Below are 104,395 nucleotides of genomic sequence, written 5' to 3' on the forward strand. Positions count from 1 at the left end.
AGGGGCTTCTTTACTCAGAGAATGGCAGCTGTGTGGAACGAGCTTCCAGAAGAAGTGGTAGAGACAGGTTCGATATTGTCATTTAAAGTAAAATTGGATAGGTATATGGACAGGAAAGGAATGGAGGGTTATGGGCTGAGTGCAGGTCGGTGGGACTCGGTGAGAGTAAGCATTCGGCATGGAATAGAAGGGCCGAGATGGACTGTTTCTGTGCTATAATTGTTATATGGTTATATCTTTTAACCAGCCCAGCTGCAGCAGAATGTGCAGAGACGGAGAAGAGAGATGGAGGGGGAAGGGGAAGAGAAGGGAAGGCGGGGGAATGCAGTGGAATAACACACTACCTGCTGAAGGTATGGAGATTGCAGCCAGGGTTAAGGCATGTCCAGGCAAGACTAGTTGACAAATGATCTGCAGTCAGCCCAGCCAACAATAATCTGGAGCCACTTGGATGCAAATACAGGATTCACGGGTGACATTTGCTATTGGTCAGTTTCTTCACTAATTCTTAAGTATTATTAGCCTTTAACACAGAGATTCTATTGGCTATTAATACCAGCATTGCCGTGTGATTGGTGATTACATAAAGAAGAAATTTGAACATTCCCAAGGTTACCAATTAGTCGACAGTGGTATCCAACTCATCAGTTCTGTATGAAAATGGCATTTCTCTGTCCAGAATTCAGAACAGTGACCTCCTTAGCCTCTCCTCGTGCACAAGTGCGGCTGAGGACCGAGTCCAGTGACAGCAGAGTAGCTCTGGTGAGGAAGGGAATATTTCAGATCCAGACACAGGGTTTCAACCCAGAACACTGACAAGTCCTTTCCCTTCGTAGACGCCGAGTCTGAAGAGCAGGTTGTTCATCGGCTGGTCAAACCCGCCTGTTAAAATAACAGTCCCAGAGCCCACGGGTGAGTTAATGGCTGAAGGACGGTGGGTGCTATGATGGAAAATCCAGACTAGCAAGGGCACTACAATGCAAGGGGAGTTAGAGCTGGTACTCTCCCACATAAAACAGTAGCAAGAAGGTAGTGTCATTCCCTTAATGCACAATTTTTTAATATATAAACTTGGTGAGGCTGATGCACAGGCAGCCATCTTGACAGAGCGGAGTCACGAAGTGAGAACCCCTCGCCTCTCCAGCCATCCTCCGCTGTCACTGCATCTTCTACCGGCTCCACCTTGACAGAGCGGAGTCACGGAGTGAGAACCCCTCGCCTCTCCAGCCATCCTCCGCTGTCACTGCATCTTCTACCGGCTCCACCTTGACAGAGCGGAGTCACGGAGTGAGAACCCCTCGCCTCTCCAGCCATCCTCCGCTGTCACTGCATCTTCTACCGGCTCCACCTTGACAGAGCGGAGTCACGGAGTGAGAACCCCTCGCCTCTCCAGCCATCCTCCGCTGTCACTGCATCTTCTACCGGCTCCACCTTGACAGAGCGGAGTCACGGAGTGAGAACCCCTCGCCTCTCCAGCCATCCTCCGCTGTCACTGCATCTTCTACCGGCTCCATCTTGACAGAGCGGAGTCACGGAGTGAGAACCCCTCGCCTCTCCAGCCATCCTCCGCTGTCACTGCATCTTCTACCGGCTCCACCTTGACAGAGCGGAGTCACGGAGTGAGAACCCCTCGCCTCTCCAGCCATCCTCCGCTGTCACTGCATCTTCTACCGGCTCCATCTGGGTTGGATCCCCCTTTGTGTGGAACCACCCCCCAGCAAGGGTGACCCCACCCAGACTCTCAGGATCCCACAAGGTGCTCGATCCTCAGAGAAGACAAAAAAAACAAGCCACACAGAACTCCAACCCTGCCACTTTAATCCTTTAAATTTAATATCCTATATTACAAAATAATTTAAGCAAGCATTTGATGTTGCCCGTGGGGTTTAAACCACAGACGAACCTGGGCCTTCCAAGAGCCACCGGACAAAAAAACAATCACAAAATGCACATGGCAGACTGGTAGTCACACTGCACAGGTTGAGGCAGGCCCAGGCGGGGGAGGGACGAGGGAGGGCGTGGGCTTGGGGGGGGGAGGGAGGGAGGGCACAGGTGGGGGAGGGACGAGGGAGGACGTGGGCTGGGGAGAAGGGAGGGAGGGCACAGGTGGGGGAGGGACGAGGGAGGACGTGGGCTGGGGAGAAGGGAGGGAGGGCACAGGTGGGGGAGGGATGAGGGAGGGCGTGGGCTGGGGGGGGAGGGAGGGAGGGCACAGGTGGGGGAGGGACGAGGGAGGACGTGGGCTGGGGAGAAGGGAGGGAGGGCACAGGTGGGGGAGGGATGAGGGAGGGCGTGGGCTGGGGGGGGAGTGAGGGAGGGTGTGGGCTGGGGGGGGAGTGAGGGAGGACGTGGGCTGGGGAGAAGGGAGGGAGGGCACAGGTGGGGGAGGGACGAGGGAGGACGTGGGCTGGGGAGAAGGGAGGGAGGGCACAGGTGGGGGAGTGAGGGAGGGCGTGGGCTGGGGGGGGAGTGAGGGAGGGCCCAGGCGGGGGAGGGACGAGGGAGGGTGTGGGCTGGGGGGGGAGTGAGGGAGGGCCCAGGTGGGGGAGGGATGAGGGAGGGCGTGGGCTGGGGGGGGAGTGAGGGAGGGCCCAGGCGGGGGAGGGACGAGGGAGGGTGTGGGCTGGGGGGGTTGGGAGTGAGGGAGGGCCCAGGCGGGGGAGGGACGAGGGAGGGTGTGGGCTGGGGGGGGGGAGTGAGGGAGGGCCCAGGTGGGGGGGGGAGTGAGGGAGTGCCCAGGTGGGGGAGGGACGAGGGAGGGCGTGGGCTGGGGGGGAGTGAGGGAGGGCCCAGGCGGGGGAGGGACGAGGGAGGGTGTGGGCTGGGGAGGAGGGAGGGCATAGGTGGGGGAGGGACGAGGGAGGACGTGGGCTGGGGAGAAGGGAGGGAGGGCACAGGTGGGGGAGGGACGAGGGAGGGCGTGGGCTGGGGAGAAGGGAGGGAGGGCCCAGGCGGGGGAGGGACGAGGGAGGGCGTGGGCTGGGGGGGGGGAGTGAGGGAGGGCCCAGGCGGGGGAGGGACGAGGGAGGGTGTGGGCTGGGGAGGAGTGAGGGAGGGCGTGGGCTGGGGGGGGGAGTGAGGGAGGGCGTGGGCTGGGGGGGGGAGTGAGGGAGGGCCCAGGCGGGGGAGGGACGAGGGAGGGTGTGGGCTGGGGAGGAGTGAGGGAGGGCACAGGCGGGGGAGGGACAAGGGAGGGCGTGGGCTGGGGGGGGAGTGAGGGAGGGCCCAGGCGGGGGAGGGACGAGGGAGGGTGTGGGCTGGGGAGGAGTGAGGGAGGGCACAGGCGGGGGAGGGACGAGGGAGGGCGTGGGCTGGGGGGGGGAGTGAGGGAGGGTGTGGGCTGGGGGGGGGGAGTGAGGGAGGGCCCAGGTGGGGGAGGGACGAGGGAGGGCGTGGGCTGGGGAGAAGGGAGGGAGGGCGTGGGCTGGTGGGGAGTGAGGGAGGGCCCAGGCGGGGGAGGGACGAGGGAGGGTGTGGGCTGGGGGGGGGGAGTGAGGGAGGGCCCAGGCGGGGGAGGGACGAGGGAGGGCGTGGGCTGGGGGGGGAGTGAGGGAGGGCCCAGGCGGGGGAGGGACGAGGGAGGGTGTGGGCTGGGGAGGAGTGAGGGAGGGCACAGGCGGGGGAGGGACGAGGGAGGGCGTGGGCTGGGGGGGGGAGTGAGGGAGGGTGTGGGCTGGGGGGGGGGAGTGAGGGAGGGCCCAGGTGGGGGAGGGACGAGGGAGGGCGTGGGCTGGGGAGAAGGGAGGGAGGGCGTGGGCTGGTGGGGAGTGAGGGAGGGCCCAGGCGGGGGAGGGACGAGGGAGGGTGTGGGCTGGGGGGGGGAGTGAGGGAGGGCCCAGGCGGGGGAGGGACAAGGGAGGGCGTGGGCTGGGGGGGGAGTGAGGGAGGGAGGGCACAGGTGCGGGAGGAACAAGGGAGCAATTAAGAGAGCTCCGTTGGGAGGGCGAGGACGTAAATGCACAAGAAGGGAATTCCCTGCTCTTTCTGTTTACAGGACGCCTTCATGCAGATCAAACTTTACTTGCCATATTCACACCTCATTGAACCGAGCACTGCTCACGTCACTGTCCTGTCAGGAAAGGATTTAACATTGAGGGTTCATAAAATTAAGGAGCTTTGCAGGTGGGATTTAATTATTTCTCTGCCCCCCTCCCCCTCCCAACTCCACTTCGATAACTCGATGCAGTTGCTGCGCTTGGCAGTCTGCTCCCATCGATCCAGGCCTCGGAATAGGGTGGGCGCCACCGTCGTGACGGGGGGCTCGGAGGGGGCAGTCCTTCGGGGTGAGGGGCAGCGGAGGGCTCAGTCCGCGGTGAATATCCGGCAGGAGATGTCGTCCAGCAGCCAGTCTATTCCAGCCAGCAGGTTCTCCCCCGTCACCGCGCTGCAGTCGCGGATGCACCAGTGGTGGGTCTGAATGCTGTCTAGGTCCAGGGCCTGCACAGAGACACAGAACAGCAGCCTGCTGAGACTGGACAACATCAAGTGAAATATTCAAATAAACATTCACACAGGCACGAAACTACATTCAGTATTTCTCCTTATAATTGAAGATCCAGTGTTCACTCACAAACAGAGAAGCAGGTTGAAGATCAGTGGCATATGTCATGAAATTTGTTGCTATGCAGCACCACAGTGAAATATATAACTGTGAGCTATAATAGTTTAAATAAATAGTGCAAAAAGAGAAAAAGAAACTATTGAGGTGGTGTTCATGGGTTCAATGTCAGTTCAGAAATCTGATAGCAGAGGGGAAGAAGCTGTTCCTGAATCGTTGAGTGTGTGTGTTCAGGCTCCTGTACCTCCCCCCTGATGGCAGAGGGGAAGAAGCTGTTCCTGAATCGTTGAGTGTGTGTCTTCAGGCTCCTGTACCTCCTCCCTGATGGCAGAGGGGAAGAAGCTGTTCCTGAATCGTTGAGTGTGTGTCTTCAGGCTCCTGTACCTCCTCCCTGATGGCAGAGGGGGAGAAGCTGTTCCTGAATCGTTGAGTGTGTGTCTTCAGGCTCCTGTACCTCCTCCCTGATGGCAGAGGGGGAGAAGCTGTTCCTGAATCACTGAGTGTGTGTCTTCAGACTCCTGTACCTCCTCCCTGATGGCAGAGGGGAAGAAGCTGTTCCTGAATCGTTGAGTGTGCGTCTTCAGGCTCCTGTACATCCTCCCTGATGGCAGAGGGGAAGAAGCTGTTCCTGAATCACTGAGTGTGTGTCTTCAGGCTCCTGTACCTCCTCCCTGATGGCAGAGGGGAAGAAGCTGTTCCTGAATCGTTGAGTGTGTGTCTTCAGGCTCCTGTACATCCTCCCTGATGGCAGAGGGGAAGAAGCTGTTCCTGAATCACTGAGTGTGTGTCTTCAGGCTCCTGTACCTCCTCCCTGATGGCAGAGGGGAAGAAGCTGTTCCTGAATCGTTGAGTGTGTGTCTTCAGGCTCCTGTACCTCCTCCCTGATGGTAGCAATGAGAAGAGGGCATGTCCTGGGTGATGGGGGTCCTTAATGATGGATGCTGCCTTTTTGAGGCATCGCTGCTTGAAGATGCCCTGGATGTTGGGGTGTCTGGTGCCCACGATGGAGCTGGCTGAGTTTACAACTTTCTGCAGCTTATTTCAATCCTGTGCAGTGTCCGTCTCTATACGAGACGGTGTTGCAACCAGTTAGAATGCCCTCCACGGTACATCTGCAGAAATTTGTGAGTGTCTTTGGTGACAAATCAGATCTCCTCAATCTCCTAATGAAATATAGCCACTATCGTGCCTTCTTTCTAACTGCATCGACATGTTGGGTCCAGGGTAGATAACAAAGTCAATGCTAATTGGCCCAGCCATGTACAGTCCGGTACAAAAATCTTAGGCACATATATACAGCTGGGCTGCTTAAAATCTTTGCACAGTCCTGTAGTAATTTCATGTATCGCACTGTACGGCTGCTGCATAAAAAGAAATTTCATGACAGATGTGAGTAATGATAAACCTGATTCTGATCTGGGTCTCTATTGTGGACTGAGAGTGGGAAGGGGCAGGGAGAGGGGAATCATGGTTGGGAAAAGGGGAAGGGAGAGTGGAGGGAGCGGGAAGCACCAGAGAGACATTCTGTAATGATCAATAAAGCTATTGTTTGGAATCAAATGACCTTGCCCGGTGTCTCAGGGCTGGGTGTGTCTGTACCCACCCCCGACACTCCTTCTCTGCCCCCTGTCCCACCCCCTCCCACAGCGCTCCACCCTCACCATTCCCAACGTACTTTCCTCCCACCAGATTCACAAACTCACTTTCCACTCCACAGTGACATACAGTACAAACTCGCTCTCCGCTCCACAGTGACATACAGTACAAACTCGCTCTCCGCTCCACGTTGACAGACAGTACAAACTCGCTCTCCGCTCCACGGTGACAGACAGTACAAACTCACTCTCCGCTCCACGGTGACAGACAGTACAAACTCACTCTCCGCTCCACATTGACAGACAGTACAAACTCGCTCTCCGCTCCACATTGACAGACAGTACAAACTCGCTCTCCGCTCCACATTGACAGACAGTACAAACTCTCTGCTCCACGGTGACAGACAGTACAAACTCGCTCTCCGCTCCACATTGACAGACAGTACAAACTCGCTCTCCGCTCCACATTGACAGACAGTACAAACTCGCTCTCCGCTCCACATTGACAGACAGTACAAACTCTCTGCTCCACGGTGACAGACAGTACAAACTCGCTCTCCGCTCCACATTGACAGACAGTACAAACTCTCTGCTCCACGGTGACAGACAGTACAAACTCGCTCTCCGCTCCACGGTGACAGACAGTACAAACTCTCTGCTCCACGGTGACAGACAGTACAAACTCGCTCTCCGCTCCACGGTGACAGACAGTACAAACTCTCTGCTCCACGGTGACATACAGTACAAACTCACTCTCTGCTCCACGTTGACATACAGTACAAATTCGCTCTCCGCTCCACGGTGACAGACAGTACAAACTCATTCTCCGCTCCACGGTGACAGACAGTACAAACTCGCTCTCTGCTCCACGGTGACAGACAGTACAAACTCGCTTTCCGCTCCACGGTGACAGACAGTACAAACTCGCTCTCCGCTCCACGGTGACAGACAGTACAAACTCTCCGCTCCACGGTGACAGACAGTACAAACTCGCTCTCCGCTCCACAGTGACAGACAGTACAAACTCGCTCTCCGCTCCACGGTGACAGACAGTACAAACTCGCTCTCCGCTCCACGGTGACATACAGTACAAACTCGCTCTCCGCTCCACGGTGACAGACAGTACAAACTCGCTCTCCGCTCCACGGTGACAGACAGTACAAACTCTCCGCTCCACGGTGACAGACAGTACAAACTCGCTCTCCGCTCCACGGTGACAGACAGTACAAACTCTCCGCTCCACGGTGACAGACAGTACAAACTCTCCACTCCACGGTGACAGACAGTACAAACTCTCCACTCCACGGTGACAGACAGTACAAACTCACTTTCCGCTCCACGGTGACATACAGTACAAACTCTCCACTCCACGGTGACAGACAGTACAAACTCACTCTCCGCTCCACGGTGACATACAGTACAAACTCTCCGCTCCACGGTGACAGACAGGACAAACTCACTTTCCGCTCCACGGTGACATACAGTACAAACTCGCTCTCTGCTCCACGGTGACAGACAGTACAAACTCGCTCTCCGCTCCACGTTGACAGACAGTACAAACTCGCTCTCCGCTCCACGGTGACAGACAGTACAAACTCGCTCTCCGCTCCACATTGACAGACAGTACAAACTCGCTCTCCGCTCCACGTTGACAGACAGTACAAACTCGCTCTCTGCTCCACGGTGACAGACAGTACAAACTCGCTCTCCGCTCCACGTTGACAGACAGTACAAACTCGCTCTCCGCTCCACGGTGACAGACAGTACAAACTCGCTCTCCGCTCCACGGTGACAGACAGTACAAACTCTCCGCTCCACGGTGACAGACAGTACAAACTCGCTCTCAGCTCCACAGTGACAGACAGTACAAACTCGCTCTCCGCTCCACGTTGACATACAGTACAAACTCGCTCTCCGCTCCACGGTGACAGACAGTACAAACTCGCTCTCCGCTCCACGGTGACATACAGTACAAACTCTCCACTCCACGTTGACAGACAGTACAAACTCGCTCTCCGCTCCACGGTGACAGACAGTACAAACTCGCTCTCCGCTCCACAGTGACAGACAGTACAAACTCGCTCTCCGCTCCACGTTGACATACAGTACAAACTCGCTCTCCGCTCCACGGTGACAGACAGTACAAACTCGCTCTCCGCTCCACGGTGACATACAGTACAAACTCTCCACTCCACGTTGACAGACAGTACAAACTCGCTCTCCGCTCCACGGTGACAGACAGTACAAACTCGCTCTCCGCTCCACAGTGACAGACAGTACAAACTCGCTCTCCGCTCCACGTTGACATACAGTACAAACTCGCTCTCCGCTCCACGGTGACAGACAGTACAAACTCGCTCTCCGCTCCACGGTGACAGACAGTACAAACTCGCTCTCCGCTCCACGTTGACAGACAGTACAAACTCGCTCTCCGCTCCACGGTGACAGACAGTACAAACTCGCTCTCCGCTCCACGGTACCAGACAGTACAAACTCACTCTCCGCTCCACATTGACAGACAGTACAAACTCGCTCTCCGCTCCACGTTGACAGACAGTACAAACTCGCTCTCTGCTCCACGGTGACAGACAGTACAAACTCGCTCTCCGCTCCACGTTGACAGACAGTACAAACTCGCTCTCCGCTCCACGGTGACAGACAGTACAAACTCGCTCTCCGCTCCACGGTGACAGACAGTACAAACTCTCCGCTCCACGGTGACAGACAGTACAAACTCGCTCTCCGCTCCACAGTGACAGACAGTACAAACTCGCTCTCCGCTCCACGTTGACATACAGTACAAACTCGCTCTCCGCTCCACGGTGACAGACAGTACAAACTCGCTCTCCGCTCCACGGTGACATACAGTACAAACTCTCCACTCCACGGTGACAGACAGTACAAACTCGCTCTCCGCTCCACGGTGACAGACAGTACAAACTCTCCACTCCACGGTGACAGACAGTACAAACTCGCTCTCCGCTCCACGGTGACATACAGTACAAACTCTCCACTCCACGGTGACAGACAGTACAAACTCGCTCTCCGCTCCACGGTGACATACAGTACAAACTCGCTCTCCGCTCCACGGTGACAGACAGTACAAACTCGCTCTCCGCTCCACGGTGACATACAGTACAAACTCTCCACTCCACGGTGACAGACAGTACAAACTCGCTCTCCGCTCCACGGTGACAGACAGTACAAACTCGCTCTCCGCTCCACAGTGACAGACAGTACAAACTCGCTCTCCGCTCCACGGTGACAGACAGTACAAACTCGCTCTCCGCTCCACGGTGACAGACAGTACAAACTCGCTCTCCGCTCCACGGTGACAGACAGTACAAACTCGCTCTCCGTTCCACGGTGACAGACAGTACAAACTCGCTCTCCGCTCCACGGTGACAGACAGTACAAACTCGCTCTCCGCTCCACGGTGACAGACAGTACAAACTCGCTCTCCACTCCACGGTGACAGACAGTACAAACTCGCTCTCCGCTCCACGGTGACAGACAGTACAAACTCGCTCTCCGCTCCACGGTGACAGACAGTACAAACTCGCTCTCCGCTCCACGGTGACAGACAGTACAAACTCGCTCTCCGCTCCACGGTGACAGACAGTACTGTGTGAAAGGCTGAGGCCCCATAGGGGTACATTTGTGCCTGAAACCTGCACAGTATTCCAAGTGTGAAAAGGGAGGTTTTCCGAGGGAGAATGTCAGATCCAAGTGCCCAGGTTTTTGAGGGAAGGTTACCAACTGAAATGGTCCAAACTGGGGATGGACAGGAGGCTGCAACTGCAGGTGCAGGGAGATTTGGGCAACAGGAAGGGGCAAGAGAACCTGATGCCAGGCCTCCACAGATGCTGCTTGGCCTGGTGAGTTCTTCCAGCATCAGCAGTTCCTCATGTCTCTCTATTGCTAGACTGGTTTGTATGTAGAACACTTGTTAATCCGTCTGCTCCAATCAAATACACATCCCATCTGTCTGGTTTGTACATAGAGTCTCTGTCAGTCCCCCAATCAAACTCACATCCAACCTGTCTGGTTTGTATGTAGAGTCTCCGTCAGTCCCACGATCAAACTCACATCCCATCTGTCTGGTTTGTATGTAGAGTCTCTGTCAGTCCCCCGATCAAACTCACATCCCACCTGTCTGGTTTGTACGTAGAGTCTCTGTCAGTCCCCCGATCAAACTCACATCCCATCTGTCTGGTTTGTACGTAGAGTCTCTGTCAGTCACCCGATCAAACTCACATCCCATCTGTCTGGTTTGTATGTAGAGTCTCTGTCAGTCCCCCGATCAAACTCACATCCCATCTGTCTGGTTTGTACGTAGAGTCTCTGTCAGTCCCCCGATCAAACTCACATCCCATCTGTCTGGTTTGTATGTAGAGTCTCTGTCAGTCCCCCGATCAAACTCACATCCCATCTGTCTGGTTTGTACGTAAAGTCTCTGTCAGTCCCCCGATCAAACTCACATCCCATCTGTCTGGTTTGTACGTAGACTCTCTGTCAGTCCCCCGATCAAACTCACATCCCATCTGTCTGGTTTGTATGTAGAGTCTCTGTCAGTCCCCCGATCAAACTCACATCCCATCTGCCTGGTTTGTATGTAGAGTCTCTGTCAGTCCCCCGATCAAACTCACATCCCATCTGTCTGGTTTGTATGTAGAGTCTCTGTCAGTCCCCCAATCAAACTCACATCCCATCTGTCTGGTTTGTATGTAGAGTCTCTGTCAGTCCCCCGATCAAACTCACATCCCATCTGCCTGGTTTGTACGTAGAGTCTCTGTCAGTCCCCCGATCAAACTGACATCCCATCTGTCTGGTTTGTATGTAGAGTCTCTGTCAGTCCCCCGATCAAACTCACATCCCATCTGCCTGGTTTGTACGTAGAGTCTCTGTCAGTCCCCCGATCAAACTCATATCCCATCTGCCTGGTTTGTACGTAGAGTCTCTGTCAGTCCCCCGATCAAACTGACATCCCGTCTGACTGGTTTGTATGCAGAGTCTCTGTCAGTCCCCCGATCAAACTCACATCCCATCTGTCTGGTTTGTATGTAGAGTCTCTGTCAGTCCCCCGATCAAACTCACATCCCACCTGTCTGGTTTGTACGTAGAGTCTCTGTCAGTCCCCTGATCAAACTCACATCCCATCTGTCTGGTTTGTATGTAGAGTCTCTGTCAGTCCCCCGATCAAACTGACATCCCGTCTGTCTGGTTTGTATGTAGAGTCTCTGTCAGTCCGTCTGCTCCAATCAAACTCACATCCCATCTGTCTGGTTTGTATGTAGCGTCTCTGTCAGTCCGTCTGCTCCAATAAAACTCACATCCCATCTGTCTGGTTTGTATGTAGAGTCTCTGTCAGTCCCCCGATCAAACTCACATCCCATCTGTCTGGTTTGTATGTAGAGTCTCTGTCAGTCCCCCGATCAAACTCACATCCCATCTGTCTGGTTTGTATGTAGAGTCTCTGTCAGTCCCCCGATCAAACTCACATCCCACCTGTCTGGTTTGTACGTAGAGTCTCTGTCAGTCCCCCGATCAAACTCACATCCCATCTGTCTGGTTTGTATGTAGAGTCTCTGTCAGTCCCCCGATCAAACTCACAACCCATCTGTCTGGTTTGTATGTAGAGTCTCTGTCAGTCCCCCAATCAAACTCACATCCCACCTGTCTGGTTTGTATGTAGAGTCTCTGTCAGTCCGTATGCTCCAATCAAACTGACATCCCGTCTGTCTGGTTTGTATGTAGAGTCTCTGTCAGTCCCCCGATCAAACTCACATCCCATCTGTCTGGTTTGTATGTAGAGTCTCTGTCAGTCCGTCTGCTCCAATCAAACTCACATCCCATCTGTCTGGTTTGTAAGTAGAGTCTCTGTCAGTCCCCCGATCAAACTCACATCCCATCTGTCTGGTTTGTATGTAGAGTCTCTGTCAGTCCCCCGATCAAACTCACATCCCGTCTGTCTGGTTTGTATGTAGAGTCTCTGTCAGTCCCCCGATCAAACTCACATCCCATCTGTCTGGTTTGTATGTAGAGTCTCTGTCAGTCCGTCTGCTCCAATCAAACTCACATCCCATCTGTCTGGTTTGTATGTAGAGTCTCTGTCAGTCCCCCGATCAAACTCACATCCCATCTGTCTGGTTTGTATGTAGAGTCTCTGTCAGTCCGTCTGCTCCAATCAAACTGACATCCCATCTGTCTGGTTTGTATGTAGAGTCTCTGTCAGTCCGTCTGCTCCAATCAAACTCACATCCCGTCTGTCTGGTTTGTATGTAGAGTCTCTGTCAGTCCCCCGATCAAACTCACATCCCGTCTGTCTGGTTTGTATGTAGCGTCTCTGTCAGTCCGTCTGCTCCAATCAAACTCACATCCCATCTGTCTGGTTTGTATGTAGAGTCTCTGTCAGTCCGTCTGCTCCAATCAAACTGACATCCCGTCTGTCTGGTTTGTATGTAGAGTCTCTGTCAGTCCCCCGATCAAACTCACATCCCACCTGTCTGGTTTGTATGTAGAGTCTCTGTCAGTCCGTCTGCTCCAATCAAACTGACATCCCGTCTGTCTGGTTTGTATGTCGCGTCTCTGTCAGTCCCCCAATCAAACTCACATCCCGTCTGTCTGGTTTGTATGTAGCGTCTCTGTCAGTCCGTCTGCTCCAATCAAACTCACATCCCATCTGTCTGGTTTGTATGTAGAGTCTCTGTCAATCCGTCTGCTCCAATCAAACTCACATCCCATCTGTCTGGTTTGTATGTAGAGTCTCTGTCAGTCCCCCGATCAAACTCACATCCCATCTGTCTGGTTTGTATGTAGAGTCTCTGTCAGTCCGTCTGATCCAATCAAACTCACATCCCATCTGTCTGGTTTGTATGTAGAGTCTCTGTCCGTCCGTCTGCTCCAATCAAACTGACATCCCGTCTGTCTGGTTTGTATGTTGTGTCACTGTCAGTCCCCCAATCAAACTCACATCCCATCTGTCTGGTTTGTATGTAGAGTCTCTGTCAGTCCGTCTGCTCCAATCAAACTCACATCCCGTCTGTCTGGTTTGTATGTAGCGTCTCTGTCAGTCCGTCTGCTCCAATCAAACTCACATCCCATCTGTCTGGTTTGTACGTAGAGTCTCTGTCAATCCCCCGATCAAACTCACATCCAATCTGTCTGGTTTGTATGTAGAGTCTCTGTCAATCCCCCGATCAAACTCACATCCCATCTGTCTGGTTTGTATGTAGAGTCTCTGTCAATCCCCCGATCAAACTCACATCCCATCTGTCTGGTTTGTATGTAGAGTCTCTGTCAGTCCCCCTGCTCCAATCAAACTCACATCCCACCTGTCTGGTTTGTATGTAGAGTCTCTGTCAGTCCCCCGATCAAACTCACATCCCATCTGTCTGGTTTGTATGTAGAGTCTCTGTCAGTCCCCCTGCTCCAATCAAACTGACATCCCGTCTGTCTGGTTTGTATGTAGCGTCTCTGTCAGTCCCCCGATCAAACTCACATCCCATCTGTCTGGTTTGTATGTAGAGTCTCTGTCAGTCCCCCTGCTCCAATCAAACTCACATCCCGTCTGTCTGGTTTGTATGTAGAGTCTCTGTCAGTCCCCCTGCTCCAATCAAACTGACATCCCGTCTTTCTGGTTTGTATGTAGAGTCTCTGTCAGTCCGTCTGCTCCAATCAAACGGACATCCCGTCTGTCTGGTTTGTATGTAGAGTCTCTGTCAGTCCCCCGATCAAACTCACATCCCATCTGTCTGTTTTGTATGTAGAGTCTCTGTCAGTCCCCCGATCAAACTCACATCCCATCTGTCTGGTTTGTATGTAGAGTCTCTGTCAATCCCCCGATCAAACTCACATCCCGTCTGTCTGGTTTGTATGTAGAGTCTCTGTCAATCCCCCAATCAAACTCACATTCCGTCTGTCTGGTTTGTATGTAGACTCTCTGTCAGTCCGTCTGCTCCAATCAAACTCACATCCCACCTGTCTGGTTTGTATGTAAAGTCTCTGTCAGTCCCCCGATCAAACTCACATCCCATCTGTCTGGTTTGTATGTAGAGTCTCTGTCAGTCCCCCGATCAAACTCACATCCCATCTGTCTGGTTTGTATGTAGAGTCTCTGTCAGTCTCCCGATCAAACTCACATCCCATCTGTCTGTTTTGTATGTAGAGTCTCTGTCAGTCCGTCTGCTCCAATCAAACTCACATCCCATCTGTCTGGTTTGTATGTCGCGTCTCTGTCAGTCCGTCTGCTCCAATCAAACTCACATCCCATCTGTCTGGTTTGTATGTAGCGTCTCTGTCAGTCCGTCTGCTCCAATCAAACTCACATCCCATCTGTCTGGTTTGTATGTAGAGTCTCTGTCAGTCCGTCTGCTCCAATCAAACTCACATCCCATCTGTCTGGTTTGTATGTAGAGTCTCTGTCAGTCCCCCGATCAAACTCACATCCCGTCTGTCTGGTTTGTATGTAGAGTCTCTGTCAATCCCCCGATCAAACTCACATCCCGTCTGTCTGGTTTGTATGTAGAGTCTCTGTCAGTCCCCCGATCAAACTCACATCCCATCTGTCTGGTTTGTATGTAGAGTCTCTGTCAATCCCCCGATCAAACTCACATCCCGTCTGTCTGGTTTGTATGTAGAGTCTCTGTCAGTCCCCCGATCAAACTCACATCCCATCTGTCTGGTTTGTATGTAGAGTCTCTGTCTGCCCCCGATCAAACTCACATCCCATCTGTCTGGTTTGTATGTAGAGTCTCTGTCAGTCCGTCTGCTCCAATCAAACTCACATCCCACCTGTCTGGTTTGTATGTAGAGTCTCTGTCAGTCCCCCGATCAAACTCACATCCCATCTGTCTGGTTTGTATGTAGAGTCTCTGTCAGTCCCCCGATCAAACTCACATCCCGTCTGTCTGGTTTGTATGTAGAGTCTCTGTCAATCCCCCGATCAAACTCACATCCCGTCTGTCTGGTTTGTATGTAGAGTCTCTGTCAGTCCCCCGATCAAACTCACATCCCATCTGTCTGGTTTGTATGTAGAGTCTCTGTCAATCCCCCGATCAAACTCACATCCCGTCTGTCTGGTTTGTATGTAGAGTCTCTGTCAGTCCCCCGATCAAACTCACATCCCATCTGTCTGGTTTGTATGTAGAGTCTCTGTCAGTCCCCCGATCAAACTCACATCCCGTCTGTCTGGTTTGTATGTAGAGTCTCTGTCAGTCCCCCGATCAAACTCACATCCCATCTGTCTGGTTTGTATGTAGAGTCTCTGTCAGTTTCCCGATCAAACTCACATCCCATCTGTCTGGTTTGTATGTAGAGTCTCTGTCAGTCCCCCGATCAAACTCACATCCCATCTGTCTGGTTTGTATGTAGAGTCTCTGTCAGTCCGTCTGCTCCAATCAAACTCACATCCCACCTGTCTGGTTTGTATGTAGAGTCTCTGTCAGTCCCCCGATCAAACTCACATCCCATCTGTCTGGTTTGTATGTAGAGTCTCTGTCAGTCCCCCGATCAAACTCACATCCCATCTGTCTGGTTTGTATGTAGAGTCTCTGTCAATCCCCCGATCAAACTCACATCCCGTCTGTCTGGTTTGTATGTAGAGTCTCTGTCAGTCCCCCGATCAAACTCACATCCCATCTGTCTGGTTTGTATGTAGAGTCTCTGTCTGCCCCCGATCAAACTCACATCCCATCTGTCTGGTTTGTATGTAGAGTCTCTGTCAGTCCGTCTGCTCCAATCAAACTCACATCCCACCTGTCTGGTTTGTATGTAGAGTCTCTGTCAGTCCCCCGATCAAACTCACATCCCATCTGTCTGGTTTGTATGTAGAGTCTCTGTCAGTCCCCCGATCAAACTCACATCCCGTCTGTCTGGTTTGTATGTAGAGTCTCTGTCAGTCCCCCGATCAAACTCACATCCCATCTGTCTGGTTTGTATGTAGAGTCTCTGTCAGTCCGTCTGCTCCAATCAAACACACATCCCATCTGTCTGGTTTGTATGTAGCGTCTCTGTCAGTCCGTCTGCTCCAATCAAACTCACATCCCGTCTGTCTGGTTTGTCTGTAGAGTCTCCGTCAGTCCCCCGATCAAACTCACATCCCACCTGTCTGGTTTGTATGTAGAGTCTCTGTCAGTCCCCCGATCAAACTCACATCCCATCTGTCTGTTTTCTATGTAGAGTCTCTGTCAGTCCCCCGATCAAACTCACATCCCATCTGTCTGGTTTGTATGTAGAGTCTCTGTCAATCCCCCGATCAAACTCCCATCCCGTCTGTCTGGTTTGTATGTAGAGTCTCTGTCAATCCCCCAATCAAACTCACATTCCGTCTGTCTGGTTTGTATGTAGACTCTCTGTCAGTCCGTCTGCTCCAATCAAACTCACATCCCACCTGTCTGGTTTGTATGTAGAGTCTCTGTCAGTCCCCCGATCAAACTCACATCCCATCTGTCTGGTTTGTATGTAGAGTCTCTGTCAGTCCCCCGATCAAACTCACATCCCATCTGTCTGGTTTGTATGTAGAGTCTCTGTCAGTCTCCCGATCAAACTCACATCCCATCTGTCTGTTTTGTATGTAGAGTCTCTGTCAGTCCGTCTGCTCCAATCAAACTCACATCCCATCTGTCTGGTTTGTATGTCGCGTCTCTGTCAGTCCGTCTGCTCCAATCAAACTCACATCCCATCTGTCTGGTTTGTATGTAGCGTCTCTGTCAGTCCGTCTGCTCCAATCAAACTCACATCCCATCTGTCTGGTTTGTATGTAGAGTCTCTGTCAGTCCCCCGATCAAACTCACATCCCATCTGTCTGGTTTGTATGTAGAGTCTCTGTCAGTCCCCCGATCAAACTCACATCCCATCTGTCTGGTTTGTATGTAGAGTCTCTGTCAATCCCCCGATCAAACTCACATCCCGTCTGTCTGGTTTGTATGTAGAGTCTCTGTCAATCCCCCGATCAAACTCACATCCCGTCTGTCTGGTTTGTATGTAGAGTCTCTGTCAGTCCCCCGATCAAACTCACATCCCATCTGTCTGGTTTGTATGTAGAGTCTCTGTCAATCCCCCGATCAAACTCACATCCCGTCTGTCTGGTTTGTATGTAGAGTCTCTGTCAGTCCCCCGATCAAACTCACATCCCATCTGTCTGGTTTGTATGTAGAGTCTCTGTCTGCCCCCGATCAAACTCACATCCCATCTGTCTGGTTTGTATGTAGAGTCTCTGTCAATCCCCCGATCAAACTCACATCCCGTCTGTCTGGTTTGTATGTAGAGTCTCTGTCAGTCCCCCGATCAAACTCACATCCCACCTGTCTGGTTTGTATGTAGAGTCTCTGTCAGTCCGTCTGCTCCAATCAAACTCACATCCCATCTGTCTGGTTTGTATGTAGCGTCTCTGTCAGTCCGTCTGCTCCAATCAAACTCACATCCCATCTGTCTGGTTTGTATGTAGAGTCTCTGTCAGTCCCCCGATCAAACTCACATCCCATCTGTCTGGTTTGTATGTAGAGTCTCCGTCAGTCCCCCGATCAAACTCACATCCCATCTGTCTGGTTTGTATGTAGAGTCTCTGTCAATCCCACGATCAAACTCACATCCCGTCTGTCTGGTTTGTATGTAGAGTCTCTGTCAGTCCCCCGATCAAACTCACATCCCACCTGTCTGGTTTGTATGTAGAGTCTCTGTCAGTCCGTCTGCTCCAATCAAACTGACATCCCGTCTGTCTGGTTTGTATGTCGCGTCTCTGTCAGTCCCCCAATCAAACTCACATCCCGTCTGTCTGGTTTGTATGTAGCGTCTCTGTCAGTCCGTCTGCTCCAATCAAACTCACATCCCGTCTGTCTGGTTTGTATGTAGAGTCTCTGTCAGTCCGTCTGCTCCAATCAAACTCACATCCCATCTGTCTGGTTTGTATGTAGAGTCTCTGTCAGTCCCCCGATCAAACTCACATCCCATCTGTCTGGTTTGTATGTAGAGTCTCTGTCAGTCCCCCGATCAAACTCACATCCCATCTGTCTGGTTTGTATGTAGAGTCTCAGTCTGCCCCCGATCAAACTCACATCCCATCTGTCTGGTTTGTATGTAGAGTCTCTGTCAATCACCGATCAAACTCACATCCCGTCTGTCTGGTTTGTATGTAGAGTCTCTGTCAGTCCCCCGATCAAACTCACATCCCACCTGTCTGGTTTGTATGTAGAGTCTCTGTCAGTCCGTCTGCTCCAATCAAACTCACATCCCATCTGTCTGGTTTGTATGTAGCGTCTCTGTCAGTCCGTCTGCTCCAATCAAACTCACATCCCATCTGTCTGGTTTGTATGTAGAGTCTCTGTCAGTCCCCCGATCAAACTCACATCCCATCTGTCTGGTTTGTATGTAGAGTCTCTGTCAGTCCCCCGATCAAACTCACATCCCATCTGTCTGGTTTCTATGTAGAGTCTCTGTCAATCCCCCGATCAAACTCACATCCCGTCTGTCTGGTTTGTATGTAGAGTCTCTGTCAGTCCCCCGATCAAACTCACATCCCACGTGTCTGGTTTGTATGTAGAGTCTCTGTCAGTCCGTCTGCTCCAACCAAACTAACATCCCGTCTGTCTGGTTTGTATGTCGCGTCTCTGTCAGTCCCCCAATCAAACTCACATCCCGTCTGTCTGGTTTGTATGTAGCGTCTCTGTCAGTCCGTCTGCTCCAATCAAACTCACATCCCGTCTGTCTGGTTTGTATGTAGAGTCTCTGTCAGTCCGTCTGCTCCAATCAAACTCACATCCCATCTGTCTGGTTTGTATGTAGAGTCTCTGTCAGTCCCCCGATCAAACTCACATCCCATCTGTCTGGTTTGTATGTAGAGTCTCAGTCTGCCCCCGATCAAACTCACATCCCATCTGTCTGGTTTGTATGTAGAGTCTCTGTCAATCCCCAGATCAAACTCACATCCCGTCTGCCTGGTTTGTATGTAGAGTCTCTGTCAGTCCCCCGATCAAACTCACATCCCACCTGTCTGGTTTGTATGTAGAGTCTCTGTCAGTCCGTCTGCTCCAATCAAACTCACATCCCATCTGTCTGGTTTGTATGTAGCGTCTCTGTCAGTCCGTCTGCTCCAATCAAACTCACATCCCATCTGTCTGGTTTGTATGTAGAGTCTCTGTCAGTCCCCCGATCAAACTCACATCCCATCTGTCTGGTTTGTATGTAGAGTCTCTGTCAGTCCCCCGATCAAACTCACATCCCATCTGTCTGGTTTCTATGTAGAGTCTCTGTCAATCCCCCGATCAAACTCACATCCCGTCTGTCTGGTTTGTATGTAGAGTCTCTGTCAGTCCCCCGATCAAACTCACATCCCACGTGTCTGGTTTGTATGTAGAGTCTCTGTCAGTCCGTCTGCTCCAATCAAACTAACATCCCGTCTGTCTGGTTTGTATGTCGCGTCTCTGTCAGTCCCCCAATCAAACTCACATCCCGTCTGTCTGGTTTGTATGTAGCGTCTCTGTCAGTCCGTCTGCTCCAATCAAACTCACATCCCGTCTGTCTGGTTTGTATGTAGAGTCTCTGTCAGTCCGTCTGCTCCAATCAAACTCACATCCCATCTGTCTGGTTTGTATGTAGAGTCTCTGTCAGTCCGTCTGCTCCAATCAAACTCACATCCCGTCTGAATGGTTTGTATGTAGCGTCCCTGTCAGTCCCCCGATCAAACTCACATCCCGTCTGTCTGGTTTGTATGTAGCGTCTCTGTCAGTCCCCCTGCTCCAATCAAACTCACATCCCATCTGTCTGGTTTGTATGTAGAGTCTCTGTCAGTCCGTCCGCTCCAATCAAACTCACATCCCGTCTGTCTGGTTTGTATGTAGAGTCTCTGTCAATCCCCCAATCAAACTCACATCCCATCTGTCTGGTTTGTATGTAGAGTCTCTGTCAGTCCCCCGATCAAACTCACATCCCGTCTGTCTGGTTTGTATGTAGAGTCTCTGTCAGTCCCCCGATCAAACTCACATCCCATCTGTCTGGTTTGTATGTAGAGTCTCTGTCAGTCCCCCGATCAAACTCACATCCCATCTGTCTGGTTTGTATGTAGAGTCTCTGTCAGTCCGTCTGCTCCAATCAAACTCACATCCCACCTGTCTGGTTTGTATGTAGAGTCTCTGTCAGTCCCCCGATCAAACTCACATCCCATCTGTCTGGTTTGTATGTAGAGTCTCTGTCAGTCCGTCTGCTCCAATCAAACACACATCCCATCTGTCTGGTTTGTATGTAGCGTCTCTGTCAGTCCGTCTGCTCCAATCAAACTCACATCCCGTCTGTCTGGTTTGTATGTAGAGTCTCTGTCAGTCCCCCGATCAAACTCACATCCCATCTGTCTGTTTTGTATGTAGAGTCTCTGTCAGTCCCCCGATCAAACTCACATCCCATCTGTCTGTTTTGTATGTAGAGTCTCTGTCAGTCCCCCGATCAAACTCACATCCCATCTGTCTGGTTTGTATGTAGAGTCTCCGTCAGTCCCCCGATCAAACTCACATCCCACCTGTCTGGTTTGTATGTAGAGTCTCTGTCAGTCCCCCGATCAAACTCACATCCCATCTGTCTGTTTTGTATGTAGAGTCTCTGTCAGTCCCCCGATCAAACTCACATCCCATCTGTCTGGTTTGTATGTAGAGTCTCTGTCAATCCCCCGATCAAACTCACATCCCGTCTGTCTGGTTTGTATGTAGAGTCTCTGTCAATCCCCAAATAAAACTCACATCCCGTCTGTCTGGTTTGTATGTAGACTCTCTGTCAGTCCGTCTGCTCCAATCAAACTCACATCCCACCTGTCTGGTTTGTATGTAGAGTCTCTGTCAGTCCCCCGATCAAACTCACATCCCATCTGTCTGGTTTCTATGTAGAGTCTCTGTCAATCCCCCGATCAAACTCACATCCCGTCTGTCTGGTTTGTATGTAGAGTCTCTGTCAGTCCCCCGATCAAACTCACATCCCACGTGTCTGGTTTGTATGTAGAGTCTCTGTCAGTCCGTCTGCTCCAATCAAACTAACATCCCGTCTGTCTGGTTTGTATGTCGCGTCTCTGTCAGTCCCCCAATCAAACTCACATCCCGTCTGTCTGGTTTGTATGTAGCGTCTCTGTCAGTCCGTCTGCTCCAATCAAACTCACATCCCGTCTGTCTGGTTTGTATGTAGAGTCTCTGTCAGTCCGTCTGCTCCAATCAAACTCACATCCCATCTGTCTGGTTTGTATGTAGAGTCTCTGTCAGTCCCCCGATCAAACTCACATCCCATCTGTCTGGTTTGTATGTATAGTCTCAGTCTGCCCCCGATCAAACTCACATCCCATCTGTCTGGTTTGTATGTAGAGTCTCTGTCAATCCCCAGATCAAACTCACATCCCGTCTGCCTGGTTTGTATGTAGAGTCTCTGTCAGTCCCCCGATCAAACTCACATCCCACCTGTCTGGTTTGTATGTAGAGTCTCTGTCAGTCCGTCTGCTCCAATCAAACTCACATCCCATCTGTCTGGTTTGTATGTAGCGTCTCTGTCAGTCCGTCTGCTCCAATCAAACTCACATCCCATCTGTCTGGTTTGTATGTAGAGTCTCTGTCAGTCCCCCGATCAAACTCACATCCCATCTGTCTGGTTTGTATGTAGAGTCTCTGTCAGTCCCCCGATCAAACTCACATCCCATCTGTCTGGTTTCTATGTAGAGTCTCTGTCAATCCCCCGATCAAACTCACATCCCGTCTGTCTGGTTTGTATGTAGAGTCTCTGTCAGTCCCCCGATCAAACTCACATCCCACGTGTCTGGTTTGTATGTAGAGTCTCTGTCAGTCCGTCTGCTCCAATCAAACTAACATCCCGTCTGTCTGGTTTGTATGTCGCGTCTCTGTCAGTCCCCCAATCAAACTCACATCCCGTCTGTCTGGTTTGTATGTAGCGTCTCTGTCAGTCCGTCTGCTCCAATCAAACTCACATCCCGTCTGTCTGGTTTGTATGTAGAGTCTCTGTCAGTCCGTCTGCTCCAATCAAACTCACATCCCATCTGTCTGGTTTGTATGTAGAGTCTCTGTCAGTCCGTCTGCTCCAATCAAACTCACATCCCGTCTGAATGGTTTGTATGTAGCGTCCCTGTCAGTCCCCCGATCAAACTCACATCCCGTCTGTCTGGTTTGTATGTAGCGTCTCTGTCAGTCCCCCTGCTCCAATCAAACTCACATCCCATCTGTCTGGTTTGTATGTAGAGTCTCTGTCAGTCCGTCCGCTCCAATCAAACTCACATCCCGTCTGTCTGGTTTGTATGTAGAGTCTCTGTCAATCCCCCAATCAAACTCACATCCCATCTGTCTGGTTTGTATGTAGAGTCTCTGTCAGTCCCCCGATCAAACTCACATCCCGTCTGTCTGGTTTGTATGTAGAGTCTCTGTCAGTCCCCCGATCAAACTCACATCCCATCTGTCTGGTTTGTATGTAGAGTCTCTGTCAGTTTCCCGATCAAACTCACATCCCATCTGTCTGGTTTGTATGTAGAGTCTCTGTCAGTCCCCCGATCAAACTCACATCCCATCTGTCTGGTTTGTATGTAGAGTCTCTGTCAGTCCGTCTGCTCCAATCAAACTCACATCCCACCTGTCTGGTTTGTATGTAGAGTCTCTGTCAGTCCCCCGATCAAACTCACATCCCATCTGTCTGGTTTGTATGTAGAGTCTCTGTCAGTCCGTCTGCTCCAATCAAACACACATCCCATCTGTCTGGTTTGTATGTAGCGTCTCTGTCAGTCCGTCTGCTCCAATCAAACTCACATCCCGTCTGTCTGGTTTGTATGTAGAGTCTCTGTCAGTCCCCCGATCAAACTCACATCCCATCTGTCTGTTTTGTATGTAGAGTCTCTGTCAGTCCCCCGATCAAACTCACATCCCATCTGTCTGTTTTGTATGTAGAGTCTCTGTCAGTCCCCCGATCAAACTCACATCCCATCTGTCTGGTTTGTATGTAGAGTCTCCGTCAGTCCCCCGATCAAACTCACATCCCACCTGTCTGGTTTGTATGTAGAGTCTCTGTCAGTCCCCCGATCAAACTCACATCCCATCTGTCTGTTTTGTATGTAGAGTCTCTGTCAGTCCCCCGATCAAACTCACATCCCATCTGTCTGGTTTGTATGTAGAGTCTCTGTCAATCCCCCGATCAAACTCACATCCCGTCTGTCTGGTTTGTATGTAGAGTCTCTGTCAATCCCCCAATCAAACTCACATCCCGTCTGTCTGGTTTGTATGTAGACTCTCTGTCAGTCCGTCTGCTCCAATCAAACTCACATCCCACCTGTCTGGTTTGTATGTAGAGTCTCTGTCAGTCCCCCGATCAAACTCACATCCCATCTGTCTGGTTTGTATGTAGAGTCTCTGTCAGTCCCCCGATCAAACTCACATCCCATCTGTCTGGTTTGTATGTAGAGTCTCTGTCAGTCCGTCTGCTCCAATCAAACTGACATCCCGTCTGTCTGGTTTGTATGTCGCGTCTCTGTCAGTCCCCCAATCAAACTCACATCCCATCTGTCTGGTTTGTATGTAGAGTCTCTGTCAGTCCGTCTGCTCCAATCAAACTGACATCCCGTCTGTCTGGTTTGTATGTCGCGTCTCTGTCAGTCCCCCAATCAAACTCACATCCCATCTGTCTGGTTTGTACGTAGAGTCTCTGTCACTCTCCCGATCAAACTCACATCCCATCTGTCTGTTTTGTATGTAGAGTCTCTGTCAGTCCGTCTGCTCCAATCAAACTCACATCCCATCTGTCTGGTTTGTATGTCGCGTCTCTGTCAGTCCGTCTGCTCCAATCAAACTCACATCCCATCTGTCTGGTTTGTATGTAGCGTCTCTGTCAGTCCGTCTGCTCCAATCAAACTCACATCCCATCTGTCTGGTTTGTATGTAGAGTCTCTGTCAGTCCCCCGATCAAACTCACATCCCATCTGTCTGGTTTGTATGTAGAGTCTCTGTCAGTCCCCCGATCAAACTCACATCCCATCTGTCTGGTTTGTATGTAGAGTCTCTGTCAATCCCCCGATCAAACTCACATCCCGTCTGTCTGGTTTGTATGTAGAGTCTCTGTCAATCCCCCGATCAAACTCACATCCCGTCTGTCTGGTTTGTATGTAGAGTCTCTGTCAGTCCCCCGATCAAACTCACATCCCATCTGTCTGGTTTGTATGTAGAGTCTCTGTCAATCCCCCGATCAAACTCACATCCCGTCTGTCTGGTTTGTATGTAGAGTCTCTGTCAGTCCCCCGATCAAACTCACATCCCACCTGTCTGGTTTGTATGTAGAGTCTCTGTCAGTCCGTCTGCTCCAATCAAACTGACATCCCGTCTGTCTGGTTTGTATGTCGCGTCTCTGTCAGTCCCCCAATCAAACTCACATCCCGTCTGTCTGGTTTGTATGTAGCGTCTCTGTCAGTCCGTCTGCTCCAATCAAACTCACATCCCGTCTGTCTGGTTTGTATGTAGAGTCTCTGTCAGTCCGTCTGCTCCAATCAAACTCACATCCCATCTGTCTGGTTTGTATGTAGAGTCTCTGTCAGTCCCCCGATCAAACTCACATCCCATCTGTCTGGTTTGTATGTAGAGTCTCTGTCAGTCCCCCGATCAAACTCACATCCCATCTGTCTGGTTTGTATGTAGAGTCTCAGTCTGCCCCCGATCAAACTCACATCCCATCTGTCTGGTTTGTATGTAGAGTCTCTGTCAATCCCCCGATCAAACTCACATCCCGTCTGTCTGGTTTGTATGTAGAGTCTCTGTCAGTCCCCCGATCAAACTCACATCCCACCTGTCTGGTTTGTATGTAGAGTCTCTGTCAGTCCGTCTGCTCCAATCAAACTCACATCCCATCTGTCTGGTTTGTATGTAGCGTCTCTGTCAGTCCGTCTGCTCCAATCAAACTCACATCCCATCTGTCTGGTTTGTATGTAGAGTCTCTGTCAGTCCCCCGATCAAACTCACATCCCATCTGTCTGGTTTGTATGTAGAGTCTCTGTCAGTCCCCCGATCAAACTCACATCCCATCTGTCTGGTTTCTATGTAGAGTCTCTGTCAATCCCCCGATCAAACTCACATCCCGTCTGTCTGGTTTGTATGTAGAGTCTCTGTCAGTCCCCCGATCAAACTCACATCCCACGTGTCTGGTTTGTATGTAGAGTCTCTGTCAGTCCGTCTGCTCCAATCAAACTAACATCCCGTCTGTCTGGTTTGTATGTCGCGTCTCTGTCAGTCCCCCAATCAAACTCACATCCCGTCTGTCTGGTTTGTATGTAGCGTCTCTGTCAGTCCGTCTGCTCCAATCAAACTCACATCCCGTCTGTCTGGTTTGTATGTAGAGTCTCTGTCAGTCCGTCTGCTCCAATCAAACTCACATCCCATCTGTCTGGTTTGTATGTAGAGTCTCTGTCAGTCCCCCGATCAAACTCACATCCCATCTGTCTGGTTTGTATGTAGAGTCTCAGTCTGCCCCCGATCAAACTCACATCCCATCTGTCTGGTTTGTATGTAGAGTCTCTGTCAATCCCCCGATCAAACTCACATCCCGTCTGCCTGGTTTGTATGTAGAGTCTCTGTCAGTCCCCCGATCAAACTCACATCCCACCTGTCTGGTTTGTATGTAGAGTCTCTGTCAGTCCGTCTGCTCCAATCAAACTCACATCCCATCTGTCTGGTTTGTATGTAGCGTCTCTGTCAGTCCGTCTGCTCCAATCAAACTCACATCCCATCTGTCTGGTTTGTATGTAGAGTCTCTGTCAGTCCCCCGATCAAACTCACATCCCATCTGTCTGGTTTGTATGTAGAGTCTCTGTCAGTCCCCCGATCAAACTCACATCCCATCTGTCTGGTTTCTATGTAGAGTCTCTGTCAATCCCCTGATCAAACTCACATCCCGTCTGTCTGGTTTGTATGTAGAGTCTCTGTCAGTCCCCCGATCAAACTCACATCCCACGTGTCTGGTTTGTATGTAGAGTCTCTGTCAGTCCGTCTGCTCCAATCAAACTAACATCCCGTCTGTCTGGTTTGTATGTCGCGTCTCTGTCAGTCCCCCAATCAAACTCACATCCCGTCTGTCTGGTTTGTATGTAGCGTCTCTGTCAGTCCGTCTGCTCCAATCAAACTCACATCCCGTCTGTCTGGTTTGTATGTAGAGTCTCTGTCAGTCCGTCTGCTCCAATCAAACTCACATCCCATCTGTCTGGTTTGTATGTAGAGTCTCTGTCAGTCCGTCTGCTCCAATCAAACTCACATCCCGTCTGAATGGTTTGTATGTAGCGTCCCTGTCAGTCCCCCGATCAAACTCACATCCCGTCTGTCTGGTTTGTATGTAGCGTCTCTGTCAGTCCCCCTGCTCCAATCAAACTCACATCCCATCTGTCTGGTTTGTATGTAGAGTCTCTGTCAGTCCGTCCGCTCCAATCAAACTCACATCCCGTCTGTCTGGTTTGTATGTAGAGTCTCTGTCAATCCCCCAATCAAACTCACATCCCATCTGTCTGGTTTGTATGTAGAGTCTGTGTCAGTCCCCCGATCAAACTCACATCCCGTCTGTCTGGTTTGTATGTAGAGTCTCTGTCAGTCCCCCGATCAAACTCACATCCCATCTGTCTGGTTTGTATGTAGAGTCTCTGTCAGTTTCCCGATCAAACTCACATCCCATCTGTCTGGTTTGTATGTAGAGTCTCTGTCAGTCCCCCGATCAAACTCACATCCCATCTGTCTGGTTTGTATGTAGAGTCTCTGTCAGTCCGTCTGCTCCAATCAAACTCACATCCCACCTGTCTGGTTTGTATGTAGAGTCTCTGTCAGTCCCCCGATCAAACTCACATCCCATCTGTCTGGTTTGTATGTAGAGTCTCTGTCAGTCCGTCTGCTCCAATCAAACACACATCCCATCTGTCTGGTTTGTATGTAGCGTCTCTGTCAGTCCGTCTGCTCCAATCAAACTCACATCCCGTCTGTCTGGTTTGTATGTAGAGTCTCTGTCAGTCCCCCGATCAAACTCACATCCCATCTGTCTGTTTTGTATGTAGAGTCTCTGTCAGTCCCCCGATCAAACTCACATCCCATCTGTCTGTTTTGTATGTAGAGTCTCTGTCAGTCCCCCGATCAAACTCACATCCCATCTGTCTGGTTTGTATGTAGAGTCTCCGTCAGTCCCCCGATCAAACTCACATCCCACCTGTCTGGTTTGTATGTAGAGTCTCTGTCAGTCCCCCGATCAAACTCACATCCCATCTGTCTGTTTTGTATGTAGAGTCTCTGTCAGTCCCCCGATCAAACTCACATCCCATCTGTCTGGTTTGTATGTAGAGTCTCTGTCAATCCCCCGATCAAACTCACATCCCGTCTGTCTGGTTTGTATGTAGAGTCTCTGTCAATCCCCCAATCAAACTCACATCCCGTCTGTCTGGTTTGTATGTAGACTCTCTGTCAGTCCGTCTGCTCCAATCAAACTCACATCCCACCTGTCTGGTTTGTATGTAGAGTCTCTGTCAGTCCCCCGATCAAACTCACATCCCATCTGTCTGGTTTGTATGTAGAGTCTCTGTCAGTCCCCCGATCAAACTCACATCCCATCTGTCTGGTTTGTATGTAGAGTCTCTGTCAGTCCGTCTGCTCCAATCAAACTGACATCCCGTCTGTCTGGTTTGTATGTCGCGTCTCTGTCAGTCCCCCAATCAAACTCACATCCCATCTGTCTGGTTTGTATGTAGAGTCTCTGTCAGTCCGTCTGCTCCAATCAAACTGACATCCCGTCTGTCTGGTTTGTATGTCGCGTCTCTGTCAGTCCCCCAATCAAACTCACATCCCATCTGTCTGGTTTGTACGTAGAGTCTCTGTCACTCTCCCGATCAAACTCACATCCCATCTGTCTGTTTTGTATGTAGAGTCTCTGTCAGTCCGTCTGCTCCAATCAAACTCACATCCCATCTGTCTGGTTTGTATGTAGCGTCTCTGTCAGTCCGTCTGCTCCAATCAAACTCACATCCCATCTGTCTGGTTTGTATGTAGAGTCTCTGTCAGTCCCCCGATCAAACTCACATCCCATCTGTCTGGTTTGTATGTAGAGTCTCTGTCAGTCCCCCGATCAAACTCACATCCCATCTGTCTGGTTTGTATGTAGAGTCTCTGTCAATCCCCCGATCAAACTCAAATCCCGTCTGTCTGGTTTGTATGTAGAGTCTCTGTCAATCCCCCGATCAAACTCACATCCCGTCTGTCTGGTTTGTATGTAGAGTCTCTGTCAGTCCCCCGATCAAACTCACATCCCATCTGTCTGGTTTGTATGTAGAGTCTCTGTCAATCCCCCGATCAAACTCACATCCCGTCTGTCTGGTTTGTATGTAGAGTCTCTGTCAGTCCCCCGATCAAACTCACATCCCATCTGTCTGGTTTGTATGTAGAGTCTCTGTCTGCCCCCGATCAAACTCACATCCCATCTGTCTGGTTTGTATGTAGAGTCTCTGTCAATCCCCCGATCAAACTCACATCCCGTCTGTCTGGTTTGTATGTAGAGTCTCTGTCAGTCCCCCGATCAAACTCACATCCCACCTGTCTGGTTTGTATGTAGAGTCTCTGTCAGTCCGTCTGCTCCAATCAAACTCACATCCCATCTGTCTGGTTTGTATGTAGCGTCTCTGTCAGTCCGTCTGCTCCAATCAAACTCACATCCCATCTGTCTGGTTTGTATGTAGAGTCTCTGTCAGTCCCCCGATCAAACTCACATCCCATCTGTCTGGTTTGTATGTAGAGTCTCTGTCAGTCCCCCGATCAAACTCACATCCCATCTGTCTGGTTTGTATGTAGAGTCTCTGTCAATCCCCCGATCAAACTCACATCCCGTCTGTCTGGTTTGTATGTAGAGTCTGTCAGTCCCCCGATCAAACTCACATCCCACCTGTCTGGTTTGTATGTAGAGTCTCTGTCAGTCCGTCTGCTCCAATCAAACTGACATCCCGTCTGTCTGGTTTGTATGTCGCGTCTCTGTCAGTCCCCCAATCAAACTCACATCCCGTCTGTCTGGTTTGTATGTAGCGTCTCTGTCAGTCCGTCTGCTCCAATCAAACTCACATCCCGTCTGTCTGGTTTGTATGTAGAGTCTCTGTCAGTCCGTCTGCTCCAATCAAACTCACATCCCATCTGTCTGGTTTGTATGTAGAGTCTCTGTCAGTCCCCCGATCAAACTCACATCCCATCTGTCTGGTTTGTATGTAGAGTCTCTGTCAGTCCTCCGATCAAACTCACATCCCATCTGTCTGGTTTGTATGTAGAGTCTCAGTCTGCCCCCGATCAAACTCACATCCCATCTGTCTGGTTTGTATGTAGAGTCTCTGTCAATCCCCCGATCAAACTCACATCCCGTCTGTCTGGTTTGTATGTAGAGTCTCTGTCAGTCCCCCGATCAAACTCACATCCCACCTGTCTGGTTTGTATGTAGAGTCTCTGTCAGTCCCCCGATCAAACTCACATCCCATCTGTCTGGTTTGTATGTAGAGTCTCTGTCAATGCCCCGATCAAACTCACATCCCGTCTGTCTGGTTTGTATGTAGAGTCTCTGTCAATCCCCCGATCAAACTCACATCCCGTCTGTCTGGTTTGTATGTAGAGTCTCTGTCAGTCCCCCGATCAAACTCACATCCCATCTGTCTGGTTTGTATGTAGAGTCTCTGTCTGCCCCCGATCAAACTCACATCCCATCTGTCTGGTTTGTATGTAGAGTCTCTGTCAATCCCCCGATCAAACTCACATCCCGTCTGTCTGGTTTGTATGTAGAGTCTCTGTCAGTCCCCCGATCAAACTCACATCCCACCTGTCTGGTTTGTATGTAGAGTCTCTGTCAGTCCGTCTGCTCCAATCAAACTCACATCCCATATGTCTGGTTTCTATGTAGCGTCTCTGTCAGTCCGTCTGCTCCAATCAAACTCACATCCCATCTGTCTGGTTTGTATGTAGAGTCTCTGTCAGTCCCCCGATCAAACTCACATCCCATCTGTCTGGTTTGTATGTAGAGTCTCTGTCAGTCCCCCGATCAAACTCACATCCCATCTGTCTGGTTTGTATGTAGAGTCTCTGTCAATCCACCGATCAAACTCACATCCCGTCTGTCTGGTTTGTATGTAGAGTCTCTGTCAGTCCCCCGATCAAACTCACATCCCACCTGTCTGGTTTGTATGTAGAGTCTCTGTCAGTCCGTCTGCTCCAATCAAACTGACATCCCGTCTGTCTGGTTTGTATGTCGCGTCTCTGTCAGTCCCCCAATCAAACTCACATCCCGTCTGTCTGGTTTGTATGTAGCGTCTCTGTCAGTCCGTCTGCTCCAATCAAACTCACATCCCGTCTGTCTGGTTTGTATGTAGAGTCTCTGTCAGTCCGTCTGCTCCAATCAAACTCACATCCCATCTGTCTGGTTTGTATGTAGAGTCTCTGTCAGTCCCCCGATCAAACTCACATCCCATCTGTCTGGTTTGTATGTAGAGTCTCTGTCAGTCCCCCGATCAAACTCACATCCCATCTGTCTGGTTTGTATGTAGAGTCTCAGTCTGCCCCCGATCAAACTCACATCCCATCTGTCTGGTTTGTATGTAGAGTCTCTGTCAATCCCCCGATCAAACTCACATCCCGTCTGTCTGGTTTGTATGTAGAGTCTCTGTCAGTCCCCCGATCAAACTCACATCCCACCTGTCTGGTTTGTATGTAGAGTCTCTGTCAGTCCGTCTGCTCCAATCAAACTCACATCCCATCTGTCTGGTTTGTATGTAGCGTCTCTGTCAGTCCGTCTGCTCCAATCAAACTCACATCCCATCTGTCTGGTTTGTATGTAGAGTCTCTGTCAGTCCCCCGATCAAACTCACATCCCATCTGTCTGGTTTGTATGTAGAGTCTCTGTCAGTCCCCCGATCAAACTCACATCCCATCTGTCTGGTTTGTATGTAGAGTCTCTGTCAGTCCCCCGATCAAACTCACATCCCATCTGTCTGGTTTCTATGTAGAGTCTCTGTCAATCCCCCGATCAAACTCACATCCCGTCTGTCTGGTTTCTATGTAGAGTCTCTGTCAGTCCCCCGATCAAACTCACATCCCACGTGTCTGGTTTGTATGTAGAGTCTCTGTCAGTCCGTCTGCTCCAATCAAACTAACATCCCGTCTGTCTGGTTTGTATGTCGCGTCTCTGTCAGTCCCCCAATCAAACTCACATCCCGTCTGTCTGGTTTGTATGTAGCGTCTCTGTCAGTCCGTCTGCTCCAATCAAACTCACATCCCGTCTGTCTGGTTTGTATGTAGAGTCTCTGTCAGTCCGTCTGCTCCAATCAAACTCACATCCCGTCTGAATGGTTTGTATGTAGCGTCCCTGTCAATCCCCCGATCAAACTCACATCCCGTCTGTCTGGTTTGTATGTAGCGTCTCTGTCAGTCCCCCTGCTCCAATCAAACTCACATCCCATCTGTCTGGTTTGTATGTAGAGTCTCTGTCAGTCCGTCCGCTCCAATCAAACTCACATCCCGTCTGTCTGGTTTGTATGTAGAGTCTCTGTCAATCCCCCAATCAAACTCACATCCCATCTGTCTGGTTTGTATGTAGAGTCTCTGTCAGTCCCCCGATCAAACTCACATCCCGTCTGTCTGGTTTGTATGTAGAGCCTCTGTCAGTCCCCCGATCAAACTCACATCCCATCTGTCTGGTTTGTTTGTAGAGTCTCTGTCAGTCCCCCGATCAAACTCACATCCCATCTGTCTGGTTTGTTTGTAGAGTCTCTGTCAGTCCCCCGATCAAACTCACATCCCATCTGTCTGGTTTGTACGTAGAGTCTCTGTCAGTCCCCCGATCAAACTCACATCCCATCTGTCTGGTTTGTATGTAGAGTCTCTGTCAGTTTCCCGATCAAACTCACATCCCATCTGTCTGGTTTGTATGTAGAGTCTCTGTCAGTCCGTCTGCTCCAATCAAACTCACATCCCGTCTGTCTGGTTTGTATGTAGCGTCTCTGTCAGTCCGTCTGCTCCAATCAAACTCACATCCCGTCTGTCTGGTTTGTCTGTAGAGTCTCCGTCAGTCCCCCGATCAAACTCACATCCCACCTGTCTGGTTTGTATGTAGAGTCTCTGTCAGTCCCCCGATCAAACTCACATCCCATCTGTCTGGTTTGTATGTAGAGTCTCTGTCAATCCCCCGATCAAACTCACATCCCGTCTGTCTGGTTTGTATGTAGAGTCTCTGTCAGTCCCCCGATCAAACTCACATCCCATCTGTCTGGTTTGTATGTAGAGTCTCTGTCAATCCCCCGATCAAACTCACATCCCGTCTGTCTGGTTTGTATGTAGAGTCTCTGTCAATCCCCCAATCAAACTCACATCCCGTCTGTCTGGTTTGTATGTAGACTCTCTGTCAGTCCGTCTGCTCCAATCAAACTCACATCCCACCTGTCTGGTTTGTATGTAGAGTCTCTGTCAGTCCCCCGATCAAACTCACATCCCATCTGTCTGGTTTGTATGTAGAGTCTCTGTCAGTCCCCCGATCAAACTCACATCCCATCTGTCTGGTTTGTATGTAGAGTCTCTGTCAGTCTCCCGATCAAACTCACATCCCATCTGTCTGTTTTGTATGTAGAGTCTCTGTCAGTCCGTCTGCTCCAATCAAACTCACATCCCATCTGTCTGGTTTGTATGTCGCGTCTCTGTCAGTCCGTCTGCTCCAATCAAACTCACATCCCATCTGTCTGGTTTGTATGTAGCGTCTCTGTCAGTCCGTCTGCTCCAATCAAACTCACATCCCATCTGTCTGGTTTGTATGTAGAGTCTCTGTCAGTCCCACGATCAAACTGACATCCCATCTGTCTGGTTTGTATGTAGAGTCTCTGTCAGTCCCCCGATCAAACTCACATCCCATCTGACTGGTTTGTATGTAGAGTCTCTGTCAATCCCCCGATCAAACTCACATCCCGTCTGTCTGGTTTGTATGTAGAGTCTCTGTCAATCCCCCGATCAAACTCACATCCCGTCTGTCTGGTTTGTATGTAGAGTCTCTGTCAGTCCCCCGATCAAACTCACATCCCATCTGTCTGGTTTGTATGTAGAGTCTCTGTCAATCCCCCGATCAAACTCACATCCCGTCTGTCTGGTTTGTATGTAGAGTCTCTGTCAGTCCCCCGATCAAACTCACATCCCATCTGTCTGGTTTGTATGTAGAGTCTCTGTCTGCCCCCGATCAAACTCACATCCCATCTGTCTGGTTTGTATGTAGAGTCTCTGTCAATCCCCCGATCAAACTCACATCCCGTCTGTCTGGTTTGTATGTAGAGTCTCTGTCAGTCCCCCGATCAAACTCACATCCCACCTGTCTGGTTTGTATGTAGAGTCTCTGTCAGTCCGTCTGCTCCAATCAAACTCACATCCCATCTGTCTGGTTTGTATGTAGCGTCTCTGTCAGTCCGTCTGCTCCAATCAAACTCACATCCCATCTGTCTGGTTTGTATGTAGAGTCTCTGTCAGTCCCCCGATCAAACTCACATCCCATCTGTCTGGTTTGTATGTAGAGTCTCTGTCAGTCCCCCGATCAAACTCACATCCCATCTGTCTGGTTTGTATGTAGAGTCTCTGTCAATCCCCCGATCAAACTCACATCCCGTCTGTCTGGTTTGTATGTAGAGTCTCTGTCAGTCCCCCAATCAAACTCACATCCCACCTGTCTGGTTTGTATGTAGAGTCTCTGTCAGTCCGTCTGCTCCAATCAAACTGACATCCCGTCTGTCTGGTTTGTATGTCGCGTCTCTGTCAGTCCTCCAATCAAACTCACATCCCGTCTGTCTGGTTTGTATGTAGCGTCTCTGTCAGTCCGTCTGCTCCAATCAAACTCACATCCCGTCTGTCTGGTTTGTATGTAGAGTCTCTGTCAGTCCGTCTGCTCCAATCAAACTCACATCCCATCTGTCTGGTTTGTATGTAGAGTCTCTGTCAGTCCGTCAGCTCCAATCAAACTCACATCCCGTCTGAATGGTTTGTATGTAGCGTCCCTGTCAGTCCCCCGATCAAACTCACATCCCGTCTGTCTGGTTTGTATGTAGCGTCTCTGTCAGTCCCCCTGCTCCAATCAAACTCACATCCCATCTGTCTGGTTTGTATGTAGAGTCTCTGTCAGTCCGTCTGCTCCAATCAAACTCACATCCCGTCTGTCTGGTTTGTATGTAGAGTCTCTGTCAATCCCCCAATCAAACTCACATCCCATCTGTCTGGTTTGTATGTAGAGTCTCTGTCAGTCCCCCGATCAAACTCACATCCCGTCTGTCTGGTTTGTATGTAGAGTCTCTGTCAGTCCCCCGATCAAACTCACATCCCATCTGTCTGCTTTGTATGTAGAGTCTCTGTCAGTCCCCCGATCAAACTCACATCCCATCTGTCTGGTTTGTATGTAGAGTCTCTGTCAGTCTCCCGATCAAACTCACATCCCATCTGTCTGGTTTGTATGTAGAGTCTCTGTCAGTCCGTCTGCTCCAATCAAACTCACATCCCACCTGTCTGGTTTGTATGTAGAGTCTCTGTCAGTCCCCCGATCAAACTCACATCCCATCTGTCTGGTTTGTATGTAGAGTCTCTGTCAGTCCCCCGATCAAACTCACATCCCGTCTGTCTGGTTTGTATGTAGAGTCTCTGTCAGTCCCCCGATCAAACTCACATCCCATCTGTCTGGTTTGTATGTAGAGTCTCTGTCAGTCCGTCTGCTCCAATCAAACACACATCCCATCTGTCTGGTTTGTATGTAGCGTCTCTGTCAGTCCGTCTGCTCCAATCAAACTCACATCCCGTCTGTCTGGTTTGTATGTTGAGTCTCTGTCAGTCCCCCGATCAAACGCACATCCCATCTGTCTGGTTTGTATGTAGAGTCTCTGTCAGTCCCCCGATCAAACTCACATCCCATCTGTCTGGTTTGTATGTAGAGTCTCTGTCAGTCCCCCGATCAAACTCACATCCCATCTGTCTGGTTTGTATGTAGAGTCTCTGTCAATCCCCCGATCAAACTCACATCCCGTCTGTCTGGTTTGTATGTAGAGTCTCTGTCAATCCCCCAATCAAACTCACATCCCGTCTGTCTGGTTTGTATGTAGACTCTCTGTCAGTCCGTCTGCTCCAATCAAACTCACATCCCACCTGTCTGGTTTGTATGTAGAGTCTCTGTCAGTCCCCCGATCAAACTCACATCCCATCTGTCTGGTTTGTATGTAGAGTCTCTGTCAGTCCCCCGATCAAACTCACATCCCATCTGTCTGGTTTGTATGTAGAGTCTCTGTCAGTCTCCCGATCAAACTCACATCCCATCTGTCTGTTTTGTATGTAGAGTCTCTGTCAGTCCGTCTGCTCCAATCAAACTCACATCCCATCTGTCTGGTTTGTATGTAGCGTCTCTGTCAGTCCGTCTGCTCCAATCAAACTCACATCCCATCTGTCTGGTTTGTATGTAGCGTCTCTGTCAGTCCGTCTGCTCCAATCAAACTCACATCCCGTCTGTCTGGTTTGTATGTAGCGTCCCTGTCAGTCCCCCGATCAAACTCACATCCCATCTGTCTGGTTTGTATGTAGAGTCTCTGTCAGTCCCCCGATCAAACTCACATCCCATCTGTCTGGTTTGTATGTAGAGTCTCTGTCAATCCCCCGATCAAACTCACATCCCGTCTGTCTGGTTTGTATGTAGAGTCTGTCAGTCCCCCGATCAAACTCACATCCCACCTGTCTGGTTTGTATGTAGAGTCTCTGTCAGTCCGTCTGCTCCAATCAAACTGACATCCCGTCTGTCTGGTTTGTATGTCGCGTCTCTGTCAGTCCCCCAATCAAACTCACATCCCGTCTGTCTGGTTTGTATGTAGCGTCTCTGTCAGTCCGTCTGCTCCAATCAAACTCACATCCCGTCTGTCTGGTTTGTATGTAGAGTCTCTGTCAGTCCGTCTGCTCCAATCAAACTCACATCCCATCTGTCTGGTTTGTATGTAGAGTCTCTGTCAGTCCCCCGATCAAACTCACATCCCATCTGTCTGGTTTGTATGTAGAGTCTCTGTCAGTCCCCCGATCAAACTCACATCCCATCTGTCTGGTTTGTATGTAGAGTCTCTGTCAATCCCCCGATCAAACTCACATCCCGTCTGTCTGGTTTGTATGTAGAGTCTCTGTCAGTCCCCCGATCAAACTCACATCCCATCTGTCTGGTTTGTATGTAGAGTCTCTGTCAATCCCCCGATCAAACTCACATCCCGTCTGTCTGGTTTGTATGTAGAGTCTCTGTCAGTCCCCCGATCAAACTCACATCCCATCTGTCTGGTTTGTATGTAGAGTCTCTGTCTGCCCCCGATCAAACTCACATCCCATCTGTCTGGTTTGTATGTAGAGTCTCTGTCAATCCCCCGATCAAACTCACATCCCGTCTGTCTGGTTTGTATGTAGAGTCTCTGTCAGTCCCCCGATCAAACTCACATCCCACCTGTCTGGTTTGTATGTAGAGTCTCTGTCAGTCCGTCTGCTCCAATCAAACTCACATCCCATCTGTCTGGTTTGTATGTAGCGTCTCTGTCAGTCCGTCTGCTCCAATCAAACTCACATCCCATCTGTCTGGTTTGTATGTAGCGTCTCTGTCAGTCCCCCGATCAAACTCACATCCCATCTGTCTGGTTTGTATGTAGAGTCTCTGTCAGTCCCCCGATCAAACTCACATCCCATCTGTCTGGTTTGTATGTAGAGTCTCTGTCAATCCCCCGATCAAACTCACATCCCGTCTGTCTGGTTTGTATGTAGAGTCTCTGTCAGTCCCCCGATCAAACTCTCATCCCACCTGTCTGGTTTGTATGTAGAGTCTCTGTCAGTCCGTCTGCTCCAATCAAACTGACATCCCGTCTGTCTGGTTTGTATGTCGCGTCTCTGTCAGTCCCCCAATCAAACTCACATCCCGTCTGTCTGGTTTGTATGTAGCGTCTCTGTCAGTCCGTCTGCTCCAATCAAACTCACATCCCGTCTGTCTGGTTTGTATGTAGAGTCTCTGTCAGTCCGTCTGCTCCAATCAAACTCACATCCCATCTGTCTGGTTTGTATGTAGAGTCTCTGTCAGTCCCCCGATCAAACTCACATCCCATCTGACTGGTTTGTATGTAGAGTCTCTGTCAGTCCCCCGATCAAACTCACATCCCATCTGTCTGGTTTGTATGTAGAGTCTCAGTCTGCCCCCGATCAAACTCACATCCCATCTGTCTGGTTTGTATGTAGAGTCTCTGTCAATCCCCCGATCAAACTCACATCCCGTCTGTCTGGTTTGTATGTAGAGTCTCTGTCAGTCCCCCGATCAAACTCACATCCCACCTGTCTGGTTTGTATGTAGAGTCTCTGTCAGTCCGTCTGCTCCAATCAAACTCACATCCCATCTGTCTGGTTTGTATGTAGCGTCTCTGTCAGTCCGTCTGCTCCAATCAAACTCACATCCCATCTGTCTGGTTTGTATGTAGAGTCTCTGTCAGTCCCCCGATCAAACTCACATCCCATCTGTCTGGTTTGTATGTAGAGTCTCTGTCAGTCCCCCGATCAAACTCACATCCCATCTGTCTGGTTTGTATGTAGAGTCTCTGTCAGTCCCCCGATCAAACTCACATCCCATCTGTCTGGTTTCTATGTAGAGTCTCTGTCAATCCCCCGATCAAACTCACATCCCGTCTGTCTGGTTTCTATGTAGAGTCTCTGTCAGTCCCCCGATCAAACTCACATCCCACGTGTCTGGTTTGTATGTAGAGTCTCTGTCAGTCCGTCTGCTCCAATCAAACTAACATCCCGTCTGTCTGGTTTGTATGTCGCGTCTCTGTCAGTCCCCCAATCAAACTCACATCCCGTCTGTCTGGTTTGTATGTAGCGTCTCTGTCAGTCCGTCTGCTCCAATCAAACTCACATCCCGTCTGTCTGGTTTGTATGTAGAGTCTCTGTCAGTCCGTCTGCTCCAATCAAACTCACATCCCGTCTGAATGGTTTGTATGTAGCGTCCCTGTCAGTCCCCCGATCAAACTCACATCCCGTCTGTCTGGTTTGTATGTAGCGTCTCTGTCAGTCCCCCTGCTCCAATCAAACTCACATCCCATCTGTCTGGTTTGTATGTAGAGTCTCTGTCAGTCCGTCCGCTCCAATCAAACTCACATCCCGTCTGTCTGGTTTGTATGTAGAGTCTCTGTCAATCCCCCAATCAAACTCACATCCCATCTGTCTGGTTTGTATGTAGAGTCTCTGTCAGTCCCCCGATCAAACTCACATCCCGTCTGTCTGGTTTGTATGTAGAGCCTCTGTCAGTCCCCCGATCAAACTCACATCCCATCTGTCTGGTTTGTTTGTAGAGTCTCTGTCAGTCCCCCAATCAAACTCACATCCCATCTGTCTGGTTTGTTTGTAGAGTCTCTGCCAGTCCCCCGATCAAACTCACATCCCATCTGTCTGGTTTGTACGTAGAGTCTCTGTCAGTCCCCCGATCAAACTCACATCCCATCTGTCTGGTTTGTATGTAGAGTCTCTGTCAGTTTCCCGATCAAACTCACATCCCATCTGTCTGGTTTGTATGTAGAGTCTCTGTCAGTCCCCCGATCAAACTCACATCCCATCTGTCTGGTTTGTATGTAGAGTCTCTGTCAGTCCCCCGATCAAACTCACATCCCGTCTGTCTGGTTTGTATGTAGAGTCTCTGTCAGTCCCCCGATCAAACTCACATCCCATCTGTCTGGTTTGTATGTAGAGTCTCTGTCAGTCCGTCTGCTCCAATCAAACACACATCCCATCTGTCTGGTTTGTATGTAGCGTCTCTGTCAGTCCGTCTGCTCCAATCAAACTCACATCCCGTCTGTCTGGTTTGTCTGTAGAGTCTCCGTCAGTCCCCCGATCAAACTCACATCCCACCTGTCTGGTTTGTATGTAGAGTCTCTGTCAGTCCCCCGATCAAACTCACATCCCATCTGTCTGTTTTGTATGTAGAGTCTCTGTCAGTCCCCCGATCAAACTCACATCCCATCTGTCTGGTTTGTATGTAGAGTCTCTGTCAATCCCCCGATCAAACTCACATCCCGTCTGTCTGGTTTGTATGTAGAGTCTCTGTCAATCCCCCAATCAAACTCACATCCCGTCTGTCTGGTTTGTATGTAGACTCTCTGTCAGTCCGTCTGCTCCAATCAAACTCACATCCCACCTGTCTGGTTTGTATGTAGAGTCTCTGTCAGTCCCCCGATCAAACTCACATCCCATCTGTCTGGTTTGTATGTAGAGTCTCTGTCAGTCCCCCGATCAAACTCACATCCCATCTGTCTGGTTTGTATGTAGAGTCTCTGTCAGTCTCCCGATCAAACTCACATCCCATCTGTCTGTTTTGTATGTAGAGTCTCTGTCAGTCCGTCTGCTCCAATCAAACTCACATCCCATCTGTCTGGTTTGTATGTCGCGTCTCTGTCAGTCCGTCTGCTCCAATCAAACTCACATCCCATCTGTCTGGTTTGTATGTAGCGTCTCTGTCAGTCCGTCTGCTCCAATCAAACTCACATCCCATCTGTCTGGTTTGTATGTAGAGTCTCTGTCAGTCCCCCGATCAAACTCACATCCCATCTGTCTGGTTTGTATGTAGAGTCTCTGTAAGTCCCCCGATCAAACTCACATCCCATCTGTCTGGTTTGTATGTAGAGTCTCTGTCAATCCCCCGATCAAACTCACATCCCGTCTGTCTGGTTTGTATGTAGAGTCTCTGTCAATCCCCCGATCAAACTCACATCCCGTCTGTCTGGTTTGTATGTAGAGTCTCTGTCAGTCCCCCGATCAAACTCACATCCCATCTGTCTGGTTTGTATGTAGAGTCTCTGTCAATCCCCCGATCAAACTCACATCCCGTCTGTCTGGTTTGTATGTAGAGTCTCTGTCAGTCCCCCGATCAAACTCACATCCCATCTGTCTGGTTTGTATGTAGAGTCTCTGTCTGCCCCCGATCAAACTCACATCCCATCTGTCTGGTTTGTATGTAGAGTCTCTGTCAATCCCCCGATCAAACTCACATCCCGTCTGTCTGGTTTGTATGTAGAGTCTCTGTCAGTCCCCCGATCAAACTCACATCCCACCTGTCTGGTTTGTATGTAGAGTCTCTGTCAGTCCGTCTGCTCCAATCAAACTCACATCCCATCTGTCTGGTTTGTATGTAGCGTCTCTGTCAGTCCGTCTGCTCCAATCAAACTCACATCCCATCTGTCTGGTTTGTATGTAGAGTCTCTGTCAGTCCCCCGATCAAACTCACATCCCATCTGTCTGGTTTGTATGTAGAGTCTCTGTCAGTCCCCCGATCAAACTCACATCCCATCTGTCTGGTTTGTATGTAGAGTCTCTGTCAATCCCCCGATCAAACTCACATCCCGTCTGTCTGGTTTGTATGTAGAGTCTCTGTCAGTCCCCCGATCAAACTCACATCCCACCTGTCTGGTTTGTATGTAGAGTCTCTGTCAGTCCGTCTGCTCCAATCAAACTGACATCCCGTCTGTCTGGTTTGTATGTCGCGTCTCTGTCAGTCCCCCAATCAAACTCACATCCCGTCTGTCTGGTTTGTATGTAGCGTCTCTGTCAGTCCGTCTGCTCCAATCAAACTCACATCCCGTCTGTCTGGTTTGTATGTAGAGTCTCTGTCAGTCCGTCTGCTCCAATCAAACTCACATCCCATCTGTCTGGTTTGTATGTAGAGTCTCTGTCAGTCCGTCTGCTCCAATCAAACTCACATCCCGTCTGAATGGTTTGTATGTAGCGTCCCTGTCAGTCCCCCGATCAAACTCACATCCCGTCTGTCTGGTTTGTATGTAGCGTCTCTGTCAGTCCCCCTGCTCCAATCAAACTCACATCCCATCTGTCTGGTTTGTATGTAGAGTCTCTGTCAGTCCGTCTGCTCCAATCAAACTCACATCCCGTCTGTCTGGTTTGTATGTAGAGTCTCTGTCAATCCCCCAATCAAACTCACATCCCATCTGTCTGGTTTGTATGTAGAGTCTCTGTCAGTCCCCCGATCAAACTCACATCCCGTCTGTCTGGTTTGTATGTAGAGTCTCTGTCAGTCCCCCGATCAAACTCACATCCCATCTGTCTGCTTTGTATGTAGAGTCTCTGTCAGTCCCCCGATCAAACTCACATCCCATCTGTCTGGTTTGTATGTAGAGTCTCTGTCAGTCCCCCGATCAAACTCACATCCCGTCTGTCTGGTTTGTATGTAGAGTCTCTGTCAGTCCCCCGATCAAACTCACATCCCATCTGTCTGGTTTGTATGTAGAGTCTCTGTCAGTCCGTCTGCTCCAATCAAACACACATCCCATCTGTCTGGTTTGTATGTAGCGTCTCTGTCAGTCCCCCGATCAAACTCACATCCCATCTGTCTGGTTTGTATGTAGAGTCTCTGTCAGTCCCCCGATCAAACTCACATCCCGTCTGTCTGGTTTGTATGTAGAGTCTCTGTCAGTCCCCCGATCAAACTCACATCCCATCTGTCTGGTTTGTATGTAGAGTCTCTGTCAGTCCGTCTGCTCCAATCAAACACACATCCCATCTGTCTGGTTTGTATGTAGCGTCTCTGTCAGTCCGTCTGCTCCAATCAAACTCACATCCCGTCTGTCTGGTTTGTATGTAGAGTCTCTGTCAGTCCCCCGATCAAACGCACATCCCATCTGTCTGGTTTGTATGTAGAGTCTCTGTCAGTCCCCCGATCAAACTCACATCCCATCTGTCTGGTTTGTATGTAGAGTCTCTGTCAGTCCCCCGATCAAACTCACATCCCATCTGTCTGGTTTGTATGTAGAGTCTCTGTCAATCCCCCGATCAAACTCACATCCCGTCTGTCTGGTTTGTATGTAGAGTCTCTGTCAATCCCCCAATCAAACTCACATCCCGTCTGTCTGGTTTGTATGTAGACTCTCTGTCAGTCCGTCTGCTCCAATCAAACTCACATCCCACCTGTCTGGTTTGTATGTAGAGTCTCTGTCAGTCCCCCGATCAAACTCACATCCCATCTGTCTGGTTTGTATGTAGAGTCTCTGTCAGTCCCCCGATCAAACTCACATCCCATCTGTCTGGTTTGTATGTAGAGTCTCTGTCAGTCTCCCGATCAAACTCACATCCCATCTGTCTGTTTTGTATGTAGAGTCTCTGTCAGTCCGTCTGCTCCAATCAAACTCACATCCCATCTGTCTGGTTTGTATGTAGCGTCTCTGTCAGTCCGTCTGCTCCAATCAAACTCACATCCCATTTGTCTGGTTTGTATGTAGCGTCTCTGTCAGTCCGTCTGCTCCAATCAAACTCACATCCCGTCTGTCTGGTTTGTATGTAGCGTCCCTGTCAGTCCCCCGATCAAACTCACATCCCATCTGTCTGGTTTGTATGTAGAGTCTCTGTCAGTCCCCCGATCAAACTCACATCCCATCTGTCTGGTTTGTATGTAGAGTCTCTGTCAATCCCCCGATCAAACTCACAATCCCGTCTGTCTGGTTTGTATGTAGAGTCTCTGTCAATCCCCCGATCAAACTCACATCCCGTCTGTCTGGTTTGTATGTAGAGTCTCTGTCAGTCCCCCGATCAAACTCACATCCCATCTGTCTGGTTTGTATGTAGAGTCTCTGTCAATCCCCCGATCAAACTCACATCCCGTCTGTCTGGTTTGTATGTAGAGTCTCTGTCAGTCCCCCGATCAAACTGACATCCCACCTGTCTGGTTTGTATGTAGAGTCTCTGTCAGTCCCCCGATCAAACTCACATCCCGTCTGTCTGGTTTGTATGTAGAGTCTCTGTCAGTCCCCCGATCAAACTCACATCCCACCTGTCTGGTTTGTATGTAGAGTCTCTGTCAGTCCGTCTGCACCAATCAAACTGACATCCCGTCTGTCTGGTTTGTATGTCGCGTCTCTGTCAGTCCCCAATCAAACTCACATCCCATCTGTCTGGTTTGTATGTAGCGTCTCTGTCAGTCCGTCTGCTCCAATCAAACTCACATCCCGTCTGTCTGGTTTGTATGTAGAGTCTCTGTCAGTCCTTCCGCTCCAATCAAACTCACATCCCATCTGTCTGGTTTGTATGTACAGTCTCTGTCAGTCCGTCTGCTCCAATCAAACTCACATCCCGTCTGTCTGGTTTGTATGTAGCGTCCCTGTCAGTCCCCCGATCAAACTCACATCCCGTCTGTCTGGTTTGTATGTAGCGTCTCTGTCAGTCCCCCTGCTCCAATCAAACTCACATCCCATCTGTCTGGTTTGTATGTAGAGTCTCTGTCAGTCCGTCTGCTCCAATCAAACTCACATCCCGTCTGTCTGGTTTGTATGTAGAGTCTCTGTCAATCCCCCAATCAAACTCACATCCCATCTGTCTGGTTTGTATGTAGAGTCTCTGTCAGTCCCCCGATCACACTCACATCCCGTCTGTCTGGTTTGTATGTAGCGTCTCTGTCAGTCCGTCTGCTCCAATCAAACTCACATCCCATCTGTCTGGTTTGTATGTAGAGTCTCTGTCAGTCCGTCTGCTCCAATCAAACTGACATCCCGTCTGTCTGGTTTGTATGTAGAGTCTCTGTCAATCCCCCGATCAAACTCACATCCCGTCTGTCTGGTTTGTATGTAGAGTGTCTGTCAGTCCCCCGATCAAACTCACATCCCACCTGTCTGGTTTGTATGTAGAGTCTCTGTCAGTCCCCCGATCAAACTCACATCCCACCTGTCTGGTTTGTATGTAGAGTCTCTGTCAGTCCGTCTGCTCCAATCAAACTCACATCCCACCTGTCTGGTTTGTATGTAGCGTCTCTGTCAGTCCCCCAATCAAACTCACATCCCGTCTGTCTGGTTTGTATGTAGAGTCTCTGTGAATCCCCCAATCAAACTCAGATCCCGTCTGTCTGGTTTGTATGTAGAGTCTCTGTCAGTCCCCCGATCAAACTCACATCCCATCTGTCTGGTTTGTATGTAGAGTCTCTGTCAGTCCCCCGATCAAACTCACATCCCATCTGTCTGGTTTGTATGTAGCGTCTCTGTCAGTCCCCCGATCAAACTCACATCCCATCTGTCTGGTTTATATGTAGAGTCTCTATCAGTCCGTCTGCTCCAATCAAACTCACATCCCGTCTGTCTGGTTTGTATGTAGAGTCTCTGTCAGTCCCCCGATCAAACTCACATCCCGTCTGTCTGGTTTGTATGTAGAGTCTCTGTCAATCCCCCAATCAAACTCACATCCCATCTGTCTGGTTTGTATGTAGATTCTCTGTCAGTCCGTCTGCTCCAATCAAACTCACATCCCACCTGTCTGGTTTGTATGTAGAGTCTCTGTCAGTCCCCCGATCAAACTCACATCCCATCTGTCTGGTTTGTATGTAGAGTCTCTGTCAGTCCCCCGATCAAACTCACATCCCATCTGTCTGGTTTGTATGTAGAGTCTCTGTCAATCCCCCGATCAAACTGACATCCCGTCTGTCTGGTTTGTATGTAGAGTCTCTGTCAGTCCCCCGATCAAACTCACATCCCATCTGTCTGGTTTGTATGTAGAGTCTCTGTCAATCCCCCGATCAAACTGACATCCCGTCTGTCTGGTTTGTATGTAGAGTCTCTGTCAGTCCCCCGATCAAACTGACATCCCACCTGTCTGGTTTGTATGTAGAGTCTCTGTCAGTCCCCCGATCAAACTCACATCCCGTCTGTCTGGTTTGTATGTAGAGTCTCTGTCAGTCCCCCGATCAAACTCACATCCCACCTGTCTGGTTTGTATGTAGAGTCTCTGTCAGTCCGTCTGCTCCAATCAAACTGACATCCCGTCTGTCTGGTTTGTATGTCGCGTCTCTGTCAATCCCCCAATCAATCTCACATCCCGTCTGTCTGGTTTGTATGTAGCGTTTCTGTCAGTCCGTCTGCTCCAATCAAACTCACATCCCGTCTGTCTGGTTTGTATGTAGAGTCTCTGTCAGTCCTTCTGCTCCAATCAAACTCACATCCCATCTGTCTGGTTTGTATGTAGAGTCTCTGTCAGTCCGTCTGCTCCAATCAAACTCACATCCCGTCTGTCTGGTTTGTATGTAGCGTCCCTGTCAGTCCCCCGATCAAACTCACATCCCGTCTGTCTGGTTTGTATGTAGCGTCTCTGTCAGTCCCCCTGCTCCAATCAAACTCACATCCCATCTGTCTGGTTTGTATGTAGAGTCTCTGTCAGTCCGTCTGCTCCAATCAAACTCACATCCCATCTGTCTGGTTTGTATGTAGAGTCTCTGTCAATCCCCCAATCAAACTCACATCCCATCTGTCTGGTTTGTATGTAGAGTCTCTGTCAGTCCCCCGATCAAACTCACATCCCGTCTGTCTGGTTTGTATGTAGCGTCTCTGTCAGTCCGTCTGCTCCAATCAAACTCACATCCCATCTGTCTGGTTTGTATGTAGAGTCTCTGTCAGTCCGTCTGCTCCAATCAAACTGACATCCCGTCTGTCTGGTTTGTATGTAGAGTCTCTGTCAATCCCCCGATCAAACTCACATCCCACCTGTCTGGTTTGTATGTAGAGTCTCTGTCAGTCCGTCTGCTCCAATCAATCTGACATCCCGTCTGTCTGGTTTGTATGTAGCGTCTCTGTCAGTCCCCCAATCAAACTCACATCCCGTCTGTCTGGTTTGTATGTAGCGTCTCTGTCAGTCCGTCTGCTCCAATCAAACTCACATCCCATCTGTCTGGTTTGTATGTAGAGTCTCTGTCAATCCGTCTGCTCCAATCAAACTCACATCCCATCTGTCTGGTTTGTATGTAGAGTCTCTGTCAGTCCCCCGATCAAACTCACATCCCATCTGTCTGGTTTGTATGTAGAGTCTCTGTCAATCCCCCGATCAAACTCACATCCCGTCTGTCTGGTTTGTATGTAGAGTCTCTGTCAATCCCCCAATCAAACTCACATCCCGTCTGTCTGGTTTGTATGTAGATTCTCTGTCAGTCCGTCTGCTCCAATCAAACTCACATCCCACCTGTCTGGTTTGTATGTAGAGTCTCTGTCAGTCCCCCGATCAAACTCACATCCCATCTGTCTGGTTTGTATGTAGAGTCTCTGTCAGTCCCCCGATCAAACTCACATCCCATCTGTCTGGTTTGTATGTAGAGTCTCTGTCAGTCTCCCGATCAAACTCACATCCCATCTGTCTGTTTTGTATGTAGAGTCTCTGTCAGTCCGTCTGCTCCAATCAAACTCACATCCCATCTGTCTGGTTTGTATGTAGCGTCTCTGTCAGTCCGTCTGCTCCAATCAAACTCACATCCCATCTGTCTGGTTTGTATGTAGCGTCTCTGTCAGTCCGTCTGCTCCAATCAAACTCACATCCCATCTGTCTGGTTTGTATGTAGAGTTTCTGTCAGTCCCCCGATCAAACTCACATCCCATCTGTCTGGTTTGTATGTAGAGTCTCTGTCAGTCCCCCGATCAAACTCACATCCCATCTGTCTGGTTTGTATGTAGAGTCTCTGTCAATCCCCCGATCAAACTCACATCCCGTCTGTCTGGTTTGTATGTAGAGTCTCTGTCAATCCCCCAATCAAACTCACATCCCGTCTGTCTGGTTTGTATGTAGAGTCTCTGTCAGTCCGTCTGCTCCAATCAAACTCACATCCCACCTGTCTGGTTTGTATGTAGAGTCTCTGTCAGTCCCCCGATTAAACTCACATCCCACCTGTCTGGTTTGTATGTAGAGTCTCTGTCAGTCCCCCGATCAAACTCACATCCCATCTGTCTGGTTTGTATGTAGAGTCTATGTCAATCCCCCGATCAAACTCACATCCCGTCTGTCTGGTTTGTATGTAGAGTCTCTGTTAGTCCCCCGATCAAACTGACATCCCACATGTCTGGTTTGTATGTAGAGTCTCTGTCAGTCCCCCAATCAAACTCACATCCCGTCTGTCTGGTTTGTATGTAGAGTCTCTTTCAGTCCCCCGATCAAACTCACATCCCACCTGTCTGGTTTCTATGTAGAGTCTCTGTCAGTCCGTCTGCTCCAATCAAACTGACATCCCGTCTGTCTGGTTTGTATGTCGCGTCTCTGTCAGTCCCCCAATCAAACTCACATCCCGTCTGTCTGGTTTGTATGTAGCGTCTCTGTCAGTCCGTCAGCTCCAATCAAACTCACATCCCGTCTGTCTGGTTTGTATGTAGAGTCTCTGTCAGTCTCCCGATCAAACTCACATCCCATCTGTCTGTTTTGTATGTAGAGTCTCTGTCAGTCCGTCTGCTCCAATCAAACTCACATCCCATCTGTCTGGTTTGTATGTAGCATCTCTGTCAGTCCGTCTGCTCCAATCAAACTCACATCCCATCTGTCTGGTTTGTATGTAGCGTCTCTGTCAGTCCGTCTGCTCCAATCAAACTCACATCCCATCTGTCTGGTTTGTATGTAGAGTTTCTGTCAGTCCCCCGATCAAACTCACATCCCATCTGTCTGGTTTGTATGTAGAGTCTCTGTCAATCCCCCGATCAAACTCACATCCCGTCTGTCTGGTTTGTATGTAGAGTCTCTGTCAATCCCCCAATCAAACTCACATCCCGTCTGTCTGGTTTGTATGTAGAGTCTCTGTCAGTCCGTCTGCTCCAATCAAACTCACATCCCACCTGTCTGGTTTGTATGTAGAGTCTCTGTCAGTCCCCCGATTAAACTCACATCCCACCTGTCTGGTTTGTATGTAGAGTCTCTGTCAGTCCCCCGATCAAACTCACATCCCATCTGTCTGGTTTGTATGTAGAGTCTCTGTCAGTCCCCCGATTAAACTCACATCCCACCTGTCTGGTTTGTATGTAGAGTCTCTGTCAGTCCCCCGATCAAACTCACATCCCATCTGTCTGGTTTGTATGTAGAGTCTATGTCAATCCCCCGATCAAACTCACATCCCGTCTGTCTGGTTTGTATGTAGAGTCTCTGTTAGTCCCCCGATCAAACTGACATCCCACATGTCTGGTTTGTATGTAGAGTCTCTGTCAGTCCCCCAATCAAACTCACATCCCGTCTGTCTGGTTTGTATGTAGAGTCTCTTTCAGTCCCCCGATCAAACTCACATCCCACCTGTCTGGTTTCTATGTAGTGTCTCTGTCAGTCCGTCTGCTCCAATCAAACTGACATCCCGTCTGTCTGGTTTGTATGTCGCGTCTCTGTCAGTCCCCCAATCAAACTCACATCCCGTCTGTCTGGTTTGTATGTAGCGTCTCTGTCAGTCCTTCAGCTCCAATCAAACTCACATCCCGTCTGTCTGGTTTGTATGTAGAGTCTCTGTCAGTCTCCCGATCAAACTCACATCCCATCTGTCTGTTTTGTATGTAGAGTCTCTGTCAGTCCGTCTGCTCCAATCAAACTCACATCCCATCTGTCTGGTTTGTATGTAGCGTCTCTGTCAGTCCGTCTGCTCCAATCAAACTCACATCCCATCTGTCTGGTTTGTATGTAGCGTCTCTGTCAGTCCGTCTGCTCCAATCAAACTCACATCCCATCTGTCTGGTTTGTATGTAGAGTTTCTGTCAGTCCCCCGATCAAACTCGCATCCCATCTGTCTGGTTTGTATGTAGAGTCTCTGTCAGTCCCCCGATCAAACTCACATCCCATCTGTCTGGTTTGTATGTAGAGTCTCTGTCAATCCCCCGATCAAACTCACATCCCGTCTGTCTGGTTTGTATGTAGAGTCTCTGTCAATCCCCCAATCAAACTCACATCCCGTCTGTCTGGTTTGTATGTAGAGTCTCTGTCAGTCCGTCTGCTCCAATCAAACTCACATCCCACCTGTCTGGTTTGTATGTAGAGTCTCTGTCAGTCCCCCGATTAAACTCACATCCCACCTGTCTGGTTTGTATGTAGAGTCTCTGTCAGTCCCCCGATCAAACTCACATCCCATCTGTCTGGTTTGTATGTAGAGTCTATGTCAATCCCCCGATCAAACTCACATCCCGTCTGTCTGGTTTGTATGTAGAGTCTCTGTTAGTCCCCCGATCAAACTGACATCCCACATGTCTGGTTTGTATGTAGAGTCTCTGTCAGTCCCCCAATCAAACTCACATCCCGTCTGTCTGGTTTGTATGTAGAGTCTCTTTCAGTCCCCCGATCAAACTCACATCCCACCTGTCTGGTTTCTATGTAGAGTCTCTGTCAGTCCGTCTGCTCCAATCAAACTGACATCCCGTCTGTCTGGTTTGTATGTCGCGTCTCTGTCAGTCCCCCAATCAAACTCACATCCCGTCTGTCTGGTTTGTATGTAGCGTCTCTGTCAGTCCGTCAGCTCCAATCAAACTCACATCCCGTCTGTCTGGTTTGTATGTAGAGTCTCTGTCAGTCCTTCTGCTCCAATCAAACTCACATCCCATCTGTCTGGTTTGTATGTAGAGTCTCTGTCAGTCCGTCTGCTCCAATCAAACTCACATCCCGTCTGTCTGGTTTGTATGTAGCGTCCCTGTCAGTCCCCAGATCAAACTCACATCCCGTCTGTATGGTTTGTATGTAGCGTCACTGTCAGTCCCCCTGCTCCAATCAAACTCACATCCCATCTGTCTGGTTTGTATGTAGAGTCTCTGTCAGTCCGTCTGCTCCAATCAAACTCACATCCCGTCTGTCTGGTTTGTATGTAGAGTCTCTGTCAATCCCCCAATCAAACTCACATCCCATCTGTCTGGTTTGTATGTAGTGTCTCTGTCAGTCCCCCGATCAAACTCACATCCCGTCTGTCTGGTTTGTATGTAGCGTCTCTGTCAGTCCGTCTGCTCCAATCAAACTCACATCCCATCTGTCTGGTTTGTATGTAGAGTCTCTGTCAGTCCGTCTGCTCCAATCAAACTGACATCCCGTTTGTCTGGTTTGTATGTAGAGTCTCTGTCAGTCCCCCGATCAAACTCACATCCCGTCTGTCTGGTTTGTATGTAGAGTCTCTGTCAATCCCCCAATCAAACTCACATCCCATCTGTCTGGTTTGTATGTAGAGTCTCTGTCAGTCCCCCGATCAAACTCACATCCCGTCTGTCTGGTTTGTATGTAGAGTCTCTGTCAGTCCCCCGATCAAACTCACATCCCATCTGTCTGGTTTGTATGTAGAGTCTCTGTCAGTCCCCCGATCAAACTCACATCCCATCTGTCTGGTTTGTATGTAGAGTCTCTGTCAGTCTCCCGATCAAACTCATATCCCATCTGTCTGGTTTGTATGTAGAGTCTCTGTCAGTCCCCCTGCTCCAATCAAACTCACATCCCATCTGTCTGGTTTGTATGTAGAGTCTCTGTCAGTCCGTCTGCTCCAATCAAACTCACATCCCGTCTGTCTGGTTTGTATGTAGAGTCTCTGTCAGTCCCCCGATCAATCTCACATCCCACCTGTCTGGTTTGTATGTAGAGTCTCTGTCAGTCCGTCTGCTCCAATCAAACTGACATCCCGTCTGTCTGGTTTGTATGTCGCGTCTCTGTCAGTCCCCCAATCAAACTCACATCCCGTCTGTCTGGTTTGTATGTAGCGTCTCTGTCAGTCCGTCTGCTCCAATCAAACTCACATCCCATCTGTCTGGTTTGTATGTAGAGTCTCTGTCAGTCCCCCGATCAAACTCACATCCCGTCTGTCTGGTTTGTATGTAGAGTCTCTGTCAGTCCCCCGATCAAACTCACATCCCATCTGTCTGGTTTGTATGTAGAGTCTCTGTCAGTCCCCCGATCAAACTCACATCCCATCTGTCTGGTTTGTATGTAGAGTCTCTGTCAGTCCCCCGATCAAACTCACATCCCATCTCTCTGGTTTGTATGTAGAGTCTCTGTCAATCCCCCGATCAAACTCACATCCCGTCTGTCTGGTTTGTATGTAGAGTCTCTGTCAGTCCTCCGATCAAACTCACATCCCACCTGTCTGGTTTGTATGTAGAGTCTCTGTCAGTCCGTCTGCTCCAATCAAACTGACATCCTGTCTGTCTGGTTTGTATGTCGCGTCTCTGTCAGTCCCCCAATCAAACTCACATCCCGTCTGTCTGGTTTGTATGTAGCGTCACTGTCAGTCCGTCAGCTCCAATCAAACTCACATCCCGTCTGTCTGGTTTGTATGTAGAGTCTCTGTCAGTCCTTCTGCTCCAATCAAACTCACATCCCATCTGTCTGGTTTGTATGTAGAGTCTCTGTCAGTCCGTCTGCTCCAATCAAACTCACATCCCGTCTGTCTGGTTTGTATGTAGCGTCCCTGTCAGTCCCCCGATCAAACTCACATCCCGTCTGTATGGTTTGTATGTAGCGTCTCTGTCAGTCCCCCTGCTCCAATCAAACTCACATCCCATCTGTCTGGTTTGTATGTAGAGTCTCTGTCAGTCCGTCTGCTCCAATCAAACTCACATCCCGTCTGTCTGGTTTGTATGTAGAGTCTCTGTCAATCCCCCAATCAAACTCACATCCCATCTGTCTGGTTTGTATGTAGTGTCTCTGTCAGTCCCCCGATCAAACTCACATCCCGTCTGTCTGGTTTGTATGTAGCGTCTCTGTCAGTCCGTCTGCTCCAATCAAACTCACATCCCATCTGTCTGGTTTGTATGTAGAGTCTCTGTCAGTCCGTCTGCTCCAATCAAACTGACATCCCATCTGTCTGGTTTGTATGTAGAGTCTCTGTCAATCCCCCGATCAAACTCAAATCCCGTCTGTCTGGTTTGTATGTAGAGTCTCTGTCAATCCCCCAATCAAACTCACATCCCATCTGTCTGGTTTGTATGTAGAGTCTCTGTCAGTCCCCCGATCAAACTCACATCCCGTCTGTCTGGTTTGTATGTAGAGTCTCTGTCAGTCCCCCGATCAAACTCACATCCCATTTGTCTGGTTTGTATGTAGAGTCTCTGTCAGTCCCCCGATCAAACTCACATCCCATCTGTCTGGTTTGTATGTAGAGTCTCTGTCAGTCTCCCGATCAAACTCATATCCCATCTGTCTGGTTTGTATGTAGAGTCTCTGTCAGTCCCCCTGCTCCAATCAAACTCACATCCCATCTGTCTGGTTTGTATGTAGAGTCTCTGTCAGTCTCCCGATCAAACTCATATCCCATCTGTCTGGTTTGTATGTAGAGTCTCTGTCAGTCCCCCTGCTCCAATCAAACTCACATCCCATCTGTCTGGTTTGTATGTAGAGTCTCTGTCAGTCCCCCAATCAAACTCACATCCCGTCTGTCTGGTTTGTATGTAGCATCTCTGTCAGTCCGTCTGCTCCAATCAAACTCACATCCCGTCTGTCTGGTTTGTATGTAGAGTCTCTGTCAGTCCGTCTGCTCCAATCAAACTCACATCCCATCTGTCTGGTTTGTATGTAGAGTCTCTGTCAGTCCGTCTGCTCCAATCAAACTCACATCCCGTCTGTCTGGTTTGTATGTAGCGTCCCTGTCAGTCCCCCGATCAAACTCACATCCCGTCTGTCTGGTTTGTATGTAGCGTCTCTGTCAGTCCCCCTGCTCCAATCAAACTCACATCCCATCTGTCTGCTTTGTATGTAGAGTCTCTGTCAGTCCGTCTGCTCCAATCAAACTCACATCCCACCTGTCTGGTTTGTATGTAGAGTCTCTGTCAGTCTACCGATCAAACTCACATCCCATCTGTCTGGTTTGTATGTAGTGTCTCTGTCAGTCCGTCTGCTCCAATCAAACTCACATCCCACCTGTCTGGTTTGTATGTAGAGTCTCTGTCAGTCCGTCTGCTCCAATCAAACTCACATCCCGTCTGTCTGGTTTGTATGTAGAGTCTCTGTCAGTCCCCCGATCAAACTCACATCCCGTCTGTCTGGTTTGTATGTAGAGTCTCTGTCAGTCCCCCGATCAAACTCACATCCCATCTGTCTGGTTTGTATGTAGAGTCTCTGTCAGTCCCCCGATCAAACTCACATCCCATCTGTCTGGTTTGTATGTAGAGTCTCTGTCAGTCCCCCGATCAAACTCACATCCCATCTCTCTGGTTTGTATGTAGAGTCTCTGTCAATCCCCCGATCAAACTCACATCCCGTCTGTCTGGTTTGTATGTAGAGTCTCTGTCAGTCCTCCGATCAAACTCACATCCCACCTGTCTGGTTTGTATGTAGAGTCTCTGTCAGTCCGTCTGCTCCAATCAAACTGACATCCCGTCTGTCTGGTTTGTATGTCGCGTCTCTGTCAGTCCCCCAATCAAACTCACATCCCGTCTGTCTGGTTTGTATGTAGCGTCTCTGTCAGTCCGTCAGCTCCAATCAAACTCACATCCCGTCTGTCTGGTTTGTATGTAGAGTCTCTGTCAGTCCTTCTGCTCCAATCAAACTCACATCCCATCTGTCTGGTTTGTATGTAGAGTCTCTGTCAGTCCGTCTGCTCCAATCAAACTCACATCCCGTCTGTCTGGTTTGTATGTAGCGTCCCTGTCAGTCCCCCGATCAAACTCACATCCCGTCTGTATGGTTTGTATGTAGCGTCTCTGTCAGTCCCCCTGCTCCAATCAAACTCACATCCCATCTGTCTGGTTTGTATGTAGAGTCTCTGTCAGTCCGTCTGCTCCAATCAAACTCACATCCCGTCTGTCTGGTTTGTATGTAGAGTCTCTGTCAATCCCCCAATCAAACTCACATCCCATCTGTCTGGTTTGTATGTAGTGTCTCTGTCAGTCCCCCGATCAAACTCACATCCCGTCTGTCTGGTTTGTATGTAGCGTCTCTGTCAGTCCGTCTGCTCCAATCAAACTCACATCCCATCTGTCTGGTTTGTATGTAGAGTCTCTGTCAGTCCGTCTGCTCCAATCAAACTGACATCCCGTCTGTCTGGTTTGTATGTAGAGTCTCTGTCAATCCCCCGATCAAACTCAAATCCCGTCTGTCTGGTTTGTATGTAGAGTCTCTGTCAATCCCCCAATCAAACTCACATCCCATCTGTCTGGTTTGTATGTAGAGTCTCTGTCAGTCCCCCGATCAAACTCACATCCCGTCTGTCTGGTTTGTATGTAGAGTCTCTGTCAGTCCCCCGATCAAACTCACATCCCATCTGTCTGGTTTGTATGTAGAGTCTCTGTCAGTCCCCCGATCAAACTCACATCCCATCTGTCTGGTTTGTATGTAGAGTCTCTGTCAGTCTCCCGATCAAACTCATATCCCATCTGTCTGGTTTGTATGTAGAGTCTCTGTCAGTCCCCCTGCTCCAATCAAACTCACATCCCATCTGTCTGGTTTGTATGTAGAGTCTCTGTCAGTCCGTCTGCACCAATCAAACTCACATCCCGTCTGTCTGGTTTGTATGAAGAGTCTCTGTCAGTCCCCCGATCAATCTCACATCCCACCTGTCTGGTTTGTATGTAGAGTCTCTGTCAGTCCGTCTGCTCCAATCAAACTGACATCCCGTCTGTCTGGTTTGTATGTCGCGTCTCTGTCAGTCCCCCAATCAAACTCACAACCCGTCTGTCTGGTTTGTATGTAGCGTCTCTGTCAGTCCGTCTGCTCCAATCAAACTCACATCCCATCTGTCTGGTTTGTATGTAGAGTCTCTGTCAGTCCCCCGATCAAACTCACATCCCGTCTGTCTGGTTTGTATGTAGAGTCTCTGTCAGTCCCCCGATCAAACTCACATCCCATCTGTCTGGTTTGTATGTAGAGTCTCTGTCAGTCCCCCGATCAAACTCACATCCCATCTGTCTGGTTTGTATGTAGAGTCTCTGTCAGTCCCCCGATCAAACTCACATCCCATCTCTCTGGTTTGTATGTAGAGTCTCTGTCAATCCCCCGATCAAACTCACATCCCGTCTGTCTGGTTTGTATGTAGCGTCTCTGTCAGTCCGTCTGCTCCAATCAAACTGACATCCCGTCTGTCTGGTTTGTATGTCCCGTCTCTGTCAGTCCCCCAATCAAACTCACATCCCGTCTGTCTGGTTTGTATGTAGCGTCTCTGTCAGTCCGTCTGCTCCAATCAAACTCACATCCCGTCTGTCTGGTCTGTATGTAGAGTCTCTGTCAGTCCGTCTGCTCCAATCAAACTCACATCACATCTGTCTGGTTCGTATGTAGAGTCTCTGTCAATCCCCCGATCAAACTCAAATCCCGTCTGTCTGGTTTGTATGTAGAGTCTCTGTCAATCCCCCAATCAAACTCACATCCCATCTGTCTGGTTTGTATGTAGAGTCTCTGTCAGTCCCCCGATCAAACTCACATCCCGTCTGTCTGGTTTGTATGTAGAGTCTCTGTCAGTCCCCCGATCAAACTCACATCCCATCTGTCTGGTTTGTATGTAGAGTCTCTGTCAGTCCCCCGATCAAACTCACATCCCATCTGTCTGGTTTGTATGTAGAGTCTCTGTCAGTCTCCCGATCAAACTCATATCCCATCTGTCTGGTTTGTATGTAGAGTCTCTGTCAGTCCCCCTGCTCCAATCAAACTCACATCCCATCTGTCTGGTTTGTATGTAGAGTCTCTGTCAGTCCGTCTGCACCAATCAAACTCACATCCCGTCTGTCTGGTTTGTATGAAGAGTCTCTGTCAGTCCCCCGATCAATCTCACATCCCACCTGTCTGGTTTGTATGTAGAGTCTCTGTCAGTCCGTCTGCTCCAATCAAACTGACATCCCGTCTGTCTGGTTTGTATGTCGCGTCTCTGTCAGTCCCCCAATCAAACTCACAACCCGTCTGTCTGGTTTGTATGTAGCGTCTCTGTCAGTCCGTCTGCTCCAATCAAACTCACATCCCATCTGTCTGGTTTGTATGTAGAGTCTCTGTCAGTCCCCCGATCAAACTCACATCCCGTCTGTCTGGTTTGTATGTAGAGTCTCTGTCAGTCCCCCGATCAAACTCACATCCCATCTGTCTGGTTTGTATGTAGAGTCTCTGTCAGTCCCCCGATCAAACTCACATCCCATCTGTCTGGTTTGTATGTAGAGTCTCTGTCAGTCCCCCGATCAAACTCACATCCCATCTCTCTGGTTTGTATGTAGAGTCTCTGTCAATCCCCCGATCAAACTCACATCCCGTCTGTCTGGTTTGTATGTAGCGTCTCTGTCAGTCCGTCTGCTCCAATCAAACTGACATCCCGTCTGTCTGGTTTGTATGTCCCGTCTCTGTCAGTCCCCCAATCAAACTCACATCCCGTCTGTCTGGTTTGTATGTAGCGTCTCTGTCAGTCCGTCTGCTCCAATCAAACTCACATCCCGTCTGTCTGGTCTGTATGTAGAGTCTCTGTCAGTCCGTCTGCTCCAATCAAACTCACATCACATCTGTCTGGTTCGTATGTAGAGTCTCTGTCAGTCCGTCTGCTCCAATCAAACTCACATCCCGTCTGTCTGGTTTGTATGTAGCGTCCCTGTCAGTCCCCCGATCAAACTCACATCCCGTCTGTCTGGTTTGTATGTAGCGTCTCTGTCAGTCCCCCTGCTCCAAACAAACTCACATCCCATCTGTCTGGTTTGTATGTAGAGTCTCTGTCAGTCCGTCTGCTCCAATAAAACTGACATCCCGTCTGTCTGGTTTGTATGTAGAGTCTCTGTCAGTCCCCCCGATCAAACTCACATCCCGTCTGTCTGGTTTGTATGTAGAGTCTCTGTCAGTCCCCCGATCAAACTCACATCCCATCTGTCTGCTTTGTATGTAGAGTCTCTGTCAGTCCCCCCGATCAAACTCACATCCCGTCTGTCTGGTTTGTATGTAGAGTCTCTGTCAGTCCCCCGATCAAACTCACATCCCATCTGTCTGGTTTGTATGTACCGTCCCTGTCAGTCCCCCGATCAAACTCACATCCCGTCTGTCTGGTTTGTATGTAGCGTCTCTGTCAGTCCCCCTGCTCCAATCAAACTCACATCCCATCTGTCTGGTTTGTATGTAGAGTCTCTGTCAGTCTGTCTGCTCCAATCAAACTCACATCCCGTCTGTCTGGTTTGTGTGTAGAGTCTCAGTCAATCCCCCAATCAAACTCACATCCCATCTGTCTGGTTTGTATGTAGAGTCTCTGTCAGTCCCCCGATCAAACTCACATCCCGTCTGTCTGGTTTGTATGTAGAGTCTCTGTCAGTCCCCCGATCAAACTCACATCCCATCTGTCTGGTTTGTATGTAGAGTCTCTGTCAGTCCCCCGATCAAACTCACATCCCATCTGTCTGGTTTGTATGTAGAGTCTCTGTCAGTCCCCCGATCAAACTCACATCCCATCTGTCTGGTTTGTATGTAGAGTCTCTGTCAATCCCCCGATCAAACTCACATCCCGTCTGTCTGGTTTGTATGTAGAGTCTCTGTCAGTCCGTCTGCTCCAATCAAACTCACATCCCGTCTGTCTGGTTTGTATGTAGCGTCCCTGTCAGTCCCCCGATCAAACTCACATCCCGTCTGTCTGGTTTGTATGTAGCGTCTCTGTCAGTCCCCCTGCTCCAATCAAACTCACATCCCATCTGTCTGCTTTGTATGTAGAGTCTCTGTCAGTCCGTCTGCTCCAATCAAACTCACATCCCACCTGTCTGGTTTGTATGTAGAGTCTCTGTCAGTCTACCGATCAAACTCACATCCCATCTGTCTGGTTTGTATGTAGTGTCTCTGTCAGTCCGTCTGCTCCAATCAAACTCACATCCCACCTGTCTGGTTTGTATGTAGAGTCTCTGTCAGTCCGTCTGCTCCAATCAAACTCACATCCCGTCTGTCTGGTTTGTATGTAGAGTCTCTGTCAGTCCCCCGATCAAACTCACATCCCGTCTGTCTGGTTTGTATGTAGAGTCTCTGTCAGTCCCCCGATCAAACTCACATCCCATCTGTCTGGTTTGTATGTAGAGTCTCTGTCAGTCCCCCGATCAAACTCACATCCCATCTGTCTGGTTTGTATGTAGAGTCTCTGTCAGTCCCCCGATCAAACTCACATCCCATCTCTCTGGTTTGTATGTAGAGTCTCTGTCAATCCCCCGATCAAACTCACATCCCGTCTGTCTGGTTTGTATGTAGAGTCTCTGTCAGTCCTCCGATCAAACTCACATCCCACCTGTCTGGTTTGTATGTAGAGTCTCTGTCAGTCCGTCTGCTCCAATCAAACTGACATCCCGTCTGTCTGGTTTGTATGTCGCGTCTCTGTCAGTCCCCCAATCAAACTCACATCCCGTCTGTCTGGTTTGTATGTAGCGTCTCTGTCAGTCCGTCAGCTCCAATCAAACTCACATCCCGTCTGTCTGGTTTGTATGTAGAGTCTCTGTCAGTCCGTCTGCTCCAATCAAACTCACATCCCATCTGTCTGGTTTGTATGTAGAGTCTCTGTCAGTCCTCTGATCAAACTCACATCCCACCTGTCTGGTTTGTATGTAGAGTCTCTGTCAGTCCGTCTGCTCCAATCAAACTGACATCCTGTCTGTCTGGTTTGTATGTCGCGTCTCTGTCAGTCCCCCAATCAAACTCACATCCCGTCTGTCTGGTTTGTATGTAGCGTCACTGTCAGTCCGTCAGCTCCAATCAAACTCACATCCCGTCTGTCTGGTTTGTATGTAGAGTCTCTGTCAGTCCTTCTGCTCCAATCAAACTCACATCCCATCTGTCTGGTTTGTATGTAGAGTCTCTGTCAGTCCGTCTGCTCCAATCAAACTCACATCCCGTCTGTCTGGTTTGTATGTAGCGTCCCTGTCAGTCCCCCGATCAAACTCACATCCCGTCTGTATGGTTTGTATGTAGCGTCTCTGTCAGTCCCCCTGCTCCAATCAAACTCACATCCCATCTGTCTGGTTTGTATGTAGAGTCTCTGTCAGTCCGTCTGCTCCAATCAAACTCACATCCCGTCTGTCTGGTTTGTATGTAGAGTCTCTGTCAATCCCCCAATCAAACTCACATCCCATCTGTCTGGTTTGTATGTAGTGTCTCTGTCAGTCCCCCGATCAAACTCACATCCCGTCTGTCTGGTTTGTATGTAGCGTCTCTGTCAGTCCGTCTGCTCCAATCAAACTCACATCCCATCTGTCTGGTTTGTATGTAGAGTCTCTGTCAGTCCGTCTGCTCCAATCAAACTGACATCCCATCTGTCTGGTTTGTATGTAGAGTCTCTGTCAATCCCCCGATCAAACTCAAATCCCGTCTGTCTGGTTTGTATGTAGAGTCTCTGTCAATCCCCCAATCAAACTCACATCCCATCTGTCTGGTTTGTATGTAGAGTCTCTGTCAGTCCCCCGATCAAACTCACATCCCGTCTGTCTGGTTTGTATGTAGAGTCTCTGTCAGTCCCCCGATCAAACTCACATCCCATCTGTCTGGTTTGTATGTAGAGTCTCTGTCAGTCCCCCGATCAAACTCACATCCCATCTGTCTGGTTTGTATGTAGAGTCTCTGTCAGTCTCCCGATCAAACTCATATCCCATCTGTCTGGTTTGTATGTAGAGTCTCTGTCAGTCCCCCTGCTCCAATCAAACTCACATCCCATCTGTCTGGTTTGTATGTAGAGTCTCTGTCAGTCCGTCTGCACCAATCAAACTCACATCCCGTCTGTCTGGTTTGTATGAAGAGTCTCTGTCAGTCCCCCGATCAATCTCACATCCCACCTGTCTGGTTTGTATGTAGAGTCTCTGTCAGTCCGTCTGCTCCAATCAAACTGACATCCCGTCTGTCTGGTTTGTATGTCGCGTCTCTGTCAGTCCCCCAATCAAACTCACAACCCGTCTGTCTGGTTTGTATGTAGCGTCTCTGTCAGTCCGTCTGCTCCAATCAAACTCACATCCCATCTGTCTGGTTTGTATGTAGAGTCTCTGTCAGTCCCCCGATCAAACTCACATCCCGTCTGTCTGGTTTGTATGTAGAGTCTCTGTCAGTCCCCCGATCAAACTCACATCCCATCTGTCTGGTTTGTATGTAGAGTCTCTGTCAGTCCCCCGATCAAACTCACATCCCATCTGTCTGGTTTCTATGTAGAGTCTCTGTCAGTCCCCCGATCAAACTCACATCCCATCTCTCTGGTTTGTATGTAGAGTCTCTGTCAATCCCCCGATCAAACTCACATCCCGTCTGTCTGGTTTGTATGTAGCGTCTCTGTCAGTCCGTCTGCTCCAATCAAACTGACATCCCGTCTGTCTGGTTTGTATGTCCCGTCTCTGTCAGTCCCCCAATCAAACTCACATCCCGTCTGTCTGGTTTGTATGTAGCGTCTCTGTCAGTCCGTCTGCTCCAATCAAACTCACATCCCGTCTGTCTGGTCTGTATGTAGAGTCTCTGTCAGTCCGTCTGCTCCAATCAAACTCACATCACATCTGTCTGGTTCGTATGTAGAGTCTCTGTCAGTCCGTCTGCTCCAATCAAACTCACATCCCGTCTGTCTGGTTTGTATGTAGCGTCCCTGTCAGTCCCCCGATCAAACTCACATCCCGTCTGTCTGGTTTGTATGTAGCGTCTCTGTCAGTCCCCCTGCTCCAAACAAACTCACATCCCATCTGTCTGGTTTGTATGTAGAGTCTCTGTCAGTCCGTCTGCTCCAATCAAACTGACATCCCGTCTGTCTGGTTTGTATGTAGAGTCTCTGTCAGTCCCCCCGATCAAACTCACATCCCGTCTGTCTGGTTTGTATGTAGAGTCTCTGTCAGTCCCCCGATCAAACTCACATCCCATCTGTCTGCTTTGTATGTAGAGTCTCTGTCAGTCCCCCCGATCAAACTCACATCCCATCTGTCTGGTTTGTATGTAGAGTCTCTGTCAGTCCCCCGATCAAACTCACATCCCATCTGTCTGGTTTGTATGTACCGTCCCTGTCAGTCCCCCGATCAAACTCACATCCCGTCTGTCTGGTTTGTATGTAGCGTCTCTGTCAGTCCCCCTGCTCCAATCAAACTCACATCCCATCTGTCTGGTTTGTATGTAGAGTCTCTGTCAGTCTGTCTGCTCCAATCAAACTCACATCCCGTCTGTCTGGTTTGTGTGTAGAGTCTCAGTCAATCCCCCAATCAAACTCACATCCCATCTGTCTGGTTTGTATGTAGAGTCTCTGTCAGTCCCCCGATCAAACTCACATCCCGTCTGTCTGGTTTGTATGTAGAGTCTCTGTCAGTCCCCCGATCAAACTCACATCCCATCTGTCTGGTTTGTATGTAGAGTCTCTGTCAGTCCCCCGATCAAACTCACATCCCATCTGTCTGGTTTGTATGTAGAGTCTCTGTCAGTCCCCCGATCAAACTCACATCCCATCTGTCTGGTTTGTATGTAGAGTCTCTGTCAATCCCCCGATCAAACTCACATCCCGTCTGTCTGGTTTGTATGTAGAGTCTCTGTCAGTCCCCCGATCAAACTCACATCCCATCTGTCTGGTTTGTATGTAGAGTCTCTGTCAATCCCCCGATCAAACTCACATCCCATCTGTCTGGTTTGTATGTAGAGTCTCTGTCAATCCCCCGATCAAACTCACATCCCGTCTGTCTGGTTTGTATGTAGAGTCTCTGTCAGTCCCCCAATCAAACTCACATCCCGTCTGTCTGGTTTGTATGTAGATTCTCTGTCAGTCCGTCTGCTCCAATCAAACTCACATCCCATCTGTCTGGTTTGTATGTAGAGTCTCTGTCAGTCCCCCGATCAAACTCACATCCCACCTGTCTGGTTTGTATGTAGAGTCTCTGTCAGTCCCCCGATCAAATTCACATCCCATCTGTCTGGTTTGTATGTAGAGTCTCTGTCAGTCCGTCTGCTCCAATCAAACTGACATCCCGTCTTTCTGGTTTGTATGTCGCGTCTCTGTCAGTCCCCCAATCAAACTCACATCCCGTCTGTCTGGTTTGTATGTAGCATCTCTGTCAGTCCGTCTGCTCCAATCAAACTCACATCCCGTCTGTCTGGTTTGTATGTAGAGTCTCTGTCAGTCCGTCTGCTCCAATCAAACTCACATCCCATCTGTCTGGTTTGTATGTAGAGTCTCTGTCAGTCCGTCTGCTCCAATCAAACTCACATCCCGTCTGTCTGGTTTGTATGTAGCGTCCCTGTCAGTCCCCCGATCAAACTCACATCCCGTCTGTCTGGTTTGTATGTAGCGTCTCTGTCAGTCCCCCTGCTCCAATCAAACTCACATCCCATCTGTCTGCTTTGTATGTAGAGTCTCTGTCAGTCCGTCTGCTCCAATCAAACTCACATCCCACCTGTCTGGTTTGTATGTAGAGTCTCTGTCAGTCTACCGATCAAACTCACATCCCATCTGTCTGGTTTGTATGTAGTGTCTCTGTCAGTCCGTCTGCTCCAATCAAACTCACATCCCACCTGTCTGGTTTGTATGTAGAGTCTCTGTCAGTCCGTCTGCTCCAATCAAACTCACATCCCGTCTGTCTGGTTTGTATGTAGAGTCTCTGTCAGTCCCCCGATCAAACTCACATCCCGTCTGTCTGGTTTGTATGTAGAGTCTCTGTCAGTCCCCCGATCAAACTCACATCCCATCTGTCTGGTTTGTATGTAGAGTCTCTGTCAGTCCCCCGATCAAACTCACATCCCATCTGTCTGGTTTGTATGTAGAGTCTCTGTCAGTCCCCCGATCAAACTCACATCCCATCTCTCTGGTTTGTATGTAGAGTCTCTGTCAATCCCCCGATCAAACTCACATCCCGTCTGTCTGGTTTGTATGTAGAGTCTCTGTCAGTCCTCCGATCAAACTCACATCCCACCTGTCTGGTTTGTATGTAGAGTCTCTGTCAGTCCGTCTGCTCCAATCAAACTGACATCCCGTCTGTCTGGTTTGTATGTCGCGTCTCTGTCAGTCCCCCAATCAAACTCACATCCCGTCTGTCTGGTTTGTATGTAGCGTCTCTGTCAGTCCGTCAGCTCCAATCAAACTCACATCCCGTCTGTCTGGTTTGTATGTAGAGTCTCTGTCAGTCCTTCTGCTCCAATCAAACTCACATCCCATCTGTCTGGTTTGTATGTAGAGTCTCTGTCAGTCCGTCTGCTCCAATCAAACTCACATCCCGTCTGTCTGGTTTGTATGTAGCGTCCCTGTCAGTCCCCCGATCAAACTCACATCCCGTCTGTATGGTTTGTATGTAGCGTCTCTGTCAGTCCCCCTGCTCCAATCAAACTCACATCCCATCTGTCTGGTTTGTATGTAGAGTCTCTGTCAGTCCGTCTGCTCCAATCAAACTCACATCCCGTCTGTCTGGTTTGTATGTAGAGTCTCTGTCAATCCCCCAATCAAACTCACATCCCATCTGTCTGGTTTGTATGTAGTGTCTCTGTCAGTCCCCCGATCAAACTCACATCCCGTCTGTCTGGTTTGTATGTAGCGTCTCTGTCAGTCCGTCTGCTCCAATCAAACTCACATCCCATCTGTCTGGTTTGTATGTAGAGTCTCTGTCAGTCCGTCTGCTCCAATCAAACTGACATCCCGTCTGTCTGGTTTGTATGTAGAGTCTCTGTCAATCCCCCGATCAAACTCAAATCCCGTCTGTCTGGTTTGTATGTAGAGTCTCTGTCAATCCCCCAATCAAACTCACATCCCATCTGTCTGGTTTGTATGTAGAGTCTCTGTCAGTCCCCCGATCAAACTCACATCCCGTCTGTCTGGTTTGTATGTAGAGTCTCTGTCAGTCCCCCGATCAAACTCACATCCCATCTGTCTGGTTTGTATGTAGAGTCTCTGTCAGTCCCCCGATCAAACTCACATCCCATCTGTCTGGTTTGTATGTAGAGTCTCTGTCAGTCTCCCGATCAAACTCATATCCCATCTGTCTGGTTTGTATGTAGAGTCTCTGTCAGTCCCCCTGCTCCAATCAAACTCACATCCCATCTGTCTGGTTTGTATGTAGAGTCTCTGTCAGTCCGTCTGCACCAATCAAACTCACATCCCGTCTGTCTGGTTTGTATGAAGAGTCTCTGTCAGTCCCCCGATCAATCTCACATCCCACCTGTCTGGTTTGTATGTAGAGTCTCTGTCAGTCCGTCTGCTCCAATCAAACTGACATCCCGTCTGTCTGGTTTGTATGTCGCGTCTCTGTCAGTCCCCCAATCAAACTCACAACCCGTCTGTCTGGTTTGTATGTAGCGTCTCTGTCAGTCCGTCTGCTCCAATCAAACTCACATCCCATCTGTCTGGTTTGTATGTAGAGTCTCTGTCAGTCCCCCGATCAAACTCACATCCCGTCTGTCTGGTTTGTATGTAGAGTCTCTGTCAGTCCCCCGATCAAACTCACATCCCATCTGTCTGGTTTGTATGTAGAGTCTCTGTCAGTCCCCCGATCAAACTCACATCCCATCTGTCTGGTTTGTATGTAGAGTCTCTGTCAGTCCCCCGATCAAACTCACATCCCATCTCTCTGGTTTGTATGTAGAGTCTCTGTCAATCCCCCGATCAAACTCACATCCCGTCTGTCTGGTTTGTATGTAGCGTCTCTGTCAGTCCGTCTGCTCCAATCAAACTGACATCCCGTCTGTCTGGTTTGTATGTCCCGTCTCTGTCAGTCCCCCAATCAAACTCACATCCCGTCTGTCTGGTTTGTATGTAGCGTCTCTGTCAGTCCGTCTGCTCCAATCAAACTCACATCCCGTCTGTCTGGTCTGTATGTAGAGTCTCTGTCAGTCCGTCTGCTCCAATCAAACTCACATCACATCTGTCTGGTTCGTATGTAGAGTCTCTGTCAGTCCGTCTGCTCCAATCAAACTCACATCCCGTCTGTCTGGTTTGTATGTAGCGTCCCTGTCAGTCCCCCGATCAAACTCACATCCCGTCTGTCTGGTTTGTATGTAGCGTCTCTGTCAGTCCCCCTGCTCCAAACAAACTCACATCCCATCTGTCTGGTTTGTATGTAGAGTCTCTGTCAGTCCGTCTGCTCCAATCAAACTGACATCCCGTCTGTCTGGTTTGTATGTAGAGTCTCTGTCAGTCCCCCCGATCAAACTCACATCCCGTCTGTCTGGTTTGTATGTAGAGTCTCTGTCAGTCCCCCGATCAAACTCACATCCCATCTGTCTGCTTTGTATGTAGAGTCTCTGTCAGTCCCCCCGATCAAACTCACATCCCGTCTGTCTGGTTTGTATGTAGAGTCTCTGTCAGTCCCCCGATCAAACTCACATCCCATCTGTCTGGTTTGTATGTACCGTCCCTGTCAGTCCCCCGATCAAACTCACATCCCGTCTGTCTGGTTTGTATGTAGCGTCTCTGTCAGTCCCCCTGCTCCAATCAAACTCACATCCCATCTGTCTGGTTTGTATGTAGAGTCTCTGTCAGTCTGTCTGCTCCAATCAAACTCACATCCCGTCTGTCTGGTTTGTGTGTAGAGTCTCAGTCAATCCCCCAATCAAACTCACATCCCATCTGTCTGGTTTGTATGTAGAGTCTCTGTCAGTCCCCCGATCAAACTCACATCCCGTCTGTCTGGTTTGTATGTAGAGTCTCTGTCAGTCCCCCGATCAAACTCACATCCCATCTGTCTGGTTTGTATGTAGAGTCTCTGTCAGTCCCCCGATCAAACTCACATCCCATCTGTCTGGTTTGTATGTAGAGTCTCTGTCAGTCCCCCGATCAAACTCACATCCCATCTGTCTGGTTTGTATGTAGAGTCTCTGTCAATCCCCCGATCAAACTCACATCCCGTCTGTCTGGTTTGTATGTAGAGTCTCTGTCAGTCCGTCTGCTCCAATCAAACTCACATCCCGTCTGTCTGGTTTGTATGTAGCGTCCCTGTCAGTCCCCCGATCAAACTCACATCCCGTCTGTCTGGTTTGTATGTAGCGTCTCTGTCAGTCCCCCTGCTCCAATCAAACTCACATCCCATCTGTCTGCTTTGTATGTAGAGTCTCTGTCAGTCCGTCTGCTCCAATCAAACTCACATCCCACCTGTCTGGTTTGTATGTAGAGTCTCTGTCAGTCTACCGATCAAACTCACATCCCATCTGTCTGGTTTGTATGTAGTGTCTCTGTCAGTCCGTCTGCTCCAATCAAACTCACATCCCACCTGTCTGGTTTGTATGTAGAGTCTCTGTCAGTCCGTCTGCTCCAATCAAACTCACATCCCGTCTGTCTGGTTTGTATGTAGAGTCTCTGTCAGTCCCCCGATCAAACTCACATCCCGTCTGTCTGGTTTGTATGTAGAGTCTCTGTCAGTCCCCCGATCAAACTCACATCCCATCTGTCTGGTTTGTATGTAGAGTCTCTGTCAGTCCCCCGATCAAACTCACATCCCATCTGTCTGGTTTGTATGTAGAGTCTCTGTCAGTCCCCCGATCAAACTCACATCCCATCTCTCTGGTTTGTATGTAGAGTCTCTGTCAATCCCCCGATCAAACTCACATCCCGTCTGTCTGGTTTGTATGTAGAGTCTCTGTCAGTCCTCCGATCAAACTCACATCCCACCTGTCTGGTTTGTATGTAGAGTCTCTGTCAGTCCGTCTGCTCCAATCAAACTGACATCCCGTCTGTCTGGTTTGTATGTCGCGTCTCTGTCAGTCCCCCAATCAAACTCACATCCCGTCTGTCTGGTTTGTATGTAGCGTCTCTGTCAGTCCGTCAGCTCCAATCAAACTCACATCCCGTCTGTCTGGTTTGTATGTAGAGTCTCTGTCAGTCCTTCTGCTCCAATCAAACTCACATCCCATCTGTCTGGTTTGTATGTAGAGTCTCTGTCAGTCCGTCTGCTCCAATCAAACTCACATCCCGTCTGTCTGGTTTGTATGTAGCGTCCCTGTCAGTCCCCCGATCAAACTCACATCCCGTCTGTATGGTTTGTATGTAGCGTCTCTGTCAGTCCCCCTGCTCCAATCAAACTCACATCCCATCTGTCTGGTTTGTATGTAGAGTCTCTGTCAGTCCGTCTGCTCCAATCAAACTCACATCCCGTCTGTCTGGTTTGTATGTAGAGTCTCTGTCAATCCCCCAATCAAACTCACATCCCATCTGTCTGGTTTGTATGTAGTGTCTCTGTCAGTCCCCCGATCAAACTCACATCCCGTCTGTCTGGTTTGTATGTAGCGTCTCTGTCAGTCCGTCTGCTCCAATCAAACTCACATCCCATCTGTCTGGTTTGTATGTAGAGTCTCTGTCAGTCCGTCTGCTCCAATCAAACTGACATCCCGTCTGTCTGGTTTGTATGTAGAGTCTCTGTCAATCCCCCGATCAAACTCAAATCCCGTCTGTCTGGTTTGTATGTAGAGTCTCTGTCAATCCCCCAATCAAACTCACATCCCATCTGTCTGGTTTGTATGTAGAGTCTCTGTCAGTCCCCCGATCAAACTCACATCCCGTCTGTCTGGTTTGTATGTAGAGTCTCTGTCAGTCCCCCGATCAAACTCACATCCCATCTGTCTGGTTTGTATGTAGAGTCTCTGTCAGTCCCCCGATCAAACTCACATCCCATCTGTCTGGTTTGTATGTAGAGTCTCTGTCAGTCTCCCGATCAAACTCATATCCCATCTGTCTGGTTTGTATGTAGAGTCTCTGTCAGTCCCCCTGCTCCAATCAAACTCACATCCCATCTGTCTGGTTTGTATGTAGAGTCTCTGTCAGTCCGTCTGCACCAATCAAACTCACATCCCGTCTGTCTGGTTTGTATGAAGAGTCTCTGTCAGTCCCCCGATCAATCTCACATCCCACCTGTCTGGTTTGTATGTAGAGTCTCTGTCAGTCCGTCTGCTCCAATCAAACTGACATCCCGTCTGTCTGGTTTGTATGTCGCGTCTCTGTCAGTCCCCCAATCAAACTCACAACCCGTCTGTCTGGTTTGTATGTAGCGTCTCTGTCAGTCCGTCTGCTCCAATCAAACTCACATCCCATCTGTCTGGTTTGTATGTAGAGTCTCTGTCAGTCCCCCGATCAAACTCACATCCCGTCTGTCTGGTTTGTATGTAGAGTCTCTGTCAGTCCCCCGATCAAACTCACATCCCATCTGTCTGGTTTGTATGTAGAGTCTCTGTCAGTCCCCCGATCAAACTCACATCCCATCTGTCTGGTTTGTATGTAGAGTCTCTGTCAGTCCCCCGATCAAACTCACATCCCATCTCTCTGGTTTGTATGTAGAGTCTCTGTCAATCCCCCGATCAAACTCACATCCCGTCTGTCTGGTTTGTATGTAGCGTCTCTGTCGGTCCGTCTGCTCCAATCAAACTGACATCCCGTCTGTCTGGTTTGTATGTCCCGTCTCTGTCAGTCCCCCAATCAAACTCACATCCCGTCTGTCTGGTTTGTATGTAGCGTCTCTGTCAGTCCGTCTGCTCCAATCAAACTCACATCCCGTCTGTCTGGTCTGTATGTAGAGTCTCTGTCAGTCCGTCTGCTCCAATCAAACTCACATCACATCTGTCTGGTTCGTATGTAGAGTCTCTGTCAGTCCGTCTGCTCCAATCAAACTCACATCCCGTCTGTCTGGTTTGTATGTAGCGTCCCTGTCAGTCCCCCGATCAAACTCACATCCCGTCTGTCTGGTTTGTATGTAGCGTCTCTGTCAGTCCCCCTGCTCCAAACAAACTCACATCCCATCTGTCTGGTTTGTATGTAGAGTCTCTGTCAGTCCGTCTGCTCCAATCAAACTGACATCCCGTCTGTCTGGTTTGTATGTAGAGTCTCTGTCAGTCCCCCCGATCAAACTCACATCCCGTCTGTCTGGTTTGTATGTAGAGTCTCTGTCAGTCCCCCGATCAAACTCACATCCCATCTGTCTGCTTTGTATGTAGAGTCTCTGTCAGTCCCCCCGATCAAACTCACATCCCGTCTGTCTGGTTTGTATGTAGAGTCTCTGTCAGTCCCCCGATCAAACTCACATCCCATCTGTCTGGTTTGTATGTACCGTCCCTGTCAGTCCCCCGATCAAACTCACATCCCGTCTGTCTGGTTTGTATGTAGCGTCTCTGTCAGTCCCCCTGCTCCAATCAAACTCACATCCCATCTGTCTGGTTTGTATGTAGAGTCTCTGTCAGTCTGTCTGCTCCAATCAAACTCACATCCCGTCTGTCTGGTTTGTGTGTAGAGTCTCAGTCAATCCCCCAATCAAACTCACATCCCATCTGTCTGGTTTGTATGTAGAGTCTCTGTCAGTCCCCCGATCAAACTCACATCCCGTCTGTCTGGTTTGTATGTAGAGTCTCTGTCAGTCCCCCGATCAAACTCACATCCCATCTGTCTGGTTTGTATGTAGAGTCTCTGTCAGTCCCCCGATCAAACTCACATCCCATCTGTCTGGTTTGTATGTAGAGTCTCTGTCAGTCCCCCGATCAAACTCACATCCCATCTGTCTGGTTTGTATGTAGAGTCTCTGTCAATCCCCCGATCAAACTCACATCCCGTCTGTCTGGTTTGTATGTAGAGTCTCTGTCAGTCCCCCGATCAAACTCACATCCCATCTGTCTGGTTTGTATGTAGAGTCTCTGTCAATCCCCCGATCAAACTCACATCCCATCTGTCTGGTTTGTATGTAGAGTCTCTGTCAATCCCCCGATCAAACTCACATCCCGTCTGTCTGGTTTGTATGTAGAGTCTCTGTCAGTCCCCCAATCAAACTCACATCCCGTCTGTCTGGTTTGTATGTAGATTCTCTGTCAGTCCGTCTGCTCCAATCAAACTCACATCCCATCTGTCTGGTTTGTATGTAGAGTCTCTGTCAGTCCCCCGATCAAACTCACATCCCACCTGTCTGGTTTGTATGTAGAGTCTCTGTCAGTCCCCCGATCAAATTCACATCCCATCTGTCTGGTTTGTATGTAGAGTCTCTGTCAGTCCGTCTGCTCCAATCAAACTGACATCCCGTCTTTCTGGTTTGTATGTCGCGTCTCTGTCAGTCCCCCAATCAAACTCACATCCCGTCTGTCTGGTTTGTATGTAGCATCTCTGTCAGTCCGTCTGCTCCAATCAAACTCACATCCCGTCTGTCTGGTTTGTATGTAGAGTCTCTGTCAGTCCGTCTGCTCCAATCAAACTCACATCCCATCTGTCTGGTTTGTATGTAGAGTCTCTGTCAGTCCGTCTGCTCCAATCAAACTCACATCCCGTCTGTCTGGTTTGTATGTAGCGTCCCTGTCAGTCCCCCGATCAAACTCACATCCCGTCTGTCTGGTTTGTATGTAGCGTCTCTGTCAGTCCCCCTGCTCCAATCAAACTCACATCCCATCTGTCTGCTTTGTATGTAGAGTCTCTGTCAGTCCCCCGATCAAACTCACATCCCATCTGTCTGGTTTGTATGTAGAGTCTCTGTCAATCCCCCGATCAAACTCACATCCCGTCTGTCTGGTTTGTATGTAGAGTCTCTGTCAGTCCCCCGATCAAACTCACATCCCATCTGTCTGGTTTGTATGTAGAGTCTCTGTCAATCCCCCGATCAAACTCACATCCCATCTGTCTGGTTTGTATGTAGAGTCTCTGTCAATCCCCCGATCAAACTCACATCCCGTCTGTCTGGTTTGTATGTAGAGTCTCTGTCAGTCCCCCAATCAAACTCACATCCCGTCTGTCTGGTTTGTATGTAGATTCTCTGTCAGTCCGTCTGCTCCAATCAAACTCACATCCCATCTGTCTGGTTTGTATGTAGAGTCTCTGTCAGTCCCCCGATCAAACTCACATCCCACCTGTCTGGTTTGTATGTAGAGTCTCTGTCAGTCCCCCGATCAAATTCACATCCCATCTGTCTGGTTTGTATGTAGAGTCTCTGTCAGTCCGTCTGCTCCAATCAAACTGACATCCCGTCTTTCTGGTTTGTATGTCGCGTCTCTGTCAGTCCCCCAATCAAACTCACATCCCGTCTGTCTGGTTTGTATGTAGCATCTCTGTCAGTCCGTCTGCTCCAATCAAACTCACATCCCGTCTGTCTGGTTTGTATGTAGAGTCTCTGTCAGTCCGTCTGCTCCAATCAAACTCACATCCCATCTGTCTGGTTTGTATGTAGAGTCTCTGTCAGTCCGTCTGCTCCAATCAAACTCACATCCCGTCTGTCTGGTTTGTATGTAGCGTCCCTGTCAGTCCCCCGATCAAACTCACATCCCGTCTGTCTGGTTTGTATGTAGCGTCTCTGTCAGTCCCCCTGCTCCAATCAAACTCACATCCCATCTGTCTGCTTTGTATGTAGAGTCTCTGTCAGTCCGTCTGCTCCAATCAAACTCACATCCCACCTGTCTGGTTTGTATGTAGAGTCTCTGTCAGTCTACCGATCAAACTCACATCCCATCTGTCTGGTTTGTATGTAGTGTCTCTGTCAGTCCGTCTGCTCCAATCAAACTCACATCCCACCTGTCTGGTTTGTATGTAGAGTCTCTGTCAGTCCGTCTGCTCCAATCAAACTCACATCCCGTCTGTCTGGTTTGTATGTAGAGTCTCTGTCAGTCCCCCGATCAAACTCACATCCCGTCTGTCTGGTTTGTATGTAGAGTCTCTGTCAGTCCGTCTGCTCCAATCAAACTCACATCCCATCTGTCTGGTTTGTATGTAGAGTCTCTGTCAGTCCGTCTGCTCCAATCAAACTCACATCCCACCTGTCTGGTTTGTATGTAGAGTCTCTGTCAGTCCGTCTGCTCCAATCAAACTCACATCCCGTCTGTCTGGTTTGTATGTAGAGTCTCTGTCAATCCCCCAATCAAACTCACATCCCATCTGTCTGCTTTGTATGTAGAGTCTCTGTCAGTCCCCCCGATCAAACTCACATCCCGTCTGTCTGGTTTGTACGTAGAGTCTCTGTCAGTCCCCCGATCAAACTCACATCCCGTCTGTCTGGTTTGTATGTAGAGTCTCTGTCAGTCCCCCGATCAAACTCACATCCCACCTGTCTGGTTTGTATGTAGCGTCTCTGTCAGTCCGTCTGCTCCAATCAAACTCACATCCCGTCTGTCTGGTTTGTATGTAGAGTCTCTGTCAGTCCCCCGATCAAACTCACATCCCACCTGTCTGGTTTGTATGTAGAGTCTCTGTCAGTCCGTCTGCTCCAATCAAACTCACATCCCATCTGTCTGGTTTGTATGTAGAGTCTCTGTCAATCCCCCGATCAAACTCACATCCCTTCTGTCTGGTTTGTATGTAGAGTCTCTGTCAGTCCCCCAATCAAACTCACATCCCATCTGTCTGGTTTGTATGTAGAGTCTCTGTCAGTCCCCCGATCAAACTCACATCCCGTCTGTCTGGTTTGTATGTAGAGTCTCTGTCAGTCCCCCGATCAAACTCACATCCCATCTGTCTGGTTTGTATGTAGAGTCTCTGTCAGTCCCCCGATCAAACTCACATCCCATCTGTCTGGTTTGTACGTAGAGTCTCTGTCAGTCCCCCGATCAAACTCACATCCCATCTGTCTGGTTTGTATGTAGAGTCTCTGTCAGTCCCCCGATCAAACTCACATCCCATCTGTCTGGTTTGTTTGTAGAGTCTCTGTCAGTCCCCCAATCAAACTCACATCCCGTCTGTCTGGTTTGTATGTAGCGTCTCTGTCAGTCCGTCTGCTCCAATCAAACTCACATCCCATCTGTCTGGTTTGTATGTAGAGTCTCTGTCAGTCCGTCTGCTCCAATCAAACTCACATCCCGTCTGTCTGGTTTGTATGTAGCGTCCCTGTCAGTCCCCCGATCAAACTCACATCCCGTCTGTCTGGTTTGTATGTAGCGTCTCTGTCAGTCCCCCTGCTCCAATCAAACTCACATCCCATCTGTCTGGTTTGTATGTAGAGTCTCTGTCAGTCCGTCTGCTCCAATCAAACTCACATCCCGTCTGTCTGGTTTGTATGTAGAGTCTCTGTCAATCCCCCAATCAAACTCACATCCCGTCTGTCTGGTTTGTATGTAGCGTCTCTGTCAGTCCGTCTGCTCCAATCAAACTCACATCCCATCTGTCTGGTTTGTATGTAGAGTCTCTGTCAGTCCCCCGATCAAACTCACATCCCACCTGTCTGGTTTGTATGTAGAGTCTCTGTCAGTCCGTCTGCTCCAATCAAACTGATATCCCGTCTGTCTGGTTTGTATGTAGCGTCTCTGTCAGTCCCCCAATCAAACTCACATCCCATCTGTCTGGTTTGTATGTAGCGTCTCTGTCAGTCCGTCTGCTCCAATCAAACTCACATCCCGTCTGTCTGGTTTGTATGTCGAGTCTCTGTCAATCCCCCGATCAAACTCACATCCCATCTGTCTGGTTTGTATGTAGAGTCTCTGTCAGTCCCCCGATCAAACTCACATCCCGTCTGTCTGGTTTGTATGTAGAGTCTCTGTCAGTCCCCCGATCAAACTCACATCCCATCTGTCTGGTTTGTATGTAGAGTCTCTGTCAGTCCCCCGATCAAACTCACATCCCGTCTGTCTGGTTTGTATGTAGAGTCTCTGTCAGTCCCCCGATCAAACTCACATCCCATCTGTCTGGTTTGTATGTAGAGTCTCTGTCAGTCCCCCGATCAAACTCACATCCCGTCTGTCTGGTTTGTATGTAGAGTCTCTGTCAGTCCCCCGATCAAACTCACATCCCGTCTGTCTGGTTTGTATGTAGAGTCTCTGTCAGTCCCCCGATCAAACTCACATCCCATCTGTCTGGTTTGTATGTAGAGTCTCTGTCAGTCCCCCGATCAAACTCACATCCCGTCTGTCTGGTTTGTATGTAGAGTCTCTGTCAGTCCCCCGATCAAACTCACATCCCATCTGTCCTGTTTGTATGTAGAGTCTCTGTCAGTCCGTCTGCTCCAATCAAACTGACATCCCGTCTGTCTGGTTTGTATGTTGTGTCTCTGTCAGTCCCCCAATCAAACTCACATCCCATCTGTCTGGTTTGTATGTAGAGTCTCTGTCAGTCCGTCTGCTCCAATCAAACTCACATCCCATCTGTCTGGTTTGTATGTAGAGTCTCTGTCAGTCCCCCTGCTCCAATCAAACTCACATCCCGTCTGTCTGGTTTATTTTAGACCTTGAACATAAAGTACATGAACACTATTGCACTTGTGGATCAGAATAATTTCAATTGACCCCCAACCATCATGAGTGGTGTATATAGTGGAAAAACTTGCATTTACCCTGAGCTCGGGTGAGACTAGACTAGAGGTCAAGGGTTAAGGTTGAAAGGGGAACCTGAGGAGGAACTTCTTCATTCAGAACAGGGGTTGCTGACCTTTCTGATGCCATGGACTAATAATAATAAGCAAGGGGTCCGTGGACCCCATGTTGGGATCTTCTGAATCACTGGGATGAGAATGCGAAAGGAGCTGTCAGCGCAAGTTGTGAACGTGTTCAACTTCAACACTTGAGAGTTCTTGTAAGTATGTGGATGGAGGGCTATGGACCAGGTGCAGGTTGATGGGATGAGGCAATTAATGGTTCAGCATGGACTAGATGGGCCAAAGGGCCTGTTTCTGTGCAGCATTGCTCTGTGACTCTATACCAACCCTCACTTAGCTCTCATCTTATTTTTCCTCTCTTATCCTTATTGTGCACTGTCGTTCAGTTCAGTTCATCTCTTGCCACACCAGCCTGGTCCACTTCACCTCACGAATCTATTCCAAAATCTCCCGCACTGCTCACTGAGCCCTGAGCACTCTCCAAAGAGAGAACCTTCCCTATTGATTCCTGTTATTGGTGCCAGCCCAGATCCGTGAAAAGATCTCACCATCCAGGCCAGGTGACCTTCTCACATCTCCCATCAGGCACGAGGAAACCCCTCACCATCCCTTCATCAAACATCCCCACAGTCCGGGCCCGACAACCTTCTCACTCCCATCGGGCACGAGGAAACCCCTCACCATCCCTTCATCAAACATCCCCACAGTCCGGGCCCGACAACCTCCTCACTCCCATCGGGCACGAGGAAATCCCTCACCGTCCCTTCATCAAACATCCCCACCATCTGGGCCAGTGCACCTTCTGACACCCATCGGGCACGAGGAAATCCCTCACCGTCCCTTCATCAAACATCCCCACCATCTGGGCCCGACAACCTCCTCACTCCCATCGGGCACGAGGAAATCCCTCACCGTCCCTTCATCAAACGTCCCCACCATCTGGGCCAGTGCACCTTCTCACTCCCATCTGGCACGAGGAAATCCCTCACCGTCCCTTCATCAAACATCCCCACCATCTGGGCCCGACAACCTCCTCACTCCCATCGGGCACGAGGAAATCCCTCACCGTCCCTTCATCAAACATCCCCACAGTCCGGGCCCGACAACCTCCTCACTCCCATCGGGCACGAGGAAATCCCTCACCGTCCCTTCATCAAACATCCCCACAGTCCGGGCCAGACAACCTCCTCACTCCCATCGGGAACGAGGAAATCCCTCACCGTCCCTTCATCAAACATCCCCACAGTCCGGGCCCGACACCCTCCTCACTCCCATCGGGTACGAGGAAATCCCTCACCGTCCCTTCATCAAACATCCCCACAGTCCGGGCCCGACAACCTCCTCACTCCCATCGGGCACGAGGAAATCCCTCACCGTCCCTTCATCAAACATCCCCACAGTCCGGGCCAGACAACCTCCTCACTCCCATCGGGAACGAGGAAATCCCTCACCGTCCCTTCATCAAACATCCCCACAGTCCGGGCCCGACACCCTCCTCACTCCCATCGGGTACGAGGAAATCCCTCACCGTCCCTTCATCAAACATCCCCACAGTCCGGGCTCGACAACCTCCTCACTCCCATCGGGCACGAGGAAATCCCTCACCGTCCCTTCATCAAACATCTCCACCGTCTGGGCCAGTGCACCTTCTCACAGTTTCAATAGGGCAGAAGGTACTGCACAAAAGCCAGAAGTCCTTCACCACCAGGTTCAGGACTGGCTACTTTCCTTCAACCGTCCGGTTCTTGAACCAACCGGCAGAATCTTAATCACCCTCTGTCATCATTGTTCTTTGCCGTGTCATTATGACGTGGGTGATCATGGTCTTTCCATGACCGTGATTGTTCTGGGCAAATTTTTGCTCACAAGTGTTTTGCCATTGTCTTCTTCTGGGCCGTGTCTTTACAAGAGGGGTGACCCCAGCCATTATCAATACTCTTCAGAGATTGTCTGCCTGGGGTCAGTGGTCACATAACCAGGACTTGTGATCTGCACCGGCTGCTCGTACGACCGTCCGCCACCTGCTCCCACGGCTTCACCTCGCCCTGATCGGGGGCTAAGCAGGAGCTACACCTTGCCCGAGGGTGACCTGCAGGCCAGCGGAGGGAAGGAGCCCCTCACACCTCCTTTGGTAGAGTTATATCTCCACGTCAGTATAGCAGCACTATGACCAGTTTCAGAGTAACACACACAGAATGCTGCAGGTAAGGCAGCATCTATGGAGACGAATAAAGAGGTGACGCTTTGGGCTGAGACCCTTCAATACAGTGCCTCCAGCATTTTGTGTTACTGTGGATTTCCAGCATCTGCAGAATGTCAGAGAAGACCTTCATTGCACAAATAAACTCTCCCACCACTTGAAATGGCCCTGGCAGCAGGCAGGCAAGCTGAGCAATTGTCAGTCTATTCGACAACTTGACACCACATGCAGATGCTGGGAATCCAAACCAGGTAGTGCTGGAATGAGATACAATCATTACAGTCGAGCAGTGTTTATACAAACCTGAGGGACTAGGTTAGTTTAATACACAAAGTGCTAAGGGAATTTAGCAAGTCAGGCACAAAATGGTGGCCAGATCGCTCAACGTTGCCACACAAGCTGAAAGGGTGGCTAAGGACTGAGTTCAAGAATCACGAGGTAATTCGTGATTAAAGCTCACACTTGGAGTATTGTGTTCAGTTCAGGTCAGCTCATTATAGGAAATCTGTGGAAGCTTTGGAGAGGGTGCAGAGGAGACTTACCATGATGCTGCTTGAATTATAGATCACGTCTTATGAGGGGAGGTTCAGCAAGCTAACGCTTTTCTGTTTGGACTGAAGGAGCGAGAGAGGTGTGCAAGAGGTGGCGTAGTGGTTGGCGCAATGCCACTACAGCTCAGGGTGTTCAGCGCTCGATTCTGGTGCCATTCTGTAAGGAGCCTCTTCCCCCCCCCCCCCCCACAGCTTTCCCCGGCAGTCCCAAGGCGTACCGGGTAGATGAACTGATCATTGTAAATTGTCCGTGATTGGGTTAGGGCTGACCGGGGTTGTGGCGTCGCTGGGAGCTGTAAATCAGAGGCAGAGTGGGTAGACAGAAGCATTTTCCCAGGGTGGAAATGGTAACACCAGGCAGCAGAATTTGAAGGTGATGAGAGGGAAGTATAGGGGAACGTGTTTTTTTTTATACACAGAGCAGTGGGGGCGTGGAATGCGATGCCGGGGGCCAGCAGAGGCATTTAACAGACTCTTAGATAGGCACACGGATGATAGAAAACTGGAGGTCTACGGGCAAGGGCAGGGTTAGATTGACCTCAGCGTAAGTTAAAGGGTCAAGACAACATTGTGGGCCAAAGGGTCTGTGATGCGCTGTACTATTCTATGAATAAACCAATATTCAGTCGACAGTCGAGTGGGTGATATCTGGAAGCTGTTGTCAGAGTAGGCGGGGTCAGGTACAATCACTATGTTTGCAGCGATATATAAATAGATGTCTGAGAGGGATGGTGTAGGTGGGCAAAATGGCCAGCAGGGACACAAAGGGCCTGTTTCTGTACTGGAATTCCTCAGCACTTCTCATCGAAGACCAGTGTCTCTCCCTTCCACAGACCAAGCACTGTTTTCATCTCAGTCCACACTGGGACAGGAAAGAGAAAAGATTGAAACAGCCCGTCTCTCACCTGCCCCACAGTCAGCATCTCACAGGACACGGTGCAGGACAGCTACTTACTTCCTTGATGGCATCTGACGAGAGGGCTCCAGGCAGATCCTGTTTGTTGGCAAACACCAGGAGTGTCGCGCCAGCCAGTCGCTGGATGGGGGAAAAGAGCAGAGCGAGTTTACTGAGTACTCCTCCACAACGCGACACCCTCCTCTCTACTCCAAGGGGAACACCAGAGCATTAATGGCAAGACTCTTGACAGTGTGAAGGATCAGAGGGGTCTTGGGGTCCGAGTCCATAGGACGGTCAAAGCAACTGTGCAGGTTGACTCAGTGGTTAAGAAGGCGTACGGTGTATTGGCCTTCATCAATCGTGGGATTGAGTTTAGGAGCCGAGAGGTAATGTTGCAGCTACATAGGACCCTGGTCAGACCCCACTTGGAGTACTGTACTCAGTTCTGGTCACCTCACTACAGGAAGGATGTGGAAGCCATAGAAAGGGTGCAGAGGAGATTTACAAGGATGTTGCCTGGATCAGAGAGCATGCCTTATGAGAATAGGTTGAGTGAACTTGGCCTTTTCTCCTCGGAGCGACGGAGGATGAGAGGTGACCTGATAGAGGTGTATAAGATGATGAGAGGCATTGATCGGGTGGATGGGAGGCTTTTTCCCAGGGCTGAAATGGCTAACACGAGAGGGCACAGTTTTAAGATGCTTGGAAGTAGGTACAGAGGAGATGTCAGGGGTAAGTTTTTCACACAGAGAGAGTTGAGTGTGTGGAATGGGCTGCCAGCGACAGTGGTGGAGGTGGATACGATAGGGTCTTTTAAGAGATTCTTAGATAGGTACACGGAGCTCAGTAAAACAGAGGGCTCTGCGGTAGGGGAATTCTAGGCCGTCTCTCGAGTAGGTTACACGGTCAGCACAACATTGTGGGCCGAAGGGTCTGTGATGTGCTATAGATTTCTATGTTTCTGTTAGGTAGACCTGGCTGTTAATGCAAACATCAAATCAGGCAATTGTGACAGCAACCCCATCCATAAATGCAAGCAGACATGGTCAGACACGGGTATCGACCCCTCACACCATTCCGGCCCGCCTGCCCTCTGTTTACATGCTGAGTAAAGAGGAGAGGAGAGGAGCGGAGGTGCATCAGAATCGTGGACTGACCCTCCTCTCGCACCGGGGACGGGACAAAGCCCCTGGGCTCCCTCCGTCTGGCACTTACCTCCTCCCGGAGCAACACGGACAGCTCTCTCTTGCAGTCGTCGAGCCGGAGGCGATCGGCACTGTCCACCACCCAGATCAGGCCGTCCGTGCTCTCAAAGTAGTTCCTCCAGTAGGATCGCAGGGACTTCTGGCCTCCCACGTCCCAGATGTTCAGCTTGAAGCTGGGTAGGGTCACAATACAGTGAAATGTCACCCTCGATGTTCAGCACAGACTACGAGACACACGGAGCAGCAAATCAACCCCTTCCTACCCACCCCACCCTGAGCGGTCGCCTGCGGGCCTGCTAACCTGACCTCTAGCCTCGGGTATCACTGGAGGCCCGACATGCGGAATGGCCGATCAATCTCGTGCCTCCGGATCTGCACGGGCCTTGGGACCTGCCGCCCTCAGGACTCACAGGGCCTCGATATTGTCTCCACAATGCGGACCGACCTGATCTCTGCCCACCAGGCCTTCTGACCTTCCAACCAGCATCAGTCCTGTCAACAGACTTTGTGTCTGACCCGGTGGGGAAGGACAGGACGTACCGGTCAGTGGGGGAATGGGTCACGGGTATAACTGACCCGGTGGGGAAGGACAGGACGTACCGGTCAGTGGGTGAATGGGTCACGGGTATAACTGACCCGGTGGGGAAGGACAGGACGTACCGGTCAGTGGGGGAATGGGTCACGGGTATAACCGACCCGGTGGGGAAGGACAGGACGTACCGGTCAGTGGGAGAATGGGTCACGGGTATAACCGACCCGGTGGGGAAGGACAGGACGTACCGGTCAGTGGGGGAATGGGTCACGGGTATAACCGACCCGGTGGGGAAGGACAGGACGTACCGGTCAGTGGGTGAATGGGTCACGGGTATAACTGACCCGGTGGGGAAGGACAGGACGTACCGGTCAGTGGGTGAATGGGTCACTCGGGTACAATTGGGCCCGTGGATTTGTTAATCTTCTGTTCTTCTAAATAGATAATGACGTGGTTGTCAGTTGTACACTGCTTTGCCTTCACCATGGACACTGATGGGAAACAAAGCCCCTTACAATCACCAGCGGAAGTTTGAGCTGGGCTGGAGTGAGGCCTGGGTTCTCTCCCTCTCATGTGGTGGGAGGCAGGAACCCTCGTGCCATGAAATCCTCCATTTCTGATACTAGCAAAGACAGACGCGGGGTCGTGAGGTCACCGTGTGCCCACTTACTCTCTGTGCTCCAGAGTTTTGATGTTGAAGCCCAGCGTCGGGGAGATGGTGTCGATATCCTCTCCGTTGAACTTTTTCAGGATGGACGTTTTCCCGGCATTGTCCAGGCCGCTGGAAACGAGTTAAGGAACCAGGAGCGTAGACGAACCACGCTTGGAATTAGCGGAAGATTTAAACAATCCTGAAGTTGATTACACAGTGACGGAATCGTGTATAGGGAGAGTGTCTCAGATCATGGCCGAGGGTTGTTCGAATGGTCATAGGGGATGTAGCCCAGCACCAAATGGGGACTCACAGCCTTTATGCCAGCACGTCAGAGTGCAAGCTTACCGCAGAAACCAGCCTTCCCTCTATGGACCCCATCTACACTTCTCACTGCATCAGACAACAAACTCCAAGACCCCACTCATCCCCCACATTCTCTCCTCTCCCTTCTCCCGTCGGGCAGGAGATACAAAAGTTTAAAAGCACGTCCCACCAGGCTCAAGGACAGCCCCTGTTGTACAGCAACACACACAAAATGCTGCAGGAGCTCAGTGGCTCAGGCAGCACCTTTGGAAATGCAATGAACAGTCAATGTTTTGGGCCGAGTTGTCTCACCAGGACCGGAAAGAAAGGGAGAAGATGCCAGGTGGTGGCAAGGACGAACGCTGGAGGGTGGCACACGACACCAGGTTGTTCGATGATCCCGCCTGGTCCTGACTATTGGCTCAGAGGCCCTTTGTACCCTAATGCTTGCAGATCTTCTCCTGGGTACGTTATCAGGTTGTACATGGGAAAGCCCCTTCAGACTAAACTCGACCATGTATATTCCAGCTAATCCCGATACCCAGCTCACGGCTCAGACCCTCTAAATTCCAGCCATCCACGTACCCATATAAACTAAACTCCGATCTTCCTCGTACCCGTATAAACTAAACTCCGATCTTCCTCGTACCCGTATAAACTAAACTCCGATCTTCCTCGTACCCGTATAAACTAAACTCCGATCTTCCTCGTACCCGTATAAACTAAACTCCGATCTTCCTCGTACCCGTATAAACTAAACTCCGATCCTCCTCGTACCCGTATAAACTAAACTCCGATCTTCCTCGTACCCGTATAAACTAAACTCCGATCTTCCTCGTACCCGTATAAACTAAACTCCGATCTTCCTCGTACCCGTATAAACTAATCTCCGATCTTCCTCGTACCCGTATAAAACCCCTTCCTCCGACAGCACGTTCCAGCCCTTGGCCAATACCCTCGAAACTCCGATCTTCCTCGTACCCGTATAAAACCCCTTTCTCCGACAGCACGTTCCAGCCCTTGGCCAATTGGCCAATACCCTCTAAACTCCGACCTTCCTCGTACCCGTATAAAACCCCTTCCTCCGACAGCACGTTCCAGCCCTTGGCCAATACCCTCGAAACTCCGATCTTCCTCGTACCCGTATAAAACCCCTTTCTCCGACAGCACGTTCCAGCCCTTGGCCAATTGGCCAATACCCTCGAAACTCCGATCTTCCTCGTACCCATATAAAACCCCTTCCTCCGACAGCACGTTCCAGCCCTTGGCCAATACCCTCGAAACTCCAATCTTCCTCGTACCCATATAAAACCCCTTCCTCCGACAGCACGTTCCAGCCCTTGGCCAGTACCCTCGAAACTCCGATCTTCCTCGTACCCGTATAAAACCCCTTCCTCCGACAGCACGTTCCTGATCTCCTCCCCACTGTGCAGAATAGTTATCCCTCAGGTTCTGATTAAACCTTTCACCTTAACCCCACAACCCCACCCTGGGTAAACAACCTCGCACCCTACCTGTGCCCCTCCTGATTTTCTCTACCTCTGGAGATTGCCCCTCAGTCTCCTGCTCTGCAAACCTGTCTCACCTCTCTCTGTGCGATTCTGACCCTCAAGCCCTTGCAAATCCCTTCTGCACTCAGATCAAAACTTAACACAGTGTTCCAAGTGTGGTCTCACCGACTCCTTGTACAATCGCTACTTAAACACCAACTTCTATATCCAGTGCGGTGACTGATGATGGCCAGCATTCCAGAAGTCTCCTTCAGGACCCTGTCTCCCTGTGACTCCTCGTTCAGGGAAGAGCACACTTGTACCCAAGGTCTCCCTGTTTTACAGCAGTACCATGGAAGCTGTACCTTACAGAAGGGGAAAGCAAGGTTTTGACCACCTTCATTCAATACCAAATTGTGCTTTTCTGAATGAAACACCATTGGCCATTTCTCAGCCCACCTGCCCAGTCAATGACAATCCCGACTGTCAACATCACCCACTTTCGTGTCATCTCGGAATCACAATCAGCTTTAATACCACCAGTGTCTGCTGCAAAATCACCAGTCAGCAGTACACTTCAATACATAATAATAAACTATAAATTATAATTGGAACTTACAGTCCTGTGCAAACGTTTTAGGCACATATAGAATCGGTAGGGCTCCTGTAACTTTTGCACAGTACTGTACTTGTCAACGTGGAGCAGACAGTGAGTTTGTAAATCTGGTGGGAGCAAACGATGTTGGGAATGGTGAGGGTGGAGGGGTGTGGGACGGGGGCAGAGAAGGAGTGTCAGGGGTGGGTACAGACACACCCAGCCCTGAGACACCAGGCAAGGTCATTTGATTCCAAACAATTGGTTTATTGATCATTAAAGAATGTCTCTCTGGTGCTTCCCGCTCCCTCCCTTCCCCTTTTCCCAACCATGATTCCCCTCTCCCTGCCCCCTTCCCACTCTCAGTCCACAATAGAGACCCAGATCAGAATCAGGTTTACCATCACTCACACGTGGCAGGGAATTTGTTTTTGTGTGTGTGACAGCAGTACATAAAATTACTACAGTACTGTGCAAAAGTCTTAGGCACCCTATCGATATATAAACGTGCCTAAGATCCTTGCACAGTACTGTAGGCCGGGGACTGATAGACATCATGACTCAGCGCTGTCGTAGGGTGGGGACTGAGAGATGCCACGCCACCGAGTTCTATTGAGAGGGTGAACAGCCTCATCCTTCTCCCAACACATCAATTACCTGACAACCAGCACCGACCGTAGACTAGGGGCTCCCAATCTGCAGTCCACGGACCCCTCGGTTGCCGGCAGGGGTCCGTGGCTGGGAGCCTCTGGTCTTCACGTTTTACACTGTGCGGATTCACGTGCTTATCTGGACATTTCTGCAATGTTGTGAGGGGAGGGAACCTCCCCCCAGTTCCCGATTCTGACACCGTCTGGGTGAAAACATCCCTCCTCAGGTTCGCTCTACCCTCCGCCCTCTCCGCTTCAATTGCAGCTCTCCTCAGAGGGGGAAGTCTCTCAAGTTCTGCTCCCCTCGGCCTCCTCAACTCTAAATGAACGGAGCCGACGCATTGTCTCCCGATGACTGAGACACTCTACCCCAGGTAACACGAGGTGAATCTCCTCTGCACCTTCACCAGCGGAGTCACCTCCTTCCATTGTGTGGAGAACAGACTCTGAAACCGAAATTTGACCTCTCTGCTCTTGTCTTGTATTCCACCCCCCCCCCCCCCCAGTGAAGCAGGTAACATCACCGTAACTACCTGTGCTGCCAGGATTCCCACTCGTACACAGATACTCCCTCAAGCCAGCACATCCTGGCTGAATCGCTGCCCAGAATGGGGCTCTGGTGCACAGGAGAGAGGAAAGCTAGAGGGTTACAAATGCAGGCAGCTCCATCATGGGCACGAGCCTCCCCAGCTTCAAGGACACCTTCAAAAGGCGGGTGGCATCTGTCAGGAAGGGCCCCTATCCCCCAGGGAGAAGGGATAGGAGTTCAATGGCAGCTTCTTCCCCACTGCCATCTCCTCCCAAAAGGCAATTCTCAAAAAGGCAGCATCCATTATTAAGGACCCCCACCACCCAGGACATGCCCTCTTCTTATTGCTACCATCAAGGAGGAGGTACAGGAGCCTGAAGACACACACACAACGATTCAGGAACAGCTTCTTCCCCTCTGCCATCAGGGAGGAGGTACAGGAGCCTGAAGACACACACACAACGATTCAGGAACAGCTTCTTCCCCTCTGCCATCAGGGAGGAGGTACAGGAGCCTGAAGACACACACTCAATGATTCAGGAACAGCTTCTCCTCCTCTGCCATCGGGGAGGAGGTACAGGAGCCTGAAGACACACACTCAACGATTCAGGAACAGCTTCTTCCCCTCTGCCATCAGGGAGGAGGTACAGGAGCCTGAAGACACACACTCAGTGATTCAGGAACAACTTCTTCCCCTCCGCCATCAGGGAGGAGGTACAGGAGCCTGAAGACACACACTCAACGATTCAGGAACAGCTTCTCCCCCTCTGCCATCAGGGAGGAGATACAGGAGCCTGAGGACACACACTCAACGATTCAGGAACAGCTTCTTCCCCTCTGCCATCAGGGAGGAGGTACAGGAGTCTGAAGACACACAGTCAATGATTGAGAAACTGCTTCTCTCTGTTACTGCCAGATTTCTGAATGGACATTGAACCCATGAACACTACCTCACCGTTCTGCTCTCTTCTGAACAAATTAATTTTATACTTGTAATCTACAGTAGTATATTCTGTACTGCAAACAATTACTGCCCAAAAGAGCGAGCTTCACAACATGTCAGAGATAAGCCTGATTCTGGATGCTCTGATTCACGTCTGCTGCGATCAGGTCACTTTCGGTGTGTGCTGCGTCTGCGAGGCTGGTTTCGACGTAGCTTTCGTTGGGTGCTGCGTCTGTGAGGCTGAGCCGGGCGGCGCTGTGGGAGTCCATAGCGGTTGTTCTCCCTTCTGCCGCTGGCGTGGGATGGCAAGTCTGTCGGGACCCTGGGGACTTGTGGAAACTGTGTGGTGGTTTCTTTTGAACTTACAGTCCTTTAACATCTTTGGACTATTTTTACTGTGCCCATAGTCTGTTTTTTATCAATTATGCTATTGTTTGCACTGTTGTAACTTTGTGGTTTTGTGCAGGTCTTGTAGCTTTAGTTTTTGGTCTTGTTTTTGTCTGGTGGATTTGGAGCTCCTTTCCGGGGAACGTGCTAAACGGTAGCGCGATATTAATACGCAGCAGCCTCTCCGGACTCTGGATTGGGGATTGCCAAACGTTATGTGGATTTTCTGGTGTAGTCTGTTTTGTCATACGCTTTTGTGATATCATTCTGGAGGAACGTTGTCTCATCTTTTAACTGCATTGCATTTGTGGTTTCTAAATGACAATAAACTGAATCTGAATCCTACGTACACGCCAGTTGTCAGTGCCTAAAACGAGGAGTACCAGCTCCTGTGCTACACCACTTTCACAGACCACCTGCCGCCTGAAACACCGTTCTCACCCACATCAATCCTTCCCTCTTCACAAAGATTAAAATCAGCCTGCTCAAACAGGATCACACCCCCCCCCCCCCAAACCATCGCTGCCCTTCATTAAACCTGACCTTCCCAAGTGTAGATACAATTTCTACCCCGACAACACTCACAAGGTGCTGGAGGAACTCAGCAGGCCAGGCAGCATCCACAGAAATGAACAAACAGTCAACACTTCAGGACAAGACCCTTCATCAAGTTTAAATATTTCGGTCTGGGTCGCAGCAAGTCCCCATCAGGCCGTGCAGTTTATCCTCCTTCAGACCCATCACAGTATGTTATACTTGATTTTCTTTAATGCTAATGTGTTATAGAATTTCACCGCCCATCCCCGAATTCTCTGACTAAAACATCCTTTTACTCCCTGAAATACAGTTTGCCCCTTTGGTCCCCAGCACACCCTACCCTTCACTGATACCCTCTGCCTGCAACACACTTTGAAAATGCACCCTTTTCCCACCCTGTCTCTTGCAAAAATGCTATCCCCTTCTCACAATTCCTCCGTCTCCGCCGCATCTGCTCTCAGGATGAGGCTTTTCATTCCAGGATGAAGGAAATGTCTTCCTTTTTTAAACAAAGGGGCTTCCCTTCGTCCATCATCAACTCTGCTGTCAAACACATCTCTCCCATTTCCCGCACATCTGCCCTCACCCCATCCACCCCACTCGGGATAGGGTTCCCCTTGTCCTCACCTACCACCCCACCAGCCTCCAGGTCCAACGTATAATTCTCCGTAACTTCCGCCACCTCCAACGGGATCCCACTACCAAGCACATCTTTCCCTCCCCCCCCCATCTGCTTTTCGCAGGGATCACTCCCTACACGACTCCCTTGTCCACTCGTCCCCCCCATCCCTTCCCACCAATCTCCCTCCTGGCACTTATCCTTGTAAACAGAACAAGTGCTACACCTGCCCTTACACTTCCTCCCTCATCACCATTCAGGACCCCAGACAGTCCTTCCAGGTGAGGCGACACTTCACCTGTGAGTCAGCTGGTGTGGTATACTGTATCCGGTGCTCCCGATGTGGCCTTTTATATCTTGGTGAGACCCGACGCAGACTGGGAGACTGTTTCGCTGAACATCTATGCTCGGTATGCCAGAAAAAGCAGGATCTCCCAGTGACCACACATTTTAATTCCATGTCCCATTCCCATTCTGATATGTCTGTCCATGGCCTCCTCTACTGTCAAAATGAATCCAAACTCAGGTTGGAGGAACACCACCTTATATACTGGCTGGGTAGCCTCCAACCTAATGGCATGAACATTGACTTCTCTAACTTCTGTTAATGCCCCTCTTCCCCTTCTTACCCCATCCCTGACATATTTAGTTGTTTGCCTGTCCTCCATCTCCCTCTGGTGCTTCCCCCCCCCCCCCTTTCTTTCTCCCAAGGCCTCCTGTCCCATGATCCTTTCCCTTCTCCAGCTCTGTATCACTTTCACCAATCACTTTTCCAGCTCTTAGCTTCATCCCACCCCCTCTGGTCTTCTCCTATCATTTTGCATTTCCCCCTCCCCCCACTACTTTCAAATCTCTTACTATCTTTTCTTTCGGTTAGTCCTGACGAAGGGTCTCAGCCCGAAATGTCGACAGTGCTTCTCCCTATAGATGCTGCCTGGCCTGCTGTGTTCCACCAGCATTTTGTGTGTGTTGTCTGTCCTGACGAAAGGTCTCGGCCTGAAACGTCGACAGTGCTTCTCCCTATAGATGCTGCCTGGCCTGCTGTGTTCCACCAGCATTTTGTGTGTGTTGTTGTTTGAAAATGCACTGGCATTGTTCGTAATACGTCGACGTGATCGATTGACCTGCCTTCACACACACAGGCTCTTGCAGCACCGACAATGCTCTTCACTGCCTGGCTCCAGTTCTTGGTTGGGAACCTCTTGTTCATCAGATCTCCCACACTCATCCGAAACCCTCCACCCCCCTCACTCCTACTCCTTTCTGCCCTCTCTCTGATCTCCATTCCTGTCCTCCCCCCTTCCACTCATCCTCTTCCCCTCACCCAACCCTTTCACCCTGACACCACTCCTTAACGCTTCCCCATGACCCACTATTGGCCCCCCCACCCTCTGTGGCCCAACATAGACCACCCACACCCCCACGACTGAACACTGCCCCTTCCCCACCCCATGACACCATACCTGACCCACCCCACCCTCTGTGGCCCAACACTGACCCCTTCCCCACCCCATGACACCATACCTGACCCACCCACCCTCTGTGGCCCAACACTGACCCCTTCCCCACCCCATGACACCATACCTGACCCACCCACCCTCTGTGGCCCAACACTGACCCCTTCCCCACCCCATGTCACCATACCTGACCCACCCACCCTCTGTGGCCCAACACTGACCCCTTCCCCACCCCATGACACCATACCTGACCCACCCACCCTCTGTAACCCAACACTGACCCCTTCCCCACCCCATGACACCATACCTGACCCACCCACCCTCTGTGGCCCAACACTGACCCCTTCCCCACCCCATGACACCATACCTGACCCACCCCACCCTCTGTGGCCCAACACTGACCCCTTCCCCACCCCATGACACCATACCTGACCCACCCACCCTCTGTGGCCCAACACTGACCCCTTCCCCACCCCATGACACCATACCTGACCCACCCACCCTCTGTAACCCAACACTGACCCCTTCCCCACCCCATGACACCATACCTGACCCACCCACCCTCTGTGGCCCAACACTGACCCCTTCCCCACCCCATGACACCATACCTGACCCACCCACCCTCTGTGGCCCAACACTGACCCCTTCCCCACCCCATGACACCATACCTGACCCACCCACCCTCTGTAACCCAACACTAACCACCCTCACCCCCACGACAGAACACTGACCACTCACCCCATGACCTCTGACCATCCACCCCCATGACCAAACACTGACCACTCACCACCCCCGTGACCAACACTGATCCCCCATGACCATCCTTGACCTCCCACCCCCGTGACCATCCTTGACCTCCCACCCCCGTGACCATCCTTGACCTCCCACCCCCGCGACCATCCTTGACCTCCCACCCCCGCGACCCGGCGCTGCCCAGCCTCCGACCCCGCACTGCTCCCGCCGGGATACAGCATCAACAGCCGCACCTCGCGTTCCTTCTCCTTCATCTTCTTCAGGATGCTCAGCAGCCCCATCCCGCCGGTCTCCTCCTCCGCCGCCGCCGGGCCGCCGGGCCGCTCTCCCGCCTCCGCGGCACCCTCATTGGCTCGCTCCGCCAGCAGGACCCTGCCGATTGTTCAATCCCCCCGTCAATCAAAGCCAGCGCCCTCCGATTGGCGATTCCCGTCGTCCGGTTACCGACGAGAATGCGGCAGGCAGCAGGATGGGTCGTATCGGGCTGGAGTCGAGCCACAGCGCCACCCGTGGAGGTGCCGCTCAGGCAGGGTCCTGCAGGGTGCTGGCAGGCTGGGTTGAATCGGGCTGGAGTCGAGCCACAGCGCCACCCGTGGAGGTGCCGGTCAGGCAGGGTCCTGCAGGGTGCTGGCAGGCTGGGTTGAATCGGGCTGGAGTCGAGCCACAGCGCCACCCGTGGAGGTGCCGGTCAGGCAGGGTCCTGCAGGGTGCTGTCACTCCATCAGAACACAACTGCAGATGCTGTGGATCAAAGAATATGTACACAACGCTGGAAGAACTCAGCAGGCCAGGCAGCATCCGTGAGAAAAGAGTAGCCAACGTTTCCGGTGCGGCCTCCAGACCCAACGCAGACTGGGGGACCATCACAACAGACAGGACCTCCCAGTTGCCACCCACTTCAACTCTGCCTCTCATTCCCATCTAGGTATGTCCAGACATGGCCCCCTCTACTGCAGTTCATTCCAATCCTGTGCAATACCAAATCACCCCAAAATCCTAATGAAGTACAGCCTCTGCCGTACCTTCTTGGAGCTCCTTCGATATTCCAGGTCCAGGATAGAGCATTACAGCACAACAACAGGCCTGCTGGTGTGGGACCCGAGGCTCCTGTACCCCCTTCCCGATGGAATCAGTTCAGAGTTGAAGTTATCCTCACTTGTTCAGGAGCCTGATGGTTGAGGGGTAATAACTGTTCCTGAACCTGGTGATGTGGGACCTGAGGCTCCTGTACCTCCTTCCCGATGGAATCAGTTCAGAGTTGAGGTTATCCTCGCTGGTTCAGGAGCCTGATGGTTGAGGGGTAATAACTGTTCCTGAACCTGGTGGTGTGGGACCTGAGGCTCCTGTACCTCCTTCCCGATGGAATCAGTTCAGAGTTGAGGTTCTCCTCACTGGTTCAGGAGCCTTATGGTTGAGGGCTAATAACTGTTCTTGAACCTGGTGGTGTGGGTCCTGAGGCTCCTGTACCTCCTTCCCGATGGAATCAGTTCAGAGTTGAGGTTATCCTCACTGGTTCAGGAGCCTGATGGTTGAGGGGTAATAACTGTTCCTGAACCTGGTGGTGTGGGACCTGAGGCTCCTGTACCTCCTTCCCGATGGAATCAGTTCAGAGTTGAGGTTATCCTCACTGGTTCAGGAGCCTGATGGTTGAGGGCTAATAACTGTTCTTGAACCTGGTGGTGTGGGAACTGAGGCCCCTGTACCTCCTTCCCGATGGAATCAGTTCAGAGTTGAGGTTATCCTCACTGGTTCAGGAGCCTGATGGTTGAGGGCTAATAACTGTTCTTGAACCTGGTGGTGTGGGAACTGAGGCTCCTGTACCTCCTTCCCGATGGAATCAGTTCAGAGTTGAGGTTATCCCCTCTGGTTCAGGAGCCTGATGGTTGAGGGGTAATAACTGTTCCTGAACCTGGTGGTGTGGGAACTGAGGCTCCTGTACCTCCTTCCCGATGGAATCAGTTCAGAGTTGAGGTTATCCTCACTGGTTCAGGAGCCTGATGGTTGAGGGTAATAACTGTTCCTGAACCTGGTGGTGTGGGACCTGAGGCTCCTGTACCTCCTTCCCGATGGAATCAGTTCAGAGTTGAGGTTATCCTCACTGGTTCAGGAGCCTGATGGTTGAGGGGTAATAACTGTTCCTGAACCTGGTGGTGTGGGACCTGAGGCTCCTGTACCTCCTTCCCGATGGAATCAGTTCAGAATTGAGGTTATCCTCACTGGTGCAGGAGCCTGATGGTTGAGGGGTAATAACTGTTCCTGAACCTGGTGGTGTGGGACCTGAGGCTCCTGTACCTCCTTCCTGATGGAATCAGTTCAGAGTTGAGGTTATCCTCACTGGTTCAGGAGCCTGATGGTTGAGGTGTTATAACTGTTCCTGAACCTGGTGGTGTGGGACCTGAGGCTCCTGTACCTCCTTCCCGATGGCAGCAGTGAGAAGAGAGCATGGCCTGTGTGGTGAGGATCTTTGACGATAGATGCTTCTTTGCTACGACAACATTTCCTGTCGATGTGTTCAGTGGTGGGGAGGGTCTTACCCGTGACGTACAGGGCCGAATGCACTACATTTTGTCGGATTTTCCACTCAAAAGGCATCGGTGTTCCCGTACCAGGCTGTATTGCAGCCGGTCAGCACACTGTCCACCACAGCTCTGTCGAAGCCTGTCAAGGTTTTCAATGACATGCTGAACCTGCGCAAGTGGAGGTGCTGTCGTGTTTTATAATATTGATATGATGGGTCTAGGACAGGTATCCGATGATTACTGGCTCGTGGACCTCTGGTTTCCTTCTCCTGGTGTCAACCATCATTGAGGGAGAGGTTGTCGTCATTGCACCACTCAGCCATGTTTCCGATTTCTCCCCTGTACGCAGATTCATCACCCCTTTGATACAGCCCACAACACTGGTGTCATCAGCAAAGTGGAAATGGTGTTGGAGCTGCGCTGTGGTGGAGAGGGAGGAGAGGGGGGGCGAAGGTCACCTCCCGGTTGTGCGCCTGTGGACCAGATGTAAACTGTAACTGGTGTTGGAGCTGCACTGTGGTGGAGAGGGAGGAGAGGGGGGGCGAAGGTCACCTCCCGGTTGTGCGCCTGTGGACCAGATGTAAACTGTAACTGGTGTTGGAGCTGCGCTGTGGTGGAGAGGGAGGAGGGGGGGGGCAAAGGTCACCTCCCGGTTGTGCGCCTGTGGACCAGATGTAAACTGTAAATGGTGTTGGAGCTGCACTGTGGTGGAGAGGGAGGAGAGGGGGGGCGAAGGTCACCTCCCGGTTGTGCGCCTGTGGACCAGATGTAAACTGTAAATGGTGTTGGAGCTGCACTGTGGTGGAGAGGGAGGAGAGGGGGGGCGAAGGTCACCTCCCGGTTGTGCGCCTGTGGACCAGATGTAAACTGTAAATGGTGTTGGAGCTGCACTGTGGTGGAGAGGGAGGAGAGGGGGGGCGAAGGTCACCTCCCGGTTGTGCGCCTGTGGACCAGATGTAAACTGTAAATGGTGTTGGAGCTGCGCTGTGGTGGAGAGGGAGGAGAGGGGGGGCGAAGGTCACCTCCCGGTTGTGCGCCTGTGGACCAGATGTAAACTGTAAATGGTGTTGGAGCTGCGCTGTGGTGGAGAGGGAGGAGAGGGGGGGGGCAAAGGTCACCTCCCGGTTGTGCGCCTGTGGACCAGATGTAAACTGTAACTGGTGTTGGAGCTGCGCTGTGGTGGAGAGGGAGGAGAGGGGGGGGCAAAGGTCACCTCCCGGTTGTGCGCCTGTGGACCAGATGTAAACTGTAACTGGTGTTGGAGCTGCACTGTGGTGGAGAGGGAGGAGAGGGGGGGGCAAAGGTCACCTCCCGGTTGTGCGCCTGTGGACCAGATGTAAACTGTAACTGGTGTTGGAGCTGCACTGTGGTGGAGAGGGAGGAGAGGGGGGGCGAAGGTCACCTCCCGGTTGTGCGCCTGTGGACCAGATGTAAACTGTAAATGGTGTTGGAGCTGCACTGTGGTGGAGAGGGAGGAGAGGGGGGGCGAAGGTCACCTCCCGGTTGTGCGCCTGTGGACCAGATGTAAACTGTAACTGGTGTTGGAGCTGCGCTGTGGTGGAGAGGGAGGAGAGGGGGGGCGAAGGTCACCTCCCGGTTGTGCGCCTGTGGGCCAGATGTAAACTGTAACTGGTGTTGGAGCTGCACTGTGGTGGAGAGGGAGGAGAGGGGGGGCGAAGGTCACCTCCCGGTTGTGCGCCTGTGGACCAGATGTAAACTGTAACTGGTGTTGGAGCTGCGCTGTGGTGGAGAGGGAGGAGAGGGGGGGGCGAAGGTCACCTCCCGGTTGTGCGCCTGTGGGCCAGATGTTTTTGCCAATCGGAACTGACTGGGGTCTACAACTGAGGAAATCCAGGGTCCAGTTACACAAGGGGGTGTTGAGGCCCCGGTCTTGTGTTTACTGATGAGTCTTGAGGGGACGATGGTGTTAAAAGCCGAGCTGTAGTCAATAAGGAGCATCCTGACTGTGGTGAACTACATATACCTGTCTGGACAAGCCCCCCCTGCTGACTGCTCCTGTGGCTCCTCCCACAGACCCCGGTATAAAGGCGATTGGAGGCACTGCTCCTCCCTCAGTCTCCAGGATGTTGTGTGGTGGTCGCTTGCCGCTAATCGTGGTCTCTTGCAGCTAATAAAAGCCTATCGTTTGCCTCCCGTCTCCGAGAGTTATCGATGGTGCATCCTGACGTTTGCATCTTTTCTCTCCAGATGTTGTGAGGAGCAGCGAAGTGGCACCTTCTGCGGAAACGTTGCCTCGGCAGGCGAGTTGGAGAGTCACCACTCAGACAGGAGCTGATACACTTCAACACCAGCCTCTCCTCATCGTTGGGCGAGTGCCATATGGATCAGCTATCACAGTCTTCTTTTTTTTTAAAAAAAAAAATTTTTATTGTGTTTTCAAATGATTACAGAAAAAAAAAATATTATCAACCCTTCCCCCTTCCCCTTAACCCCTCCCCCCAAGATATCCCTATAGAAAGAAAGAAAAAGAAAGAAAGGGTGCCTAGATTTCGGAAGATCCCCACATGCTCCATGGAGTTCGTAATAGCTTCAGTATATATATTTACTTCTTTCCCCAAATAACCAAAAATTTTATCTTCAGAGCACCTATATATTTAATCCTGTCTTTTGTAAATAAGGGCGCCAAATCTTCAGAAATGTTTCATATTTATCTCTTAAATTATAAGTAATTTTTTCAAGTGGAATACAGCTGGAAATTTCGTTCTTCCAATGATCTATACTTAAGTATAAATCCGATTTTCAAGTAACTGCAATAGCCTTTTTGGCTACTGCCAATGCAATTTTTATGAATTCTTTCTGATATTTATTCAATTTGGGTTTTGGTTTTATCCCTTCAATATCGCCTAATAAAAATAATATTGGGTTATGTGGAAGTTGTGTTCCAATAATTTGTTCCAGTAAAATTCTTAAATTTGTCCAGAAAGGTTGAATTTTACAACAAGACCAAGTAGAATGTAAAAAAACACCAGTTTCTTGATTGCATCGGAAACACTGATCGGATAATACCACAGTCTTCCTGCAGGCTATTCTTGAGAACGAGGGCATGAACCCAGATGTAGTGGTCCATGTAGGGACCAACGATGTAGGTAAGGTGAGTGAGGGGGTCCTGCTTAGAGAGTTCAGGGAGTTAGGAGTGAAGCTGAAAGGCAGGACCTCCAGGGTGACAATCTCGGGATTGCTACCTGTGCCACGTGCGAGTGAGGCGAAGAATAGAATGATTATGCACATTAATACGAGGCTGAGAGCATGGTGCAGGAAGGAAGGGTTCAGGTTTTTGGATAATTGGTCTTTGTTCCAGGGACATTGGGATCTGTTTCGAAGGGATGGTCTACATCTGAACCGGAGGGGTACTAACATTCTTGCAGGAATATTTGCCAGTGCTGCTCGGGGGGGTTTAAACTAGATGTGCAGGGTGCAGGGGTCCAGATCCAGAGGGTTGGTCAGAAGGAGCATGGGGTTAAATGTGTAGAAGGTTTGGGTGATCTTGAGAAGGTCATCAAAATTCAGGGTGCAATTAGCCCGATGGAAGTTCAAGGAGCTGGGTTAGGTACAGTAGACAGTGTTTTAAGCAAAGAGAGGAGGAATGGGCTAAGAATTCTATACTTGAATGTGCGTAGTGTCAGAAATAAGACAGATGAGCTTGAAGCTCAGATGAAAATGGGGAACTACGATATTGTTGGGATAACGGAGACATGGCTGCAAGGGGATCAGGCCTGGGAATTGAGTGTACCAGGGTTAACGTGCTATCGTAGAGACAGAAATATGGGAAGAGGGGGTGGGGTGGCCCTGTTGGTGAGGAATGAGATTCAGTCCTTAGCAAGAGGTGACTTGGGAACAGGGGAAGTAGAGTCTGTGTGGATTGAGCTGAGGAACAGTAAGGGTAAAAAGACCCTAATGGATGTTGTGTACAGGCCCCCAAACAGTAGCGTGGATATTGGGTTCAAGTTGATTAGGGAGTTAACATTGGCATGTGCTAAAGGTAATGCAGTCGTTATGGGAGATTTCAACATGCAGGTGGACTGGGAGAATCAGGTAGGTGCTGGACCCCAGGATAGGGAGTTTGTGGAGTGTCTAAGGGATGTATTTTTGGAACAGCTTGTGCTTGAGCCAACCAGGAACGAGGCTATTTTGGACTTGGTGATGTGTAATGAACAGGAATTGATAAGTGATCTTGAAGTAAAGGAGACATTAGGAAGTAGTGATCATAACATGATAAGTTTTTATCTACAATTTGAGAGGGATAAGGGCAGATCAGAGGTGTCAGTGTTGCAATTAAATAAAGGAGACTACGGAGCCATGAGGGAAGAGCTGGCCAAAGTTAAATGGGCGGATGCCCTGGCAGGAAAGACAGTGGATCAGCAGTGGCAGATATTCTTGGGCATAATACAAAAGATGCAAATGCAGTTCATTCCAATGAGAAGGAAGGATTCAAAGAGGGGGAAGGGGCCACAGTGGTTGACAAAGGAAGTCAGAGATTGTATGGCATTAAAGAAAAAGAAGTATGACAGGGCTAAGATGAGTGGGAATACAGATGATTGGGAAAGTTTTAAGGAACAGCAGATCTTAACTAAAAAAGCGATAAGGAGAGAAAAAATCAGGTATGAGCTCAGTCTAGCCAGGAATATAAAAGGGGATAGCAAAAGCTTTTTTAGCTATGTGAAGAGAAAGAAGATAGTTAAGAACAATGTTGGCCCCTTGAAGAATGAATTGGGAGAAATTGTTATGGGAAACAGGGAAATGGCAACAGAATTTAATGCGTACTTTAGATCTGTCTTCACCAGGGAGGACACAAGCAATCTCCCAGATGTATGGATGGGCCAGGGTCATAAGATATCAGAGGAATTGAAACAGATTGACATTGGGAAAGAAACTGTGATGAATAGACTGATAGGACTGAAGGCTAATAAATCCCCGGGTCCAGATGGTCTGCATCCGAGGGTTCTAAAAGAGGTGGCTCAGGAAATTGCGGATGCATTGGTAATCATTTTCCAATGTTCCTTAGATTCAGGATCAGTTCCTGAAGATTGGAGAGTGGCTAATGTTATCCCACTTTTCAAGAAGGGAGGGAAGGAGAAAACGGAGAACTATCGCCCTGTTAGCCTAACGTCAGTCGTGGGGAAGATGCTTGAGTCCATTATTAAGGACGAAATAGTGGCACATCTAGATGGCAGAAATAGGATTAGGCCGAGCCAGCATGGATTTACCAAGGGCAAATCATGCTTGACTAATCTGTTGGAGTTTTTTGAGGGTGTAACAAGGATATTAGACGAGGGTAAGCCAGTGGATGTTGTATACCTAGATTTTCAGAAGGCATTCGATAAGGTGCCACATAGGAGATTGGTGAGTAAAATCAGAGCTCATGGCATTGGGGGCAGGGTTTCAACATGGATAGAAAACTGGTTGGCAGATAGAAAGCAAAGGGTAGCAGTGAATGGGTGTTTCTCGGACTGGCTGGAGGTGACTAGTGGGGTACCACAGGGCTCTGTATTGGGACCACAGCTCTTTACAATTTATGTCAACGATTTAGATGAGGGCATTGAAAACTATATCAGCAAGTTTGCTGACGATACTAAACTGGGTGGCAGTGTGACATGCGAAGAGGACGTTAGGAGAATACAGGGAGACTTGGATAGGCTGGGTGAGTGGGCAGATACTTGGCAGATGTCATTCAATGTGAATAAATGTGAAGTTATCCACTTTGGAAGCAGGAACAAGAGGGCAGAGTATTGTCTGAACGGTGTAGAGTTAGGTAAGGGAGAAATGCAAAGAGACCTAGGAGTCCTAGTTCACCAGTCAATGAAGGTGAATGAGCAAGTGCAACAGGCAGTGAAGAGGGCAAATGGAATGTTGGCCTTTGTTACAAGGGGAATTGAATACAAGAGCAAGGATGTCCTTTTGCATTTGTACAGGGCCCTGGTGAGACCACACCTGGAATATTGTGTACAGTTTTGGTCTCCAGGTTTAAGGAAGGACATTCTGGCAATTGAGGAAGTGCAGCGTAGATTCACTAGGTTGATTCCTGGGATGGCAGGGCTGTCTTACGCAGAGAGATTGGAGAGATTGGGCTTGTACACGCTGGAATTGAGGAGATTGAGAGGGGATCTGATTGAAACGTTTAAGATAATTAAAGGATTTGATAGGATTGAGGCAGGAAATATGTTCCAGATGTTGGGAGAGTCCAGTACCAGAGGGCATGGATTGAGAATAAGAGGTCAGTTATTTAAAACAGAGTTGAGGAAGAGCTTCTTCTCCCAGAGAGTTGTGGAGGTGTGGAATGCACTGCCTCAGAAGACGGTGGAGGCCAATTCTCTGGATGCTTTCAAGAAGGAGCTGGATAGATATCTGATGGATAGGGGAATCAAGGGATATGGGGACAAGGCAGGGACTGGGTATTGATAGTGAATGATCAGCCATGATCTCAGAATGGCGGTGCAGACTCGAGGGGCCGAATGGTCTACTTCTGCACCTATTGTCTATTGTCTATTACCGGTACGATCGAAGCAGGTGGGTACCACACACTGCCGGACTGAGAGGCTGACGATATCCATGAGCACACCAGCCTGTTGGTCGGTTCAGGCCGTCAGGACTCGGCCCGGTACTCCATCCGGACCGGATTCTTTCCTTGCATTCGCTCTCTTCAGGGCAGCCCGCACGTCCTCTTCAGAGACATGGGGATGCGCGATGGGTCCTCCCGGTTCTAATGATCAAAGAGCAGAGAAGGCATTGAGCTCATCTGGAAGCAAAGCTCTGCTGTCCCCACCACAAGGAGGAGATCCCTACAACAGGAGATCCCACCACAAGCAGGAGATCCCTACAACAGGAGATCCCTACAACAGGAGATCCCACCACAAGCAGGAGATCCCACCACAAGGAGGAGATCTCACCACAAGCAGGAGATCTCACCACAAGCAGGAGATCCCCACAACAAGAAATTCCCACAACAGGAGATCCCACCACAAACAGGAGATCTCACCACAAGCAGGAGATCCCTACAACAGGAGATCCCCACAACAGGAGATCCCACCACAAGCAGGAGATCCCTACAACAGGAGATCCCCACAACAGGAGATCCCACCACAAGCAGGAGATCCCTACAACAGGAGATCCCCACAACAGGAGATCCCACCACAAGCAGGAGATCCCTACAACAGGAGATCCCCACAACAGGAGATCCCACCACAAGCAGGAGATCCCTACAACAGGAGATCCCCACAACAGGAGATCCCACCACAACAGGAGATCCCTACAACAGGAGATCCCTACAACAGGAGATCCCTACAACAGGAGATCCCCACAAGCAGGAGATCCCTACAACATGAGATCCCTACAACAGGAGATCCCCACAACAGGAGATCCCTACAACAGGAGATCCCTACAACAGGAGATCCCTACAACAGGAGATCCCCACAAGCAGGAGATCCCTACAACAGGAGATCCCCACTACAGGAGATCCCCACAACAAGAGATCCCACCACAAGCAGGAGATCCCGACAACAGGAGATCCCCACAACAGGAGATCCCTACAACAGGAGATCCCCACAAGCAGGAGATCCCTACAACAGGAGATCCCCACTACAGGAGATCCCCACAACAAGAGATCCCACCACAAGCAGGAGATCCCGACAACAGGAGATCCCCACAACAGGAGATCCCCACAACAAGAGATCCCACCACAAGCAGGAGATCCCTACAACAGGAGATCCCCACAAGCAGGAGATCCCTACAACAGGAGATCCCTACAACAGGAGATCCCCACAACAGGAGATCCCTACAACAGGAGATCCCACCACAAGCAGGAGATCCCTACAACAGGAGATCCCCACAACAGGAGATCCCTACAACAGGAGATCCCTACAACAGGAGATCCCACCACAAGCAGGAGATCCCTACAACAGGAGATCCCCACAACAGGAGATCCCTACTACAGGAGATCCCGACAACAGGAGATCCCACCACAACAGGAGATCCCTACAACAGGAGATCCCTACAACAGGAGATCCCTACAACAGGAGATCCCCACAACAGGAGATCCCTACAACAGGAGATCCCTACAACAGGAGATCCCCACAAGCAGGAGATCCCTACAACAGGAGATCCCCACAAGCAGGAGATCCCTACAACAGGAGATCCCCACAACAGGAGATCCCCACAACAAGAGATCCCACCACAAGCAGGAGATCCCAACAACAGGAGATCCCCACAACAGGAGATCCCCACAACAAGAGATCCCACCACAAGCAGGAGATCCCTACAACAAGAGATCCCCACAAGCAGGAGATCCCTACAACAGGAGATCCCCACAACAGGAGATCCCTACAACAGGAGATCCCACCACAAGCAGGAGATCCCTACAACAGGAGATCCCCACAACAGGAGATCCCTACAACAGGAGATCCCCACAAGCAGGAGATACCTACAACAGGAGATCCCCACAACAGGAGATCCCTACAACAGGAGATCCCACCACAAGCAGGAGATCCCTACAACAGGAGATCCTCACAACAGGAGATCCCTACAACAGGAGATCCCTACAACAGGAGATCCCCACAACAGGAGATCCCCACAACAAGAGATCCCACCACAAGCAGGAGATCCCGACAACAGGAGATCCCCACAACAAGAGATCCCACCACAAGCAGGAGATCCCTACAACAGGAGATCCCCACAAGCAGGAGATCCCTACAACAGGAGATCCCTACAACAGGAGATCCCGACAACAGGAGATCCCCACAACAGGAGATCCCTACAACAGGAGATCCCTACAACAGGAGATCCCCACAACAGGAGATCCCTACAACAGGAGATCCCCACAACAGGAGATCCCACCACAAGCAGGAGATCCCGACAACAGGAGATCCCCACAACAAGACATCCCACCACAAGCAGGAGATCCCCACAACAGGAGATCCCTACAACAGGAGATCCCCACAAGCAGGAGATACCTACAACAGGAGATCCCCACAACAGGAGATCCCTACAACAGGAGATCCCACCACAAGCAGGAGATCCCTACAACAGGAGATCCTCACAACAGGAGATCCCTACAACAGGAGATCCCTACAACAGGAGATCCCCACAACAGGAGATCCCCACAACAAGAGATCCCACCACAAGCAGGAGATCCCGACAACAGGAGATCCCCACAACAAGAGATCCCACCACAAGCAGGAGATCCCTACAACAGGAGATCCCCACAAGCAGGAGATCCCTACAACAGGAGATCCCTACAACAGGAGATCCCGACAACAGGAGATCCCCACAACAGGAGATCCCTACAACAGGAGATCCCTACAACAGGAGATCCCCACAAGCAGGAGATCCCTACAACAGGAGATCCTTACAACAGGAGATCCCTACAACAGGAGATCCCGACAACAGGAGATCCCCACAACAGGAGATCCCTACAACGGGAGATCCCTACAACAGGAGATCCCCACAACAGGAGATCCCTACAACAGGAGATCCCCACAACAGGAGATCCCACCACAAGCAGGAGATCCCTACAACAGGAGATCCCCACAACAGGAGATCCCACCACAAGCAGGAGATCCCTACAACAGGAGATCCCCACAACAGGAGATCCCCACAACAGGAGATCCCACCACAAGCAGGAGATCCCTACAACAGGAGATCCCCACAACAGGAGATCCCTACAACAGGAGATCCTTACAACAGGAGATCCCCACAACAGGAGATCCCCACAACAGGAGATCCCTACAACAGGAGATCCCTACAACAGGAGGTCTCCACAACAGGAGATCCCTACAACAGGAGATCCCTACAACAGGAGATCCCCACAACAGGAGATCCCACCACAAGCAGGAGATCCCTACAACAGGAGATCCCCACAACAGGAGATCCCTACAACAGGAGGTCTCCACAACAGGAGATCCCTACAACAGGAGATCCCCACAACAGGAGATCCCACCACAAGCAGGAGATCCCTACAACAGGAGATCCCCACAACAGGAGATCCCCACAACAGGAGATCCCTACAACAGGAGATCCCTACAACAGGAGGTCTCCACAACAGGAGATCCCTACAACAGGAGATCCCTACAACAGGAGATCCCCACAACAGGAGATCCCACCACAAGCAGGAGATCCCTACAACAGGAGATCCCCACAACAGGAGATCCCCACAACAGGAGATCCCACCACAAGCGTTACGCACTTGGCAACACCCTTCACTGTCTGTGTGGCATTAGAGAGACGCTGTTGGAAGGTGTACCGTGGTTTCAGGAACCAAGTGGAGATGAAGGATGGATGGTAGATTTTGCCCCGTCTCCTGTCAGTAGAACCCATTCCACTGGGCTTCGTAGCGAAGAGCAGGAGTGGGGCTGGGTTGTCAGAGGCCGTTTGAGTTGCCCCATTTAAATGGTAGTGGGAGTTTATCCCCATCACCACAGCCCCCTCCCCGGCTACAACAACCTTCCAAATCCCCAAGGAGCTCACTTCCCTGGGCTTACTGCCTGAGGCCTGGTCCCCCCCACCCTCCACCTTCCCACGAGGACTGGAGCGGGTGACCGGCAGAGATTCGTCCCCCCGCGACCGCGTGCTCTGGTCCAAAGCTGTGAGCCGGTTCGTTGTGGACGTGCTCTGGTGACATTGCTGGTTTGAGTCGGCTCAAATGACACACTTCGCTGGGCAAAACTCCTCGGCAAATACGACATATGTAGCTGGAGTCCCGAGAATATATACGGAATATGGTATAGGTATATGGTATATTCTTCTTTTGCCCGTTACCCCGCTGACATTCAGGGCAGCAATGTCGGTCCTCCGTCTCTGGCGGTGTTCGAGGCTTCCTTCGTCGTGTCAGTCGCTTCCTCTCGGTTTTCTCCACTGCAAGGCCCGGGCAGAGACTCAGCAATACCGTCGCACTCCGACGTAGAAGGATTCTTCGTCGCTGCTCCCATAACAGTTTTGTTTGACCGGTCAGGGTCGTTATCCCTGAGCTGAACCCTCTTAGTCTGACCTCTACCCTTTGACCTGTTTGGCGTGGGTGACCCCACCGAGAGGCAAAGCGTAAAGCCCCCGACTCTAGCCGACACAGTTCTCTGGGTCACTGAGGCGTGCACGCCCCCAATCCCAACGACAAAGTCGTTTTCCTCTCGGAGGTCTTGCACAGTCCTGTGGTAATTCTATGTATCGCACTGTACTGCTGTCACACACACAAAAACAAATTCCCTGCCACGTGTGAGTGATGGTAAACCTGATTCTGATCTGGGTCTCTATTGTGGACTGAGAGTGGGAAAGGGGGCAGGGAGAGGGGAATCATGGTTGGGAAAAGGGGAAGGGAGAGGGGAGGGAGTGGGAAGCACCAGAGAGACATTCTGTAATGATCAGTAAATCAATTGTTTGGAATCAAATGACCTTGCCTGGTGTCTCAGGGCTGGGTGTGTCTGTACCCGTCCCTGACACTCCTTCTCTGCCCCCTGTCCCACACCCCTCCACCCTCACCATTCCCAACATCCTTTGCTCCCGCCAGATTTACAAACTCGCTCTCCACTCCACGTTGACAAATACAGGACTGTGTGAAATTCTCTGGCTCCCTGGCTGTGTAAATGTGCCTGGGACATCTGCACGGACTGGAGATGGGAGAAATCTCTTCCACGTCCGTGCACACGGATCAGGTCATTGCATGGGGCGTTGAGGCAGGACGAGGTAAAAGAGGAACAGAATGCAGAATAGAGTGTCACAGTCACACAGAGAGCGCAGGATGATGAGGTGCAAAACCTCATACTGAGGTAGATTGGGAGGTCACGAGTCCATCTGATGGTACAAGCGTCTGACACCAGTAGTGGTAAACAGGATTAATGTAGACGTCTGATGTCCAGCTTGGTCGCGATGGGCCGAAAGAACACCAGCAGAGAGAGAGAGAGAACACCAGTAGAGAGAGAGAGAACACCAGCAGAAAGAGAGAGAGAACACCAGCAGAGAGAGAGAGAACACCAGTAGAGAGAGAGAGAAAACACCAGCAGAGAAAGAGAGAGAACACCAGCAGAGAGAGAGAGAACACCAGTAGAGAGAGAGAGAACACCAGTAGAGAGAGAGGGAACACCAGTAGAGAGAGAGGGAACACCAGTAGAGAGAGAGGGGACACCAGTAGAGAGAGAGAGAACACCAGTAGAGAGAGAGAGGGAACAACAACAGAGAGAGAGAGAACACCAGTAGAGAGAGAGAGAACACCAGTAGAGAGAGAGAGAACACCAGTAGAGAGAGAGAGGGAACACCAACAGAGAGAGAGAGAAAACACCAACAGAGAGAGAGAGAACACCAGTAGAGAGAGAGAGAACACCAGTAGAGAGAGAGAGAAAACACCAACAGAGAGAGAGAGAACACCAGTAGAGAGAGAGAGAACACCAGTAGAGAGAGAGGGAACACCAGTAGAGAGAGAGAGAACACCAGTAGAGAGAGAGGGAACACCAGTAGAGAGAGAGGGGACACCAGTAGAGAGAGAGAGAACACCAGTAGAGAGAGAGAGAACACCAGTAGAGAGAGAGAGAGAGAGAGAGATGGGGAGAGAGTGAGGGAGAGGAGGGAGAGTGACAGTAAGAGAGAGGGGGAGAGAGAGAGGGAGAGAGAGAGTGAGGGAGAGGGGGAGAGAGAGAGAGAGGAGGGAGAGAGGGGGGCGAGAGAGAGAGAGTGAGAGACAGAGAGTGAGTGAGAGAGAGCGAGACAGAGAGAGTGAGAGAGGGGAGAGAGAGGGGGAGAGAGGGGGGAAAGAGGGAGAGAAAGAGGGGAGAGAGTGAGAGAGAGAGTGAGACAGAGAGTGAGTGAGAGAGAGCGAGACAGAGAGAAAGTGACAGTGAGAGTGAGAGAGAGAGAGTGAAAGAGAGAGTGAGAGACAGAGAGTGAGTGAGAGAGAGCGAGACAGAGAGAGGGAGGGAGAGGAGGGAGAGGGGGGGAGAGAGTGGGGGAGAGAGGGAGAGGGGGAGAGTGAGAGAGAGGGGGAGAGAGAGGAGGGAGAGAGAGGGGGAGAGAGAGGGGGAGAGAGAGAGGGGGAGAGAGAGGGGAGAGAGAGAGAGAGGGAGAGGGGGAGAGAGAGGAGGGAGAGAGAGGGGGGGAGAGAGAGGAGGGAGAGAGGGGGAGAGAGAGAGGGGGAGAGAGAGGAGGGAGAGAGAGAGGGGGGAGAGAGAGGGGGAGAGAGAGGAGGGAGACAGAGGGGGAGAGAGAGGGGGAGAGAGAGGAGGGAGAGAGGGGAGAGAGAGAGGGGGAGAGAGAGGGGAGAGAGAGGGGGAGAGAGAGGAGGGAGAGAGAGGGGAAGAGAGAGGGAGAGGGAGAGAGAGGGGGAGAGAGAGAGGGAGAGGGAGGAGAGTGAGGGGGAGAGTGAGAGAGAGGGAGAGAGGAGGGAGAGAGGGGGGCGAGAGAGAGAGAGAGTGAGAGACAGAGAGTGAGTGAGAGAGAGCGAGACAGAGAGAGTGAGAGAGGGGAGAGGGAGGGGGGAGAGGGGGGAAAGAGGGAGAGAAAGAGGGGAGAGAGTGAGACAGAGAGTGAGTGAGAGAGAGCGAGACAGAGAGAAAGTGACAGAGTG

The 104,395-nt window shown here is 50.4% G+C and overlaps 2 protein-coding genes across 2 annotated transcripts; both read right to left on the reverse strand.

Annotated features, from left to right (window-relative positions):
- Positions 1 to 2,846: 2,846 nt before the first annotated feature.
- Positions 2,847 to 4,213, reverse strand: LOC132386878 (uncharacterized; the record flags this gene model as incomplete). Its single annotated transcript, XM_059959231.1, has 2 exons — positions 4,164 to 4,213; positions 2,847 to 3,999 (listed from the first exon to the last, which is right to left on the reverse strand). Coding segments are annotated over exons 1-2 (1,203 nt in total), but the record flags the coding sequence as incomplete, so codon positions are not given.
- Positions 3,870 to 88,678, reverse strand: arl2 (ADP-ribosylation factor-like 2). The gene is made up of 5 exons (XM_059959232.1): positions 88,538 to 88,678; positions 80,074 to 80,184; positions 78,882 to 79,044; positions 77,724 to 77,804; positions 3,870 to 4,437 (listed from the first exon to the last, which is right to left on the reverse strand). Exons 1-5 carry the CDS (start codon positions 88,600 to 88,602, stop codon positions 4,303 to 4,305), a joined length of 555 nt encoding a protein of 184 aa, XP_059815215.1. The 5' UTR covers positions 88,603 to 88,678; the 3' UTR covers positions 3,870 to 4,302.
- Positions 88,679 to 104,395: the final 15,717 nt, after the last annotated feature.

This window comes from Hypanus sabinus, unplaced genomic scaffold, assembly GCF_030144855.1.
Source record: "Hypanus sabinus isolate sHypSab1 unplaced genomic scaffold, sHypSab1.hap1 scaffold_1354, whole genome shotgun sequence".
NCBI lineage: Eukaryota > Metazoa > Chordata > Chondrichthyes > Myliobatiformes > Dasyatidae > Hypanus > Hypanus sabinus.

Bases quoted from the DNA above. Each gene is read 5' to 3' on its own strand.
- arl2 (XM_059959232.1), bottom strand. From the start codon at position 88,602: ATGGGGCTGCTGAGCATCCTGAAGAAGATGAAGGAGAAGGAACGCGAG. The intron at 80,185-88,537 runs GTATCCCGGCGG...ACTCGTTTCCAG, and splicing joins GAGGTGCGGCTGTTGATGCT to CGGCCTGGACAATGCCGGGA. The intron at 79,045-80,073 runs GTAAGTGGGCAC...GACCCTACCCAG, and splicing joins AAAACTCTGGAGCACAGAGA to CTTCAAGCTGAACATCTGGG.